This window comes from Pelobates fuscus, chromosome 1 (genome assembly GCF_036172605.1).
Source record: "Pelobates fuscus isolate aPelFus1 chromosome 1, aPelFus1.pri, whole genome shotgun sequence".
NCBI lineage: Eukaryota > Metazoa > Chordata > Amphibia > Anura > Pelobatidae > Pelobates > Pelobates fuscus.
Window position 1 is genome coordinate 216,447,136 of NC_086317.1, and position 144,179 is coordinate 216,591,314.

Here is a 144,179-nt window from a genome sequence, read left to right on the forward strand (position 1 = left end):
CATTCACAGACACACATATTCACATACACTGACACACATTCACAGACACACATTCACAGATACACATACACACATACACTCACACACACACATTCACAGACACACATTCACAGACACACACACACATATTCACACACACACACACACACACAAACAGACACACACACACACAAACAGACACACACACACAAACAGACACACACACACACAAACAGACACACACACACACACAAACAGACACACACACAAACACAGTCACAGACACACACACACATTCACACACCCAAATTATTATTTTTTTAATTAAAAAAATGTCCACCCAGCCTCCCTACCTGGAGTGCTGGCGTGGACTTGTCCCTGGGGTCCAGTGGGTCGGGCGGCTCTCTCCATATCAGCCGCGGCGAGGGAGCTGTGTGCTCTCTGCTTCCTCTCGCCGCGCGGGCTGTCTGCTGTAGCTGGGAGCCGGAATATGACGTCATATTCCGGCTCCCAGCATCAGCAAACAGCGCGCGGCGAGAGGGAGCAGAGAGCACACAGCTCCCTCGCCGCGGCTGATATGGAGAGAGCCGACCGGGGGGGGAGGTTGTTCCATAACCTCTTGCCCCCCCCCCCTCCCATCCATGACAGGGGGGGCATGGGGGGAGGAAGGGCTGAGTGCCTGCAGGAACGGTGTCCTGCAGGACTCAATCCATAGGCGTGCCGCGGGGATTAGGGTGCGCCCAGGCACACCCGGCACACCCCGTGCGCACGCCTATGAGTGCACCACGGGGGGAGGTTGTTGTGTGGGTGCCTTGACGGAGGGGGAAGCTGTCATGCCAAGAAAATTAGTTTGTTTTCCTGGCACTATAGTTTCCCTTTAATAATTATATGCTGAAACATCAAAAAAGATAACTGTTTCAGCTGAAAGATTAAAACGAGGAAGCACGATTTGCTTATTTCTGGTCTTTTAGTTTCTGTTGTGCACAGATAGCTCCCTAATTTGGTAGTTACCTTTATAAGGGATTGCCATATTGAAGGGTAATTAGTGAGGGAGCATTTTACGAAAGACCTTCTTAATATGGTACCCTTAAGTGGGATAGCCAATATTAAAGTATAACAAATTAGGGAGCTATCTACTAAACATCTCCCTTTGGCATCCTAAATGGCAATCCAACGTAAGGGTACCAAATCAGGGAGCTGTTTAGCATCAGGCAGATTTTCCCAATTGACTTTTGTGATTAATGATAAAAATATTTGATAAATACACTAACACAAGCACTATAACCATGTTGCATTCCCTTCCAAAACACTAACTGTAAAAAGAGACCTAATGTTTAAATCTTCCATTATTGCAAATTCTTTTTATTATATAACTTCTTATCTTCTGTTCTGTTAAAAGCCTTCGAGACCCTGCAGGAGCCTCCTCTGTGTGATTAAAGTTTAGTTTAACAAAGCAAGAAATATAAATTTATAAAGCACAATAACATTCATTGAATATTAAAGAAAAAAATTTCCTGGAGGCTGTGTGAGTCTGAGTCAGGGGAGGTATGACTAGAGCCAGTGGCGGATCTAGACTGATAGAGGATGAGTGTGACAGGGTTGGGGACTGTGTGCGACAGTGCACGAGAAGGTTAAGTCAGACAGGATTTGGAGGGTTAATATGATAGGTTAATTGTGGTAAAGCAAGGGCAGGTTGGTTGTTGGGGGTGGGAGTGAAAGGATTAGGAGGGTTTAATGTGAGTGTGGCTAGGTGAAGGGGGTGACAGTGTGTGGGGGCTGAAGGTGTTTGAGAATGGTGATAGCGTATGTGTATGGGGTGTGTGGCGAAACCGACCTCGCCACGTGTCCTTGGAGGGGGCTGCTTGCCCGCCTCTTGCCTTTGGACTATGGACCCGACTTTATGTGAATGTGTTAACCCAGATAGCTATGCCATGGAGCCCATTCATGTAGTTAAAGACTTCAGCTCCATGGCAATTGAACTGTGTAAATAGGATCTGCGTGCTTTTCGGTAGTTTTGTGCGCTCAGATCCCAGTTATGTATAAAAGGTGACTTTATGTATTTTAAAGTGTTTTACAGTCTTTGTGTCCCCATGTGCTCAATGGAGTCTCTCTCTGGCCTGGGAGGTAATTGGATTACTTCTCCATTGTCCTCCAGGAGAGAGGGCTCTGTAAAACCGGTCTGAGCCGGAAAGCCATGCTGGCAGGGGTTTTAAAATATACTTTACTAACTTTTGAACCCCTGGTCTGATTCATGCCATTTTTTTAATATGTTGTTCCACTGGATGGATTGATTGTGGATATGTATTTTTATGTGAATGTGATGTATGGTTTTAGAGTTATGAAAGTTGGGTAGAAAGTATGTTTTAACTGTATGTATAATTGAGTTTCCTCTCAGGATAAGGGGAGGGAATATGTGGGATGTAGCTGATGTGTGAGTGGTTGTTTTATACCTCCCTGTGGACGGACCTGTATTTGTAACAACTGCAATAAAAACCAGGCTGGGTGTGCCAGCACCTGAGATTCTGCTTGACCCTCAAACCGATGTGTCGTCTCGTTTTCAGGGGAATTGGATTGTATGCTGACTGCCACGAGTGTAAGCGGATTGTATGCTTTTCTGGCTGATTCCAGGGTTCGTGTGTTTCCAGTTCGGGAGTTGGTGAATTCGTACAGTTTGCAGTTCGGGAGATTGATGCTTGCAGTAGCTGCTGGTCTATGGAAAAGGGGATTATCGCCTAAATGTTTTTTATCCCCTTCTGAGCGAAACGGTCCGTTACAATTGGTGGCAAGCGGCGGGATCGTTCCTACAACCAGAGGGACAGCTACAGACAACACTGTAACGGATCGCCTGGCACCCCGACTGGGTACCTCCGTTAATGGATGCTCCTAGCGCTTCCTGAGGACTCCAAGCACTCTGGCAGACACCACAATCACCGAATCCGAGAAACCTTTTAATTCTCCCAAGCATATGAATGCTGTAGACCATTGAATAGGAACCATACGAATAGGCTTGTACTCCTAGCAGTCAACTGGAACAGCATGCAATAAATCCTTCCCCCCAATAATGAGACGACACATCACTTTGAGGGTAAAACAGGAACTCTGGACTGGCTCATCCAGCCTGGCTTTTATTACACTAATCCACATACAGGCCACACCCAGGGGGAGGCATAAAATAACCAATCACATACATGGTTCAGCCCACACATCCCCTCCCCTCAGATAACATTAAACTCAATTATCCGGTACACTTTTTCAGCCAAGTTCTGGATGTACCCCAAAACCCGGGGGTACACCTTTAAATCCAGCATCGCTGGATAGCCCTTATTCAGGGGGACAACATATCCAAAATTCAAGTAATTCGGATGAATGGTTCGTGAGATATGGGGTTCCAAAGATTTGACCGACCGCATGGGTAAAGTATCCGAAAACAGTTCCATGCATTTTGGCCCTGCGGTCGGTCACAAACAAGGGAATGAAAACAGGCGAATTGCCTGTGTTAAAGAGCCTGGAGAGGGTTTGAATGAATTCCCTTGTTTGTGGGGTTCTTTCTACCGAACGGCGGGTCATTCGGTAGTTTCTATACGAATTTCTGGAAGTATGGAGGTCTCAGCGGTGTTTGCCTAGTCAAGTGTCCGATTTTAGTTCCAGACACTCGACGGCAAAACACCGCTGTTCGGTAGTTTAAGATGGCCGCCGCCACGTGTTTGTTTCCCGAATGGCGGCCACCCAGAGGACAAAGCATACATTACACTGATTGCCAATTACCCGTTTGCAACATTGTTGCAAACTGTAATTGGAGGCACACTTATTCCTGGGTGGTCTGGTTGTTCGGTAGTTTCACTCAATATAATAAATGGAGTGATTCTACCGAACAATCAGTGAATGCTGCATACATATCCCAGGTTAAACTTAACACACAAATACACATATAATATTACAGGCAGTACACTAGAATATGTATCACAGTCTTAAAGGGACAGTAGTCCCAAAAGTCCCAATATGTCCATAGATGCTGTTAAAAGGGCCAGTAGCAGCAATATACAGTACAATATGCCCCAAATAACCCAGGGGCCATAGTCAGCAGGTAGGAGGCTAGCAAACAGGCTTCTCCAGGGCCCAGTGGCGAGGTTGGTTTCGCCACATTTCTCCCCTTTTCCAAACAGACTAACAGGGTACCTGACCTCTTGCCGGTCAGTGCCCTTGTTAGTCCAGCAGCCCACCCACAAGACAGAACCAGCAGTACAGCCCACCCGCAATAAATGGTCACTACACCTGAGTAATGGAAAAACTTGTCCAGGTCCAGGTGCCTCACCCCGGCTGTGTGTGGGACTAGTAGGCTGTTTTGGTGGGTTGCTGAGTGGGCAGAGACCAGCGGTACTCTGCCCTGGTGCCAGCACTACTACGGGAGTAGTCTGGGTGGAGCCTGGTTGCTGGAGACCGACTGTCTCCCCTTTAGCTGCGCAGCTCTGCTGCTGGAGACCGACTGTCTCCCCTTGAGTTACACAGCTCTGCTGCTGGAGACCGACTGTCTCCCCTTTAGTTACACAGCTCTGCTGCTGGAGACAGACTGTCTCCCCTTTGGCTAAACAGCCCTGTTGTGGGGGGGCAGGACCGACCGTCCCTACCCCCTGTGCTGGAAGTGCAGAGACCACGGTCCCATCTGCACAGGTGTGGGGCTTACAGTCACCCCCTGGTACATTAAGCTGCCGCTGGGGAGAGGTGGTAACCAGCTCCTCTCCCATTAGAACACTCTGCCCATTGATGATCCGCCGCTGGGGAGAGGTGGTAACAATCTCCTCTCCCATGCCTACTTTCAGTCTTTGTGGAGGGAGACCGACTGTCTCTCCTCCCAATTCAGTGTCCTGCTGCTGGGGAATAGAGACTGGGCTCTCTATTCCCAAAAAATCACGCTGTTGCTGGGGGGTAGGACCAACTACCTCTGCCCCCTGTAACTCAGCCTTCCGCTGGGGAGGGAGGACGCTGCTCTCCTCTCCCTGCACTTCACACTGCCTTCCCGGCATATCACTCTGCTGCTGGGGGGTAGGACCAACTACCTCTGCCCCCTGTAACTCAGCCTGCCGCTGGGGAATGGGGACTGGGCTCCCAATTCCCTGCAATTCACACTGCCGCTGGGGAATGGAGACTGGGCTCCCAATTCCCAACAAATCACACTGCCGCTGGGGAGTGGAGACTGGGCTCCCAATTCCCAATAAATCATGCTGCTGCTGGGGGGTTGGACCCACTACCTCTGCCCCCTGTAACTCGGGCGCAGAGACCACGGTCCCATCTGCACTGGTGTGGGGCTTACTGTCTCCCCTTGGTGTACTAAGCTGCCGCTGGGAAGAGGGGGTAACAAACTCCTCTCCCTTACACACTTTCAGCAGCTGGGGAGCAGGGCTGACCCTCTGTACTCCCTGTAGGCAGGGCGCAGAGACCACGGTCCCATCTGCGCTGGTGAGGGGTTTACTGTCTCCCCTTGGTGGGTTAGGTTGTCGGTGGGGAGAGGGGGTAACAAACTCCTCTCCCTTACACACCTTCAGCCGCTGGGGAGAGGGGATAACAGGTTCCTCTCCCTGCACCGTAGACTGCCGCTGGGGAGCAAGAACGGCACCTTCAGCTCCCTGTAACGCACACTGCCGCTGGGGATCTGGGCCGACTGCCCAGCATCCCTGTAGGGCCGGTAGAGAGACCGCAGTCCCATCTCCACCTGCCATCTGTGGGTCTTCCCAGGACCAATCCGTAAGGCCCCTCAACATTTGTGAGTAAGGGCCACCTGCTTCCCCACCTGGCAACTCTGGCTGCTGCTGGGGATCTGGGCCGGCTGCCCAGCATCCCGGTGGGCCCGGTGGAGAGACCTTGGTCCCATCTCTACCTGCCTGTTGTGGTTCCTCACAGGACCAGTCTATGAGGACCCCCACTTCGGGTTCCTCCCGCCGCCTCAGGGAAAGACGGCTAACCTCCTCGGATGCAGCCTCTACTCGGCTGATGTAACGCTCCTGCTGCTGAGCATACTTCCTCTCTTTTGCCAACCGGAATTCTCGGTCCAGCCTTGTGTTTCGCTCAGCCATGACCTGGTTCCAGATCACCCGGCGTGTCTCCATGGGTATATCATCCCCATACTCGGCCACTCGCTGCCTCACCTCGGCCAGCCAATCATCTCCAGAGCCAGAACCTTCCATACTTGTCTGCTCCCAGGGGCGCTGCACGACTGCTAGCGTTGCCCTCAATTTGTAATCCAAACGAACTGTGTCTCCGAGCTGCTTTACCTCGCACTAGGACGCCATCCCACCGCTGCCACCAATGTAACGGATCGCCTGGCACCCCGACTGGGTACCTCCGTTAATGGATGCTCCTAGCGCTTCCTGAGGACTCCAAGCACTCTGGCAGACACCACAATCACCGAATCCGAGAAACCTTTTAATTCTCCCAAGCATATGAATGCTGTAGACCATTGAATAGGAACCATACGAATAGGCTTGTACTCCTAGCAGTCAACTGGAACAGCATGCAATAAATCCTTCCCCCCAATAATGAGACGACACATCACTTTGAGGGTAAAACAGGAACTCTGGACTGGCTCATCCAGCCTGGCTTTTATTACACTAATCCACATACAGGCCACACCCAGGGGGAGGCATAAAATAACCAATCACATACATGGTTCAGCCCACACATCCCCTCCCCTCAGATAACATTAAACTCAATTATCCGGTACACTTTTTCAGCCAAGTTCTGGATGTACCCCAAAACCCGGGGGTACACCTTTAAATCCAGCATCGCTGGATAGCCCTTATTCAGGGGGACAACATATCCAAAATTCAAGTAATTCGGATGAATGGTTCGTGAGATATGGGGTTCCAAAGATTTGACCGACCGCATGGGTAAAGTATCCGAAAACAGTTCCATGCATTTTGGCCCTGCGGTCGGTCACAAACAAGGGAATGAAAACAGGCGAATTGCCTGTGTTAAAGAGCCTGGAGAGGGTTTGAATGAATTCCCTTGTTTGTGGGGTTCTTTCTACCGAACGGCGGGTCATTCGGTAGTTTCTATACGAATTTCTGGAAGTATGGAGGTCTCAGCGGTGTTTGCCTAGTCAAGTGTCCGATTTTAGTTCCAGACACTCGACGGCAAAACACCGCTGTTCGGTAGTTTAAGATGGCCGCCGCCACGTGTTTGTTTCCCGAATGGCGGCCACCCAGAGGACAAAGCATACATTACACTGATTGCCAATTACCCGTTTGCAACATTGTTGCAAACTGTAATTGGAGGCACACTTATTCCTGGGTGGTCTGGTTGTTCGGTAGTTTCACTCAATATAATAAATGGAGTGATTCTACCGAACAATCAGTGAATGCTGCATACATATCCCAGGTTAAACTTAACACACAAATACACATATAATATTACAGGCAGTACACTAGAATATGTATCACAGTCTTAAAGGGACAGTAGTCCCAAAAGTCCCAATATGTCCATAGATGCTGTTAAAAGGGCCAGTAGCAGCAATATACAGTACAATATGCCCCAAATAACCCAGGGGCCATAGTCAGCAGGTAGGAGGCTAGCAAACAGGCTTCTCCAGGGCCCAGTGGCGAGGTTGGTTTCGCCACAAACACCATTCCGGGATTACAAATTGAGGGCAACGCTAGTACCCGTACAGCGACCCCATCTACAAAGGAACTCCGAAAATGGAGGAGAAGTTGCAGGATAGAGTGTACAGTTACGTATCCCTGGGGTCTGGAGCAGTGTCAGAGGAGGACATGTTGATGTACAGAGAGACTGCCAGAGCCGGGTTGTGGGACGAAGCCCTAGAGGAAGTTCAGTATTCGCGAGGGGATCGGCGCCGCAGCAGAAGGCAGCGAATCCTGGCTCGAATGGCAGAGCGGATGCCCCTCCTGAGGAAAAAGACAGAAGCAGCGTGGGTGACTAGACTCGAGATTCTAGTATATGTAGAACTGACGCTCGACGACGCATACCAGGCGATACAGTGGTACGCAGCTCAGTGTGTCCCCGAGATGGCAGAGTATGAGTTCCCAGAAGGCGGAGATTACGCTGGCCCTGGCCTATTTTGGGATAATATCGAAGATGAGGACTTTGGGAAAGCTACAGACGCTCGTTTTTGGGACTTGTGTTACGACCGAGAAGACATGCTAGGGGCTCCCTAGCGCTATTAACCTCGAGGCAGACCAACGGTATTTGGTCACCCAGGAATGGAACCTGGAGTGGGATTACCTGCGACTCATCAATGAGGCCCGGGAAGAGACAACCGGTCCTCTTCCCCAACAGCAACCAGCGGTACCCGAGGTAGCGGACCTCCTAGACTTGTCCTGCGAGGATCCCCAGCGGTAGTGTATACCCCAGGGAGGTGAAGGTGTCGTCCTTCCTCCCCAGCGGCAGTGTGTACCCCAGGGAGCTGAAGGTGCAGTCCTCCCTCCCCAGCGGCAGTGTGTACCCCAGGGAGCTGAAGGTGCCGTCCTTCCTCCCCAGCGGCAGTGTGTATCCCAGGGAGCTGAAGGTGTAATCCTTCCTCCCCAGCAGCAGTGTGTACCCCAGGGAGCTGAAGGTGTAATCCTTCCTCCCCAGCGGCAGTGTGTATCCCAGGGAGCTGAAGGTGTAATCCTTCCTCCCCAGCGGCAGTGTGTATCCCAGGGAGCAAAAGGTGCAGTCCTTCCTCCCCAGAGGCAGAGTAAGTCCCAGGGAGCTGAAGGTGCTGTCCTTCCTCCCCAGCGGCAGATTGTATCCCAGGGAGCTGAAGGTGCCGTCTTCCTCCCCAGCGGCAGTGTGAGTCCCAGGGAGCCAAAGGTACCGTCCTCCCTCCCCAGCGGCAGTGTGTACCCCAGGGAACAGAAGGTGCCGTCCTTCCTCCCCAGCGGCAATGTGTGTCCCAGGGAGCTGAAGGTGTTGTCCTTCCTCCCCAGCGGCAGTGTGTACCCCAGGGAGCTGAAGGTTCCGTCCTTCCTCCCCAGCGGCAGTGTGTACCCCAGGGAGCAGAAGGTGCTGTCCTTCCTCCCCAGTGGCAGTGTGTACCCCAGGGAGCAGAAGGTGCCGTCCTTCCTCCCCAGCAGCAGTGTGTATCCCAGGGAACTGAAGGTGTCGTCCTTCCTCCCCAGCGGCAGTGTGTACCCCAGGAAGCAGAAGGTGCCATCCTTCCTCCCCAGCGGCAGTGTGTACCCCAGGGAGCAGAAGATGCCGTCCTTCCTCCCCAGTGGCAGACGGTACTGCTGTTTGTGCTTCGTGGGTGGGTTGCTGGACTAACCAGGGCACTGACCGGCAGGAGGTCAGATACCCTGTTAGTCTGGGGGGTAAAGGGGAGAAGTGTGGCGAAACCGACCTCGCCACGTGTCCTTGGAGGGGGCTGCTTGCCCGCCTCTTGCCTTTGGACTATGGACCCGACTTTATGTGAATGTGTTAACCCAGATAGCTATGCCATGGAGCCCATTCATGTAGTTAAATACTTTGGCTCCATGGCAGTTGAACTGTGTGAATAGGATCTGCGCGCTTTTCAGTAGTTTTGTGCGCTCAGATCCCAGCTATCTGGAGATATGTGAAATGTCTGTGTGTTATGTATAAAAGGTGACTTTATGTATTTTAAAGTGTTTTACTGTCTTTGTGTCCCCATGTGCTCAATGGAGTCTCTCTCTGTCCTGGGAGGTAATTGGATTACTTCTCCATTGTCCTCCAGGAGAGAGGGCTCTGTAAAACCGGTCTGAGCCGGAAAGCCATGCTGGCAGGGGTTTTAAAATCTACTTTACTAACTTTTGAACCCCTGGTCTGATTCATGCCATTTTTTTAATATGTTGTTCCCCTGAATGGATTGATTGTGGATATGTATTTTTATGTGAATGTGATGTATGGTTTTAGAGTTATGAAAGTTGGGTAGAAAGTATGTTTTAACTGTATGTATAATTGAGTTTCCTCTCAGGATAAGGGGAGGGAATATGTGGGATGTAACTGATGTGTGAGTGGTTGTTTTATACCTCCCTGTGGACGGACCTGTATTTGTAACAACTGCAATAAAAACCAGGCTGGGTGTGCCAGCACCTGAGATTCTGCTTGACCCTCAAACCGATGTGTCGTCTTGTTTTGGGGGGAATTGGATTGTATGCTGACTGCCAGGAGTGTAAGCGGATTGCATGCTTTTCCTGTTCGGCTGATTCCAGGGTTCGTGTGTTTCAAGTTTGGGAGTTGGTGAATTCGTACAGTTTGCAGTTCGGGAGATTGGTGCTTGCAGTAGCTGCTGGTCTATGGAAAATGGGATTATCGCCTAAACGGTTTTTATCCCCTTCTGAGCGAAACGGTCCGTTACAGGGTGACAGTGTTTGTGCGTGGGGATGATAGGGTGTGTAGAGGGGGGCTGTGACAGGGTGTGTATGGAGGGGTGACAGGGTGTGTGTGTGTGTGTGTGTAGGGGTGACAGAGTGGGAGGGCTGTTATCCCACAGCCAGTAAGAGGGGCTGTGACAGGGTAGGGAGGGCTGTGACAGGGTAGGGAGGGCTGTGACAGGGTAGGGGGGACTGTGACAGGTTGGCGGGGCTGTGACAGATTGGAGGGGCAGATGGTGGGTGGGCTGTGAGAGGGTGGAGGGACTATAACAGGGTAGGGGGGGACTGTGACAGGGTGGGGGAGCTATGATAAGATGTGTGGGTGGCTGTGACAGGGTGGGTGTGGGGGCTGTGACATGGTAGGGGGGCTGTGAGAGGGAGTGGAGGGGCAGTGACAGGGAAGAGGAGCAGTGACAGGGCGAGGGGGGTAGAGTGACACTGACAGGGGGTAGAGGGGCAGTGACAGGGGATAGAGAGGCAGTGACAGGGGTGGGGGGCAATGACAGGGGGTGGGGGGATAGAGATGCAGTGACAAGGGGTGGAGGGGTAGAGGGGCAGTGACAGAAGGTGGGGGGTAGAGGGGTAGTGATGGGGGTTGAGAAGCAGTGACGGGGTGGCTGGGTAGAGGGGCAGTGATAGGCGGTAGGTGGTAGAGGGGCAGTGACAAAGGGTAGAGGGGTAGTGACAGGGGGTGGGGGTAGAGCAGCAGTGACAGAGGTTGGGGGGGCAATGACAGGGGGTAGAGGGGCAGTAACAGGGGGTGGGGGACAGTGACAGGGTGTAGAGGGGCAGTGACTATACCGCGAGTAGGGGCATGTCTATTAAACAGTGAGCAGCCTGTGTCTTCTCACTGTTTAATAGACATGCCCCTACTCACGGAATAGTGGCCTGTGGCTGCTCACTGTTAAAAAAAACAAAAAAAAAATAATTCCCTCCTCCTGAGCCCCCACCCGCGACGCGCGAGTGGGGTCTTTTAAACTAAAGGGGGGACCTATTGCCCCCCCCCACCAGCCCCCACTCCTGAGCAGCGGGTGGGGGCCCTGAATACCAATAAGGGGGCGGACCTATTGTATTGCCCCCACCCCTGAGCGGTGGGTGGGGGCCCTAAATATCAATAAGGGGGGGACCTATTGTCCTCCCCCCCAGCCCCCACCCCTGAGCGGTGGGTGGGGGTTCTAAATAACAATAATGGGGAGGACCTACTGTACTCCCCCCCGGCCCTCACGTCTGAGCGGTGGGTGGGGGCCATAAATAAAAATTGGGGGGGGGACCTAATGTCCTCCCCTCCTGGCCCCCATCCCTTAGCGGCGGGTGGGGCCATAAATAAAAATTGGGGGGAGAACCTAATGTCCTTGCCCCTGGCTCACACCCCTGAGTGAAAATTGGGGGGCCACCCCTGAGCGGTGGGTGGAGCCAAAACTAAAAATTGGGGTGGACCTAATGTCCTCCCCCCTGGCCCCCACCCCTGAGCGGTGGGTGGGGGACATAAATAAAAATTGGGGGGGGAACCTAATGGTCCCCACCCCTGAGCGGCAGGTGGGGGCCCTAAATAAAAATGTAAACCCCCCAGGTGACATGGGGTCCCCAGACCCCCAGTCACCCCCCTCCCCCCAAAAAATAACCCCTACCCTTTTGTAAAAAAAAAAAAAAAATAGACTTACCATTTGATGTCTTCTAAACTCTTCTTTTTTCAGCCTCCAAAAAGGCCAAATAAAAATCCATAATAACCGACACACTTTAAAAACAAAACAAAAAAAAACAATTTTCACCCATGGAGGACTCCGCGCAGACTGAGCTCTGCAGGGCGGGGGAAGGCTTATAAAGCCTTGCCCCGCCCTGCAATTAGGCTCAGAGCACTCTGATTGGTGGGTTTAAGCCATCCAATCAGAGTGCTCTGACAGGTAAATGAAGAGACTGACAGGTAAGTCTCTACATTTACCTGTCCCAGCACTCTGATTGGTTGGCTTGAAATCCACCAGAGTGCTCTGTATCATTTTACACAGCGTGGGAAAGTTCTTTGGAATTTTCCCACGCTGTGTAATTTGACTCATAACACTCTGATTGGTTACTTAATCCACCAATCAGAGTGTTATGAGTCAAATTACACAGTGTGGGAAAATTCCAAAGAACTTTACCACACTGTGTAAAATGACACAGAGCACTCTGATTGGTTAGCTTGAAATCCAGCCAATCAGCGTGATCTGTGTCATTTTGCACAGCGTGGGAAAGTTCTTTGGAATTTTCCCACGCTGTGTAAAATTACACAGAGCACTCTGATTGGTTAGCTTGAAATCCATCCAATCAGAGTGCTCTGTGTCATTTTACACAGTGTGGGAAAGTTCTTTGGAATCGCTCTGGGGTGCGGGCCGGGGGGGGCAATAGGTCCCCCCTTTAGTTTCAAAGCCCCCACTCGCACATCGCTATGGCCCCTGTGATAAAACTTGGTTTAAATCACTGTTCATGCCTTTTTGGATTTTTATGGCCACAGTTCGAACTTTCGAAGTGGCACTTCAAACTCCCAAACAGTCGAAGTGGCCGCCATTCGAACACGTGGTGGCGGCCATTTTGTTCACATGGGGCGAATGGAACTATTTTCGGCATGAAAACCTTGTGGTTCCTTATCAGTCCTCCAGCGGCACTTATGGAACTGTTTTGGGCATGGGACCATGCCTGCGCCTGGGCAAAGCTATGACTTCTGAACCCTTGATCTGGTCTGGGTGATTTTGGATATTTTGTTCACCCAGGTCAAGGATATCACGGGATGTAACATTTATGGGGATATGTTGTGTTTTGGGGTCCTTTGTAAAAATGTGGGTTTTTCTGCCTGGAGATAATTGGGTTAATACAGTATCTGACTCAATTATCTCACAGGCAAAGGAGAGGGATTGTATGCTTGTTATGGGAGTGTCGTACATTTAATTACTGTTTTTATTGGTTTGTTAACTTGTGTCCCTGTGCCCAACAAGGTCCACGTGGGTGTCACCCTTGTTGAGAAACTTGCATAAAAGGCCAGTGTGGCTCCATTAAAATTGAGTTCTGCTTAACCCTCAACACATAGCTTTGTCTCATGCTTGTAGGGGAACTGCTATATCACTAATAGCTCTTGTAAGAGCTGTTCCTGCTACACTCTCTGAAGTAGGAGAGGTCGTTCCCCCACGGTCCTGGATATCCGAGGTTTGTCCAGGGTGGGAGGAAGACGGCGAGATCCCAGCTAAGCTTCGGCGGTTTTGGAGTCTTCAGTGCTTGTGGTGTCCATTGTGGTGTTTATGGTCCTCAGCGTCAGCTAAGAAGCATCTGTTGGCAGAGGTGCCCAGTCGGGGTGCCAGGTGATCTGTCACAGATGCCAAAAAAATAATTGGCCCTTGTTCTAAATTCTTTTACCAGCTGCGTATTTGTATTTCATGGAGTCTCCCATATTGTCTTTGAAGCAAGTATTGCCTTGACGGACCATGTGCGATTTCAGTTTAAAGACTTTTTTTGTTTTATTGCTAGATATTTTGACTGATGAATATTGTTGTCATTGTTGTCGCCCATGAGTAGAGTTTGAGTGCAGAGCTTAATTTTGTGTGTTTGAATCAAATATATCTAAAATTGTTCATGCATGAATGTATGCTTGATCTCATGTTAACCTTTTACTAGAATCTCAATCATATTACCAACTGGAGTACAAAAATGTCTATTTAGGCAGTCTTCTAGCCAAAGAATTTACATAGATTGAAACTTTGTATGGTTACCTGTTTACATGAATGTGAAGCTTGGACATCTTCTGGTCTCAGAATTTCTTCCATCTTTTTATTCCCATATAACTTTCCTGTGTACACTACCTGTTCTTGGGTAGAACATTGGCTTAAGGATAGAGTACAGCGAGTTGTCATAAATGGTAAATTTTCAAGCCGGACAAAAGTGGTAAGTGGTGTCCCTCAGGGTTCTGTTTTGGGACTGCTTCTATTTAACATATTTATAAATGATCTTGAAATGGGCATTGAAAGCCATGTATCAGTGTTTGCAGATGACACAAAACTTTGTAAAGTAATAAAATGTGAGCAGGATATTGCCTTGCTGCAGAGGGATTTGGATAGATTGGGGGACTGGGCACTAAAATGGCAGATGAAATTTAACGTAGAAAAATGCAAAGTTATGCACTTCGGGGTTAAGAATGCACAAGCAATTTACACCCTTAATGGTAGTGAACTAGGGATAACCACACACGAGAAGGATTTGGGAATTGTTATAGACAACAAATTAGGTAGCAATATGCAATATCAATCTGCCGTTGCTAAGGCCAGTAAGGTTTTGTCATGTATAAATAGGGGCATAAATTCTCGAGATGAAAATATAATTTTGCCTCTTTATAAATCGCTGGTAAGACCACACCTTGAATATGCTGTGCAATTTTGGGCACCTGTTCTAAAGAAGGATATCATGGCACTAGAAAAAGTGCAGAGACGAGCTACAAAATTGATAAAAGGAATGGAGCATTTTAGTTATGAAGAAAGGTTAAAAAATGTAAATCTCTTCAGTTTGGAAAAACGGCGCCTTAGAGGGGATATGATAACATTATACAAATATATTCGGGGCCAGTACAAACCATTATCTGGAAATCTATTCATAAACAGGGCTATACATAGGACACAAGGTCACACATTTAGGCTTGAAGAAAGGAGATTTCATCTAAGGCAAAGAAAGGTTTTTTTTACAGTAAGAGCAATAAGGATATGGAATTCATTGCCGGAAGAGGTGGTTTTGTCAGAGTCTATACAGATGTTTAAATTGCAATTGGATAAATACTTTCAAAAACATAACATACAGGGATACAATTTCTAATTAGTGGGCTAATAGCTGCTTGATCCAAGGAGACATCTGACTGCTATTTTGGGGTCAAGAAGGAATTTTTTTCCTAGTTTGTTGCAAAATTGGAAGCGCTTCAGACTGGGTTTTTTGCCTTCTTTCGGATCAACAGCAAAAGCATATGTGAGGAAGGCTGAACTTGATGGACGCAAGTCTCTTTTCAGCTATGTAACTAGGTAACTATGTATGTAACTATGTAACTTGCACATTGGGTTAAATGGGCCATGGGGATAGCTGGAATTGATACTTGGGTTTTTCATTCAGATTTCAAGAAAATGAGTGATGAAAAAGAAATGCTCTTTTAGCAGAATGTAACCAAGAGGACTTAAAGTCAGAAGACTAATTCCGTGACTCTACCGTATCAATTTTAATTTAGATAAATTCAACATGTTAGATGTTTTTATTTCTTATTTTTAAACAAGTATACTCGTTGCTGGTCTTTTGCTCTCCTTTATGGTTACAATCTACCAATCAAATGGAGATATTCAGAAGGCTACTTTGCTGCTTCCATTAACATGACAGAAGTTAAATTACAATAACATTCTCTACAATATCAGATCAGCATTTCACAGCAGGTTGTGCATTTGTGTTGATGAATGCTATCGCCACTGTTGCCACCAAAGAGTCGTCAAGAGTAGTCAGAGTTTGAGCACAGAGTTAATTTTGTGTTTTTATTTGCTAATGATTACACAGCCTCCTTACTCCTTGATAGGAATAGCCTTGGGTGTAACATTATATTTTTTCCCTTCAAAGGTATATTCTGGACACCAACACAATATCTATGCATTGGATAGTTTTTTGTACAAATGCATATGCTATATTTTTTACATACTCAAACCTTCATAGTTTTTCATATAAATGTTTTGCAGAATGCTTCCCCATACGCTTCCTACCTAAGATGTCCTTATCAAATGGATGCACATAGCTCAGCCACCAGCAGTACCGGTGGCATACACACAATCTATGGGGCCCCGGTGCAAAACTGATCCATGTGCCCCTTCCCTTCCCTCCCTTTCACACCTCCTCCCTCCCTGCTGCCCCCCCCTCACTCTCCCTCCCCTGACAGACACACACACACACACATACATACAGAGACACATAGATACATAGAGACACATACATACAGACACATACATACATAGAGACACACACATAGAAACATACAGACACATACACACAGACAGACACACATACAAAGACACATACATACAGACCCACACACAGACACAGACAGACAGACACACAAATACACACAGACACACACACACACATACAATGACACATACATACATACATACACACAGACACATACATACAGACATACACACGGAAAGACATACACACAGACACACAGACACATACATACAGACAGACATACACACAAGAAACACATACATACAAAGACACATACATACATACAAACAGACAGGCACACATACATACATACATACAAACAGACAGGCACACACACAGACACACACACAAACATATATATATACAATGTTTAAGTCACCCTCCTGTTTCCTACCTTTTAGGTGCAGGAGGGTGACTTTCCCTGGGGTCCAGTGGTGGCTCAGGTTGATGGGAGTCGGAGTTACCACTCTGACTCCCTCTCCTTCCTCCCGCACGGCTCTCTGATAGCTGGGAGGAGTGACCGGGGCAGTCACTTCCTCCAGGCAGGGATCTCATCACACTGGGCCCAGTCGCACTGTTAAAGCGCCGCAGCACTAACCGGACCCCCTGGAAATCTTTACCTATCTGGTGGCCCTAACAGCATGGGCCACCCGATGGGCCCCATCACGTTCGGCCTTGGCGGTTTGCCGCGCAGACCGGGGCTGCAAAACATGGCTGCTGGTACCCGGTCGCAGGGGTCCACAGGGTGGCCGGGACCCCTGGAGTGACGGGCCCGGTCACTGCTGCGCGGCCCCTATATGTACGCCACTGAGCAGTACTTAGTGAACTGTTTTTAAAGGAACATTAAAAGCACCAGACCACTTTATCTCAATTAAGTAGTCTGGATGCAGTTGTCCTTTACTTTAAACTCTGCATTGAAAAACAATATTTTTTGGGGGAAACTGGGGCTAAACACAATAATGCTTATATAGACTTAAAAGATACATGATTATTCAAATTTTGGTGCCAAAATGACGTCATCAATACAGTGAGAATAATACAAAGATATTAAAATATTAAAATTATTCTCACTGTATTGATGACGTCATTTTGGCGCCAACATTTGAATAATCATGTATCTTTTAAGTCTATATAAGCATTTATGTACCAGGTTGATTTTTATTATTGCCAGTTGATAAAGCCCTGTGTGGCGAAACGCGTTTTGGCTATTTTTATATATTTCTACTATATTAATAAAGTAATATTGGCTCTTTTACTATATACTTGCCATATACTTTTTATTTTATATCTTTATTTTAATTTATTTTTCTACCTGGTCACAAGTCACTTTGGAGCTGACAGCCGTCCAAAGAATCCTAGGTGGGGATTATATCACCCACGCCATCATATTGAGCAGTATATCCTGCTCATACAAATGTGAGTACTTTTTTTTTTACTTTACAGACTCATTTTTATTACAAATACAGTGAGCACTATATTTGGCTTTTATTTTTCTTTCATACCGAGGATTTATCTACACCTAAATCCCACCAGTGGGGGGCAAACGCCACTGAATGCTTATCACACTTGAGTGAGTATATGCTCTCGAATAGGTGAGTGCAATACCTCCCTAATATTTATCTTATTTTATTTACTCAAACACAGTTTTCACTATTGGAGTCTCTCTGTTTTTTTTCATTTGCATGTCCATCATTAAGTCAAGATTTCCCAAGCTATAGAAGATCCAGCTTCCCATTGAATACATTTTAAACTCAAGTCTCTACTAGCCTATTGGAACCCACAAGAAGCCTACTACATATCAGGACTATTATGTTCATATTAATATTTATTTTTAATTCGTTGTTGATACTTTTAGTATATGTGAGTACTATAAACTTTTTTCTGTATAGCACGACCTTTTTTTGTGGTTTTTGTCATCTCTTCTTTGAGGACATTAGAGGGAACCTCATACCTATAGGTTGCAGCTTTTTATTTGTTTCTTTCCCTTTAGATCACTCAGCGCTGATCCTATACCCATTTTCCATACACACATACAGACTGCTGAATCCATACGCACACACTGCGGAGTCCATACACACATTCAGACTGCTGAATCTATACACACACACACTGTGGTGTCCATACATACACACATACAGACTGCTGAATCCATACACACACTGCGTGGTCCATACACACACACAAACTGCTGAATCCATACACACACACACACACACACTGCTGAATCCATACACACACACACACTGCTGAATCCATACACACACACACACTGCTGAGTCCATACACACATACAGACTGCTGAGTCCATACACACATACAGACTGCTGAGTCCATACAAACATATAGACTGCTGAGTCCATACACACACACTGCTGAGTTCATACACACACATACAGACTGCTGAGTCCATACAAACATATAGACTGCTGAGTCCATACACACACACTGCTGAGTTCATACACACACATACAGACTGCCGAGTCCATACACACACATACAGACTGCCGAGTCCATACACACACATACAGACTGCCGAGTCCATACACACACATACAGACTGCCGAGTCCATACACACACATACAGACTGCCGAGTCCATACACACACATACAGACTGCCGAGTCCATACACACACATACAGACTGCCGAGTCCATACACACACATACAGACTGCCGAGTCCATACACACACATACAGACTGCCGAGTCCATACACACACATACAGACTGCCGAGTCCATACACACACATACAGACTGCCGAGTCCATACACACACATACAGACTGCCGAGTCCATACACACACATACAGACTGCCGAGTCCATACACACACATACAGACTGCCGAGTCCATACACACACATACAGACTGCCGAGTCCATACACACACATACAGACTGCCGAGTCCATACACACACATACAGACTGCCGAGTCCATACACACACACATACAGACTGCCGAGTCCATACACACACACATACAGACTGCCGAGTCCATACACACACACATACAGACTGCCGAGTCCATACACACACATACAGACTGCCGAGTCCATACACACACATACAGACTGCCGAGTCCATACACACACATACAGACTGCCGAGTCCATACACACACATACAGACTGCCGAGTCCATACACACACATACAGACTGCCGAGTCCATACACACACATACAGACTGCCGAGTCCATACACACACATACAGACTGCCGAGTCCATACACACACATACAGACTGCTGCATCCATACACACATACAGACTGCTGAGTCCATACACACATACAGACTGCTGAGTCCATACACACATACAGACTGCTGAGTCCATACACACATACAGACTGCTGAGTCTATACACACATACAGACTGCTGAATCCACACACACCCACCCTGCTGAGTCCATACACACATACAGATTGCTGAATCCATACGCACATACAGACAGCTGAATCCATACACACACACACTGCGGAGTCCATACACACATACAGACTGCTGAATCCATACACACACACACTGCGGAGTCAATACATACATATAGACTGCTGATGCCATACACACACTGCTGATTCCATACACACAGACTGCTGAGTCCATACACACAGACTGCTGAGTCCATACACACAGACTGCTGAGTCCATACACACAGACTGCTGAGTACATACATACAGACTGCTGAGTCCATACACACACATACAGACTGCCGAGTCCATACACACACATATAGACTGCTGAGTCCATACACACATACAGACTGCTGAGTCCATACACACATACAGACTGCTGAGTCCATACATACACACTGCTGAAACCATACATACACACTGCTGAGTCCATACACATACACACTGCTGAGTCCATACACATACACACTGCTGAGTCCATACACATACACACTGCTGAGTCCATACACATACACACTGCTGAGTCCATACACACACACACTGCTGAGTCCATACACACACACACTGCTGAGTCCATACACACATACCTCCCCCCCCCCCCCCCCCCCCGGCCATGTGATAGTGAGGTCCTTGCGAGGACCTCACAATCACATGGCCGGGTTAGCTGCCTGCTGCATTGCCAGCAGGGGGACTGCCTGTAATGACAGGTAGTCCCCCTGCTGGCTGGAAATAAAATAAAATTAAATTAATAAGTGTAAAAAAAAAATAGTATACTTAGATCATATATACATATCATATATATATGATCTAAGTATATATATATATATATATATATATATATATATACACACACACACACACACACACTGTCTAGGTGTATTTCACTATTAATATATATATATTAATATCAAATTACACGTACACTGATACTGATTAAATATATATATATAGAATTATTGTTATATATATATATATTTATATATAATATTAAAAAAAATATGTAAATACGTTAAAAAATAAAATTTAAAAAATAATTAAAAATAAATTAAAAAATATATAGATGTGTGTTATTTCGTTCTAACTGTATTGTGATATTATATATATATATATATATATATATATATATACACACACATGTTTATATCAAAATACACGTAGTACGAAATAATATATATATACACATAAATATATACGTATATATCACTATATATACACACCTATATATAAATAAAAATATTTAAAATTATATATATATACACATATATATACACACACACACATATATATACATATATATATATATATATATATATATACATATATACACACACATATATTAATTCTACACATATATTTATGTAAAATTTTTACATAATTAGGTATCTTAATTAATTACAATTAGCGGGACCTGCCTGACAACCCATGCCGAAAGTAAAGGGAATTTAATTTGCTAGCACTATATTTAACCTAATAACTTTCCAAGACACCATAAAACCTGTACATGAGGGGAACTGTTCTACTCGGGAGACTTCGCTGAACACAAATATTAGTGTTTCAAAACAGTAAAATGTATTACAACTATGATATCGCCAGTAAAAGTGACTTTTTTTGCATTTTTCACACACAAACAGCACTTACACGGACGATATTATTGCTGCGATACTTTTTACTGTTTTGAAACACAAATATTTGTGTTCAGCGGTCTCCCGAGTAAAACAGTACCCCTCATGTACAGGTTTTATGGTGTTTTCAAAAGTTACAGCTTGTGTTTCATTTTGTTCACTTTAACCCCTTAAGGACCAAACTTCTGGAATAAAAGGAAATTATGACATGTCACACATGCCAAGTGTCCTTAAGGGGTTAAAATACGCCAGATTGGTTACATTGCCTTTTAGACCCTATGGTAGCCCAAGAATGAAAATTACCCCTATGATGGCATACCATTTGCAATAGTAGACAACCCAAGGTATTGCATACGGGGTATGTCCAGTCTTTTTTAGTAGCCACTTAGTCACAAACACTGGGCAAAATTGGCGTTTTTTGTATTTTTCACACACAAACAAATACTAATGCTAACTTTGGCCAGATCACATTTTATGACCAATTTGAGCAGAAATCCATATCATTCCAAAGGGTTCACATACTTTTTCTTGCAACTGTACACCAATTCTAATATGCATAAGAAAATAGTGACACAGGCAGAAGTATGATCCCATCTTGTGTAAGTAACATCATATGGCTACCTGGACTAGTACACAAAAAAAGACTGGGTATAGGAAAATCAGAGGACTAGATATCCTGTCCACCAAGAAGATAGTGCCTAAAAATGTAAAGTGCCAAATGTCTCCAACACCAATGTGCAATAATGAGTTAAAGTGCATAGTCTGCAAAAAACATATGTAAATATAGAGAAAGAATACATATTAAATATATATATATATACAGGAAAACAAAAAAAACTGATATAAACCCCTAGTAAAGTAGTCTAGCTAGAACGACAAAGGACAGAGACATTCAGCTGTATTTTTCCATGGCTTCTGGTCATCCACAGCAAATTTATAGTATATAATTCCTAGCATAGACTGATATGTCCTTATCAGCATAGGTGAGATTCAGAAACCATGTCTGTACAAATCCTGTGGTGTAGAAAAATATAAGATGATATAACAAAACATAAATGAAAAAGTAAAAAAACTAACAAAAATGGAAAAATAAATAAAAATATTTTTTTGAAAAGGGTGTATACACACAAAAAGTCTGATTCTGGTGGTCTCTCAGTCCAAGGGAACCGTGTTGAAAAAATAGCAGGCCTGGAAATACCTTGGACATTTGGGTGACCCTTGTATCAAAAGAGTGCATTGTGATATAATTTATCTTGATTCCAAGGCTCAAGCTTATAGATGTCATATTTTGATATCCTATATTAAAATTGGCTAACTTGGACTCAGGAAATGCTTGATGCTTAAAACGACACTTAAGACCATATATGTCTGGAAGAAGATAGCCCCCATCTGAGCTGTCTCTTCTCAAATCATTCTGTTCTTTCTCTGAACGTATTTGTTATATGTACATGACGTTCATCCCTATGTCTTATCTGTACTCCTTTTACCCTTTTTACTTTTTAATGTATAAAAACCCAACTGACGAATAAAGGACAGAGGCCTATTTTGATAACCAACACGCGTCTGGTGTCTAATTCACGCTTCTCCAAGTGCACTTGTTATAATAATTTGGGCTTCCTCTGAATATAACAAAGATCAATATTTGGATCTAAATCAGTCTCTATGATGATATAGATATGATTTCATTTGTCCTGAAGCAAATGGAAATGCTGGCCATATATTACTTTAAGTAGTTGAAAATTGATCATAAGCAGAAGGCTGAAGTCTATTCCATCCGCCTTTGTAACCATCCGTGTAGAGAGAGAAGTGTGGTTAAGCGGTACAGTAGAGGGAAAATCAGGTGGGTCCGGGGCTGTGCATTCAGAATATCTTGTCCCTTCTATGGATGTGCCAATGTTTTCAGGTGTTCTGTCTGTATATATGCTTTAGAAACCTTCAAACCTGACTAATGTTGGCAAGCCCATATGAATAAAAAACATTTGGTGGAGTGCGGTATCACTTTTTGTTATGTTAGATGGTTAATGTTAGACAGGTTTAGATAGGGTTAGATAAGGTTAGGAATCAACAAAGTACAAAGCTGGTCAGTATAGTGACACACACAGGGTTATTAACTAAAGTGAGTATTCAATGTGAATTCAAAGTAAATTTCAAATTTAAGTACAAAATAACTGTAAACATTAAGCTATACTTTAAGTACAACTGCATGGGAGTTTAATTTATACCATTAGAAGGCAGTTTGTGTATAGCTGTCTGGTTTTCTATTTTGTTTTTAGGATAAAACATCAAACAAAAATAGAAAAAAAATATTTAATAAAAGCATAAACATACAATAAAATGTATCTTGCGTTCAGATTTTCTCCAGGTCATAATTGTTTAGATTAATAATGCAAGGAAGTCAGAGAACATATATAAATAAGGGCTCTTTTAACATAATGTACTTAATTTTCTTCTTGTAAACAAAACATGTACACAGCTATACAGCTTAAAAATCCTTTTTATAGATCCGTTACGTTACATGAATGCAAAACCTAGCCTCCTGCTACCATTAACTCTTCCGAGGTTTGGGGTCTATTTGACAACTTAGGTATCAGCTGCTCTGCAGCTCAAATCCTTGAAGTTCTACTATATAATGGAAGTGAGTAGATGGACATTGTGTCATGGAATCTCATGGGACATTGGTTCTAATGTAACAATGTGCATAAATCACTAACAGCCGGAAACAAGTATGTAGCCCTAGGCAATATGTCCATTTGGGTCACATGTATACAGTTGCACAACAGAAATTTAGGTGAAATCATCAACACTGAAATTGTAGTGTCATGAAAAAATTGTTGTTATGAACCAGTCAGAAAAAAAAAATTATACTGAACAAATTTATATCCAATGGCTCTCCGTACACGATCACGCATGAAAGGTTCTCACAGATGAAGCTTACAGATGCACAGCATTTTGTAAAATGGTTAACTCTATATTAAAATGACATTGAACATTTTAAATTCACGAGGTTTAGATAAAGACTAATAAGTAAAATAAAAGTGCAAGATTACGATTTAAGTACGTGTTTGCTCATTGGTGAGAGTATATCATAACACCAGCAACACAATGATGTGCTCTTTCTATATAAGATGCCCATTCTTATTTTAAAGGATTTTCTTGTTTAATGATTAATTACCATTCCAATAACGGTGATAATGCTACAAATGAGTAACTTCTTGAACCTGTACAGCAGGACTGTTTTCGAATCATGTTACTTTTACAATGAAAGTTTTTTGTTTGTTTTTTGCAGGCAACAAATTATGCATTCTGTAAGGCTTAGTCTTCCATGATGCATACACAGGCTAGCCTTCTTAGTTGGCGTAGTTAGCATTTAATGAACATGGACATTAAGAATCCAATGAGATCAGAAGCAATGCTTTTCTAGTTCTCTTGACTTGATCCATGGTAATCACTGATTGGTAGCCCTTTTGCCATAAATCACAAAAGGATGACTTCAGTCTGTTCATGCCTCAGAAGTCTACAGGTCGGATCATCATACTCACAGTCTTCAGGCCATGGCTAGGACCTTTCCAATAGTGCCACTTAATACTATTAAACTTGGCTGTACTATGACCACCAGGGTAATAGATGCCATTTAGATTAGAAGGGCCGCAGGCATCAAACCACCAACCTAGGGAAGAAATAACAGTTATTTATGCCATGTAATTGTAGACAAAGACTGGAAAGTGTATTTCAGAAAACAACAATTTAATAGGAAGGACAATTTTTTTTTTTTTTTTTTTTTTGTCAATCAATTTTTATTGAAGGTTTTCTTTTTGTTATGTCAGCGTTTGGTTGGATACAAAAATAAAAGAGGGGTAGGGTGCATAATACGTTACATGAGACAACATATGTCATGAAAAGACAATTTGGTGAAAAGAGTAATAAACAACAACCATACATTGGCATTTTGACATGAGGGTAATATAGCTTAGGGAGAGCAGCGGCATAGTCCGTATCTACGGTTTTGCGAGTAAGGATCAAATGAGTGGTTCAGCTGCCTTCTAAATGTACCCCTAACCTACGGGGCAGCGGGGGGGAGAGCGGGGGATTTTTTTAGTGTGGGAGTGCACTCCACCATACGGGTGGGCACTCTAGCTTCAGGGAGCCGGAGCTTCTCACTATGGGTGGGAGGGTGTTTAGGCACCTTTAAGCGTTCTGGACTGGGGTGGGCAATGGAGCTATTTCTGGTCAAACTATAGTCCAATAAAACTCGCTAGTAAAACATGGGAGACATACTGTGTGCGCTGTGGCACTAATCACATAGAGTTCAGACTACATCATCGTGATTGACATAGTTCACTATATTCAAGTCCCCGCTGAGGGGGTCTGAGGCCTCCTTGAGGTGGAGGGGTCGGTGTTCTGTGGGTCCCGTGCTTGAATGCTTGATTGTTGAGCAGGAGTTGTCTTCGGTGCCGTTAAGCCCAGTTTCCGCAGGAATTGTGGTGCTTCTGCCAGAGTAGATATTTTATGTACCGTCCCTTCGTGAGACACCACCAGGAACCTAGGTGATCTCCAGTGATATTCCATCCCGGCTGTTCGCAGCTGGCTGGTAACAGGATTCAGAGATCTTCTCCACTGCAGAGTCGACCTGGTAAGGTCTTGATAAAAGGAGAGTGTGGCGCCTTCGAATGCTAGCGGTGTCTTTCCTCGTAGTGCTGTCAGCAGGCTTTGCTTATCTTGCGCGGTTGAACAGCGGACTATGACATCTCTTGTCCCAGGCAAGCGTGCGTTGCTCGGTAACGGCAGGCGATATGTTCCGTCAAGGGAAAACTTCTTTGTCTGGCTTGGTGGGAGCACCGAGGCTACCAGCCTCCGGAGATAATGTGGGAGTTCGTCAGGCGTGATTGGGTCGGGTATGCCCCGAATTTTAAGATGATTGCGCCTTGACCTATCATCTAATGCTGTGAAATGGAGTGCCAGGGCTTGTTGAGTCGCGTGCATGTTGGAAACCGTGTCCGATAGGACCGTCAGATCCCTACGGAGGTCGGTGATGTCGCCCTCTGACACTGCCACCCTGTCATTTACCGCTTGTAGGTCTTTCTTTATTCCTGCCACATCGGCTGCTAATAGTCCTTTTATCTCTGCGACCAAGTTACGGAAGTCGCGTTGTGTGACCGCGGCTGATCCCTCTGTGTCCCCTGCTGGGTGAGGTACCTGGTCAGGGGCCGGGTCGGCCTGTATCCCATCCGTTACGGCCTGCTCGACTTCAGGCTCCCTTGCCGCCATTTTTGTCAGTGTCTGCCGTTGGAGCATGGACCCAATGTCTCTGGACCCCGTGGGTGCCTCTGGATTCTGCTTCTGCGTCCGACGCCCCATAGTCGGTGTCCGGGTAGGTGGCGGGGTGGGCAGGTAAGCTTCAGAGTCTGAGTCGGCCAGGGGTTCAAGGCCTTGGAGCAGCGCCGACAGGTCCAGGCCTGTGTGCGGTCTGTAGGCCCCAGATCTCCGCTTCTGGCGTTTCGGTTTGGCGGCTTGTAAAAATGGCATAGGTCGCCTCTTGGTGGGCTCCCCTGGTAGAGCCGGCGTTTCTATGCTCCAGTGTGGGGTGATTCCCCCGAGAATCGGCAGTTTTTCCGTGTCGGGAACGGAGCGTTGGGAGATGGCGACCGCTCCGGCTCGAGGTTAGGCTCCTCCCCCCAGGGAGGACAATTTGATTAATGTCCATGATGACTGCTTTTTAGGTTCTTCATTTAGAAATGCATATTATAACAACAACAAAAAATACCTTGAAGATGTTATCAGTGTAAGACATAGGGGAGCATCTCAATGCAACCTCCTACGAACAACAACACATGGCATATTACACGATGTCTACATAGATACACAGTCAAACACAGATGTCGGATACAGAGGCAATAAGGTGACATGATAGACAGTGCCAGGGGCACCCACACATGGAAAGGGTTAAGTGTGACATTGATTGATAACATAGTTGAAAGACTGAAATGATAAATGTGGGATTGTTTGTACCTCCGCTTGCCATCTGGGCACATCTGCAGCTGCATCTATCATTATCTACATCCTTGGTGCTGAAATCTGTCCCTGTGGGGCTGAAGCTGCTTGTCCTTCCTGCAGTCCCACTGTATGCTCCAAGTTGCAGCCTACGGGGGAGGAAAGAGAAGCAAGAGAGATTGACAAAAAAACAAACATAGAATTCAAAGAGGGTGTACTTTCTTTTTCCCATGACTGTATATATACATTCTGCACAGTTTGCCAAATGTAACTACATTTTGCCCCCTTAAATTAATATGCAATCTGACATATTTGCAGAAAATGACACCTAGTGTAATGCTCTGTGCTACTGCATAAGGCAACTACCATCAGGGAGAAAAATATAATCGTATACATATTTTTTTTTATGAGAAACTCTCTTCCTGTCAGAATATAAAAGTTGTTGTAACAGCACAGGCTCTCTTCCTCTGGGACAAAAAAAAAAATCAAACAACACAGGACAGACACAAGGCTTTTAATGAACAAAGGCAGAGCATGGACTAACTGAAAGTGCCAGGCCAATCTAAATACCATCTGACGTACCCATTTGTTTTCTTTAAAGTGCTGTTTGTCAGAGAAGAAAGGACAACTATTTTTTCTAAAACTAGCTGATTTCCAAACTACACAGAAGAATGTCCTGTTTTGCAGGGATGAGCCAGGGGATGATGTTGATAAAATTAATTTAACCTACATATTGAGAGGAAAAAAACATTTATAAAAAACAAATAAAAACACTAAATTTGGCCAGTGTTTGTGAATATGTGGCTCCTACAAAAGACTGGAAATACCCCATTTGGAATACACTGGGTTGTCTACATTTGAAAATGGTATGCCATGATGGGGCTTATTTGACATTCCTGGGCTACCATATGGTCTCAAATGGCAACACAGACCCAGCAAACCAATATGGCAACCTGAATTGGGCAAGCCCTATATTGACCATGTACCTTTCCAAAAACACCCTAAAACCTGTACATGGGGGTATTGTTATCCTTGGGAGACTTCGCTGAACACAAATATGAGTGTTTACAACAGTAAAACTTATCACAATGAAATCACCAGTAAAAGTGCAGTTTTTGTGTACAAAAAAATGCAAAAAACAAATATGAACGCTAACTTTGGCAAGCGTTTGTGGCTAAGTGGCTACTACAAAAGACTGGACATAACACATTTTGAATACTGTGGGTTGTCTACTTTTACAAATGGTATGCCATGATGGGGTTGCTTTTCATTCCCATGCTGCTATATGGTCTCAAAGGCAACATAGGCCCAGCAAACCAATCTAGCAAATTTCAATGTGCAAACATGGAAAAGGGGAAAGCCCTACATTTAACCCCTGTAGGTTTGCAATGACCCATAAACCCTGTACATTGGGGGCACTGTTGTACTCGGGAGATGTTGCTGAACACATATTGGGGTGTTCTTTGGCAGTAATACATAACAGGAGGTGATAATCCTAGCCTATAGTACAATGTGTGTGGAAAAATAACACAAAAAAATGACTATCCATAAAGTTGACAAAGACTGGTGGTAGAATTAGTTCATGGAAAGTGTTAAAATACCACCATTTAAAATACCGTAGGGCAGGGATGTCGAACATGCGGCCCCCCAGATGTTGCTGAATTACAACTCCCATGATTCCCTGGCTGTTTCATTGAAAGAATTATGGGAGTTGTAGTTCAGCAACATCTGGGGGGCCGCATGTTCGACATCCCTGCCCTAGGTTTCTACATTTCAAAAATATATGGTTTGATGGGGGTAGATTACATTGTCCGGCTTCAAAAATGTCCATAACAGGACATAGGTGCATGATGACCAGCTGTGAAAATTCCAAGTTGGAAAACAGGAATGCGCACCCTCCAAATAGGTCTTTTAGCGATGAGTATCACTGTACTTAGGAGATATTGCTGAACACATATTGGGGTGTTCTTTGACAGTAACCCTTAAAGTTCTCCGTTCATGTATTCTTAAATTGCTATGTGTGTCAAAAAAATCACCAATTTTTTTTTTTATTTTTTTTGGCATAGATTGGTGGTGAAATGGTTGCATGAAAAGAGTCAAAATACCCCAAGTTTAATACCTTAGGTTTTCTTCTTTTAAAAAATATATACATGTGAAGGGTTATTTAGGGATAACTGACAGATATCAGTGTTACAATGTAACACGTTAATTTTGAAATAAAAATGGCTTGGAAATAGCAAAGTGCTACTTGTACTTTGAGCCCTACAACTTTACAAAAAAAGGTAAGAACATGTTAATATTGGGCATTTCTAAACTCAGTAAAGAATAAACAAGCAATATAGGCGCTAAAAATAAAAATATATAGTGCAAATATTAAAAATAAAGGTAGAGCGGCACCTAAAAGTGCATAAGCTCAAGAAAACACCGTACAAAGAATATAAGATAAAAAAGGTGCGCTTTACCTTTAAAAAACTTTTTTGTGCAAATTAGTGCATTTAAATAGTGCAAATGGAGTGTCTATACAATATAATCACACTTAAAATAATCAATGTGCAAAATTGCAAGTGAAAAGGTGATAGAAAGTTCAAATGGTAACTTACTATCTATTAACAGGAAAAATTGTCTCAGAAAAAATGGCATTCAGTTGTTCCCAATAAGAGATATGATATACAAAAGAGAAAAAAAAACATAGCATAATACTGTATGAGGAATTTAAAATAAACAGAAAAAGAGAATGAAAACTCACAAAGGAGGAGCAGTAAGAGTCTGCTCTAACTTCTCCAGCACATATTCCACAATATGGAACTCAGATGTTGATAGATAGCAGGACGCCAGCTGAATAAAAACGAACTTTATTTCTTTCACAAACAAAAAGGGCTTCCTTTACCACATAGAAGGTCAGTGTCCCATTCAAAGCTGTAACAAGGTACACGCCAAAATTTTCGCGGTCTCTGCAGCTTTCGCCACTATCTCAAAACACTTCCGGGTTCGGAGCTCCGTGCGATCACGTGATAACGTCGTGTAAAAACGTGATGACGCGTTTCGCCTGATCGGCTTCCTCCATGTATTTGGCACAATGTATGGGACTTTTCCAAATAGACATTTAGGGGATCTACCCCGTTTGTATCAGACTCTAATTATTCATTCAGCATCTCCACGCCCACAATATGGGCTTTAAAAGTCAGGACCAGCCACATCAGAACGTGATCTGAGGAAGCCGATCAGGCGAAACGCGTCATCACGTTTTTACACGACGTCATCACGTTATCACGTGATCGCACGGAGCTCCGAACCCGGAAGTGTTTTGAGATAGTGCCGAAAGCTGCAGAGACCGCGAAAATCTTGGCGTGTACCTTGTTACAGCTTTGAATGGGACACTGACCTTCTATGTGGTAAAGGAAGCCCTTTTTGTTTGTGAAAGAAATAAAGTTCGTTTTTATTCAGCTGGCGTCCTGCTATCTATCAACAGCTTTCAAACGCCTGCTGCTGCTCAAGCAGACCTAAAAAACACAGAAGAAGTTTATTCCATAAACCTTTGACAAGCATGGTTTATGTGATATAATTTTTCACTCATAGAGGAATGCTAATATCCCGTGGCTTCCTCACTTGTATTTGAGATCCTCACTGGCCAACGAAAAGTGTTCATAAAGAGAGTAGGCTTCATTTCCATCCCAATCTTGCAGTTGGATACGCAGTTCATAGGCGCCTTGTGTTGTTAGCTGGTGAACAAAATCATTCCCCAACCAGTATTCCCCAGATGGAGAACCAAAACCCTGAAGAAGAAAAAAAAAAAAAGAGCATAGGGTAAATGTTTAAGTGTACAATCAACTTGCTTAGAATCCAGCATACGTTTTGCAGTCTTGCAGTTAACGGACCACTCTGGGCACCCAGACCACTTCAGCTTAATGAAGTGGTCTGGGTGCCTGGTCCATCTAGGGTTAACCCTTTTTTTTTTAAATAAACATAGCAGTTTCAGAGAAACTGCTATGCTTATACTGAGGGTTAATCCAGCCTCCAGAGCCTCTAGTGGCTGTCTCATTGGGAGGGGGGTCCCTGAGGGTGGGGCACCCTCAGGGCACTATAGTGCCAGGAAAACGAGTATGTTTTCCTGGCACTATAGTGGTCCTTTAAATTATGAGTTGTCCTAACATGTTTCCAAAACAATTATGCAGCCATACAGAACTACAATTTTCTTTATTTTCTATAATATATAACTGAGCAAAAGCAAAAATATACTCTATATTTTTGCTTTTGCTCAGTTATATATTATAGAAAATAAGGAAAATTGTTTCATACTTACTGTAATTTTCTTTTCCTGATCATTATTTGTGATAGGCATAAGGCTATCCTAGCTATAAGATAAGGCCAGGGACTAATGAAAGTATTTAGAAAATTGGGCAGACTAGATGGGCCGAATGGTTCTTATATGCCGTCACATTCTGTTTCTAGGTATCCATGGCAGCATTTACTCATGGGTTAGCTCCTCCCCTCACAGCAGAAAGTACAGGAAATATAACTGTCTCTGGTATAAATAGATTGTCCCCCTTCCTATCAGGCAGTCTTTGTAACTAGCTTCACAACTCTTATAGTAGATGGGTGGGAAAGTAATGCTGCCATGAATAATGATCAGGAAAAGAAAATTACGGTAAGTATTACATTTTTTTTCTTATTCCTGATCAATCATGGCAGCGTTTACTCATGGGGAGTACCCAAGGTGTGTGTGTGTATATATATATATATATATATATATATATATATATATATTGGGAGAGACATAGTTCAAATACAGCTAATCATTATAAAAACCATTATTGAGCTGCACAAACCATAGAAGACTTTAAAAAGCCAAACAATTAATCAATAGGATATTGTCATAAAATCTGTTCAGACAAGTTAATTTAAGTTATGGATAATAATAAAAAATAAATAAAAAATAGAGAACCTCCATAAAACCAAGACACGGCCTAGAAATTAAAGACCCATCATGTTATAAACAGAAGATAATATCCTTCTCTGATATAAATTAAATACCAAATGGATGGCAGTATCAAATCAGAACATTGACAAAGGCATAACTTCCAGAGATCAGCCTGAAACAAGCCCTACATTTTTAGATAGTGTTGGATGAGAACAATCATACCCTGCTATAAAACAGGGGGAGAATTAAACTAAAAATCCTACTATTTACTGGATATATGTATTAAAGACAATTCACACTGCAGCATCTTGCCTAGTTAACTATTTAACTTTAGATACAGGAAACAAAACAACATCTGCCTGTAAGAAAAAAAGGCAGAGCCTAGTAGAGAAATAAGAGAGTCTTATCAAAACACTGCAACAATGACGATATTTTGCGAAAAATCAGACTCACAACCATACCTCACACTGTGAATTCATTGTTTGATACAATAATGATCAGTTACAGGATAGGTAGAAACCAATTACACAAATAGATATTACTAGGCAAAGGCAAGAAGAATTACATAATTCCGATTAGTTAAAAAATAACAGCATGAACCATAGAAATTCTGACAACTACTAAATTATAAGTAGGCAATTTAGGACAACCACGTCAGGACCTACATTCAAAGTTAAAAATATTGCAGATAGTTCAGATTATGCCAAACAGTAGAATCAAAATGAATGAGTGGTGGATGGGAGAGAGTTTGTTTGATCGATGCCTTATACCATAAGGCTTAGGGCAAAATCAAAAACAAAACAATAAAATAAGTGAGAAAGTGCTAAAATGACTTGTTACTGTGCATATCTCTGGCACTACTAGCATTTTTTCATCACCTACTTACATCATCACTACCTATACTGTAACTACTTTATTTCCTTTCCCTTACCTTATGTTCGCCCCTAGACTCATAATAAACTTGCTGCACAGCGCACAAGATATGCTGGCACTTGTGGATGCACTTAGCAACCTTAAAAAGTTATGCTTCTTGGACACTAGGAGAGGATACATAGGGCTTAAGATTTGATTTACTATTGTTAATATGTGATCAGGACTAACATGAATGTTAGATAACATTGTCATCTTGTATTCCCAAGTGTCAGTATGCATGATATCAATCGGATGTATTACTATGACAATGAGAAAGCTCTGTACAAAGAGTTGTTTTATTTTGTCCCCATTTCCCCCTCTTCTTTTCTGTATCCCAATCTTTAAAAATAATAAAAATTGTCAAATTGAAAAAAATAAAATAATATTTTATGGTGAGCAGAACAGAAAAATTCTAGACCTGCTTAAAGGACCACTATAGGCACCCAGACCACTTCAGCTTAATGAAGTGGTCTGGGTGCCAGGTCCATCTAGTGTTAACCCTGCAGCTGTAAGCATAGCAGTTTCAGATAAACTGCATTGTTTACACTAGGGTTAATCCAGTCTCATTGACAGCTGCTAGAGGCGCTTCCGCGCTTCTCACTGTGAAAATCACAGTGAGAAGATGCTGGACGTCCATAGGAAAGCATTGAGAAATGCTTTCCTATGGGCTGTTTGAATGCGCGCATTCGGCACTGATGTCGGCAGAGGGAGGAGAGTTCCCCAGCGCAGAGGCAGCCCGGCGCTGGAGAAAGGTTAGTGTTTAACCCCTTCAGCCTACTTCAGCCCAGCGGGAGTGGGACCCTGAGGGCAGGGCCGGATTAACATAGGCCCATTTAAAAAAATATATATATATATTTTTTAACACCCTACTCTTAGGTTTTCCTCCTGACTGGCATTTTACTGGCACATATGGTATTTGAGGCTGCCTGGCCGTGTCCGTATTGCAGTAATATCGCAATACAAAGTGTGTGTGTGGGGTCAGTGTGTGTGGAGAGAGGCAGGGATAGGAAGTTACAGCATATCCCTTCCTGCCTCTCTATACTCACTGATTCACTGAGCACAGAGAGTTCAGACATCAGAGACAGCCTACAGCTTAGGGAAATGAGGGATGAGGGGAAAGGCTGCAGGGAGACATTGGGACACTGAGACACTAAGGGACACTGGGAGACCTGGATACACAGACACTTTGAGACACTGGGAAACATGGGGACACTGAGACCCTAGGGGACACTGAGACCCTAGGGGACACTGAGACCCTAGGGGACACTGTGAGACATAGGGACATTGAGAGGAGGCACATTGAGACATGGAGACACTAATAACACAGTATGTCTTCCAGTGTCCCCACGTCTCTCAGCCAGTGTCCCTAGTGTCTCAGTGTCCCCATGGCTCCCAGTGTCCCCATGGCTCCCAGTGTCCCCATGGCTCCCAGCCAGTGTCCCTAGTGTCTCAGTTTCCCCATGTCTCTCAGTATCTGTAGTGTCCCCATGTCTCCCAGTGTCCCCAATTGTTTCAGTGTCCCAATGTCCCCAAGTGTCTGTGTCCCCATGCCTCTCAGCCAGTGTCCCTAGTGTCTCAGTGTCCCCATGTCTCCCAGTGTCCTCTAGTCTCCCAGGGTTTGTGTTCCCATGTTCCTCAGTGTCCCTAGTGTCTTAGTGTCCCCAAATGTCTGTGTTCCCATGTCTCTGTGTCCCTAGTGTCTGTGTCTCCATGTCTCCCAGTGTATCAGTGTCCCCATGTCTCTCAGTGTCCCCTAGTGACACAGGACACATTGAGACATGGGGACACTGGGAGCAATGAGGACAAATACACTGGGAGACAAGTGTTCTTGGTGACATAGGGACACTGACACTGTGATACATAGGGACACATGCCAGACTGGCCTTCCAATTCTTTGGGCAGACATGCCCCCTTTATGGGCATTTTCGCTCCTTTTTGCAGTTATAGTCACGTGATTCGTGTCAGTGGCCCACCCTTTTACACCACCCATTGACTTCCTGCTTCACTGGACACTGCTGTTAGGGGGAATGGGTTTACTTGAAAGATAAAAGCATTAATAAGAGAGAGATTAGCATATTTTAAGAGATTCTGCCTTTTCTTATAGCTGCATCCTATGAGTTTCCCTCTGGCACCATCTCCACCAGATACATAACACTTGAGAGGTATGACTGTTTTAGTGTTTTGGGTCGATAAGATTCTGTAATTAGGCCCCTCATAATTGTCAGTACCAGGCCCACTGGGCTCTTAATCTGGCCCTGCCTGAGGGTGGGGAGGGACCTAAAGACCCTATAGGGCCAGGAAAACTTGCGAGAAGGAAGAGACCGTGAAGAGGGAGAGGCAGCCAACTCCCATCAGCTCCAACACTGAAATGGTAAGAAACAGGATGGTGACTGAAAAATTAGGTATGTATGTATGTATGTATGTATGTATGTGTGAATGACAGCATATATTGTGATCCTTGTTTGTAGATAGCACAGTCCTCTAGGGTAAACAACAGGCACAGTCCTTTGGTTTTCATATAATCCAGGCAACTTTATTGGCAAGTCCACACAGCAACACAACTAAAACATAAATATAACAGGTTTCCCCTTTAAACAAAAACCTAGCTCGTCTGAGCACTGACTCACTTTTAATATCCCTCTCTATCAGGGTTAAACTAACAAAAACAGTTTGCACCAACTTTATTAGATAGCAACACTCTGCTAGCTAGCCTGTTGCTTTCCTTTCTCCACTCCCAGTGCTTCAAGCCAGCCTTGACTGCTTCCTTTCTGCACTCCCAGTGCCTAGTCTCCTTGACTCTCTCACTGGAGAGAACAGCCTCTCTCCTACCTGCTTCCTGGGAGGAAGCCAGCAATCCCCCTTTTACCTGCCTAGCAGGGAGGGGTTTATTCCCACTGCTACAGCTGATTATCTGCAGCTGAGCAGTGGGTTGGAGACAGTCCAAAAAACCCTGGCCTGGATCTATGTCTCCCAAAAAAACCCACTAAACTGTGGAGTGGAGCATTGGCCCACCATTCTCTCCAAATGCTCCACCCCAGGGGCCCATAACTAAACATAGCTTTGTGTTGTGCAACACACAAACTACACGTACTTCCCCTGGGGTTCAAAGGCCTCTCTGCCTTCACTTTATCACAATATGTATTTATGCAGTGATGCTTGGAGTAAGTCTTTAATGCCATTTTTAAAGAACAGCAAATAGAAAGTATCAGTAAGATAGCACACCTAACTGTGCTTACAAAACAAATAAAAAAGAAAACTGTTTTTGTCTGTTCAACAAGTCTGACTTAAATAACTAGTTTTGAGTTCTTTTGAAGATAAAAAAGAATCTGCACTTCATTTGGGCGTCTTTACTAAGTACTGGCAAATTCCATTCGTACCTAAGGAGCAGTTATGTCTTTTTGTTATCCAGATATATAATCAACATAGCGTCTGTACCCAGCAGTTTACAAATCATCTTTCGCCCCTTTTGACCCCAGTTCATTGTTCATAAATTCCCCCATAGATTTTGCTAACTATTTTGTCATCCACATGATACAGGGTTGTAACACATGGGTCAGTAGGGGAATAAAAAATATATATTGCCTGCCTTACAAATCAGATAATAAAATTGGAAAATAAAACTTCAAGGGAAAATGTGGATGGGGGAGTTGATACGTAACAGTGGGAAAACATTTTTCAGGGAATGTGAAACACTCCTAAAATAGGTAATGATTTAAATGCATGATTTGAACCTCTCCAGGGATATATGTGGTTATACTATAATCTCACAACATAGTGCTATGGAATATGTTGGCTGATATTGGAATTCTGCTCATAATAAAATGAATTTTCTCCTAATAAAAAATTAAATAGGGTTTATAGGAGAAATATTTTCACAGGATAAATCACACAGGACAAGGCAGGAAAAGTCCAACTTGATTACACAATTATAATAAAAAAAACTTTTGTTTTGTAAGATTGTAAGCTCACCATGGGCTATCTAACCAACATAAAAACATTTAAAGTAAGTTAACATCTGATTGTTTTCATGCAAACTGTGTCAGTCACAGCCAGGGGAGGTGTGGTTAGGGTTGCATAAACATAAACAAAAGTGATTTAACTCCTAAATGGCAGAGAATTGAGCAGTGAGACTGCAGTGGCATGATCTAAACACCAAAACTGCTTCATTAAGCTAAATTTGTTTTGGTGACTATAGTGTGCTTTTAAGGTAAGTCTCCACAGATACGTCAATTTGGCATGTGCCGAGTGATCTAATCAAATTTTAAAAAATCCAGAGGCTGTGATGTTATCGATCTTTTATTGAATACCCAAAGTGATTCTTTGTATTTAGCTGAGGATTTTCTTAACTCGTGTTCACTTTGTCCTATTAGTTTAACATGTACACTCTCTGGAAACCAAATTACGTTGCACCTTTTTGGTTAAGATTACCTCTTATTCTAAATTCTGTACCAGACTGGGATACTAGATGGAGCGTTAATATTTCTTATGCAGTGCAAGTGTGGAAGCTTTTAACCCCTTAAGGACCAACCTTCTGGAATAAAAGGGAATCATGACATGTCACACATGTCATGTGTCCTTAATGGGTTAAAGTCTGATGTTATGTATTTAATTCAAATACCCAAACTCTAACACCCTTCTGAAGACATACATAAAAAATAAATAAAAACTAGGGTTTGAGATAACATATTAATATGACTGACAATATAGAATGAGAAGTATAGGTTCTCAACATTTCCCTAGAACTTGTAAGACCCATGCTTCAAGGAACACATTCTGGTTAGTATCAGATAAATCATGAAACATACAAAAATGTACTTTTCAACTTAGCTAAGTGCATTCAGGCTTTCAGATCCATACATTTGGACACAACCACTGTCATTAAAACATCATAAAATGTTCTTTTACATGGCTTACTGTATACGTTTTTAAATGCTTAGCTAAAAGGAATGCATGTGAAGGATGAATGAGTTTGTTAAAACTTCTGTGCCCAGAACATCTCATGAATACCCCAAAGACCCATGGCTGCTGTACTAATTGTTACAAACTGCCATTTGTAACTGTTATTTTATTTGACAAATTGCCCTGCTTCCCTGTTTTATGGAGAAGCCTAATTGCCAGCCTTCTGCCCCATGACTATGGACCTAGTGTGTATGGCGATTTGACTGTATTTGTGAGATCTGAGCGCTGTTTGGATATATTGAGCGCTCAGATCCAAGCCATCTGGGGATAGGTTGAATGTGGGGGTTCTGTTCAGTATGATATGAGTTATGTATTTTTGTGTCTTTTTGTGTCTTTTGCTAACATGTGCTCAATGGAGTCTGCCTTTATCCCTGGATATAATTGGATTACCTCTCCATTGTCTCCAGGATAGAGGACTCTTGTGAAACTGGTTTGGGCCGGAAAGCCATGCTGGCAGTGGGTTTTAAAAATACTTTTGCTAATTTTTGAACCCATTGTCTGATTTGTGCCATTTTTTAATATGTTGTTCCCCTGAATGACTTGTCCCTTTAACTTGCAGCCTTGACTCATGTTTGTAGGGGACAGCTATAATCACTACAGGTATTGCTATGCTCTTCATACTCCCTTCGTTACTGAGCTCTTGTAAGAGCTCTTGTTCCTGATCCTACTTCGCTCTACAGAAGGAAGAGGTTCACCTACTGGAACCTGGAGCCTGGTCATAGGTCCAGGGCGCAGAGCATACGGCGAGATACCAGCCCAGCAGCGGTGGTTCGTGGAGTCTGCAGTACTTATGGTGGCTACGCAGTATTTATGGTGTCTACGGTGCAGATGGTCCTTTGGTGAGCGCTAGGAGCATCCTTTCTAGGGTCCAACTTCCTGCCAGCCTGGAGGCAACCGTAACACTAATAAACTTCCACAATCATTAAGGGGCTTTTTGTTAAATATAACATACATTGGTGACAAACATATTGTGAGCTACAGAAATCATTATAGAAATTTGTTAAATTATGAAGGTGGTTTTACCATTCCCAACAGTACAGGCCTCTACCAACGAATGGTCATGCAGACAATCTACAAATGTGGTTACCTTTCAACATCCATGAAGCCATGTAGAACATTTGGGTAGCAGACAAATATTCTGAGGGCTATATTCCCCTTGGCTAATGTGAGCATTCAAAATTTACAGGATTATTCACTAAACACCACAATTTTGGAGAAATTGAGGGCACACCCAGAACATGTATTTCTCAGTAGTAGTGCTGCTGTAAAGACCAACATTTATACAAAGTACAGATAAAGGAACAGCTCACACACAAAAATATAACTTTAACCCCTTAAGGACACATGACATGTCTGACACGTCATGATTCCCTTTTATTCCAGAAGTTTGGTCCTTGAGGGGTTAAAGGGACACTATAGTCACCAGAACAACTAAAGGCTAAATGCTAAATGTAATTGTTCGGGTGAGTATAATTATTTGCCTTCAGGCATTTCAGAGAAAAGGCGGTGTTTACATTGCCCCATAGAGACACCTCCAGTGGCCTCAGATGGACACTGGAGGTGCTTCCTGGGGCAGTTCTGCACAAAGTGCAGCACTGCTTTTTTGCGTCTTCACACTCTGCAAGGGGACACTGAATTTTCTTCATAGAGATGCGGCATGCATATGTGTCATTCACTGGACCGTTGGGGGTTTACTTGAAACAGGACGTGAAGGAGAAGTTATGGAAAGGGGAGTTCAGCTAAATTTTCTCGCTTCTTCCCTTGGAGGCCTTTATTGACCTCAAGGAGGAGGACAAGAAGGACAAGAAGAAGGAGGAGGAGGAGAAATGGAAGCGGTATCGTAAGATACCGAAGTCTTTCGGAAATTGGTTAAGGGCGTTCTGCGTCCTGGCCAGCATTCTAGGCGAGAAGTCACCGGGGCTGTGTGCATCACTGTTCTGCTACTTGGATGGGATCTGGCTGGCGTACCGCACGTACGGTGGGCTGGCGTGGTGGAAGTACGTCGAACAGTTCCGACAACCGCTAGCGGCTAATCCGGGTATGAGTTAGGAACAGATGGACCTGCCTCTCTGGATGAAGCTGATGATGACACAGAATGTGCAGCCCTTTCAGCAAACGGCCGGCGCAAGGGGGCAGACCGCTTTGTCGGCCGCCTTTCAAAAGGGCGTATTCAATGAAGGCCAGTGCAAGTGGGGGGCTGCCTGTCATTTTAAGCATGTGTGTTTGGGTTGTGGGGGCTCCCACGGACTCAACCGGTGCTTTAAGAGGGGTAAGAGGGGTCTGCCTCGGCTGGAGGGGCACCCGCTGCGTTAATAGGGCAGATGCCAAGTTTCTGCAGGCAGGTTTCGGGTGGGGTTTCTTTATTCCCTTTCAGGACAGGGGTGGGTCACAGGGGTTGCACAATCTGCGGTCGTGGCGGAGTTTCCAGGGGTGGGGTGGGAGAAGCTGGCAAAAGAAGTGCAGTTGGGCAGGATGGTAGGCCCTTTCATGGTGCCTTCTCTGGCTAATTCATGGGTGTCTCCTCTTGGTGTGGTCCCCAAGGAGGACCCTGGGAAGTTTAGACTCATTCACCACCTCTCCTACCTGAAGGGGGCGTCAGTGAATGGCAACATCGATAAGGACCTATGCTCGGTCTCTAATACATCATTTGACCATGCGGTCGAGTTGGTTAAGAGGGCCGGGCAGGGGGCCTTGATGGCTAAGATTGATGTGGAGGCTGCGTTTCGCTTGCTTCCAGTTCACCCATATTGTTATCACTTGCTGGTTTGCTTCTTTGACGGGGGGTATTTTGTCGACTTATGCCTCCCGATGGGCTGTTCGATTTCTTGCTCTTACTTCTAAAAATTCAGTTCCTTCCTGGATGGTGGTTGGTGCTTCAGATGGAGGCGGGGATTAAATTGGTGGTGCACTACCTGGATGATTTCTTCTGCGTGGGGTCAGTGAACTCCTCGGTTTGTCTCCTCGGCAATCGAATGGGTGGCGGAGGGCCGCTTGCGGTGGGTAAGACGGAGGGCCTGACAGAGTGCATTAGTTTCCTGAGCCTGGAGATAGATTAGGAGCAAGGTGAGTATCAGCTGCCTCAGGATAAGCTGGTGGGGCTGTGAGGCGTGGTGACTGAGGTTGTTGGTCACGGAAGGTGACCCTTCGGCAGCTGCAATCACTCATTGGGAAGCTCAGTTTTGCTTCCAGGGTGATTCTGATGGGTTGGATTTTAAGCTGTAGCCTGTCTTCGGTTACGGCGGGTTTGCAGTCTCCGCACCATTTCATGTGGGTGTCTACTATTTATGTAGTGATGCTTGGAGTAAGTCTTTAATGAAATTTTTAAAGAACAGCAAATGGAAAGTTTCAGTAAGATAGCACACCTAACTGTGCTTGAAAAACAAATAAAAAGAAAGCTGTTTTTGTCTGTTCAACAAGCCTGACTTAAATAACTAGTTTTGAGTTCTTTTGAAGATAAAATAGAATCTGCACTTTATTTGGGTGTCTTTACTAAGTACTGGCAAATTCCATTCGTACCTAAGGAGCAGTTATGTATTTTTGTTATCCAGATATATAATCAACATAGCGTCTGTACCCAGCAGTTTACAAATCATCATTCGCCCATGTGGGCTGCTCTGGGGGTGTGGGATGTGTTCTTACGGAAATACAATGGTACAGTGTTCTTTCGGCAGGCAGAGGTTTCGGTTGCGGGTCTTGAACTCTTCACTTACATGCATAGGCGTGCGCAGCCTATTGCATAAGGGTGTGCACCCTAAAGCACAAACACACACGCCGCGTATATATATATATATATATATATATATATATATATATATATATATATACATACATATACATACACACACACACACTGCTGTGTGGGAGTGTGTATGTGTGTGTGCAAGGGTGCTGTGTGTGTGTTTGTGAAGGTGGTGTGTGTGTGAGTTAGGGTGGTGTGTGTGTGAGGTTGCTGTGTGTGTGTGTGTGTGTGTGTGTAAGGGTGCTGTGTGTGAGGGTGCTGTGTTTGTGAGGGTGGTGTGGGTGAGGCTGCTGTTAGTGCGTGTGTGTGTGTTTGTGTAAGGGTGCTGTGTGTGAGGGCACTGTTAGTGTGTGTGTGTGTGTGCGCGTGTGTATGTGCGTGTGTATGTGTAAGGGTGCTGTGTGTGTAAGGGTGCTGTTAGTGTGTGCTGTGTGTGTGTGTGTGTGTGTGTGTGAGGGTGCTGTTAGTATGTACTGTGTGTGTGTATGTGTGAGGGCGCTGTATGTGTAAGGGTGCTGTATGTGTGAGGGTGCTGTTAGTGTGAGGGTGCTGTGTGTGTGCTGTTAGTGAGTGTGTATGCTGTGTGTATAAAGGTGCTGTATTTGTGAGGGTGCTGTCAGTGTGTATGTGTACTGTGTGTAATGGTGCTGTATGTGTAAGGGTGCGGTGTGTGAGAGTGCTGTATGCGCAAGGGTGCTGTTAGTGTATGTGTAATGGTGCTGTATGTGTAATGGTGCTGTATGTGTGAGGGTGCTATATGTGTAAGTGTGCTGTGTGTGTAAGGGTGCTGTTTGTGAGGGTGCTGTTAGTGTGTGTGTGTTTGTGTGCTGTGTGTTTAAGGGTGATGTATGTGTGTGGGTGCTGTTAGTGTGTGTGTGTGTGTGTGTGTGTGTGTAAGGGTGCTGTATGTGTAAAGGTGCTGTGTGCGAGGGTGCTGTTAGTGTGAGGGTGCAGTTAGTGTGAGGGCGCTGTTAGTGTGAGGGCGCTGTTAGTGTGAGGGCGCTGTTAGTGTGAGGGTGCTGTTAGTGTGTGTGTGTTGTGTGTGTAAGGGTGATGCATGTGTGTTGTTTGTGTGTATTGTGTGGGGTGGGGGTGGGGGGACCGTTTAGTTAATATCCCCCTCCCTTCTTACCTTTTTATAGGGAGGGGGGACTGTGCTGCTGCTTACTGTGCTTACTGTGTTTAGTAAATGTAGTGTGTAGTGAGTGCAACGTGTGTATAGTGAATGTAGTGTGTGTGTAGTGCAAAGTGTGTTTAGTGAATGTAGTGTGTGTGTGTGTAGTGCAGAGTGTGTTTAGTGTGTATAGTGAATGTAGTGTGTGTGTGTGTAGAGCAAAGTGTGTTTAGTGAATGTAGTGTGTGTGTAGTGCAGAGTGTGTTTAGTGAATGTAGTGTTTGTAGTGAGTGCAGAGTGTGTTTAGTGAATGTAGTGTGAGTATGTGTAGTGCAGAGTGAGTTTAGTGTGTGTGTAGTGCAGAGTGTGTTTAGTGAATATAGTGTGTGTGTAGTGCAGAGTGTGTTTAGTGAATGTAGTGTGTGTGTGTGTAGTACAGAGTGTGTTTAGTGAATGTAGTGTGTGTAGTGCAGAGTGTGTGCTTGTAAGGATGCAGTGTGTGTGTGTAAAATAGGGTGGAGGGGAGTATTTTTTCACGGTTCTTACCGTGCCAGGGAGAGGGGAGATCGCATTCCCTGGTTGTCCGGTGGCATGGTGGAGCGAGCCAGCTGCGTTACATTGAAGAGGGGGCCCAGCAGCACACACTGTCTTCCTTTCCAGCTCCTCTCTGACTAACTCTCGCGAGACAGGTCTGCGTGCTGTGCAAAGCTGGCAACGCGCTGACGGCCACAGGGCGTAGGGAAGTTAGACAGAGAGCAGCTGGAAAGGAGGACAGAGTGTGCTGCTGGGCCCCCTCTTCAATGTACAGGTAGCAGGGGGCCCTCTGTGCACATATATATAGCAAAAATTGCTATATGAATATATATATATATATATATATATATATATATATGTGTGCACATAAGGAATGTGGGCCTCGGACTGCCAGAGTAGTTCGGGCCCCCCAGAACCGCCGGGCCCATGACAACCGTTATGGTTGTCATGCCCTGATGGCGGTCCTGCTGCTGAGTCCATACACACACACATAGACTGCTGAGTCCATACACACACTGACTGCTGAGTCCATACACACACACATACTCAGACACAGACTGCTGAGTCCATACACACACAGACACACACACAGAGACTGCTGAGTCCATACACACACAGACACACAGACTGCTGAGTCCATACACACACACAGACACAGACACAGACTGCTGAGTCCATACACACACATACACAGACACAGACTGCTGAGTCCATACACACACATACACAGACACAGACCGCTGAGTCCATACACACACAGACACAGACACAGACTGCTGAGTCCATACACACACACACAGACACAGACTGCTGAGTCCATACACACACAGACACACACACAGAGACTGCTGAGTCCATACACACACACACAGACACAGACACAGACTGCTGAGTCCACACACATACACAGACACAGACTGCTGAGTCCATACACAAACACATACACAGACACAGACTGCTAAGTCCATACACACACAGACACACACACACAGACTGCTGAGTCCATACACACACACAGACACACACACACAGACTGCTGAGTCCACACACACACACAAACACACACAGACTGCTGAGTCCATACACACAGACACACAAGCTTCCTCACTATCAGACAGACAGACAGACAGACACACACACAGACACAAGCACATTAAGCCTACCTGTCACTGGTGCCTGTTGCTGGTGGTCAGCCATCTTCCATGCTTTCCAGCAGCAGCATGGGCTGCTGCTTAACGGCGGGGGCGTGGCTTGTGTGCGGGAGGCTTCGTTTGGGGGTGGGGCCTGTGCCGGGGAGCCTGTCAATGCTCCCTCTGGCCCCAGACAGCACCTGACCCAGCGCTCCAGCTGCTCTACCCTGCATTACCTCGGGCTGTAACAGACTGTTACAGCCCGAGGGAATATAATTTAAACACATAGCCAATAGGTTGCTGGCATTTGGGGGGGCACAGCATGATGTAGGGGGGCCCATGGCCCCCTCTGGCCCCCCCCTAGCAACGCCACTGCTCCCTCCCTGTCTGTGGGCCGGTGAGCGAAATCTTTGATCTCCATCACCGGCCCATGGAGTGAGGCACATAGTGCGGGCCGAGGGGATTAGGGTGTGCCCAGGCTGACATGTCAGGTGGCGTGGGCTTCGGGGCTTACTTTGGTGGTCTCTGGTGTGCGGAGCGGTGGCCGGCGGCATGGGGGGAGAGCCCCCTCATTCGTAACCTGGCATTTTTGGAGCTGTTCCCCTTGGTGGTTGCGCTGGCTCTTTGGGGCGATAGGCTTCGGGACCGGAAAGTGGTCTTCTTCTCGGATTATATGTCCGTGGTACATGCAGTCAATCATCTGTTCGCTTCGTCGAAACCGGTGGTGCGGCTGTTGCTACGCTCTGTTTATTCTGCATGTCTCTCAGTGTGGTTTTCTGTGCGTGGCATGTGCCCGGGTATTTGAACGTGCTATATATATATCTTGAAAAAGACCCTTGTGTGGGTCGAAACGTCGTTTGGGACAAATTTGATGTGAGAAAATTTGTTTTGTTTGAAAGAAAAAAAAGACCTTTGAGTGCACCTTCTCTTTACTGGATTGTATTATCACACCAAGGGAGCACCTAGGCAAGCTTTATTCATTTGAAATTAAAGGGATGAGTGCCAAGATTCATTGGTTTTTTATATATATATATATATATATATATATATATATATAGGAATATGGTGGCGCTAGCGTTTTGGTTCAAGTTGCGCGGGTGGAAGATCTTACGAACTCCTTTGTGATCTGCCAGGCACTTAAGGGGTATCGGAGGGGATGTAGGGTTCCTGATACTAGAAGGCTGGTGTCCGTGTGGGTGTTGGGGGGTTTAATTTGAGTGCTGCCCGAGGTTTGTTGCGACGAGTTTGAAGGATTTCAGTTTAGTGCAGCATTCTCCTGGTCTTTTTTGGTGCGTTTCGGATCGGGGAACTGGTGAGCGCTAACTGGGTACCTAATGGTGGCCTTCAGGTATCCAAGGTGCGCATGCAGGAGGGGCAACTTGTGCTTCACCTGGCCCGGTCCAAGACCGATGTCAGGAGGGTGGGTCGAGACGTGACATTGACGGCTCTGCTGAGATCCACGTTGTGCCCAGTGGCTGCGGTGGCGCAGTACCTGGCTAGGAGGCCAGCGGTTGGGGGGTCATTACTGTTGCATGCGGATGGCTCTTCCTTGTCTCGCTTTCAATTTCCCATGGTTTTTTGGTTGGGCCTGGCGAGACTGGGGTTACATGATGGTAAGTGTGGGACTCATTCCTTCCACATCGGGGCGGCTACGGAGCCCACATGCTTGGGTTTAGGGGAAGATTTGGTGCAGAGGATAGGGAGATGTGTCAGGATCGGGACAGGGATCCAACACGCAGAGTACAAACAGTAGCCAGATACGTATACCGGACCTTAGAATGGCCGGACTAACGTAAGTAGTACAGTAGAGAATGGTCAAAGACAAGCCGAGGTCGAGGGTAACAGAAGACAGGTAAGCGAGAGACAAGCCGAATCAAGGGTAACAGAGATAAGCAGAGTAGAGCAAACAAGCCGGGTCAAAACCAAAAGGGATAACTAGAATACACGAGCACTGAGTGACTAGAACAAGCTAGAACCACGACAGGGCAATGAGCAAATGAAAGAAGCACTGTTAAATGCCCTGTTCAGATAAGTAAACACGCCTCCGAGGCGTCCTGATTGGTCCTGAAGCAATTGAGTGACAGGTCGTTCCGGGTTGGCGTCCTGACGTCAACTTCCGGACGTCATGCTATAAAAGGGAGTCACTCCCTCGCGGCCGACTTTGCATGACCGGACAGACCGCGAAGAAGGGGGAAATCAGACCGTCCGGATGGATGAACGGCTAAGTCTCTACCTCTTTCGGAGGTAGAGACCTCAGGTACCCTGACAGTACCCCCCCTCTCAGATACGCCCACCGGGCGGAAGGCACCAGGACGAGAAGGGAAGCGAGAGTGAAATGCCCTGCGGAGACGGGGAGCATGAACCTCCTCCTGAGGTACCCAACTTCTCTCCTCAGGAACATATCCTTTCCAATCGACCAGATATTGTACTCTCCCCCGGGAGATTCGAGAATCGACGATGGAATTGACTTCATACTCCTCCTGACCCTCCACCTGAACAGAGCGAGGAGGGGCGATCGTGGAGGAGAATCTGTTACATACTAGTGGTTTTAGCAAGGAAACATGAAATGAGTTAGGAATGCGTAAGGCATTAGGCAAAGCTAGACGATACGCAACTGGGTTAATTTGAGTCAGAACCCTGTAAGGTCCAATATACCGAGGAGCGAACTTCATGGAAGGCACTTTTAACCGAATGTTTCTAGTACTTAACCATACTCTATCGCCTGGAACAAACACCGGTGCTGCCCTTCTACGTTTGTCAGCGTGTTTTTTAACCAGCATAGAATTGTGCAGAAGAATTTGTCGAGTCTGGTCCCATAACTTCCTTAAATTGGCAACATGGACATCCACCGACGGTACCCCTTAGGAAGAGGGCTCCGAAGGAAGAATGGAAGGATGAAAGCCATAATTCATGAAGAAGGGGCTAGAATGCGTAGAATCACAGACGAGATTGTTGTGTGCAAACTCCGCCCAAGGAATCAAACCGACCCAATCGTCCTGGTGTTCAGAGACGAAACAACGTAAATATTGTTCAACCTTTTGGTTGGTGCGTTCAGCAGCTCCATTGGACTGAGGATGGTAGGCAGAAGAGAAATTCAATTTGATGCCTAGTTGAGAGCAGAAGGATTTCCAAAAACGGGAAACAAATTGGGAACCTCTGTCAGATACAATTTGGGAAGGTATCCCATGTAAACGGAAAATCTCCCTAGCGAATATCTCCGCTAATTCGGGCGAAGATGGGAGTTTAGGTAAGGGAATGAAGTGAGCCATCTTAGTAAATCTGTCCACCACAGTGAGGATAACAGTCTGTTTTTTAGAGATAGGCAAATCAACAATGAAGTCCATAGCCAAACAGGACCATGGCTTTTCAGGAACCTCTAAAGGGTGCAGAAATCCGCATGGAAGCGAATGGGGTTGCTTGGTCTTGGTACAAACCTCACATGCCCCGATGAATTCTTTAATATCTTTACGTAACTCAGGCCACCAGAAATCTTTAGAGATCAGAGCATACGTCTTGCGAATGCCAGGATGTCCAGCCACCTTGCTGTTGTGGAAACAGCGTAACACTTCTAGTTGGAGAGTGGCAGGAACGAAGTGTCGATCCCCAGGAGTCTGTTTGGGCGCAAGATGCTGAAATTTCATGATCTCGGCAAGCAACGGAGAGTGAATCCTGAGATTCGTGTTAGCGATGATATTACCCTTAGGAACTATGGAGGAAAGGACTGGCTCAGTTATAGTGAACGGTTCATATTGACGAGACAAAGCATCGGCTTTAGAGTTCTTAGAACAAGGTCTATAAGTAAGTACATAATTAAAGTGAGTGAGGAACAAGGACCAACGAGCCTGCCTGGCGGATAAGCGCTTAGCCTCCCCAATATAAGACAAGTTCTTATGATCCGTTAAAATAGTAACAGGGTGTAATGTCCCTTCTAGTAAATGTCTCCACTCCTTTAAAGCCTTAATGACCGCTAACAGTTCCCTGTCGCCGATGTCATATCTGCTTTCAGGCCCAGATAATTTCTTAGAGAAGAACCCACAAGGGTGTAACGGTTTGTCCACCCCTAACCTTTGAGACAGAACAGACCCAACTCCCGTCTCAGAAGCATCGACCTCGAGTAAGAACGGCAGAGTCGTATCAGGGTGGACTAGAATGGGGGCAGAAGCAAAAAGTTCTTTGAGAGTCTTGAAAGCAACAAGAGCCTCCGTAGACCAGGTCCTAGTATCAGCCCCTTGTTTGGTCATATTGGTAATAGGCGCAATGATAGAAGAGTATCCCTTAATGAAGCGCCTATAGTAGTTGGAAAAACCAATAAACCTCTGAATAGCCTTGAGTCCTTTGGGCAAAGGCCAATCTAAAATAGATTGGAGTTTGTCAGGATCCATTTTAAAACCTTCCCCAGAAATCACGTAACCAAGAAAGTCTATCTGAGACTGGTCAAAGCTGCATTTCTCCAATTTACAGTATAGGCCATGTTGCAGAAGTTTGTGTAATACCTTTCTGACTTGTCTATGGTGAGTCTCAATCTCCCTAGAGTGTATCAGTATGTCGTCCAGGTAGACAATAACACAATCATGTTGAAACTCCCTAAGTACCTCATTAATCAAATCTTGAAATACTGCAGGAGCATTGCAAAGTCCAAACGGCATAACTGTGTATTCATAGTGGCCATACCGGGTATTGAACGCCGTCATCCACTCGTGTCCATTCTGGATTCTCACCAAATTATATGCCCCTCTGAGATCTAACTTGGTGAAGATTTTGGAGCCCTTAAGACGATCAAACAACTCGGTAATCAATGGGATAGGATAAGCATTTCTGATAGTTATTTTATTCAAGCCTCGGTAATCAATACAAGGTCTCAGCGTGCCATCCTTTTTCTTAACGAAAAAGAACCCAGCCCCGGCAGGAGAAGAAGACCTCCTAATGAATCCTTTCTCTAAATTCTCACGAATATATTCCTCTAGAACAGAGTTCTCCTGAACAGATAAAGGATATACATTACCCCTCGGAGGCATAGTCCAGGGTAGAAGCTTAATTTTACAATGAAATGACCTGTGTGGAGGTAAAGAATCGGCATTCTTCTTGTCGAATACTGCCTTTAAGTCTTGGTACAGGAACGGTATCTGTTTTTCTGTGGACTGAGTAGGACTACCAGGTGTGTTAATATTAGCCAATGGAGAAACCTTGCGTAAACACCTCTCCTGGCAGCTCTGACCCCATGAGAGTATCTCCCCTAATTCCCAATCGATAATAGGGTTATGTCTCTTCAACCATGGATACCCCAGAACTATGGGAACAGAAGGGGACGAAATGAGCATAAGAGATAAAATCTCCACATGTAGGATACCAACATTTAAGTTAATGGGTATGGTCTCACGAAAGATAACAGGGTCCAGTAGTGGTCTACCATCTATGGCCTCAACGGCCAAGGGTGTCTCCCTTAACTGGGATGGGAAATTGTGTTTAGTGGCAAAGGCTTGGTCGATAAAATTCTCAGCAGCTCCGGAATCTATCAACGCCATAGCCTTTACTACTTCCTTCTCCCAAGTCAAGGAAACTGGTAGCAGAAGCCTGTGATCTTTATAATTAGGAGTAGAGGACAAAATAGAAACACCCAAGGCCTGTCCTCTAGAGAAACTTAGGTGCGAGCGTTTCCCGGGCGGTTAGAACAGTTCGAGAGTAAATGACCTCTGGCTCCACAATACATACATAACCCCTCCCTTCTCCTGTGCTGTCTCTCCTCCTCAGAGAGGCGGGTATAGCCTATCTGCATAGGTTCAGGAAGCAGAGAGACCGTGGAGTCAGGGCTTGGAAATGCGGGGGCTAACCTAAAGGAAGGTCTCCGGTTCCTCTCTCGAGTGTTCTGTCTCTCTCTTAAACGTTCATCTATACGAGAAATGAACGAAATTAAATCCTCTAAATTTTCAGGAAGTTCTCTAGTAGCAACCTCGTCAAGGATTACATCTGATAGCCCATTCAAAAATACATCCATATACGCCTGCTCATTCCACTTGACTTCTGACGCCAGAGACCTGAACTCTAGTGCATAATCCACAAGTGTTCGGTTCTCCTGTCTCAGGCGCAACAGTGATCTGGCTGCATTAACCTTTCTACCTGGAGGGTCAAACGTTCTTCTAAAAGCAGCTACAAATGCGTTATAGTTATATACTAACGGGTTATCGTTCTCCCATAGTGGGTTGGCCCATCTCAGAGCCTTCTCAATGAGTAAGGTGATAATAAATCCTACCTTTGCCCTATCAGTAGGATAGGAGCGAGGTTGCAATTCAAAGTGGATACTAATTTGGTTTAAAAAACCACGACATTTCTCAGGAGCCCCACCATAACGTACTGGTGGGGTAATGCGAGAAGAAGCACCTACTGTGGCTACCTCTAGGCCTGAACTTACAGGAGAGATAGGAGTAGTACGTATCTCCTCTGGTGGGTTATTGGCATGAGATAATAACGCCTGTAGCGCTAGCGCCATCTGATCCATTCTGTGATCCATGGCTTCAAACCTAGGATCAGGAGAAGCAAGCTGACTGTTTGTACTTGCAGGATCCATTGGCCCTGTCGTAATGTCAGGATCGGGACAGGGATCCAACACGCAGAGTACAAACAGTAGCCAGATACGTATACCGGACCTTAGAATGGCCGGACTAACGTAAGTAGTACAGTAGAGAATGGTCAAAGACAAGCCGAGGTCGAGGGTAACAGAAGACAGGTAAGCGAGAGACAAGCCGAATCAAGGGTAACAGAGATAAGCAGAGTAGAGCAAACAAGCCGGGTCAAAACCAAAAGGGATAACTAGAATACACGAGCACTGAGTGACTAGAACAAGCTAGAACCACGACAGGGCAATGAGCAAATGAAAGAAGCACTGTTAAATGCCCTGTTCAGATAAGTAAACACCCCTCCGAGGCGTCCTGATTGGTCCTGAAGCAATTGAGTGACAGGTCGTTCCGGGTTGGCGTCCTGACGTCAACTTCCGGACGTCATGCTATAAAAGGGAGTCACTCCCTCGCGGCCGGCTTTGCATGACCGGATAGACCGCGAGGAAGGGGGAAATCAGACCGTCCGGATGGATGAACGGCTAAGTCTCTACCTCTTTCGGAGGTAGAGACCTCAGGTACCCTGACAAGATGGGAGTCGGTCAGGTCCACTCATATGTTGGTTTGGGTTTATTGGATTGAGACGGAGGGCCTGGGGGTACTGTTTGGGAGTCAGTGTTGATGTTTTGTTTGTTTCCATAGGTGAAGTTGCCTGGATCGTCAGGCATTCATTAGTTTTCTGGTCTGTGAGGAGGGCTGCAGCTCGAGTTGGCGCTTTGTTGATTTGGTTACAGAGGATTTGGATGGGGGGGATTTATGTAATGCTGTTGTTAGGATGGTGGCGGGTGGGGGTAGGCCAGACTTTGTTGTTCTCCACACTGAGGGGAAGGATTTGGGCCTAATACTGCATCGTCGGCTCCTGAAGTGGATGAAGCAGGGCTTTAATAGGTTGAGGGAGCTGCTTCCTGGGGTCATGCTGGTATGGTCGGAGATTGTCCCGTGGCGGCAGTGGCGGCATGCACGGGATCCGTTAGCTATCGATCGCTGCCGAGTGAAGGTGAATAGCCTGATGGCTAGTTTTGTCAGGAAATTGGGGGGAGTGGTAGTGCGGCATGGGGAGTTGGAGGTTTAGTTGCCTGGTTACTATCACTCGGATGGAGTTTACCTCTCCACAGTTGGGTGGGATGTCCTGAACCTGGGTTGGCAGGAAGGGCTGCAGAAAGCGCTGTTTCCTCGGGGTGGCGGAGCTCAGTCGGCATAAGGGTTCAAGGTCTGAGCTTGTGGAATAATAAGGAGCTGAAGGATAAGAAATAGGCTCCCATTAGGATGGTTATGGAAATGGTTGAATATGGTTCCTGGTAAGTTTTGTAGGTTTCGAGCTCTGTCGGTGGTTCAGAACCTGGTGGGGAAGGGGTATACCCCTACCATGGTTAATTAAAATGTTGGCACTTTAAGTTATGTTCATGTTGGAATACTGTTATATGTTATTTATATGGGGGGCATTGCCTAAAGGAAGCCATGCACTTTGGGTGGTATAAAAATGAGCAATGGTGAGCAAGTCTTGGCACTAGAAAAAGAAGAGCAAATGTTTTATTTTTTTTGTTTTATTGGAAAAATGGGGGGAGGGTCTGTACTAATTGAGGGTTGAGGGCCCTGCTCAATGAGCTTACATGCTAGAGGGAGTGGGGTAAAATTCGACAAAAAGGTAAGGATATAGTGAAAGTTGCAGAAGAGGAATCAGTCAGGAGCTATATGGGTGCCAGGTCCCGCAGGTTTTAACCCTGCAGTTGTAAACATAGCAGTTTCACAGAAACTGCTATGTTTACACTGAGGGTTAATACAGCCTCTAGTGGCTGTCTCACTGACAGCCACCAGAGGCAGCTTCCTCGATTCTCACTGGGAAAATCACAGTGAGAAGACGCTGCCGTCCATAGGAAAACATTGAGTAATGCTTTCCTATGGGTGGTTTGAATGCACGCGCGGCTCTTGATGCGCATGCGCATTCGGCACTGACGTCGGCAGGAGGAAGAGAGTTCCCCAGCGCCGAGGGACCCCCGGCGCTGGAGAATGGCAAGTGGCTGAAGGGGTTTTAACACCTTCAGCCTAGCGGCAAGGGGGCCATGAGGGTGGTGGTGGGGGGGGGGGGGGACTAAGGACTACCTAGTACCAGGAAAACGAGTTTGTGTTCGTTTAAGCTGAGTCAGTTATAGTCTTCCTGCAGCTCAAACCACCTGTCTGTCAACATCAATTATGGACCTGTAAAGGAGAGTTAAAGTGACAGTATAACATTATTTAAAAGTGTTGTTTAAAGATTGTAAACCAGAATGCAAATAATAAATGTAAAATGAAATAATATATGCCATTTCTTTAAAAATAAACTCCTTACATCTTTGTATTCCTTCCAGACCCGGTGAAAATTCACAGATCCATCTTTGCGGTGTTGGAAAACAGTCCAGCCTCCCCCACTAGTCTCCATGTCACACAGGGCCTGATGAATAAGTAATTTAATATTTATATAACGCATGACACCATACCAAAGCATGTATTGTTACATTTAGGGGTTCATAAATTAAAGTGGAACATTTATTGAAAACAGGAAAGGCTGGATTTGATGTGTAGTGGGCAACAAAAACACAATGATATACACTGAACAAAATTTTAAACGCAACACTTTTGTTTTTGCCCCCATTTTTCATAAGCTGAACTCGGCAAAGGAGAAGTGCTCACTAACACAGATTTAGACAGATTTGTGAACAATATTTGAGAGAAATATGCCTTTTGTGTACATAGAAAAAGTCTTAGATCTTTGAGTTCAGCTCATAAAAAATGGGGGCAAAAACAAAAGTGTTGCGTTTAGAATTTTGTTCAGTGTAATACTTGGAGTCAGCGTAGTCAAGTGACAGGAATATCAATAAAACAATGTGGGGGGTGCAAGCCAAGGGAAAACACTCAATATATACTTAACAATCGTAAGTCTTGAGGTTAACCAAAAAGATATAAAACAATATATACATAGCATAATACTGTATATAAATAAATCAATTTAGTATGACACAGGTAATGGGTCACTCACGATCTATAGAGCCTCAAATAGGAGGCTCTAGCTGTAATCACGTTTGAAAAATAAGCTTTTTCAAGCTGTCTCCGTAATCTTTCTGTATCAGCTGATGTTCTTCCCCAGATGCTTAAAGGATGAGTAGCAAGCCAGGATAGATAAGATATAAAAAATCTTTACTCGAATAACAGAAACATCAATAAAATAATGTAGATAAAAATAAACAACATAGATATCTATTTCACTGTTTCTAGTGTCTTTTAGTGATTTCTAGACATGGGGGTAGTTGCTGTCTTGTATTATTTAGCGCCAATCCACCCACATTGTTTTCTTCTTTTAGGAAACATTTATTTGCTTCACACAAGTGACAGGAATATGTTCACATTTGCTGTGAATGTGATAAGTAATGTGTATTTACTTCTTATACCCGACCTCGACTCGAGCATGGTAACCATACAAGATGTACAGAACTGTATGTAAAATACAAGGGTAGAACGCAGCAGAGCACTGCAATAACACAGACACAAACACAATATAGCTACGCGGATATTAGGAAGAGAGATGGACCCATAAAAGATCAATGATAGATTGTTAAAATAATGCAACATACTAAAATGAACTGTGATGTAGAAACAACTGGAGATCATTTGACATTATGAAATGCTAGAAATTAATGTATAGCACAATATGATAAACTATTAAAGGGGGCATTACACAGGCAATGGACATATGTTTCTGTTTTATAGTTGAAAATATTTTTGGTACTTGCTGGTCCATTAGTGACCTCTCCTGGATGCCAACATTCTAATATGCATAGCAGATTGTTACCTTATTGCCCAATTATTACTGATCCTTACTAAACATGCTACAGATATTGTGTTTAAAGGAAAGCCTTATTTCTTTTTAATTTAATATATAAAGTCCTTATGTGCATCTTTTTGCATGGCCTGTGTAGCAGGAGAAGCTGTCCAAGCTCTAATTGTTACCGTACCTATTGTCTCTCTCTGTGCATCATATAAAATATCCTGTACTTCTCTCCTTACGGCAGAGGCATCAGACTTGGCCATAGCGGAAGTATGACTGCCTTTATTCAAGGATCTAATGGGTTAGTACTATTCTGTTTTCCAAAAATTGTTATCTAACTCAATTATTTTTCATAAAGTATATATTGAGCGTAAAAATTTTGAAATGTGTCTTTTTTTTAATGTTTGGTACTTTAGGCATACCGTAAAAAAGAAGAAAAAATGGGAATATAATAAATTGCCCATAATGCAAGTTTTATATAATTTTTGTTACAATACACACAGAATATAAAACAATGTTATCTGCAAACCAGTTTATTTGTATACAAGGCTTTTTATGGAGGTTGCAAGTGTTTTAAGAACCACTGTAGTGACCAAATCATAAATAATTAGACAGGTGGCTTCCATTGTATCTGAAATGCTTTCACATGTGGAATGCAAGGGGTTTGAGGCCATGCAATTAGCATTCTTTGAGAATTATTATGGTTTATTTGCTAAGCACTTTCTTCTTGTCAAAGTGCATTCTCCATTCAAACAACTGAGCCAAAAAGCACATTTTATTTGTCAAACATAACACAGTCCATTTCTGATGATAGCTTATTTGTAATGCAATATAATTTCTCTTTACTTTGTATCTTGACATGAAGAGTCTGTTCCAACTACCAGTGATTGCATAGGCCTTAGTTTGAAATTGTTGGATACGCTTTTCAAATGGTCACACTCTGTTTCCCATGTACTTTAACAATGACGTCTGTAGTTAACTCGTTTGAAATGTTTATCCAAAAAATATTAAATTGAGACCATACTTTTTGTTGTTGCATGTAGGACAAAAAGTATTAAGTTGTACACCCCTGAAATAACACCTTCTTTCGAAGTAGAATTTTGACATTGGTTCACAAAACATCAGAAAGAAAAAGAAGACTGAAAGGGGGACAGGGGTTGTACATAAACAGCATCACTGCTTCTTCAGTTGTACAGACACTGTGAAACAAAAATTGACATAAAATAGTCATGTGAGGACTGTGAGATACAGACTTTGTATATTGGACTTACCTTGCCATTATAGTGTTGTTTTACTATAGATATAGATATATTCTTTTTTTTAATCTTCTTTATGTTTAACTAATAAAGTTTACTTGGTATATTTTAAACACACTATTGGCATCCTTTTCCTGCTATTGAAAGAAGGAGTGTGGACCTTTTCCACATACGCTATTTCATGTGAGCCTATTTGGAGGGCTCTGGGTCTGATAAGAAGAAAAGAGAATACCATCTAAAGAAGGGAGAGGGTCACCTTCACGGACCCTAAGAGCGCAATAAACAGAGCTTAATCCATTAGCGCTTTAAATTGTGAGTGAGATATTTTATTCTACCATTTGGAAAAGCTTATTTTATGGTTTACACTATGTTTTGGCATTAGTCTTTTTTTTTTTTTTTATTCTTTTTTTTTATTGAGTCATTTGAGTAATACATATCAGAATATAACAGTAGGGCTCACAAGAGAAGCCTCTTTTTTTTCAAGTCAAGTATAAAAGAACAGTGCATGTGCGGTACACAAACAGTTAAAAACATTGGAGGATAATATGCACTATATGCGAGGCGACAGGCATGTCTTCATACATGGTAAAGGACAGTGTTGAACAGAAGGGAAAAAACATAGTAAGTATGCATGCATGGGTACATGATGATTAGGTAGGGGCTACCCCTTATGTTAAAACCTCTTAAAGCTTATCTGTTATACTATTGGTGGTAGCAGGATTAGGTTACAGCTCCAGGGCCAGATTTATGCTAATAACTCTGTGGAGAAGGTAGAGACAGGTATACAGGTTGAGAACAACGTGGGAACAGAAAAAAAAATTAAAAAATTAAAAAAAAGATGCTTGTTAACCTCGCTCACTGAGTGGGAAGGCAGTGCAGCATGCTCGCTGAATTAGAATGTCTGAACGGGCAGGGGCTGCTTGTTAGTCGCTCGTTCAGCCAATACCCCTAGCACACTCACAAAGTCCAGGCAGGTATAGGAGCTGATAGAAACCTCTCTGGGTTCTGCTGATTGCCCCATCTTTCCAACTCCTGTGGCTCTATATCTGTCCCCGTTCAATGCGGTAAAGTCCTTGAGATTGCAGGGGACTGTGCTTTTCGCGGGTACGCTTCACCCTTGGCGCCCGCTTGATTCTTCTAGGGTTCCTTCTCAGGGGTTGTTTCCCAGCCGGAGCTTTGCGTGCAGGTGGCGCCACTGGTATCTGCAGTGCTGGGTGCTGTCTCCTCGCCAAGCGTCGCCACAACCGCCGGCATATTGCATCAAACTTGTTTAGGAAGGCTTCCTCCCAGGTCTGTGTCTCCGCTTGTGTAGCACGCCTCATGGCAGTGCCGTCATCCGCCATCTTAGGTAGGCCCCAGAGTTGTATGGTCAGCAGTGCTGACCTAGGAGCTGTGGACAGCTGGGTAGTTGTTGTCTGGTGGGGACTGGGATAATCCCCGCTGGTCCAGAGGGGGGGGGGAGGGCAGGGCTATGAGGGTTCACACAGAGAAGAGCTCCGGTCGCCCCAGGCAGAGAGATCGGCCGTTTCTTCCGCCGGGACAGCACCAGGCCTCGATTTGCCGGAGGCCACAGCCGTCAGGCCGCCCACAAGACCACTCCAAGATTGCCCCAGGAGTATCAGATGAGGGTACCAGTGTGGGTAAGGTCGATTGTAAGAGATTTTCCCTCTCTATTTAACGATTAGAGCGGGATTGAGCAGGAACCCCAGCAGTCTGCGACCGTCCGGCTTGGCGTCCAGGCCCCGCCCCCCCTTTTTTGTCTTTTTAAGGTACACCGTACTCATTGGTAAAATCTAAAAGGGATAAATCTTAAGGTATATATATTTCCATATCCTTCTCAGCACTAAGAAATCAATATATTATTAGCGCTTCACCATCACACTGGTTGATTTAATAATTTGTTTGCTACATTTGAGTGACTATGTCTGATCAAAATAGATCAATAACTATCAGTGAAGAAATATGAAACATTTTGATAATATATAGGTTTTATCACCTATATATTTTTATCAACAAACTGGACATTTCACCCGTAAATAAAATTGAAGAGTGTGTAGTGCAGGTTCAGCTACATATGAAAATTAAATCTTTACAGTGTCCTGCAAGATTGATAGCAAGATAATCAATTCCTCAATTCCATGTTATATTTACTAGAACAAAGCTTGTTTCCAGCTGTACAGCTGTACATTTATATATTTATATATACGTATAGTATGTAGTGCTATTTGCATGGTGCATGAGATAGTCCACATAGACTTTGTGTGCTCTGCTGTCTCTGCAGACAAGAAGGCCCTACACAAACAAGCTTACTGTCTATGAGGAATGGCTAAAGACACGCAAGAGAAAAAATAGCATTTTAGAGGGGGTAGAGATTGATGGATAAGCTACCTGTTGTGACAAACTCCCGTTCCAACGTGAATTTGCCACGAGCTCCTGGAGGGGCCTGCAAGCCTCCTTCCCACAGACTACGGGCCCTGCAGGGAAACCTGTAAAACTTGACCGACCGTTAGCACTGATTTCATGGAATTGTTTTAGGCATAGGACCATGTGTACGGTCGGTCAAAATTATGACTTATTATTATTATTATTATTGCCATTTATATAGCGCCAACAGATTCCGTAGCGCTTTACAATATTTTGAGAGGGGGGATGTAACAATAAATAAGACAATTACAAGAAAACTTACAGGAATAATAGGTTGAAGAGGACCCTGCTCAAATGAGCTTACAGTCTATAGGAGACTTCCATGAAAATTCCGAACTACCCTGAACCGATCTGGGTAATTTTTGAATATGTTGGTCACCCACATTGGGGCTATCAGGGGATGTAACATTTGTGTGTTTTTTATGTGTTTTAAAGTTATTTTGGGGGTTTTGTAATATTGTATGTTTTTCTGTGCCTGGAGATAATTTAGTTATTTCAGTTCCTGACTCAATTATCTCTTAGGTACAGAGGAGAAGTTTGTAACTTGTAACTAGTCCCCTCTCAGGTCGAGGAGAGGGATTATCCTGCTTGTGTGGGAGTGTCAGGGGCGTGCTTAACTGTGTCTGAAATTGTATAAAAGCAGGCCATTTGGCCAGATTAAAACATTCCAGCTTGTACTCCCAGAACTATGTATCGTCTGTTTACTGGGAGGGGAAAGGGCTAATCACTGTTCACTGTTCCAGCTTGTTCCAGCATGGAGGATTCAACTGGGAAAGTCCTTGTAAGGACTAGAGCTCCCAGGACTAATGTCGTCCAGTGCCTGGAAGTAGATACAGTGAGTTCCCCATTCGGCTCCAGGACGGAGTGGTTCCAGGAGCCACGGCGACTGTGGGCAGAAGTGCTGCGGTTTGTCCCCTGTTCCAGCTACGAACCGGTCCTTGGCGGAGGTACCCAGCCGGGGAACAGGGAACTCCATTACACCTTTATTAAAATAAACTAGTAAAAGTGGTGTGTGGAAGAACCGAACAGTGGCAGGAGAGAGAGTGAGCTGGGCTACAAAGGCAAGGGAATTGATGGGGGAAGTGAAATAAGGGAAGCGCCACCCAGGAAGATGGCAAGCTGTCTTAAAGAGACTTGTTTTCAGTGATGTATTACACTATACACACACACACACATATATATATATATATATATATATATATATATATATATATATATATATAAAAGTTGCGACCCATTTTTTTTTCTCTCCACAAGTTTAAAGGGATAATCCACGTGGACCCCTTGCTCATGGTGCCTAGGGAGATATCAGCTATGCCTCACTGATGATGCCTAACAAGGCTGAAACGATCGTCTGGGGTTGCTGTATCTCTCGTGCATAGAGAACTTGCTGGCATTTCGGATCTGGACTGCCCGTATGGGTGGGACCAGTCTGATATGTTTCAGAGATGTTCTCTCTGTAATGGCACAAGATGAGCAAAAAACAGCTTGAGATCTGAGTGGGGACCCACCGAAGGACAGGCTATTTCAGATGCTGCCCGTTCTCAGCATACTCTTGCGACCCATTTTTATATATAGCCGTTGTGATTTAGTATTTACAATTGAAAATATATATATATATATATATATATATATATATATATACACTTACGTGTGTAAATGCAACAGAAATTTGTTGTATATAAAGATGTATATGTGATTTAAAACCTGTCACAAGATTAAGCACACATTTTCTATTTGAGTTGAGGACACAATACTTGTTCACTCACATTAACAGTGTCTGTAGTGTTCAGTAACCGCAATGTGTATACTCCAGTGGAAATGTATCCAGCCTTGTAAGCATCAGCACAGTCTCTGAAAGTCATCTGCTCCTGTTTAGGTATGTCAGGGATATCTGTAGAAAGGTGGAGAGTGCAGGCTCATTGTCACCTAGAATACATGGGGTCACATCTGGGTGCAATATTTTACTTTTTATATTTATGTGCGGTCTTAACAATTTAATTACAGTTAAAATATAGTCAATAAAGAATCAGCTAACAATGACAAAGATACTGTGCCTAAATAGCTGTGCAGCCTCATCACTGATCTGATACATGGGAAATTGCCTTTAAATGTAAACATCCAAAACTAAATGCAATCAAGTAACCATTATTAGTGTTTGGATGTCTCTAATAAAAATGTAGCACGTTATAAGTGACTACACATACATATGTGTACACTCAGTACCATGATAACATTGTAGGACTGTATGTAAGCATAAAGGTATTGTGTTCTTAGACAAATATGTAGACATCAGCAATTTTATACCATGTACCGTGCCAGAGTTGGGATATGTAGTAATATGGGTTCTATGTTGCCTAGCCGTTGCGATTTAGTATTTACAATTGAAAATAAACACAGATACATGCTCATATATGCCTTTTGGCATTTTATATCACATAGGACTTTGTATATTTAAACTCAATATATTTTTGTATCTCACTCTACTAAGGACGTAGATTCAGAAACATTCTGAGGTATTCACGGTGAATAAGTACATACGGTTATATTGGGACACCAGATCGGCAAGGTGCCCCATAGTTTCCATGATGTGTGCCTGTTGCCTCTGTAACATGCTGTTGTTGAGGGTTGCTGCAGTGAGTTGCTCTCCCAGTTCTCCAATTAGATCTCTTTGTTTGAAGAGTTGCTCATCCACCTTTAACTTTTCTGTCTTTAGAACTGCTATCTCCTCCTTGTGTTTTTCTTCTATCATCAGAACTTTATTCTCCAGGTAGCTGATGGTAGAGAAGCCATGTAAGTAGATCGTATAGAACAATATATCTACTGTATATAACAACAAGATTATTATTTGTTCCAAGGATACGTGTATTTATTATTTCTTTTTTATTTTCTGGGTTTTAAATTGGAAACCAAGAACTAATTTTAGAATCTCTGTGATCATGTATCAACACTCACCAATCTCTATATCAATCTGTGGAACTTTCTACATATAGAAAAGTATGAACATTTCAAACCACCCAAAAATGAGGACTTCCAGTGTCTTCTAATTCCCCATAGGAATCAATGCTTTCTTATAGGGTAGGCCTAATGCATGCTCACTACTTTCAAAGCATGTGCATTAGGTTCCCCCAACTTAATGACATTGGAAGAGGCGGAGAATGAGCCAGTGCTGAGAGACAGTTTTGTGTTTCGAACACTATAGTGTTCATTTAAAAGTGTGCAGCACCTCCAAGTTGAGAAAGTGAGTGCCCCTGACCTTAAAGATATGCAACAATTCCACCAATGATGTGAGTGAAATCAGAGGGAGCTGAGCCCTCATAGGCTCTTATTATTCAAGGAAGAAAATAAACATCTTGTAATATTTTTAATAATACTATCAAAATAAGGCTATATGGAGCAACTAGGTATACTTTCTAAAAAGGCTTGTATGCTAAGTGATATGCTCTCTTATTGAAGTTATTTGTAAGCTGCAATATGAAGCCTATTAAACTAAACTTTTGACAGTTTCATATAAATAAGGAGAATTACTGACAGAAGTGGTGTTCACTGGTTCAGGAAGTGAAAGGGCAGACAACTTGCAGATGGTCATAGCCCATCACAGGTTTCCAATAGTCCTAAACTCACACATCCTGAGGACCCAAACACCTCCCAAACTGCAGAGGGTCACTGGAACAGAAGAACCTGTATAGGAATCCATTGAACTGATAATTGTTCCGTTGGAAAGTTTGAGCTGGGCTCTAGCCTTTTAATGGACCTAGTCCCAATGAGAATCTCACTGGATCCAGCCTTAACTGGGAACACAATGGGCCTAGCTTCACAAAGACGCAGAGAGCCAATTTCACTGAGGCTCAATGTCCCTTCTTTTAGTCCTGCTTTTCTTGTGCTTTGATAGGCTCTCTGACTAGGCCTTATTCACAATGGGAAGAAGTCCACTCAGTGGTGGCTCTAGACTGTGACTGGGTGGGGAGGCTGTGACAGGGTTGGGAGGCTAGAGGGGCTGTGCATGTTAGGTAGGCTAGAAAGGCTGCGACATGGTAGGGGGAGTGGAGGGGCTGTAACAGTGTAGGGTGGGTGGAGGGGCTGTGACAGGGTAGAGGGGCTAGAGAAGCTGTGGCAGGGTAGGGGGACTAGAGGGGCTGTGACAGGGTAGGGGGGCTAGAGGGGCTGTGACAGAGTGTAGAGCGGGGTCAAAAAATAATATTTTTTCTGGTGGTCCGGTAGTCTACCTTTATCCCGGATTCATTCCCTGGAGTTCCGGTGGGCTGGCTTTCTCCTTGGTGGTCCGGTGGGCTGGCTCTCCAGTCTGCAGCTCTGCCAGGTGCAGAGCTGCAGACCGCGTGGTAAGTGTCACGATCTCCAGTAAGAGCGCTGCAGTGGTAACCCGCAGCAACGCTCTGATTGGCTGGAGATCGCGAGACACCTCAGTCTGCAGCTCACACTCGTCGGAGCTGCAGACTGGAGGTGTCTCTCAACCAGCGGCATAAAGGGCAAGCTGCTGTGTCGGGCCCTCAGTCATAGACCGAAGACCCAGCAGGTGAGTCTGCCCTAAGTTGATTTAGGCGGCCATGAGGCTCCAGTCAGAGCAAGGCCTTAGGCGGCTGCCTAAGTCACCTAATTAGAGATCCGCCTCTGAGTCCACTAATCCTCTCACTGACTTTCAAAGAATCAATAAGCCCAGCTAAGTAGCCATGACAAACGTTGGCATGCACTGGGTTAAAAATGTCTATGTTTGCATATAAGAGACTACGTGTCTAGGTATGCATTAATGAAGACAACTGTGTGTATGTTATGCATACCCCATTATCACCAACATTTGCTCCCATTAACAATTTGTCTCATTTTCTGTTATAATATTCCGATACTAGAGTTGTAAAGCACTGCCTGAAATATTGGCACTATATATGCTACAAATGCTAATTATAATAATAATAATTATTAGTATTATTAATAATATTAATAATATTATATGGTGATCAGAATATGCAAAAACATGTATCAGAAGGGTATTTGCTGATATGCATATTTATTTATATATCTATGTCATAATCAATATACATAGTTTGTATGCATTCATATTCCTTTTGTATTTTAACAAGTAAATATGCTTTATGCAGAATATTCCGTACTGTTATAATGTTTGTATGTCCATATTGTGAACATCCACATTGTAATAATCTTTAAACGACTGCCATTCAGTGTCTCTACCCACTGCATGTAGACACTGAACTTTGCTCATAGAGATGCATTGATTCGATGGATCTCTACGAGGAGATGCTGATGGGCCAGGGCTGTGTTTGGCTTATGCTGGCTCTGCCCCTGATCTGCCTCCTTGTCACTCTCAGCTATTCCTATGAGAAAGCATTGTGAATGGCTCTCAGAATCACTTCTGATGCTGTCAGGCATACATGCAGATCAGGGGCAGAGCCAGAAGCAGCAAACTGGAACACAAGTAATATCTTCCAATATTTAGGGAGGCAATAAGGGTTGGGGGGGGGGGGGGGGGGGGGGGCTAGATGGTGGTTTTAACACTATAGGGTCAGGAATACATGTTTGTGTTATTGACCCTATAGTGTTCCTTTAAATATACTGATGGGCCTGTGTTTGTACCCAATTTATTATGGCCTTGTATGAAAAATAATGTAACTAAATTCTAGAGCAGGGATAGGCAACCTTCGGCACCCCAGCAGTTGTGGTCTACATACCCCCATAATGCTCTGGCAAAGCATCATGGGAGGTGTAGTCCAAAACATCTGGAGTGCTGAAGGTTGCCTATGCCTGTTCTAGAGCTTTACTGCCTGTAATCATCTTAGTTATTATATCCTACCTGTTCTTTTCATGCAGTTTGTTGATTTCCTGAGTTTGCATCAGCAATTCTTTCTCCAGTTTGTTTGTGAACAATGAGTTCTCTAGCAATTGGATTTCTAACCTGGTTGTTTGATTAAGAACCTGTAGCATACAAATAAACAGACAAATAAATAAATTATTGTAGTTCCCGAATGGTACAGAAAATTAACGTTAGTACATTGAATATCAATGACATCTGGTCCTTTTGCCTCTTTAAAAGATACACTAAAGTCACCAGAACAAATACAGCTTAATGTAGTTCTGGTGTGTATAGTATGTTCCTGCCGGTATTTTAATGTAAACATTGCCTTTTCAGATAACTGAAGTCTTTATATTGTTGCCTAGGATCCCCTGTAGTGGCAGTCACTCAGACGGCCACTAGAGGTGCCTCCACACTCTGCATGGAGGTGCTGATCATTCCTCATAGAGATGCATTGATTCAATGCATCTCTATGAGGAGATACTGATTGGACCTGCACATTGTTTTGCCGTGCATTCTCAATACCCTCTCAATGCTTTCCTGGTGCCGCTCCTTTGTAAATAAAGAAAGAAACTGTTTTAAATTGGTTTGACTTCTTACCTGGGGTCTGCCAGACGCTTCTCCACACCATTACTACAGCTTTCATGGAACCAGAATGTGGTGCAAAGCCAGCTCATTGACTGATGGCATCAGCTGATCGCTCTCAGCCAATAAGCCATGCGGGCAGGATTTAACTCAAAGAGCTACCAGCTCTGTGTCTACTTTAGTGGAGGCTGGAATGGCACATGGTGAACCCCAGGTAAGAAATCAAAGAATCTTAAAATCATGTGCCTATATAAATTGGGGGACACCAGGACACTCTTCGCACCATAACCACTAAGCAGTGAAAAGAAATACAAATTATATGTGTAAAGAACCGTGACATAAAAACACAAAGAACCACTTGTGTATATATTCTCATTCTATACACCCAACAGAAAATGCTAGTAGCCAAATCTAAATAATGTGTGATGAAAGTGTGGTTTTTGTAACAGGCATTGCAGTGTTACCTATATACTTTTTAAGATCAGCAATACATCATACAAAAATGCAACTCCAACAATGCTTTGACAGCTGTGGCTCTAAAAAATTCCCATGTTTGCAGGATTGTATTTAGCACTGAGCCGTGTTTGTGTGTTTGAATATAAGCATGTGTTTGTATGGAGTATGTTTGTGTGAATGCGTTTGTATGTGGTGTTGAAGTTTAAATGCAAGTGTTCATTTATGTGTAGTGTTGGTTTTTGAATGTAGGGGTTTGTTTATATATAATTTTGGTGTTTAACATAGAGGTGTGTTTGTATGTAGTGTTGACATTTCAATGCAGGAGTGTGTTTGTATGTAGTGTTGATGTTTCCATGCAGAAATGTGTTTGTATGTAGTGTTGATGTTTCCATGCAGGAATGTGTTTGTATGTAGTGTTGATGTTTCCATGCAGGAATGTGTTTGTATGTAGTGTTGATGTTTCAATGTAGGAGTTTGTTTGTATGTAATGTTAAAGTTTGAATGGAGGGGGGTATTTGTATTTAATGTTGGTGCTCAGACGCACAGGTACACACACTTACACACATGCAGATACACAGATACACACACTGACTACATAGAGGTACACAGACACATACAGATACACAGGCACATACACTGACAGACATACTGACACACACTAGTAGACGTACTAAAACACACTGACAGACATACTGACACACACACAGGCACATACACTGACAGACATACTGACACACAGAGGCATACACTGATAGACATACCGACACACCCACGGATCATGAGCCATTCCAAGACACATACACTGATAGACATACTGACACACACATACACTGAAAGAAATACTGACACACACACAGAAATACTGACACACACACCCAGAACCACTGACACACACACACAGACATACTGACACACAGATACATACACTGTCAGACATACTGATCTTATTCAAAAGAAATGATCGTAGCAAATAAGCAGATCAGGTTTTGGACATCTCTAAAACAATACATATAATTAACATTTAAACAAATATAAGATCATCAATAATCATAAATGTACCAATAATCAATACAAGAAAAATATAATAACCCTATAATAATCAATAAAGGAAGAATGAACTTCATGTTAATATGACTGTCATCTTTACATTTAAAGAGATACATTTAAAAAAATATTCTATGAATAAACAGTATACAAAAAAACACAATAAACACAATCGGGGTATATGTGTAGTTGGAAGATTAAGGAAGTCTTCAAGGTAGATCCTTTCTGCATAAGAAAAGTTTGATTTCAATTTACATTTGCTTCACTGATTCAAGGGGTGTGATTGTCACATTGTATATCTATACATCCCTATGAATAAACAGTGTATACTCTTAAAAAACTTTCAAAAACAACAAAAATGTATAATATCAAATCACTTTGAAAAAAATATATAAAAAATTAATTCTACCAAAAAAAAAAAAAAACATTTTTAGAAGCGTTAAAAACACGAAACAAATATTGGTGAAAAAAACTAATAAAGAAAATGCAACAGATACCTTCTTAGAACACACAAAAAAAAAAAAATTGCAATTCCAGTGGGGCATGTAAAGAATTGTGAAATTAAGAAATAATCTTTAAACATAATGGAGTTGATAAAAAGTGATGGAGTTCAAAATCTATATTCAGACCAGTAGGCCTCAATATATCAAGTTTAAAAATCCACTGCATTTTTACCCTACCTCTCAAATCTTGCAATACCTTCCGTATTACAAAGAATTGTTATCCCATTGGACTGGCAATATGGTGTGAACTAAAATGCACTGGTGAACTGTGTATATAATTTTCTTTTTTATTCCCTGTCAGTTTACATGCCCTACAGGGACCGCAATAAAAAAATCTCCTGTTGCATTTTCTATAATATGGCTTTGTTTTTGTTTTGTTTTTTACCAATATTTATTTCTTGTTTTTAACACCTGAAAATGAAAGTGTTTTTTGGGGGGTAGAATTAATTTGAAATCCGGGTCTCTAAGGAGGAGAGGCCAATAAATTTTAATTATTGATTTTACCTTCCTATTTAAAATACTGTAATTACAAATACATGGAAACTTAAAATCCAATTAGTTTTTTTCCTATATTACAATAAAACAGAATGTTGGGAAAAGTGGAAATCTGGTGCTGCTATCACCTATGTGCACCACTCAACACACATACAAGTGAAATAAAAGTGAAATATAAAATGGTGAGAGCACTCTAAAACATTGAAAATTACCAATACTTCATAGGGAATATTCCTAAAAAAATTTAGATAAAAGACCATAGGGTAATATAGTAAAAACTAATATTAAAACACCTTGTTATTGATCAAACTCACATATATCTGAGTCAGGGAGATAAAAGGGAGCCAATTCCAGAAACGATTGGTCTACCCGGAGGATTGTGAATATCTTTGTGAACCTTTGGTAGAATGTATAAAACTGGAATTCTTGGAAATCTAAGGTTTAGGAAGTCAAACTCTTTCTTATTTAGTATTCCTCGTTCCAAACCTTGATTTAAAAATGTACTCAATTTTTGTTTAATGTCCTCCAAAGGGTTTTTTTCAAGTTCAAGATATGTTTCTAAGTCCGATAATTGTTTATATATTTCTTTTAAATATTTGTCTTTTTGCCAGATGACAACACCTCCCCCCTTATCCACAGGTTTAATAACAATGGAAGAGTCTTTTTTTAAATTGGCTCCCTTTTATCTCCCCTCTCCCAGTTTTTGGATCAATTTTTACAAGACTCAGTGAAAAAACGTCCCTCATATTTAAAAGATACAATGACTTTATTACAAATTCTTAATGATTTTAAATGGGAAAAAGATATTTTTATGGTAACGTGTGATGTGAGTAGCCTCTATACCATTATTAATCATGGGAGAGGTTGTGAGGCTACAGAACATTTTTTAAAGAAAGATGCTGTTTTAAAATCGGAACAAATAGAATTTTTAATGGAGGGTATTAAAATTATCCTTTAAAAAAAATGTTTTGGTTTGATAATACATTTTCTTTACAGATCAAAGGAACAGCGATGGGGACCAGATTTGCCCCGAGTTATGCAAATCTTTTTATGGCATACTGGGAAGAATTGGAGGTCTTTTCCAGATTAGATATCGGGGCAAGTCTGGTCCTCTACAAAAGATATATAGATGATATTTTTATAGTGTGGAAAGGAACAGAGGAATCACTTTTAAACTTTTTAAATATCCTTAATATGAATGATTGGAATATAAAATTAACCTATGAGATTAGTCCAATTTTAGTCAATTTTTTAGATTTATGCATTTATGTAGAGAATGATCAAATTAAGAGTAAAACTTTTTTTAAAACAGTAGATGTAAATAGTTTTATTGATCTTAAAAGTTGTCATTTTAAACCATGGCTGACCAACATACCAAAAGGTAAGTTTTTAAGATTGAGACGGAATTGTACGGAATTGGATCAATTTAAATGCCAATCTAAAATTTTAATTGACCAACTTGTAGATAAAGGCTATAATCATGACTCCCTTAAAGCAATATGTGCACAAATTGAAGCAGAACCAAGGGATAGTATTTTAGAAGGAAAGAATAAAAACAAGAAATCTATGGAAGAAAATGAAGAAATACCCATAATTTTTAATTTCAGTTCTAGTAGCAATTCTCTACAGAAGATAATACACAAGAATTGGCATATTTTAGAAGAAGATAAAGAAATGTGTCGGTATTTAAGTAAAAAACCCAGAATTATACATAGAGGGGCTAAAAGTTTTAAACAAATCTTAACCACGAGCTTTTTAGATAAGGATAATAGTAATAATAACAACAAGATGTCAATGTTTTTTAAAAGAGAAAAAGGTTTTTATTATTGCATGTCATGTAGAGGGTGCACTTTAAGAACCAATAAAAATAAAAGCATTACGAAATTCACCTCATTCACTAACCAACAAGAATACAACATTAAATCATTTTTAACTTGTAATTCCAAAAATATTATATATATGGTTATATGTCCCTGCGGATATCAATATATTGGAAAAACATCAAGGGCTTTGAAAATCCGCATTAAGGAACATATTTATAATATTAATCGCAAATTCCCGCAACACAGTGTATCTAAACTTTTTTTGGAAGCCCATGGTGGGAACGCCAGTGGAATGGAATTTATAGGAATAGAAGGGGTTAAAGCACACTGGAGAGGAGGAGACATAGAAAACCTCCTCAGTAGAAGTGAGATGAGGTGGATTTTTAATATCGACACTTTGATACCTCACGGCTTGAATGCCGATTTTGAGATTAATTCCTGTATTTAAATGTTTTTATTTATATATTTTTTATATATTTAATATGTTTCATAATTTTATTTAATGTGCCTCTCTTCTTTTTTCCCTCCTTTTCCTCCTTTTGTCCTGGGGATCATGAGGTATATTTTATATAAGACCTAATGAGATTAATATATATTTTTTATTTATTTTTAATCTGTGTATCTGAATTATTTTTATTCAATTGATATAGAGAGAAGGATTTTAATACCAATGTGTAAATATATGCTTTCCTTATATGTATTTTTAAATGTACTGCCAAATAAATTTTTATGAACGAAAGGTCCTGGCAAACACTGTTGCAGATGGACTTTTAAAAATGTCCGCCAGTATCTTCCGATACTACAACTACGTCCTGACGTCACAGCGCAAGGATGCTGAATGTGTGCGCCGAATGTGACCGCCGAATATTGATGACGAATGCGGAAGTATTTACCGGAAGGGAAGAGAAAACGGCGCCAATTTTGGCATTTAAAAGAAACGAAACGGAGAAGAGCAGGTGGCGATATTTTTGGTGGACTTATTCTGTTTTATTTTAATTTGTTACTTGTGTCTAAATAAATCATCTTGAAATCGATCCTGCACCCTGGGTCTTTTGGAGAGATTATCTTTTGGCACTACAGGAAGTTTCCTGAATCTTAACAGACATCCACCAACATAGATGCTCTTCTCCGCTTTTTAGTCTGAGTCAGCTTTCAAGTGACTCAGATATATGTGAGTTTGACCAATAACAAGGTGTTTTAATATTAGTTTTTACTATATTACCCTATGGTCTTTTATCTCAATTTTTTTAGGAATATTCCCTATGAAGTATTGGTAATTTTCAATGTTTTAGAGTGTTCTCACCATTTTATATTTCACTTTTTTTTCTTATATTGCCATAGTGTACAACTACCAAACCTATTCATCTCTTTTTCTGCTGTTTATAACAAGTTTTCCTTATAACCCCTTAAGGACCAAACATCTGGAATAAAAGGGAATCATGACATGTCACACATGTCATGTGTCCTTAAGGGGTTCAAATAAAACCCTTTTAATTGTGTTGGCCTGTACTTGATATGTTGTCTCATCTGTACGGTTCCTCTTAATTCATTATAGTTGGCTTTTAGGGACATTAGTTAATCATTTTCAGATAGACAGCTATCTAACCCAATGTAGCTATTTACATCGAAAGGTTTAAAGTAAGATATGGTTTTAGTAGTCATATTTTCTCTAGATATATTTAAGTCCAGAAAATTATGAATTCAAAGTGAATTTCCAATTTAAGGCCAGAGTAGCTGAACTGAAAGCATAACTGACACAGATAATTTTTATTTTTTGGCTATAACGACGTTAAATTAGAAATTCATATCAAATTCGCTTGGAATTCTCACATTAGTGAATAACCCTGTATCTGTTATGAATGTATAGTTACAGTATGTTGAGAGTGAGTCAATAATGAAATGAAAGATATGTTCGTCTTTTTTCACTGTTCGTGCCAGAACAGTAGGTCTCTGAGGAACAATACTCTTTAAAGACATTGAATGGAATGTATTACCCTTGTATTGTCAATTTAAGGGTCGAGGACTAGGATTGCATTCAAACTGTATCCTAAAAAACTAGTAGTAAAAAAGTAATGCACCAAATGTGTTCAATAAGACAGCAAAAAATGTAGAGATGGCATAGTATTCCAAGAATGAATGTTTAACCTCTGACCTCTTTTATTTGTGTTAGGATTAGATAGAAATGTAATGAATGTTACAGGGTTTTCAAGCATGTAGGTCAGAGAAATGGAAGACAAGAAAGAGAGAGGGACAGAGAGACAATACATGGATGGTTAGGAAGGAATAATAGTGCGTCTAATTTATTTTAGGCCAAATGTAATATTTAAATATTCAATGCATTGTTTAATTATTATTACTTATTATTATAATATTAATATTATTTTGCATTTCAGGCCCCAAATGTGCCTGAATTTGTCAGGATTTCAGCCAGATCGAATGCCAGAATAATGCACCATGCAACACTGCAAAAATCATTCAGGAATGGTTTGAGGACCATGACAAAGGGTTCAGGGTGTTGTCTTGGCCTCCAAATTCCCCAGATCTCAACCAGATTGAACATTATAGGTGATCAGTGTAACTATGCAGCCTAATGATACCATCCAATCTCCATACATGAATGTATTCTCCCTAATTCATGCAAGATGATGTGTGCAATGACATACAGAAAGAAACAGTGATAAGGTAAATCTGATATTATGTCCAAATATTGTCTCTGGCTGTGCATAAAGAAAAATTTGAAACATTTCTTTGAAGACACCCTATATGAAACAATCACTGGTCCTAAGATTACTCTTTAATAATGATTTTAGTCAACCTGTTACATGGTAGTTTATACTGCTCCAAAGTTCTCAAGGTGAGTAAAAAAAATCCTAATTTGCTGCCATTTTGGCCTTTTTTAAAATCCATGAATGTGTTTGAAGGCTCAGGGGCTAGATTACAAGCATTTGGTGAGGTAATTTTTCCAGTGTTTTATTCTGGATTCTGATTTAGCCATTTCTAGGGGCAGAAGAACAGAAGAATTATAAGAAATAAGACTTCTGACAGTAAGTATAATGTTTATTTTTTACAGGTTTTACATTTATTGCCCCCCCTCGCTTATATAAGGGTGAGGAGAAATAGGCAGGGGCTATTTTTAGGGGGTGGCTAGGGGAATAGAAACCCATAGCTACGCACGAGGGGGACATCCTATTATTTGGTTGGGCGCACAATGACATGTCCATCCCCCTGTTTTTTTTAAATACTTAGGGCCACCACCCATTACCCATGTGTTGGGGCTGGGGAGACACCAGCCCCCTTTATTAAAAGGGGTGGGGGCTAGTTTGGAACACTAGGTCTTCCCGCATTAATAGTTAAAGTAGCCCTGGGATTGGGCCTTTTGTAGCAACTGGACTGCAATGTCCATTTGTTAGTTTTAAACATTTAGCAGACATGCCCAAACCTGCTGTAGTAATATAGGGGTCTTATTGATCCTTAAGGAGATTAATGTGTTTATTTAAATTTTGGGATGTGGCGGATGACTAGCAAGTACTGACCAGCTGTCTATTAATCCTTGCACCACCAAGGGTTTTTAACTATTTGCCCACTGGTTTCTAGCACTGCCAGCAGGCAAGGCCCTGGGGAGATAGCGCAGCTAAGCGGACAAGGGCACATGTAGGAGTGTGGGGATAGATGCATGGCATTGGTTGGGAAAAAGTCTGTGGGTGTGATTATGTTCTGTGTAAGACAGTGTGGGGGAGGTCTTACCTCAGTGCCACTTGGGATTCGGGCCAGCAAACAGCTTCCCTCCCGCCCGCCCTATTAGTATATTTAGTCACAGCTAGCCGGGGGTATGTCCTTGCCAATTGAGTTTGAGGTTACGTTTAAGTATATGGAATGAGATGAACAAGTTTTTTAAGGTCTCAAACCTCCCCTGCTCCAAAGGTTAAACTTTAGGTTGCCTGAGGTCTCGTGCCCATCCATCGAGCGTGGATAAGGTCGGCTGATGGCAGGCATTGGAAATATATGATTTTTATGACGAGGGGGGAGGTGAGAGGGAGTGGTGATTAGGAACCACTCCAGGTTTTTATTGGCAAGGACGGTTGGGTCACTGTATAACACTATGGGTGGAGTTATATATGTATATATGTTAATTTATGCTTATTTATGTCTAATGTTTTGGTTACAGAAAAGAAGAGATTTAATAAATAAAGTTATGGATGTGTTATGCAGTAATTTAGTTTGTGATAATAAATGCTGTGGCCTGTTTCATCCATACTAAGTGGTCTGTCGTTACTGGGGGGTTTAATGGGGTTCGATTTTGTTCTAGGCTGCATCGTGATTCCCCACTATGTACATACAAGTAGTTTAGATTTTTTTTTTTCAATCTAAGCCAGAAGTTGAAGTGGTTTGACACGGCTGGAATCCAGACCAATTTCAGGCCTATTCGGGTCCTGAATTACAAGATCTGGACATTGTTGAATAGTGTGGAGCCCTATAGAGCAATAAATGGTTTTTCACTTGGTACAGGCGATTTGGACGTTAGTATATGCAATGAAAGACTTGGTTTATAAGGAATGTGAACTTCAAACAGACGTGGATTAATTTATGTTACAGAGATCAGACAAGTCTTACATATTGCATATGGATATTTTATTACAGGATACCTGTGTCTCAACGTTGGTCAGCTTCCTTGTTTGCTCTGCAGTCTGTGTTAATAGATTGGTGCCAATTTCCAACATGGTCGCTGTTTGATTTTGTACAGCTGAGCTATGCGAATCTCCACCATGATTTTTAACCCCTTCGTGGATGTAACTGTCCAGCTGTCATAATACAGAAGGAAATAACGATTATTTTAGAAAACTGCATAGGTAAAAAGATAACTGCTGTTTAAAGAATTACAGCAATTTACCGTGTTTTATTTTAAGGTGTGCACCAGAAGAAAAAAACATTAACTGTGGGCTTATACAGTTCTTGAGATACAACCTTATTATTAGAGGCCTTGATAGTACAAGAAGGTAGATGTTTGGATTAAACATAAGATTAAATATTAGTGTTATGTACTGGATTTAGAGATAAGATAGTGGGATAATAGTTTGAATCAAGGTTAAAGGGACACTCCAGGCACCCAGACCACTTCTGCCCATTGGAGTGGTCTGGGTGCCAACTCCCACTACCCTTAACCCTGCAAGTGTAATTATTGCAGTTTTCATGAACTGCAATAATTACCTTGCAGGGTTAACTCCACATCTAGTGACTGTCTACTAGACAGCCACTAGAGGGCACTTCCGGATTCATAGCACAGGTTTTCTGTGCTAGAGCGTCGCTGGACATCCTCACGCTGTGTGGGGACCTCCAGCGTCGCTCAATTCCCCATAGGAAAGCATTGAAAAGCATTTCCAATGCTTTCCTATGGAGAGCTCTAATGCGCGTTAGGTCTCCTCAGCCAGCGGGCGGGATCAGTCTCCCCCGCCGGCTGACGTGATGAAGGAGAGGAGCGGTGGCGACCCAAAACCACCTCCGAGGGACATCGGTGGGGGTCTCAGGTAAGTGACTGAAGGGCTTTTCACCCTTTCAGCAACCGGGGATGGGTGGTGGGAGGGAGAGGGGACCTGCAGTGCCAGGAAAACGGATTGTTTTCCTGGCACTGGAGAGTCCCTTTAATCTCAGTTCCAACATTTTCTTGTGCCCACTTAATAAAAAGTCCCAAAATTCAGTAAACACTTACTTTCGTTTGCTGAGATATTTTATGTGTGAAAAGCCCATCCTTTCTTTTTCCTTTTACAAAAATTTGGATTTCAATCAAACTGAGCTGCATTGGAAAGTCCGTGAATGGAAATCCAGTGAATGTCTGGGCTGGGAGAGAAGGGATGGCTTGCAAAGGCACTGCTGTAACTTTTGCAAGCCGTTTTAAATATAACCCCAGTGGAAAATGCATGCATGTTTTGATCTGGGGTATATCTATTGAATCGTTTTGAAAAAAAATGAAACAGTACAGTTTCCATTGGAGTATTTACTTTGAAGCAACAATAATGCTTCACATCATCAGCTGTACATTCATACTACTCTGTGCCAAACCAACCGAGACAAAACATTCTGTCAAACAATTGCTTGTCCTGCATCGTCCTCTCCGTTTTCGGCTCATCGTGTTTATCACAGTTATATAAAGAGACAAGTGCAGAGCAAAATGATGCTTGCGTATTTAAAGACTAAGCCACCAAGTTGTATGTGAATTCACTAATTTATAACACTTTATTTATTTTACATTTTTAAATTAAAAACACATATTTATTATAAATATCCAGATTGAAAACCTTATCGGCACACCTCTTATTGTCCCCACTGTGGGCATGAACATATTTGCTGCACATGTGATTTTATGAGTCTAGGGAGCTAATACATGCTTTTACAATGTATACTGGCAGACACATTCCTGTAACTAAGATGTCAGAGTCCCAGGGTGCATATTTCAGCTGATGTGTGTCAAGCAGGAGAACACTGCCAATAAAGTGTGCAACAGGAATCACTGTTTGCCTCCCACAGCCAAATGACTTGTTTATTTAGATTTTTTTTTTTTTTTTTTTTAAGAATGATTAGTTTACACAGGTAAATTATGTTACTTCATTATTTGATGAGGGGCCCAGACATAATCTGGCTATGCTCACTGGTCAATATATACAATATTAAAAACAGGTCACCACTAACCCACTTTGTTTCATTTCCTGCAACTGTGTATTCTAAAAACACTAACAGGCGTATTCACTAAAGTGGGAACTCAATGTGAAAGGCCTTAAAGGACCACTATAGTGCCAGGAAAACATACTCGTTTTCCTGGCACTATAGTGCCCTGAGGGTGCCCCCACCCTCAAGGCCCCCCTCCCGCCGGGCTGGATGGAGTGGAAGGGATTAAACTTACCTCTTTTTCCAGCACCGGGCGGGGAGCTTTCCACCTGCTCTCCTCCACCTCTCCGCCTCCTCGGCTGAATGCGCATGCGCGACAGGAGCCGCGCGCGCATTCAGTCGGTCTCATAGGAAAGCATTAACAATGCTTTCCTATGGACGCTGGCGTTTTCTCACTGTGATTTTCACAGTGAGAAGCACACAAGCGCCTCTAGCGGCTGTCATTGAGACAGCCACTAGAGGCTGGCTTAACCCTAATATAAACATAGCAGTTTCTCTGAAACTGCTATGTTTATATAAAAAAGGGTTAAACCTAGCTGGACCAGGCACCCAGACCACTTCATTAAGCTGAAGTGGCCTGGGTGCCTATAGGGGTCCTTTAAAGGGACCTAAAGGGACACACTAGGCATTAAAACAATTTTAGCTTAGTGAAGCAGTTTTGGTGCATAGATCTTGCACCTGCAGTCTCACTCTGCCATTTAGAATTTAAATCACTTTTATTTCTGTTTATGTAGCCCTTGCTTTGTACATTTAACTTACTAATCACATATAGGAGTCTCCTGCAGGATCTAGAAGGCTATTAAAGCATGAGATAAGAAATTCTAAATTAAACAGACTGTAATAAAGGACGATTATACATTAAATGTCTCTTTACATGAAGTGTTTGGCTAGAGCTGTATAAATAAAGTTATTTAACACCTAAATGGCAAAGAATTGAGCAGTGCGCATACAGTGGCATAAGTTGTACACCAAAACTGCTTTATTACGCTAACGTTGTTTTGGTGCCTAGTTTTCCTTTAAATTTGAAATTCACTTTGAGTTCACCTTGAATTCTCACTTTAGTGAATAACTCTGTAAGACTTAATTGTAAACGGTCATAGAAACCTACTTTTCTCATCTGTCATTTTACCGCACTTCCTTTAGAATAAAAAGCATGTTTGAGCAGTGTCCTCAGCACCTTCTGTTCTTGTATAGCCACCATTTCTTGTTGCATCTATTAATTTGTTAGTCCAACTATTGTAAAGAGCTACAGAATGTTTTTGTGCTTCATAAATACCAGTAATATATTAATAATTTCCTGTATGTGGCTCACACATCCATGCCATAGGCATGCTGAGTAAACTGTATTAAGGAGTGCTCCGGATAAAATTGCCCTCTAAACCACTACAACTTAATGTACTGGCTCGGGGCCATAGACTGTCCTTAGCAGTGTAAATGCTTTCTTTTCTGAGAGAAGTTAAAAAAAATGGGGTGTGATCAATGGGAGATCAATGGAGACAAACAAAACGTGTGAGGCTGTTTCTCCAGGCACAGTGGCACTCTACAGTGGGTTTTGTAGGTTGAATACCCATCATTTGCTGTCGTTAATAACTAGACGATCTCAGGAGCTGACCAGTAGTGTTGTCGCGAACCCGAAATTTTCGGTTCGCGAACGGCGAACGCGAACTTCCGCAAATGTTCGCGAACCGGCGAACCGCGCAAACCGCCATTGACTTCAATGGGCAGGCGAATTTTAAAAACAACAGGGACTCTTTCTGGCCACAATAGTGATGGAAAAGTTGTTTCAAGGGGACTAACACCTGGACTGTGGCATGCCAGAGGGGGATCCATGGCAAAACTCCCATGGAAAATTGCACAGTTGATGCAGAGTCTGCTTTTAATCCATAAAGGGCAGAAATCACCTAACATTGACACCTGTCCTCAAAGCCCAGCCCTGATACACACTGACACAGAGCAGAATAGAGACTGTTCCCCCTACATCGGGTCACTTGGCAGATATGGATTGACACCTGTCCTCAAAACCCCTGATACACACTGACACAGAGCAGAATAGGGACTGTTCCCCCTACATAGGGTCACTTGGCAGATATGGATTGACACCTATCCTAATGATCCCTGATACACACTGACACAGAGCAGAATAGAGACTGTTCCCCCTACATAGGGTCACTTGGCAGATATGGATTGACACCTGTCCTCAAAACCCCTGATACACACTGACACAGAGCAGAATAGAGACTGTTCCCTGTCCACAGAGACCATGATACACACTGACACAGAGCAGAATAGAGACTGTTCACCGTCCACAGAGACCATGATACACACTGACACAGAGCAGAATAGGGACTGTTCCCCCTACATTGGGTCACTTGGCAGATATGGATTGACACCTGTCCTCAAAACCCCTGATACACACTGACACAGAGCAGAATAGAGACTGTTCCCTGTCCACAGAGACCATGATACACACTGACACAGAGCAGAATAGGGACTGCTAGCCCTACATAGGGTCACTTGGCAGATATGGATTGACAAATCCCTGACAAACAGCTACCACATGCAAGGAAGGCAGCAGGGGCGCAAATGACCCACACCTGACGCGGGAAGGTAGTGACGACAAATAACAATACAGGACTCTTTAGAGGCCCTGTAATTGTAATCAGTCCACTTGAAATCCTTTAACTTTGATCAATTGGAGGGAAGTCTGGTGCAGAGCCACTGACCCATGCGCAGGGCCAGCCTTAGGCCTTTGGGCGCCCTGTGCAAGAAATCTTCACCCTGTCACACCCATGTGCAAGAAATCTTCACCCTGTCATAGGGTCACTTGGCAGATATGGATTGACAAATCCCTGACAAACAGCTACCACATGCAAGGAAGGCAGCAGGGGCGCAAATGACCCACTCCCGACGCGGGAAGGTAGTGACGACAAATAACAATACAGGACTCTTTAGAGGCCCTGTAATTGTAATCAGTCCACTTGAAATCCTTTAACTTTGATCAATTGGAGGGAAGTCTGGTGCAGAGCCACTGACCCATGCGCAGGGCCAGCCTTAGGCCTTTGGGCGCCCTGTGAAAGAAATCTTCACCCTGTCACACCCATGTGCAAGAAATCTTCACCCTGTCACACACACACACACAGGCAGACAGCCATACACACGCACACACACAACTGCGACTGACTAGGTTTGTCACCTCCTCAAAAGGACGCATGAGCCTACAGGCATTGCGCATGAGTGTCCAGTAACGTGGCAAAAAAATTCCCAGCTCCCCAGAGGCTGTCCTAGCACCCCGGTCATACAAATATTCATTAACAGCTTTTTCTTGTTGGAGCAGGCGGTCGAACATTAGGAGTGTTGAATTCCAACGTGTAGGGCTGTCGCAAATCAAGCGCCTCACTGGCATGTTGTTTCGCCGCTGGATATCGGCAAAATGAGCCATGGCCGTGTAGGAACGCCTGAAATGGCCACACACCTTCCTGGCCTGCTTCAGGACGTCCTGTAAGCCTGTGTACTTATGCACAAAGCGTTGTACGATCAGATTACACACATGTGCCATGCACGGCACATGTGTCAACTTGCCCAACTTCAGTGCCGCTATCAAATTTTTTCCGTTGTCACACACCACTTTGCCGATATCCAGTTGCTGCGGAGTCAGCCACTTTTCCACCTGTGCGTTCAGGGCGGACAGGAGTGCTTGTCCGGTGTGACTCTCTGCTTTCAAGCAAGTCAAACCCAAGACGGCGTGACACTGCCGTATCCGGGATGTGGAATAGTACCTGGGGAGCTGGGGGGGTGCCGTTGATGTGGAGTAAGAAGCAGCGGCACAAGAGGACTCAGCCGAGGAGGTTATGGAAGAGGATGGAGTAGGAGGAGTAGAGGAGGTGGCAGCAGGACTGCCTGCAATTCGTGGCGGTGTCACCAACTCCTCTGCAATGCCACGCATTCCTTGCTTGTCAGCCGTCAGCAGGTTTACCCAATGCGCAGTGTAGGTGATATACCTGCCCTGACCATGCTTTGCAGACCAGGTATCAGTGGTCAGATGGACCCTTGCCCCAACACTGTGTGCCAGACATGCCATGACTTCCTTTTGCACAATCGAGTACAAGTTGGGGATTGCCTTTTGTGAAAAGAAATTCCGGCCGGGTACCTTCCACTGCGGTGTCCCAATAGCTACAAATTTTTTGAACGCCTCAGACTCAACCAGATTGTATGGTAAAAGCTGGCGGGCTAATAGTTCGGACAAGCCAGCTGTTAGACGCTGGGCAAGGGGGTGACTTGGTGACATTGGCTTCTTACGCTCAAACATGTCCTTGACAGAAACACATGACTGTGGGCAGATGAGCGGGAACTGTTCAAGGCGGGAGACGGAGTGGCGGATGGTTGAGAGGGGGCAAGAAGGACAGCAGTGGTTGACGTGGCTGAAGATGCTGGACCAGGAGGAGGATGGCGGCTTAGAGTAGGCGTGCTGCTTGTACTCATGTGTTGATCCCATAGGCGTTTGTGATGTGAGATCATGTGCCTACGCAAAGCAGTTGTACCTAGGTGGGTGTTGGACCTCCCACGACTCAGTTTCCTTTGGCACAGGTTGCAAATGGCATCGCTGTTGTCCGAGGTAGACACACACAAAAAATGCCACACTGCTGAGCTCTGCAATGACGGCATTCTGGTGGTGGACACAGCATGCGTTGATTGGCCTGCTGTCGGGTTGACCACGGGTGCCGATGCATGCTGTCTGACTGTGCCACTAGCTCCTTGCGATGACCCCCCCCTGCTTCCAACTCGTCTCCTCCTCCTCCTCTCTGTCTCCCCATCTGAACTTTCGCCCTGTTCTTCTTCTTGCCGAGCGGGCACCCACGTGACATCCATGGACGCATCGTCATCATCAACCGCTTCGCTTGTATCTGACAACTCAGAAAAGGAAGCAGCAGCGGGTACAACATCATCATCATCACACCGTACCTCCATGTGTTTAATGCTGCCTGCCTGAGACATATCCCTGTTATCTACATCCTCTAGCAATAATGGTTGCGCATCACTCATTTCTTCAAACGGGTGTGTGAATAACTCCTCTGACATACCAAGTAAAGCGGCTGTGGTGCTAGTTTTGGTGGTGGCGGCAGGCGGGTGAGTGCTATCTTGAGAGGTGCCTGAAGCTAAGCTGGAGGAGGATGGTGCGTCAAGGTTCCGAGCGGAGGCTGTACAAGATTGGGTGTCCTGTGTTAGCCAGTCAACTAAGTCCTCAGAACTTTTCAAGTTCAGGGTACGTGGCTTCTGAAAACTGGGCATTATTCTAGGGCAAAAGGGAATCACAGCACCACGACCACGACGGCCCCTGCGGGGTGGCCTGCCTCTGCCTGTCATTTTTTGGGGTATTAGTGGTACTATGCGTGCAAGCTACTGTGAGACCAGATATGATTGGCAATGTGAACTGTAACAGTTCTGCAGAGCACACACTGTAGGCCTGAGACACCCGCTTGAAGACAAGTAACTGCTATTCAATCTATAACAGTGAAAAACTAATTTTGGTTTTAAAAGCACGCTATAGAGACACCAAATATGATTGGCAACTGTCAAAGCACGCTGGAACAGGTCTACAGAGCACACGCTGAAGTAGGCCTGACACCCAGACGCTTGCAGACAACTAACTGATCTTCTATTACAGTGAAAAAAAAATATTTCTTTAAAATCTAAAGCTTAAGCTATTGTTAAAACAGATATGAGTGGTGGCACTGACTGTGCAAATGGGCAAGGCATCCAACCTGACACAGAAGCTGGCAGGCAGGCAACTGCTCTTCTATTACAGTGAAAAAAAATTATTTATTTTAAATCTAAAGCTTAACCAATTGTTAAAACAGATATGAGTGGTGGCACTGGGCTAGTGGGCACAGTATCCAATGTGAACCTCACACAGAAGCTGGCAGGCAGGCAACTGCTCTTCTATTACAGTGAAAAAAATGATTTATTTAAAATCTAAAGCTTAACCAATTGTTAAAACAGATATGAGTGGTGGCACTGACTGTGCAAATGGGCAAGGCATCCAACCTGACACAGAAGCTGGCAGGCAGGCAACTGCTCTTCTATTACAGTGAAAAAAATGATGTATTTAAAATCTAAAGCTTAACCAATTGTTAAAACAGATATGAGTGGTGGCACTGACTGTGCAAATGGGCAAGGCATCCAACCTCACACAGAAGCTGGCAGGCAGGCAACTGCTCTTCTAGTACAGTGAAAAAAATGATTTATTTAAAATCTAAAGCTTAACCAATTGTTAAAACAGATATGAGTGGTGGCACTGGGCTAGTGGGCACAGTATCCAATGTGAACCTCACACAGAAGCTGGCAGGCAGGCAACTGCTCTTCTATTACAGTGAAAAAAATGATTTATTTAAAATCTAAAGCTTAACCAATTGTTAAAACAGATATGAGTGGTGGCACTGACTGTGCAAATGGGCAAGGCATCCAACCTCACACAGAAGCTGGCAGGCAGGCAACTGCTCTTCTATTACAGTGAAAAAAAATTATTTATTTTAAATCTAAAGCTTAACCAATTGTTAAAACAGATATGAGTGGTGGCACTGACTGTGCAAATGGGCAAGGCATCCAACCTCACACAGAAGCTGGCAGGCAGGCAACTGCTCTTCTATTACAGTGAAAAAAAATATTTATTTTAAATCTAAAGCTTAACCAATTGTTAAAACAGATATGAGTGGTGGCACTGACTGTGCAAATGGGCAAGGCATCCAACCTCACACAGAAGCTGGCAGGCAGGCAACTGCTCTTCTATTACAGTGAAAAAAAATATTTATTTTAAATGTAAAGCTTAACCTATTGTTAAAACAGATATGAGTGGTGGCACTGGGCAAATAGGCACAGTATCCAATGTGAACCTCACACAGAAGCTGGCAGGCAGGCACCTGCAATTACATTACACAGGAAAAAAAAAAAAGCAGCCTGATGTTATAGCCCTAAAAAGGGCTTTTTGGGGTACTGTCCTTACAGCAGAGATCAGATGAGTCCTTCAGGATTGTAGTGGACACTGAATACCCTAGCCTAGCTATCAATTTCCCTATCTAATCAGCAGCAGCTAAACTTTCCCTCCTCTCACTAAGCATGCATCTTCCGAATGAATCGAAAATGGATGCTGGGAGGGAGGTTGGAGGGTGTGGAAGGGAGGGAGTGCTGCTGATTGGCTGGAATGTGTCTGCTGACCGAGAGGCACAGGGTCAAAGTTTGCCCAATGATGACGAATAGGGGGCGGATCGAACTGCGCATGTGTCCGCCCGCCGCAGCGAACGCGAACACGCTAATTTCGCCGGGAACTGTTCGCCGGCGGACAGTTCGGTACATCACTACTGACCAGCTATGTTGCTCACCTGCTACAATCCCTTTTTCCAGATTTGCTGGAGAGAGAGCTACATCTAGACAGCACACACAGGTTACCAAGGCCTAAACATTTGCCGCCCTCACTTTCCCACAATGTAATTATGAAAATTCATTACTACACAGTCAAAGAGAGAGAAATGCAGGCTTTCAGGCTATTTACTGATTCACTAACGGGAATCTATACAGACATAAAATAGTTTGTCAACCTTTCCTCCCACACAATACTACACAGAAGGCCTTTGCTCTTATTAAAAAGGCTTTGAGAGAGGTGTATCTGTTATAAAAATAGGGCTTACCGGTGAATCCTATATAAAATAGGGCTTACCGTTATTGTTAAGAAGAACAGTGTAGAGAAACTCATATTAACGACAGAGGAGGGCAACAAATTATTGCAGCAATGAACATTCGCACAGACATAGAGACTTCGGCCCACTTCTCACCACCTGAAGCTCCAAGTAAGTTACACCATGATTGTTATAGAGTAGCCGCAACTTAGTGATTTTCCCCGGCTATTTGTAACAAAGGGGAAAATCTGTACTGCACCAACAAGTGACCGTACAGATTAAAGGGGTAGCAGAGCAAATATCATAAAAATACGACCTGTGTATAAAATGACACAACAATTTCCAGGATATCTAGAATGTATAAAAAAATCACACAATGGTGAAGTATGTACAATAATGAGTGGTTCAGACCCGGAGGTAGAGAACTTACAAGATTATACTGGAGATCAGCGCCTGTCTCCCTTCCAAAGGGTATATATACAAAACGGCGTTTCCTTCAGGATGGGTATGCGATGTGGTATAGCAGCATATGCAGAGACCTCCAATCCTCAAAGGCAAAAAGATATATAGAGCAGTATTGTAGTAAAAAAGAGAATTTATTAGTACAAAATGCACTTACATCAATAAAAGGTAAAGGCAGCTTGTCTCCACTAAACAAGTGGTACCCAGGAGCAAACGGAATCCCTCTGTGGTAAAATGAACAATAAAAAGAAAAGTCCCCCTCATTTTTTGTCCCCTCCTGTTTGTTGGGCTTGAGCCCATACAGTCTTTATCTGTTTCCATTAGTATTCCGTAGTTCCGCCCTGGGCGCTCGGCTTTTCGCTGCAACCTTTTGGTTGCCGGAATTGCCGTGCGTTCCACGGTGGAACGCGGAAGCGTTTTCAGTCCTAAGTGATAGGACGGCAAGCGTTCCACAGTGGAACGCGGAAATAGCTCTTCCTTATACAGACCGCCGGAACACGTCATCACGTCCGGCCAATCAACAACCGGCAAAAACGAAACCCGGAAGTATGTTCTCCGGTTCGCGGCAAAACGAAAGACCTTGAAGCCCTATATAAAGAAAGGACTATAGGAACTTTAATGCATATCCCTGAAGAAGTCTAGAAGACGAAACGCGTTGGATACCAGCTAGAGACTTTATATGTTTTTGGCTTTTCTTTTTATTGTTCATTTTACCACAGAGGGATTCCGTTTGCTCCTGGGTACCACTTGTTTAGTGGAGACAAGCTGCCTTTACCTTTTATTGATGTAAGTGCATTTTGTACTAATAAATTCTCTTTTTTACTACAATACTGCTCTATATATCTTTTTGCCTTTGAGGATTGGAGGTCTCTGCATATGCTGCTATACCACATCGCATACCCATCCTGAAGGAAACGCCGTTTTGTATATATACCCTTTGGAAGGGAGACAGGCGCTGATCTCCAGTATAATCTTGTAAGTTCTCTACCTCCGGGTCTGAACCACTCATTATTGTACATACTTCACCATTGTGTGATTTTTTTATACATTCTAGATATCCTGGAAATTGTTGTGTCATTTTATACACAGGTCGTATTTTTATGATATTTGCTCTGCTACCCCTTTAATCTGTACGGTCACTTGTTGGTGCAGTACAGATTTTCCCCTTTGTTACTATATATTTGGGTGTATGTGAGGTACACTTTTGGGTGTTTAGCATTGCTCTTTGGTTCTTTTGGGATACAATACAGTATATTTCTTTTTTTATATCTTGGTTTATTGTTCCTCACTGTTTACTGTATTCCCATATGGCATCTAATAATGTCTACCATGAAATGCGACAAGAACGTAACAAAAGAATCAATCTATTATTTCATCAACAAATTGTTCAAACAGATAACTCCCTTTCAAAAAATTTTGAAAAACTAGAATCTCTATTAGAAAAAGAAACAAAAAAATGGTGGGAGATCACATCCTTAGAACAATATTTAGCATCTAATATCATCCCTAGAGGCCTTAGAATTTTAAAAACTCCTGCGTATGGCATGGAAGACAAAACATTAACAGATGAATGGTTTAAGGCCAGTGATGATTGTTCAAGAAGATATATCCAAAGTTTGATTGAATTCCAAAAGAGATCATTAAAAAACATAGAAAATGAAATTCAACTTTTGGCAAAAGAGATAGTTTCACATAAAGATGTTAGAGTTGTGGATGACAATTACAAAATTTTAAAAGATAAAATAAAAACAGTGGATGATAGAATCTCTAATACTAAAGCCAGCAAATTTAGAAGAGATCAAATTGATTATAAAGAAGGAAAAATTAGAAATTGGTCCAAAAATAGGAGAGAAAAAGGAGAACAAAAGGTTTTTGTACACAAAAATGCTCCACAACTAACCTCTGAACCTTATAAACATCAAAGTTCAGATATTAAGGGGAACACCTTTAGAGAAGATAACAAAAATAGAAATAAACACAAAATGAGCAACTCAGATAAAAATTGTGAAGTTCATAGTCTTCCAAAAAACCTCTCCCCAGTTTTTTTAGACAAGGGGCAAAACCAAAAGAAAGAAAGCATTCCAAGTACAAAAAACAGATTCCAATTACTAAGCTCCCCAAAAAAGAAACGCCCTCATATGGAACTAGAGGATCTAGACGACTCACTTCTCTCAGTAACCATACACTCACCATAAATAAAAATCCATCGGGAATCTTTAATATATCAGGCGTAGATTTAACCACTCAGGAATTAACATTATTAGAAAAAGGCTTAAAATTCGCTCCGACTACTGGAATAAAACCTTTTGACCTCTTTTTGGACAACCAAAAATTTCTAAAGAAGCTAACAATAAAACGTTTTTTTGAAAAACGTAATTTGACTAAAACAAATGAGAATTTTCCGCTTACACATATAGATACCACAGATATATCCAAATGTCCCTTAGAGGACTGTCCCAATGTTTTTTCATCTTTGAAAAGAAGGTCCAATTTCTACCCATCGCATGAAAAAGGAAAGTATCTGGAGGTATTTAATGATTTAGTTCAGAATGACCTTGACAAAATCCATTGGAAACATAGCGACTCTAAACACAATTTAACTAATAGAGAAAGACAGGCTCTCAATCACCTTAAAAAGAATCATAATTTAGTCATAAAAGAGGCCGATAAAGGGGGGGGGACGGTCATCATGAGCAGAACATACTATATGCAGGAAGCCTACAGAATTCTAGAGGATGAATCCACCTATAAAAAACTTGTACAAAACCCCACCAAGTCCTTTTTGGAGGATCTTAGAGCTTTACTCCAAATAGGTCTAGACCAAGGGATTATTTCTCCCAAAGAATTTCAGTATATCTTTAATCCAACATGTAAAATAGCGATTTTTTATTTCCTTCCCAAGATCCACAAGTGTTTGACGACCCCTCCAGGTCGGCCAATCATTAGTGGGATCAACTCATTATCCTTTAACCTTTCCGAATATGTGGATTTTTTCCTTAAGCCTTTTGTTTCTTTATGTCCTTCCTTTATAAAAGACACCACTCATATTCTCCAAACTTTACAATCTTTTACCTGGAAATCTTCCTATATACTAGCCACGGTGGATGTTACCTCCCTGTACTCCAATATCCCCCATATTAAGGGTTTGGAGGTTATCAGGGACGTTCTAATCCAACAACATACTTTAAGTTCAAAGCAAGTTGATTTTTTGGTGTCTTGCATTCAGTTTGTTTTAACCAAGAACTTTTTTTGGTTTGATTCGAACTTTTATTTACAGCAGTGTGGCGTCGCCATGGGGACGAGGTTTGCCCCCAGTTTTGCGAACTTATATGTATCCCATTGGGAGGATTCATGCATCCAATTGGGACCACATCCGGGGGGTAGCCTCGTCCTATGGCGACGCTACATTGATGACGTGCTCATCATCTGGGAAGGAGAGGAACAGGGTTTGAAGAATTTTATTGATACTATCAATTTAAATCAATACAACCTAAACTTTACTTTTAATATTAGTACTACTACCATAGATTTCTTGGATCTAACTCTATACATAGAAAATGAGATTCTCCATACTAAAACTTTCTTTAAGAAGACCGATTGTAATACCGCTATAAAAAAGACTAGTTTACACCATCCAATATGGCTCAATAATGTCCCAAAGGGCCAAATAACTAGAATGAGGAGGAATTGTTCTAATGTGCAGATGTTTGAAGAACAATCAAAAATAATACAAAATAGATATGTTGAAAAAGGTTATAATGCAGATAAAATAGAAAAAGATATTATAAAAATAAAAAATAGAGACCGTGCAGAATTTTTAATGGATAAAGATAAAAACAAGAATAAAACCATAGGATGTAAAAATCAAACTACTGACGGCCATAGGGAGTTTGCCTTCATTACGAAATATAGCTCTCAGGCTAAAAAAATTGAAAAAGTCCTCAAAAAACATTGGGCCATCTTGAAAAAAGACGACATCTTAGGAGATAAGATACCAGAAAAACCTGTAGTCATATACAGAAAAGCAGACAATTTAAAAAATAAATTAGCACCTAGTCTTTTACCAAATTTGTTGAAAAGTCCAAAATTGAATTTTCTCCAGTCACAAAAGACGCCAGGCTTTCATAAATGTGGGGCATGTTCCACATGCACCCACCAAAAAAGAAGGACCATATCCTTTACAGGATCTTACACTAACCAAACATATAACATAAAGAAATTCGTACACTGCACATCCACATACGTAATTTATCTTTTACAATGTGGATGTGGTGCCCAGTATGTGGGTAGGACCAGCAGAACTTTGCACACTCGCCTTCGAGAACACTTTAACAATATTAGGACACATAAGGTGGAACATAGTGTCCCTAATCACTGCAACTCTTGTAGTTTGATTCAATGGTCGACCTTCGTCGCCATTGGAATAGATCAGGTCACAACAAATTGGAGAGGAGGAAGTAAAACTAATGACCTAGCTAGGAAAGAAGCCTTCTGGATCTACACGTTAAATACCCTAAATATGGGCCTCAACCAGGATATTGATTTAGGGGGGCTTTTGTAGTCTATATAATATAGTGATTCTTTTGAGACATTTTTAGTTTTTTAGGATATATTTGGTTTTATGCACCTAGTATGACTATTATTCTGTATTTTCTTTGTATTTTATTATGTTAGTTTTTGAGTGCATTTGTGACACTTATATATTTATATTTGTATTTTTATTTATTATGTATGGTTTACTGATGGTTTTTTTCCGTTTGCTCCTGGGTACCACTTGTTTAGTGGAGACAAGCTGCCTTTACCTTTTATTGATGTAAGTGCATTTTGTACTAATAAATTCTCTTTTTTACTACAATACTGCTCTATATATCTTTTTGCCTTTGAGGATTGGAGGTCTCTGCATATGCTGCTATACCACATCGCATACCCATCCTGAAGGAAACGCCGTTTTGTATATATACCCTTTGGAAGGGAGACAGGCGCTGATCTCCAGTATAATCTTGTAAGTTCTCTACCTCCGGGTCTGAACCACTCATTATTGTACATACTTCACCATTGTGTGATTTTTTTATACATTCTAGATATCCTGGAAATTGTTGTGTCATTTTATACACAGGTCGTATTTTTATGATATTTGCTCTGCTACCCCTTTAATCTGTACGGTCACTTGTTGGTGCAGTACAGATTTTCCCCTTTGTTACTATATATTTGGGTGTATGTGAGGTACACTTTTGGGTGTTTAGCATTGCTCTTTGGTTCTTTTGGGATACAATACAGTATATTTCTTTTTTTATATCCCCGGCTATTTGGTTTGGATTATTTTTCGCTAGGGTCAACAGTCGCAGATGGTGGAGCATGGGGAGCAGGTCTTGCCACATATACCTTCCTGCTCTTTTCCACATAGCGGGATAATACTTATGGATGGCCACTATATCAGGTAACTGTGCTTTACACTGACTTACCTATTGTGTTTGGTTGTATACTCCCCCCATGTAGTGGCTATTGGGACCAAGTTTCTACCATTATAATACCTGTCTATTTTTGTGGTCTGTAACAAACAGATATTTGTACTTAGTTATCTTATTTCTTATGTCTGATATTTTTTTTTAATTTAGTTTATACAGTTGACATGCCTTTGGTCTCCGTCTGTTTGGGATAACAATGTGAGGCGTAACCTGCTTCCATGGGATTCATGCTTACTACTGTTCGCTCGTCTACTAAAACTACATTACAGTAGTTTTCACTCATACAATCTCTGTTGTACATATAGATATTGGTTAATGTTCTCTCTACTGTTCATTGTGTTAAATCCAAGATATTTAACTATGTGGTGGGTTGGAGGATTATGATTGTGCAACTAGGAGATGGCAAAGGGGTTTTGGTGACATTTCAAGCTTGAAATGTCATCACCATGTTGAGGCCCATCGCAAATTGGTCTATCATTTGTACCTGACACTCAGTTGGCAACCTTCTGGAGATGTGGAAATGGAAGAGGGCACCATGACTCACATGTGGTGGTCGTGCACCGCATTGCAACCATTCTGTTGAGAGGTGGCTCAGTGTCACGAATACTATATGACCCAACACGCAGAACTATGTAAGACACAAAGAACAAGGATGACGTATACCGGGCCTTAGAATGGCCAGACTTAACGTAAGCAAAGAATGGTCAAAATACTAGCCAAGGTCAGGGACACAGAAAGAGACACAGCGAGGAAACAAGCCAAAATTCAAGGATACCAGAAATACGGGAAAGTCAAAATACAAGCCAAAGTCAAATACCAAAAAGAACTAGAATAGGAACGCACTCTCTGTTAACCAACTAGTGGAAACCATGACAGGGCACTGACCAAATGCTATTTTGAGTTTAAATAACCCTCCTAAGGCTATGATTGGTTAGTACATAGCCTTTGACCCCAAAACGTGCTTGCCCGTCGTTTGCATGATGTCACACGCATGCCGGCGCCATCTTTGTTGAGGTCGGAGGCAGGGCTACATAGTAGCTTGGGACCGCAGTGGCCAGCATTCATGAGAACACCACACTGGTCGGGGATCGCTCCATGAGGGTGCTGAATGGCAAGCTAACTTGCCTTAGGTAAGTTTTTGTTATTTTTTAACAGCATGACCGCATCGATTGGATGCGGCCATGCTGTATGGAGGCGCAGGGGACATGACATTACCCCCCACTTGAAGACCGACCACCGGGCATGCAGGACCAGGCTTGAGAGGAAACTGGGAGTGTAAAGAACAGATAAGGTGACCAGCATGTACTTCAGGATAAGGAACCCAGGAACGGTCAGCAGGTCCATAACCCTTCCAGTCAACCAAACACTGTAAAGAACCCAAAGAAAGCCTGGAGTCAATGATAGAGCAAACCTTGTATTCCTCGTGTCCAGCAACAACCAAAGGAGGAGGTGGGACAGAGGGAGTGGTGTATCTATTACAGATAAGAGGTTTAAGCAAAGATACATGAAAGGTATTAGGTATATGTAGCGTGGCAGGAAGAGCAGAGAATAAGAAACAGGATTAATCTTCTGAATTACACGAAATGGTCCAATAAACGCAGGCGCAAACTTCATGGAAGGAACTTTAAGCTTGATATGACGTGTGAAAAGCCATACCCTGTCACCTACTTGGTAAACAGGGTTGGCACCAGGCCGCTTATCATCCTGAAATTTGAAACGAGCAGCCGCTGTCTCAAATGTTGGACCTTAGTCCAAGTATCCCTTATATAAGTGAGATGATCATCCAATGCAGGAATAGCAGTACCAGAGAATACAGCAGGGAGGATAGTGGAATGACGACCATTGTTGACAAAGAACAGACTTAGACCAGAGGAATCATGGGTAGCATTATTCCTAGCAAATTCAGCCCATGGCAGTAGATATGCCCAGTTCTCCTGTGTGATATTTATAAAACATCCTTGCAAAACTGCTCCAGCTCATTCAAGTTGGATGGTTTGCGGTTGTGAACAGCAATCTTTAAGTCTGACCACAGATTGTCTATTGGATTGAGGTATGGGCTTTGAGTAGGCCATTCCAACACATTTACATGTTCCCCTTAAAACACTCAAGTGTTGCTTTAGCAGTGTGTTTGGGGTCATTGTCCTGCTGAAAGGTGAACCTCCGTCCTAGTCTCAAATCACGCACAGAGTGGTACAGGTTTTGCCCAAGAACATCCCTGTATTTAGCACTATCCGTCTTTCCCTCAACTCTGACCAGTTTCCCAGTCCTGGCTGCTGAAAAACATCTCCACAGCATGATGCTGCCACCACCATGTTTCACTGTGGGGATGGTGTTCTTTGGGTGATGTGTTGGGTTTGCACAGGCATAGCTTTTTCTTTGATGGCCGAAAAGTTAAATTTTAGTCTCATCAGACCAGGGCACCTTCCTCCATACATTTTGGGAGTCTCCCACATGCCTTTTCGCAAACTCAAAACGTGCCTTTTTGTTTTTTGCTGAAAGTAATGTCTTTCTTCTGGCTCCAACTCTATGGAGCGTACGGCTTATTGTCGTCCAAGTTTGCTATTTTGCCATGTTTTTTCCATTTGGTTATGATAGATTTGATGGTGCTCCTGGGGATCATGAAAGATTTGGATATTTTTTTATAACCTAACCCTGACTTGTACTTCTCAACAACATTGTCCCTTACTTGTTTGGAGAGTTCCTTAGTCTTCATGGCAGTGTTTGGTTAGTGGTGCCTCTTGCTTAGGTGTTGCAGCCTCTGGGGCCTTTCAAAAAAGGTGTGTATATGTAATGACAAATCATGTGACACTTAGATTGCACACAGGTGGACATCATTTCATTAATTATGTGACTTCTGAAGGTAATTGGTTGCACCAGAGTTTTTTATGGGCGTCATATCAAAGGGGGTGAATACAAACGCATATGCCAATTTTCTGTTTTCTTTTTCTAAAAAATAGCTTTATGTATATATTTTTATCATTTCACTTTACCAACTTAGACTATTGTGTTCTGATCCATCACATAAAATTCAGGTTAATAAAACATTGAACTTAAGGCTGTAATGTAACACAATAGGTAAAACATCACTGTGATAGGAGGGCCAGCAAGTCCACCTACTCTATTAAATTTACCCACTTACAATTCTGTGGAATTTAGCGTCTTTCTTTTTTCTTAGCAAACTTCTTGTTAAATTTGGAACCAATCTAAACTGGATACTCTTGTTTATTTTGGATATTTTATACACATTTTGTAATTCGTATATACATTCTACACTTATCAGATAACCGCCCCAGAGAAAATTAAGTGATAACTTAGTATAACATATATCAGGTTCTCTGACACTTATCCACTGTTAACATGCATGTGTATATAGTAACAGGGAGAAAACATCTAACAATAACAGAATAAAGTACATTCCATGCTTTGACACACTATGAATATTCTGTGATGATGCATAAAATATACACTCTACTGTCTACTGAAAAAGTGGAGAGAACTAGGGGTAGCACCACAATTTTGATATATACAATGATATAAACAGTATAAGGTACAGAGTAGATAAACAAATATATAGACCAACGTTTCTAATAGCGCAAATAAGTCCAAATAGAAAAACAAGGCCAAGGGGTAATGTGGAGATGCACTTTCTACCAAGTGTCTTCGTAATTCCTCCAATGGGCAGGGTGGGTTCAGCAGTAGAATTGTTTGAAACAACAGAAAGGAATAATAGGGTAGTATGTTCTTGCAGTGGATAATAAAAATTAAAAAAATACGATATAGTCCTACTCACATTTTATGGAGCTGTAACTAGCTCCAGTATGAATGGCATACAGTAGCACAATTCCCACTTGCAAGGATATGTGAAAATGAAGTATTTGTAGTATGTAGACCATAAAATATAAAAACAATAGTGCTCACTGAATAAAATACCAGGAGTAGGGATAAATGGAAACGTACTCACATTTAACAGAGTAGGTAAACTGTTCTATGGATGAGGCGTGGGTGGTATAATGCCCACCAAAGATGTCTTGAGAGTAGTACTCACTGGAGATAAAAGTCAGGTGCCAGGCAGTATGAGATAAAATAAAATAAAATAGCAGTGATAGTAAAATGTAGAAAAAAGAGTACAATTGCACACTCTAATAAAGTGTAAAATAAGTCAAAATTCCTTTATTCATACAGAAATAAAAGATAATATAAAACGTCTAGATAAAAACCATAACGCGTTTCGCCTCTGGGGCTTCTTCAAGTGGAGATAAAGAAAGAGTGGCCTGACACATAAGGGTTTCTATAGGGGAATGAGAGATTGACAATTTAAAATTGGCGCCAAAATGACATCATTAGTATAATGGTAATTTTTTTATTTTTAAATTAATATTTAGGTTATATTTGTATATGAAAACTAAGCTTATTGGAAGGAAAAGGAAAAGAGACATGGATGGAAGGAAAGGAAGAAGAGACATATATGGAAGGGGGATAGAAGCAGGGCCCGATTAACATAGGGGCTGATGGAGCTGCAGCTCCAGGCCCAGGCCCAGGCCCATGGAATAGGCCCATTGATTTAAAAAAAAAAAAAAAAAAAAAAAGGATGGAGCTGCTGTCTGGACTCTGTGCAGAGCTGCTCCCCTGTGGATCAGTGAGTAGTGAGAGGCAGGGAGGTAGATGCTGTAACTCCTTATCCCTGCCTCCCTCCACACAAACAGCGACCCCTACTGGCCGGCGCTGGTATTGCAGAATAATCTCTGTTTATACTCAGACATTTGTATTGCCGGTATTACTGCATTCCGGCACGGGCTAGGCAGCCTCAAATACCTGAGAAATACTTCTGAGAAATACCTGGCAACGATAAGAAATATATGAGAAATACATGGCAACCCTAAGAGTAGTGTGTAAAAAAAAAATTAATTTCTCATGTATTTCTTATCATTGACAGGTATTTCTCAGAAGTATTTCTCAGGTATTTGAGGCTGCTTTGTCGGTGCCGGTATTACAGTAATACCGGCAATACAAATGTCTGTCTGAGTATAAACAGAGATTATTCTGCAATACCAACGCCGGCCAGTAGGCTGTTTGTGTGGAGAGAGGCAGGGATAAGGAGTTACAGCATCTACCTCCCTGCCTCTCACTACTCATTGATCCGCGGGGGAGCAGCTCTGCACAGAGTCCAGATAGCAGCTCCATCCTGCGAGACATGGGGACGGTGAGAGACTTGGGGACGCTGAGACATTGGTACACTGGGCGACATGGGGACAATGAAACACTATAGGGGACACTGAGAGACATGGAGACACTGGGGGACACAGGGAGATATGGGTACACTGGGCAACTTTGAGACCTGGGAGACATGGGGCCCAGTGGCGTACACATGACCTATGGGGCCCCGGTGCGAAAATTGATCCGTGCCCCCCCCCCGCGCACGCTTACTCTGCGCAGGCCGGGGCCGCAACACATGGCGGCGGGCACCTGGTCGCAGGGGTTGCAGGGCTGCGACCGCGGTATGTAAACCAGTGCATGCAGATGCACACACACTTAAAGGACCACTACAGACACCCAGATCACATCAGCTCAATGAAGTGGTCTGGGTGTCAGGTCCCTCTAGTTTTAACCCTGCAGCTGAAAGCATAGCAGTTTCAGAGAAACTGCTATGTTTCACTGAGGGTTAATCCAGCCTCTAGTGGCTGTCTCACTGACAGCCGCTAGAGGAGCTTCCGCCATTCTAAGACACTGAACGTCCATAGGAAAGCATTGAGTAATGCTTTCCTATGGGCGGTTTGAATGCGCGCACGGCTGTTGTCGTGCATGCGCATTCGGAGCTGAGCGGCAGAGGGATCCCCAGCGCCAAGGGAGTCCGGCGCTGGAGAAAGGTAAGTTCTGACACACACACACTCTCACGAACAGATGCATACACACTAGCTAACAGACACAAACATTTACTGACAGAGACACACTCAGCGACAGACATACATACACACTCACTTACAAAACATACACTCTCACTGACAAACACACACTCACTAACAGACATCAAACAGACTCACTAACACAAAAACACTCAGTAACAGACACACACAGTAACACACTCACTGACACTCACTAGCAGACACACACTCAACAGACACACTCACTGACACTCACACTAACACACACACTAACACTCACAGTAACACTAACACACACACTAACACTCACAGTAACACTAACACACACAATAACACTCACAGTAACACACACACTAACACACACAGTAACACTAACACACACACTAACACTCACAGTAACACTAACACACACAGTAACACTAACACACACACTAACACTCACAGTAACACTAACACACACAGTAACACTAACACTCACAGTAACACTAACACACACAGTAACACTAACACTCACAGTAACACTAACACACACACAACAACACACACACACACTAACACATTTTTTTTATTTAATCCCACCAGCCTCCTTAACTTTTGGAGTGCTGAGGGGATTCCCTGGGGTCCAGTGGTGCTGCTGGGCTCCTGGGGGGCCGGTCACCCGGTGGGCAGTCAAGCTGGCGGGCGCGCCAAGGAGCACTCTCCCCTGAGTGCTTCCTCTTCAGCTCCCTCGCGCGCCGCGTACTGATACCGGCGCCGGAAGATGACGTCATCTTCCGGCTCCGGTATCAGTGCGGTGCGCGAGGGAGCTGAAGAGGAAGCACTCAGGGGAAAGTGCTCCCTCGCGCACCAGCCAGCCTGACTGCCCGCCGGGTGTAAGCAGGGCCAGCCTCGGGGGGGCCGGAGGTGGCCTGCTCCTGGCCCCCCAGGAGAAGAGGCTGGCCCAGTGCGTACATACCGGGTCACAGGGGCGGCCGGGCCCCCTGGTGGGCCGGGCCCGGTCGCAGCCGCGACCCCTGCGACCCTGGTATGTACGCCACTGGGGCCCTCCCAGTGTCCTCGTGTCTCCCAACCAGTGTCCCTAGTGTCTCAGTATCCCCATGTCTCCCAGTGTCCCTGGTGTCTCTCAGTGTCCGTAGTATGCCAGTGCCCATAGTGTCTGAGTGTTTCCTAGTCTCCCAAAGTCCCCTAGTCTCCCAGTGTCTCTTTGTCCCAATGTCTCACAGTGTCTCAGTGTCCCCTAGTATAAAAGAAAAAATCTCAGGCACTTACTGTGATAGATTTAATCAGGTTTATTGGACACCACAATGTTTCAACATGTACCTAGGTCTTTATCAAGTTTCCAGTGTCCCCTATGTATCACAATGTCCATTATGTATCAGAGTGTATCAGTGCCCCATGTCTCCCAGTGCCCCTGGTGTCTCTCAGTGTCCGTAGTGTCTCAGTGTCCCCTAGTCTCTCAGAATCCTCTAGTCTCCCAGTGTCCCCATGTCTCACAGGGCCCCAAAGTGTCTCAGTGTCCACTAGTATAAAAGAAAAAATCTCAGGCACTCACTGTGATAGATTTAAGCAGGTTTATTGGACACCGCAACGTTTTGACCTGTACCCAGGTCAAAACCAAGTCTCCAGTGTCCCCTATATATCACAGTGTCCCCTATGCATCACAGTGTCTCAGTGCTCCATATCTCCCAGTGCCCCCTCATGTCTCAAAGTCACCCAATGTCCCCATGCCTCCCAGTGTCCCCAGGTCTCCCAGTGATCCCTAGTATCTCAGTTTCCCCATGTCTCCCAATGTCTCTCAATGTCCCCTAGTGTCCTAGTGACATGGGAACACTGCTGGGAGACATGGGGACACAGACACTATGGGACTTGGAAACATAGGGACACAGACATGCCCCCTTTTTGTGTATGTTCGCCGCTTTCAGCAGTTCTGGTTATGTGATTTGTGTCAGTGGCCCACCCTTTTACCCCATCCATAGACTTGATGCTTTACTGGACACTGCTGTTAGGGGGTATGGGATTACTTGAAAGATGAAAGCGTGAGATTAGCATAGGGTATGTGTTTTCCCATAACTGCATCCTATGAGTTTCCCTCCAGCACCATCTCCATCAGATATATGATGCTTAAGAGGTAGGACTGTTTTAGTGTTTTTGGTCAATACGATTTTGTAATTAGGCCCATTGTAATTGTCAGCACCAGGCCCACTGGGCTCTTAATTTGGCCCTGGATAGAAGTGAGCGAAGTGGAGAGTGCAGCAACACCTTACCCTGCCTGTAGATTGCAGAAGGACTAGGGAGCGAGCAGAGTGGACAGTGCAGCTACACCTAAGGTGTGACACCTTACCTACCTGGCTGAGACTGCAGTTTGCAGAGGGACTGTGGGAGCGAGCGGACACTCTAGACAGTGGCATTACTATTGAGACAGTAAGTAACTTGAAGTGAAGCTTTTAGATAGATGATATGTATGTACTCAGATTACATATTGTGTGAGAATGAAACAAGTAAATTTAGTTTGGTTTGCTCTAGGATTCACCAACTTTCATACAGGTCACAGGCAGCACAGATAATCAGTTACATTATTCTACTACTCATCAGGATATTACTAAGATAAACACAGTAGCCAGGGGCGTATTAGCCGCGAGGCAAACAAGGCATTTGCCTTGGGCGGCATTTTCCAGGGGGCGGCAAAAAAAGCCGCCCCCAAATGCCCAAGGCAAATGTCTTGTTAGCCTTGCGGCTAACAGACATGCTGGGCGGTCGGGCGGCGCTGGTGGGCGGCTGGCGAGGGAGCTCTTCCTCTGAGCTGTCTGCTCAGCTCCCTCACGCCGCAGAGTGAGGCTGGGAGCCGGAATATGACGTCATATTCCAGCTCCCAGCCTCACTCTGCGGCGCGCGAGGGAGCTGAGCAGACAGCTCAGAGGAAGTGCTCCCTCGCCAGCCACCCGCCCGCAAGGCAGTGCCGCTCGCCCAGCAGCCACTGGACCACCAGGGAGGAAGAGACCACCCCCCCCCAGCATTCCCAAAGGTAAGGAGGCTGGGGGGGGGGTTTAAATACATTTTAAAAATTGTGTTAATGTGGGTGAGTGTGTTAGTGTGTATGTCTGTTAGTGTGTGTCTGTGTCTGTTAGTGTATTTGTCTGTTAGTGTGTGTCTGTGTCTGTTAGTGTGTGTGTCTGTTAGTGTGTGTGTCTGTTAGTGTATTTGTCTGTTAGTGTGTGTCTGTGTCTGTTAGTGTGTGTCTGTGTCTGTTAGTGTGTGTCTGTGTCTGTTAGTGTGTGTGTGTGTGTGTGTGTGTGTTAGTGTGTGTGTCTGACTGTGTGTGTCTGTTAGTGTGTGTTTGCCTGTGAGTGTGTGTGTCTGTTAGTGAGTGTGTGTGTGTGTGTGTGTCTGACTGTGTGTGTCTGTTAGTGTGTGTCTGTGTCTGTTAGTGTGTCTGTCTGTTAGTGTGTGTCTGTGTCTGTTAGTGTGTCTGTCTGTTAGTGTGTGTCTGTGTCTGTTAGTGTGTGTCTGTTAGTGTGTTTGCCTGTGAGTGTGTGTGTCTGTTAGTGAGTGTGTGTGTGTGTGTGTGTGTGTCTGACTGTGTGTGTGTTTGCCTGTGAGTGTGTGTGTCTGCTAGTTTGTGTCTGCTAGTGAGTGAGTGTGTGTCTGTTAGTGTGTGTCTGTTAGTGAGTGTGTTTGTCTGTTAGCTAGTGTATGCGTATCTGTCAGTGAATGTGTGTGTGTATTTAGAATGCGGGGCGGGGGGAAAGGTTGGGTGGGGGTGGCGCGGGGGGGGGGCGGCGCCTGAGTTTTGTCCTGCCTAGGGCAGCACAAAACCAGGATACACCACTGACAGTAGCACCGTACACAGCCAGCCCCAAACTATCACAAACACAAGCAGTCCCCATCACACATTGACAGGACAAAATGATCACACACATTCTCATCACACAGAGCCAGCCCAGTGCTAACACACAGTTTCCATCACATGTACACAGCTCAATATCATCACACACAAACTATCCCTATCACACACAGACAACCCAATACATCACATGCAGTCCCCAATACACTCATACAGCCACATACATCACAAACAAACTGTAACCATTTCACTCAGACAGACCAATCCCCAATGCACCCAGACACCCCAATACATCACATGCAGTTCCTACTATACTCACACAGCCTGAGTTCAACTGTCACAACCAAGGTATTTGTTAGTTATAGAAAAAAATGACACCAGTAAAGACTCCAGCTTGTAATATGGTGCATGGCTGGAGTGCCCTGGGGCCACTGTGTGATGCGGTCTTTAAGAATTCGTCCGTGGCGGGATGCAGATGCGTCACCAAGAATGTGAGAGAGCACTCTTGCAGCCAATGTAATGTTGTCTTTGTTGCCACTGGAAATCTCATCAGGCATCTTTTCCCTCCTGCATGGTGCATGCAAGAGGCTGAAGTCCTGGGGCAAGTCCTGTAAGTGCAATCTAAATGCTGGGGTAAGTACCATGAGTGCAATCCCAGTGTTGGGGTAAGTCCTGGGTACTGGGGTGGGTACTGGGACAAGTCCTGTGAGTACAATGTCCGTGCTGGGGTCCGTCCTGGGTGCTAGGGCAAGTCCTGTGAGTGCAATCTTCGTGCTTGGGTAAGTCCTGATTGCTGTAGTAAGTTCAGGGAGTGCAATATGTGTGCTCAGGTAAGTCAATATTTGCCCCCAGTATATACACAAGGTTATGTCTCACACACTGCCCTGATATATACCCCTGCACACGGCAATTCAAATAACCTTGTGTACATACTGGTGATATATATTGCCCTGGGAAGGGGGTTATATCAGTTGTTTCTATAAATAATAAAACACTCTTCAAATGTACTTTAAAATGCATGGTTACCATTTTGTGAACAATAATTTAGTGTTATAAGATGGGGCTGGTATAATGATGCAATGCTATGGGCCTGTGTTTATTTCCAGGGTTGGTTTTTATTGCCAGTCCGGCACTGATATGGTGTGATGTCCCTGTGTTATGCTTGTAAAAAGGTGTGATTTACCTATGTTGTACTTGCAATAAAGTGTAATGGCCTGTGTTATGCTTGCAATATGGTGACAATATAAATACAAAAGAAAAGAAAAGGAAGAGCCACTTTTAGGAATAGTGATAGAGACTGGGAGATTTGTGAAAAAATGGGGGATAACCCCTAAATGGTAAATTCAATTGTTAAAACAAACAAAAACAAAATAAATCTCCACAGTACTATCTGTGTGAGAGAAGGTATTAATAAAGGTAGAGAGAAGGTATTAATTAAAACTTAACTTGCTCCAGTAAAATAGGTAATAAATACACCTAAAACGCAATTGTTAAAATAAACCTCATATATAGAAAACATAATTATAAACAAAATAGTTTCCACTTTAAAGGATAGTCAAATACTTCTAACTACACGTAGTGCCTAAAGTAGTTATAGTACTACATGAGGAAATGGTAGTACCTAAAGTAGTTATAGTATTACATGAAAGAATGATAGCACATAGATAGCAGAGAAAAGATATTAGATACTCTCAATATGTAGGACTTAAATAGATTACTAAAATAGTAACTATAAGTCAATAGAAAGTAGACAGGGAAGGGAGATAATAGATATACCTAATCTGGATATGTAATACAAATTAAAGTGCCTTCGAGGGCACCCCTTACCCAAAATTCTATCCTCTCACTAGTACCAAAACCTTGCCCAAATTGCCCAGATACATATGTAAAGCAGCCTGGCTAAATAGCTGTATATTGCTTATATCGCTTATATTATTTTACATAGACAAGTTGCAGAGGATTCTAAACGCTTAAGCCTCTATAGATCTGAGGCCAAGCGAATCTCAGTGGAAAACTGAAGAGGAGTGCATTATTAATAAGTGAACGTTTAAATATACATGTGAGTCTGTGTGTATGTATCAGGGTGTGTGCACGTGTATGTGAGCATGTGTGCCTGTGTGCCTGTGTGCTGCAAAGTAAATGCATTTGTGAGCAGTGTAAGTAACTAGTTTGATATATCTGGCTGATGATATATACCCCAGAGGAATTTGAACCCGCCAGGCATTCACACAAATGTATATGGAGTCTACAACCTACAAGACACAACCCACATCACAATTGCCTTAGACCGCCTCATCCAAGCCTGAACGTAACCATAGACAATAATACCATGCAGACGGATGTGGTTAGGGACACCAAGACAGGACTGTAAAAATTACACACATACCATAAAGTATATTTTGCTATACTAGTTATCAGACACCAGAGACAATTCCATACTTCCCATATTTCCCCCCATAAAATCAGCTTGTGAAGAGCTGTCATGCCTACAGTTGGTGTGTTAGTGCTGCATTTCCTATTAGGTCGTGTAAATGACTAATGGAACGCATGACTGTGCAAGTTTACAGACATTTGGTTGCAGGAGTATAATCAAATGGTCTGCATTTGTGCATTTTTTTATTATTACATAATCAATTCAGTCCATGTACTGCTTTTTTTAAAAATTATTTTTACATTTTTTTGTGATTAATAAAAACATTTTTGTTAAAAATAATAACAATTATCTAACGCAAATAAAAGGCAAAACTCATTTTAGAGAACTATGGGAATTTTTCAGTTGCTTTTTGAAACATCTTCCAGTCTCTCTCTTTCATCTTTCATCTCAATCTATCTGTTCCCATCGTGCAGGCTCTACAACTTTTAAACCTCCTTCTCACTAGTTTCCAACTTTGAATTCCTCTCCTCAAGGACCACTTTTCTACCTTTTTCTCTTCTTCCTTACTGCTTAAATAGGTAGAAGCTTGCTCCTGGTAAGCAGACTGGAGCAAGAAAAAGGTGAATGTAGTGAGTGTAGCAGTAGGGGAAAATGATTCAGTGACACCTGCTCTCAGGGTGATGCTGGACTGTTTGAGAGATAGAATCAGCAAAAGCATTTACACAGCACGCAAAGACAGCTTTAAGTTAACTCATTGATAGTGAACCATTCCACAATAGATATTCTCCCATGCAACTCTCCCATGTACCCCAACAAAAATGTATTCATTTATTTTTTGGAAAGGTCCATCACAGGGACATGAACATCAACCCATATTTTAATGCAGGTCTGACCATAGTCATTACGATACATTTAAGTACTTATAGTTCTTAGAGTGTGCTTTGAAATACCAATATATTTCTGCTGTTATTGCTAACTAGGGACAAAAACATTAAAAACACTGAGTTCTATTTTCCTGCCACTGGACAGTTTTCACGTACGGTTTTCATACGGGTTAATATAGGAACAAACAATGGGCTTTATTTAGTAAACACCAAATTATAGTGAATTAAAATCCACATTGCAAAATATAGACAAATAATTGAATTGGATTTTTTTGATACATATTTCAGTTAATTCAAATTAATTTTTAGTGCATAAGCCTCTTTGGATATGCTGAACAGTAAACTATAGTGACTTAAAAGAAAACAGCAATATTCAGGCCATAAAAGCCATGCTGAACAATTTGCTTAATTGTATAAAGACTGTAACCCTTGTAATCACACCTAAGCTTTGGGTTGTGATCCACAATTCACTGTCTAGTAAATAAACCCATGTAGGCTCTGAAACTAGGCTGCAAGCTGTAGTGGCACATAAAGTGGATGTAACCACTATTAACTTCCATTAGCTTTAGTTATTTTACCACCAATTGTTAATTCACACATGCTAAGAAGCCCTGGACATACTTGAAATCGAGAGAAATCTCAATGTATCCTTCCTGGTAAAATATTTTTATTAATAAATAAATTAATATTTTAACAACCATACCTTGTTGTACAATTTGCATTCACACACTCTCACCTTTTGGAGCCATTGAGTGTTATTTTCCATGATACTCTCCAGCTCTTGTAGTCTTTTGGTGGGCCAGAGGTGCTCTGGCTGTGGTGGCGCATCCCTCTGCAGAGAATTGGACACCTGGAAGTCAGCAGGAGGTGGATGACAGCTGTCAGTCTCAGGGAGAAGGAAGGTGTAGCTACAGTGACCATGCTGGATCTTGTGGTGATGCTTCTCAGTGACTTGAGATCCCATCACTATGTAGGCTAAGATCAAAAGGAAACAATGTCTGGACAATTGCTGGACCATGGTTGTCCTCACCATTGTGGCAGATTTGTTGGTTCTACAATAAACAATAAACTCTTTCTCAGAGTTACCCCAGCTCAATGACAGCTGCTTTTGTAAAGGAATCCTTGTAAAAGATTTCCTACTTTACTATGTCCATTCACTCACTGTGATGCTCTGTGTATCCTCTCCTACAATGGTATAATTAGACAGCTCTTTGAATCTCTAGCCCACGGTGTGCTGAGTACTCTAGGAAGTTTTTGTAATCAACCCCCTCTGGCTGCAATCCCTCCTTTTCTCCCTCCCACTGTTTGTACAACTGAAACTGGAACAAATCCCATACCACACGTATGGGGATGCTTTATCATTTAACCTCTTCCATGCTGTGACAGCAGAATCTATATGTTCTGTACCAATTCTAGCACAACACATATTCTATGAACACAACATCCTTGACTTGTAAGCATTGCTAGCTGGCTACTACTTAATGGCCTATCATCATTGCCTGAACAGTAAAAAAAAAAAAAAAAAAAAATAAAGTATAACCATTGCACATTTTTTTTTCGGAGTTCATGTCATGGTACATAAAACTTTGCAAAAATAATAAATAAATAAAAGTACATAAAATTTCATTCATACATGCTGATAGCAACTTTGTTAGCAAATGTATACATTTTGTCATAAATCTATTAAAATATTTTATCTCTAGCTCAAGCTGACTATTAATTATTTTATTTATTTTAATCTTTAGCTTTACTTGATATAAACAAAACGTCAAACATAAATAACCAGAACTTAACAAATAAGTTAACACATAGTGTCATACAGTATAACCCAACCGTCCTTGCCAATATACTGACCATGAGCCTATGCACCACTTCTTCTCACCTCCCCTCTCGACATGAATTCCTTTTCCTTCCAATACATACCACCAGTCGAACCTTTTCCTCTCTCGGTGGGCACGTCATAACAGGTAAACTTGACCACCTCATTCCACATATTGACATAACCGCCTCAAACCCACACCACACTTCTGAAGAAGCCTATTAGGCGAAACGCGTTAAGTGGGACTATATTATATATCTATATTTTATTACTATATTTTAGATTTCATTGTTTAGTCTGTTTATATTAAAGTATACTTTTAAGTTACTTTTTTTTACAATCTTCATTTCCTGGTATCCTGTATATCCTTGGTGGGGATCATACCACCTAAGCTGTTTACACTAGAGCAGGTTACATGCTCTGGAAAGTGTAAGTACATTACTATTTACTATTTATTTTACCATTTGGACTTACTTCACCATATTGCTGCTATCTTTTCTTTTTATACCAACTATACACTTGGCACCTTGAAAACATCTGCGGCAACCACCACAAATCCCAAGACGGGGATTGTACCGTCCAAGCGCTTTACAGTAGAGCTCTGTTATAGCTCTACTTCATGTGAGTGGACTGTACTTAGTTACTTATCATCTATTTTTTTAACTATATTTGCTGTATTGCGCTATTATTTTTTTATTTCTATTTCTCTTTGAGGTCACGATTAATTGGAATATCCAAGAACATATGTATGTATTTTTGTATATTTTACTTTTAATACAATAAGCGCGGTATACGCCCTCTCTTTTTCTGCTATTTCACTCACAAGGTTGGGGAATCCTTGTCCTGTATACTGCTGCCTGGTTACTATAGTGAGCGCCTATTACCCTTCCTTTTTTTTTGCCTCAAACTTAATTGGCAAGGACATACCCCTGGCTAGCTGCGACTAAATATACCAATAGGGCGGGAGGGAGGGAGGGAAGTTGTTTGCTGGCCTGAATCCCAAGTCGCACTGAGGTAAGACCACCCCCACCAAACTCACACACCACATAATCCCACTCACGCATTCATACACAACCAATCACATGCATCTATCCCCACACTCATAGATTTGCCCTTGTCCGCTTAGATGCGCTATCTCCCCAGGGCCTTATCATGGAGTACATCATGCTTGATGGTCGATGATCAAGTGTTTGCATTGGGAAAACAATAATGAACTCATGTCCCTACAATAACCATCATGTAGTGTCATCTACCTAGTTAATTCTGTGATAATTTATTAGTGAGACATTCAGAAAAAGTGTTATGCAACTTTTAAAAGTGATTTTTTTAACTGCCTGCATCTGTGGCATGATGGTAATTAAGTGCCATTTTAATGCCATCATGCCACACATGACACAAGTATGATCCTTTCTCCATCTGTCCCCATCAATTCTACGCACATGACCACAATCATATCTTTCTAATATTTATTTGACAATAGTTTTGGCATCATTAACTCAAGGCTCTATACCCTGAGTTAAGCACGCTATACGGGTTATGTTTCAGGAGTGCCATGGAGCCCAGCACACTGTAAGTAGCCAAACAGTTTGCTAATGGTTTGACAAGTTCTTCTACAGAGATTCCATTAAGTTTTCTGAGATAAACCCTGCTGTGCTGAGCCAGCTCATTGGCTGAGTGTCTGTGCTGAGCGCAGGGCTGTCTTTAATACTCATTGGACCATGTGCGAGTATTTGCTTGGGCCCCCTGGACTTTTCCCCTCCACCACTTTCTGGCATGCAATCATACCCTCCATCCAAACGCAGAGCTGAAACTAAAGTAGAGAGGACCCTGGTGCAAGACTTGTTGGGGGCTTTGCTACAGCAAGGGTGGACAAATGGTAGATCCCCATCTGTCGTGCAACTCCAATAATGCTTTGACAGCTGGGGCTCTATCATTTTCCCATGCTTGCAGAGTTGTATTTTGCACTGAGCAGTGTTTGTGTGTTTGAATGTAAGCAAGCTTTTATATGGAGTATGTTTGTGTGATTGGGTGTTTTGTATGTGGTGTTGGCGTTTGAATGCAAGAATGCATTTATGTGTAGTGTTCATTTTTTAATGCATGGGTGTGCTTATATATAATTTTGGTTTTTATCACAGATGTGTGTTTGCATGTAGTTTTAATGTTTCAATGCAGGAGTGTGTTTGTATGTAGTATTGAAGTTCGAATGCAGGGGTGTAATGCTGAGATGTATGCACATATACACATACACTGCCACAAACACACACTCAGATATGCAGACATACAGATACACACACTGACACAGATACAGACACACAACCTGACACACATGCAAATACACACTGACTACATACAGTAGATATACAGATACCCATAATGACAACATAAGGATACACAAGCTGACACATGTAGATAAACAGACAGATTCAAGCACCAACACACATGCAGATACACAGACACACATAATGACCACATACAGATACACACACAGAGACACTGACAGACATACTTACACATATACTGACATAGTGACACACACTCAGATAGATAGACTGACAGGCATACTGACACGGGCACACTGACAGACATACTGACACACACACACACACACTCAGACACATTCACTGACAGACACATACATACTAATAGACATAATGACATACAAACACACACACACATGCAAAGCTTACACTTTATTAGCCACCTTCCAGTTTATTACCTTAGGCAGTAGGGTGGCTTTTCTGGCGTCCAGTGTGCTGGGTGGGGTGGATGGGAGCACTTCAGCCTTCTGCGGCTCCAGTTATTTGGGAGGAAGTGACACGCGGCTGTTCACTTCCTCCCATGTAGTCAATGTGAAAGGGGGCCCAGTCGCGCAATTAAAGGGCCACAGCAGTTAACTGGGCCCCTGCTGACACATGCTCCCTGATGGGCCCCCTCATAGACCACAACACTTTCTTTTAGGATCACTGATCCTAAAATAAATTGTTGCGGGCAGAGGGCAAATTGGGAGGCTGCTTTGGGCCCTTCCAGAAGTAATTAGACCCGGGGCAGCTTCCCTGTTTGCCCTACGTTAAACATGGCCCTGGCGGAGTGCTCTTAGCAAATTAACTATGTCCTGTAGTTCCAAGCTTAGATCAATGCAGAGAGCATCTGGCTCTCTTGGAGGAGATGAACGTTGCCCAGCGGACCGAAGATAAGTTGTCAAACCAATAGGGGTATGGATGCTGTCACTGCAGCCTTGCACAATAAAACAGTATTTTGCATTGCCGATGCCAGACAGACAGCCCGGTGTGGCTTTCAAGAAAAATAAATAAATGAGAAGCATTTTATTGAACAAAGTCATCAGGATTAATGACTTGACCTGCGTAAGATTGAACTGTAGTGAGGAGTCTGTTTATCATATAGATTAGTTTAAGATCTTCTTTTTTTACAAACAAATTTCAAAAGTGACGGATAGTATTCTTAAAATATTAACACTTTTCCCACTGTTAGAATGTTTCATGACATCCTCCACATGCATGGACGTAGCAGGGAATGTGATGGAAATAAAAATAATTGAGCCTACCCCAAATACCCCCCAATAACGACAGACACTGAATTTGGATGGAACAGGCCACAGCATTTATTAAACATAAGACTGTAGGACTCATCCAACCTTTATTAAACTTTAGCATTTAATTATAACCAGAAATAAATACATACATAATCCATAACTTTACATATAATTATTAACACCTAGTGCCCTACAGACTTAGCTTACATAAGCATCCTTGCCAATTAAAGAGACCACATGCCTATGCACCAGCTTGCCCACAGGGTTCTCGCCTCTCCCCTCGTCCAAACCAAATTCCCTATTCCCCAATGTCAATCAGCAGTGGCCAAGGCCAGTAGGGTATTGTCATGCATGAAAAAGGGCATTCATTCTCGGGACGAGAATATCATTTTGCCTCTTTATAAATCACTGGTAAGACCACACATTGAATATGCTGTGCAATTTTGGGCACCTGTTCTAAAGAAGGATATTATGGCACTAGAAAAAGTGCAGAGGCGGGGTACAAAATTAATAAAAGGAATGGAACATATCAGCTATGAAGAAAGGTTAACAAATTTAAACCTATTTAGTTTAGAAAAACGTCGCCTGAGAGGGGATATGATAACATTATACAAATATATTCGAGGCCAATACAAACCATTGTGTGGAAATCTATTCACAAACCGTACTTTACATAGGACACGAGGTCATGCGTTTAGACTAGAAGAAAGAAGATTTTGTCTAAGGCAAAGGAAAGATTTTTTTTACTGTAAGAACAATCAGGATGTGGAATTCTCTGCCTGAAGAAGTGGTTTTATCAGAGTCCATACAGATGTTCAAACAGCTACTACATGCATACTTGCAAAAACAGAATATTCAAGGATATAATCTTTCAATGTAGGGTAATAACTGCTTGATCCAAGGATAAATCTGACTGCCATTCTGGGGTCAAGAAGGAATTTTTTCCCTAGCTTGTTGCAAAATTGGAAGTGCTTCAAACTGGGTTTTTTTGCCTTCTTTTGGATCAACAGCAAAAAACACATGTGAGGAAGGCTGAACTTGATGGACGCAAGTCTCTTTTCAGCTATGTAACTATGTAACTATGTAATGCTAACCACCAGGGGCGTACCTAGAGCATTTGGCACCCAGGCCGGGTCCTGGGTTTGGCACCCCCCTCCCCCCACCCTCCCCCACCCAAAAAAACACCTACAAAATCTTTACATTGTTTTCTTTTTAAAAAAAAAAATGTAAAATGTATTGCACAAATTTGTAAACTTTTTAATACCCCTGCCCCCTTCTACAAAATCCCTACACCCCCTCACACACCGTTACAGGCAGACAGTCACACACAGTTACAAGCAGTCTCACGCACACAGTCACATGCAGACAGTCACACATATAGTCACAGGCAGTCATACACACAGTTACAGTGAGTTACAAGCAGTAACACACAGTCACGCACACTGTTACAGGCAGACAGTCACATATACAGTCACACACATGATCACAGGCAGACAGTCATACACATAGTTACAGCCACACACAGCTACAGGCAGCATCACACAGTCACAGGCACATAGTCACATGCACACAGTTACAGACACACACACGTTTATAGGCAGACAGCTACACACACAGTCAGTTACCGGCAGTCACACACAGTTACATGCAGACAGACACACACAGTCACAGGCAGACAGTCACACACACACACACACACAGTTACAGGCAGCATCACACAGTCACAGACATACTGTCACACACAGTCAGTGTCATGGTGGCGGTCCAGTGCCCAGGACCCAGACACAATCCGGGCGGCGGTGCAAAGACCGGGACCCAGTATGCCTGATGTTCAGAGTAGGAGTCACAGAGTGGAGGTGGATTAGCAGGGTCTGGTGCAGGGTAACCGCACGCCCCTGGTGTTGAGCACCAGCGTTTGTGCAGCCACATACCAAGACCCTGAATCAGCTTCAGCGGATACCAGGAACTAGGAGCTTAGAAATTAAGCAGACCTCCCAGGAGCTGAATAGGGAGGCTCTGCAGCAAGATTGTATCCAGTACTAGAAACAAGGCAAGACTATAGATAGGCACCAAACATGGAAACAAGACAGAACTAGGAGAACCCAGAACCAGAGAATGACAGTAAGCTAAACCCAGAACATATACACAAGACATGAGGAAAACATGAACATAACATGGGCATGACTGGACAGGACTGTACATGAACTGGGTATACAAACTAAAACAAGACAAGATAACATAGGCAAAACAAGTGGAGAAATAACTAAGCACTATATATGGAAATCATGGGTATTTAGTCACATTATATGATCATACATTGCATAAGTCTGCCAACAACGCCAATGTACCCCATATCTGACAGGTCCTACACTGCCTAATGTATGCTAAAACAACCAAAGAAGACGTATATAGCACTTACCTGCAAGAAAGGGCAGAGACTTGAAACACTGCTGCAGGTCCAGGCTGAAACAAAAGGAATGATGGAAAACAAACGGGTGTGGCAAATAAAACGTCATATTCCGGCTCCCAGCCTCACTCTGAGGCGCGCGAGGGAGCTGAGCAGACAGCTCAGAGGAAGTGCTCCCTCGCCAGCCGCCCGCCAGCCAGTGCCGCTCGCCCAGCAGCCACTGGATCACCAGGGAGGAAGAGACACCCCCCCCAGCATTCCCAAAGGTAAGGAGGCTGGGGGGGGGGGGGTGTTTCAATAAAGTTTTAAAAATGTGTTAATGTGGGTGAGTGTGTGTGTGTCTGTTAGTGTGTGTGTGTCTGTTAGTGTGTGTCTGTTAGTGTGTGTCTGTTAGTGTGTTTGCCTGTAAGTGTGTGTCTGTTAGTGAGTGTGTGTGTGTCTGACTGTGTGTGTGACTGTTTGCCTATGTGTGTGTGTGTGTGACTGTCTGTGTGTGTGTGTGTGTGTGTTTGTCTGTCTGTGTGTGTGTGACTTTCTGTGTGTGGCTGTCTGCCTGTGTGTGTGTGTGGCTGTCTGCCAGTGTGTCCTTGACTGTTTGTCTGTGTGTGTGACTGTCTGTGTGTGTGTGTGTGTGTGTGTGTGACTGTGTGTGTGGCTGTTTGCCTCTGTGTGTTTGGCTGTTTGCCTGTGTGTGTGTGACTGCCTGCCTGTGTGTGTGTGTGGCTGTCTGCCTGTGTGTGTGGCTGTCTGCCTGTGTGTGTTTGTGTGTGTGTGTGGCTGTGGCTGTCTGCCTGTGTGTGTTTGGGTGTGTGTGTGTGTGTGTGTGTGTGTTTGTGTGTGTGACTGCCTATGTGTGACTGTCTGGGCAGACTAGATGGGCCGAATGGTTCTTATCTGCCGTCACATTCTTTGTCTGTGTGTGTGTATGTGTGTTTGTGTGTGGCTGTCTGTGTATGACTGCCTGAGTGTGTTTGTGTGTGTGTGTGTATGGCTGTCTGCCTGTGTGTGTGACAGGGTGTGTGGGAAGGGGGAAGAAGTGGGGGAGGGGGAGACGGGAAGGGGGGGCGCTGTGAAGATTTTTCGCACAGGGCGCCCAAATGCCTAAGGCCGGCCCTGGACCCGACCTTGTCCATATCCTGACATTCCATGTAATAGCCACCAAAACCTATTGGCAAGGACACGCAAACCACACATAGCCTGCATGGCAAGATGAAAAAGTTCGAGCCCAACCTCCATGAGGTGAACTCCATCACACAGAAACACATTAGCTGCCACCCGTGCCAAAACACTCCGTGGCGAACCGGAATCCCCTTACTCTCAAACAAACCTAGAGACCCTTCGGGAAATGACCTCCGACCAATTGAGCCACACATCATGAAACAAAACTAAAATACACACCAAGACCTTCCTAAGGGCAGACGCCAAAACACCACATTGGTATCGTCCCAAGCTCATTGCCCATCAGGTGGATAACTCGAACATTAGGGACCCCCCAAAGGTGGGACAGCTGAACCTGCTCCAGGAGCAGCTGAACCCATTTCATACCTCCGGCACCAAACCAATGAACCTCCACTTCAGAAGGCTTACAGCCCAATAGCTCACCTCCTGGAAGGACAGCCGCATGCCACTTGGCCCAGAATACAGAAGAGAGCATGATCACCCAAACCCTGGGAGAGTAGAATTGGGTCCAAGAGGCACGGGAGACTGACCCACAGACCAAATCCCTCAATCTGCCAGACCAAGTAAAAACATCTCCACCAGGCACGATGTCCCTTCCAGGGCTGCCTGCAGGGCGACCGCCCGAAAATCCCAACCATTGCGAATGAGAGAGAGTATCCACCACTACAACATGAATGCCAGGAATATGCTCTGCCCTACAAGGCACATTTAGGCATAAACATGGAGCCCCAAAATGCAGCAGCAAGCCAACTGGAGGGGAGGAGGCCACCAGATGATTGACAGCTCAAACACCCCCAGAGTGCCGCAGTGACAACAACCCATTTATCCCGAAACTGGGACTGCCAGCGCCATTAGCATGGGGAAGAGATCCCCAGGAGCCTATTCGCAGTGAGGCCAAAGACATGCCAACCGTCTGGCCAACAGGCAGCAAACCATCTAGAGCCTAGAATCACCCCAAACCCAACCGAGCCACACTTCGTGAAGAGGTGTAGGACCATGTTAGAGACCTCAGGCAGCTGCCAGTAGGACCTGACTGCCAGATCATCCCACAGAGAATGAGTCAGCTGAATGAAGCCCTGGGTTCCGGTGACCCTGGACGTCATGCAGTCAGATCTTATAGAGCCCTAGGGCCAGAACCCGCCGCAAGCCACAAACCAGAACAAAGGCAAGTGGCATAAACCCGCCACAGAAGCAATCTCGATGCCCCCAAGCATTCCAAATGGTGTCCTGGTAGCAGAGCTATGCAGAGCACTTGTGAGGCACCTTCTCTCCAATGACACCAGCCAGAATAAAACGTGTGAATCCAATTTCTGAAAGTCCTGGGGACCATCCAGTAATGGAATGTTCTTTCTCCATTTCCGACTCCTCGCCATCCTCCTCCCCCAGTGGAGGAGCCTCCTCCATTGGCAGGAGGGAGAAATCTCGACAAATTCTCCCTGTCCAATGTTATCCCTAATTTCCTGCGACAGGTGAAAACCCAGAGGCCCAGCCCAGCACATATAAGCAGACAACCGTGCCATGTTGGAAATGCCCAGAGAGTTGCCCGTCGCCGGCGGAACCTCAACGGTGCCTATTATCGTGCCTACAGCAGTGGTTGCGGTAGCAGTCGATGCCAAGGAAGGAACACTAGTGACACTAGGCAAGGCAACCCATGATCCCTTGCGCAGTCCGCGCCACTTGAGGCCGCTGCGCGGCAGACAAAACCGCCGAAGCTGACTACCTAAGGGGCATACTTGCGTCACTGCACGCTTGTGTCCCCATTCCCACTGATCCTGAAAACCCCCCAAAACCCAAATGGAACCCTCCCAGCGAGGGACCCCCAGACTGTAAGGAAAGAACTAGTACCATACTCACCAGCCAATGCCCATTGGTCAATCCATCTTGCAGGCATTCCAGGCGTCACCTGCTGGGCAGTCCCAGGAACAGCAGCCAGATCCTGTGAGCAGAGCAGTGGAGAGAAGGTAAGCTCACACCCCACAGAGGAGGGCAGCCGAGGTAAGTGGCCAGTGGAGAGAGGGGGAGAGAGGGACCAGCAGGACAGAGGGACCAGCAGGGTACACTGGGAGGACAGGAGAAGACATGACTGTTAGGGGGCCAGAAAGGGAGACCGAGGGAAGGGGGGGACCCAAAATCAGAAGAGGGGGCACCAAAAGAGGCGCAGAAGAGATAGGAGGGATGGGGCAGAACAGAGAGAGAGAGGGCTAGAAACGGGGCGGGGGCAGAGGAAAAAGGGGAACCCAAATAGAGAGATGGAACCAGAGAGAGGGGGGGACCCAGAGGAAGGGGGTTCCCCAAGAGAGGACAAGGAGGACACCACAAGGGGGGGATGAGAGGGGGCAAGACTGAAAGAAGCAGGGGGAGGAGAGGGGGACCACCCCCGGCCATCCCTTGTACCCAGAAGACACCCATAACCCTTCAACGGCGGCACAACCGTGACCCCATGGGGTCCACTCACCACCGGCCTGGTCACAGGTCTACCAGACGCCAACCGTGAGGAGCCTCGGAAGGCCTCCCAGACGCCCCAGGTTGTCCAGGTTGTGCAGGCCATCTTCTCACACGCCCGGCCCGCTGTCCGTAGCCGGGGGCGCGCAGGGAAACCTGGCTGCCTGTCATAAGGGGCAAACACGTGGGCCTGGTGGTGCCTAGGGCCTGGGCTCCCGCTCCTATAATGGGCCGAGGCGCTGTATCCGAATCCAGGCGAGCAGACCAGCGGGAGCTGTAGCCGCGTTGGAGAGCAATTTCCCGGTGGGCCGTCAGCACCTGGGGCCGGGCAAATGGCTAACTGTGCTTGGGGGAGCTGTGATGGCGGCTGCTGGGGGAGCTGTGCTGTCTCTGCTCCCCAGCACACAGCTTAATGATACCAAGGCCGGAATATGACGTCATATAGCGCGAGGGCAGGGGAGCAGAGACAGCACAGCTCCCAGTGCGGCCGCCATCACATCTCCCCCAGCGGCCGCCATCACATCTCCCCCAGCGGCCACCATCAGAGCTTCCCCTGCAGCCGCCAGCACAGACAGCTGTCTGCCCTGCACGGCCCCCTGGCCGGTCGCCCACAGGTAGTAGTAATGTGTGTCAGTATGAGTTTGTCTGTCTGTCTGTTAAGGTCTGTGGGTCTGTCTGTCTGTCTGTGTCATGGTGTGTGTGTGTGTCTGTCATGGTGTGTGTGTGTGTTTAGAAATAGTGTTTTTACTCACCTTCTTTTTCCCCCTCGTGCTGGTCTCCCCTCGACTGGCCCTGCCTCTATGGTTGAGATCATCAAGCTTGATGATCTCAGCCAATCCAATGCTTTGCCATGGGGTTGGCTGCAAAAAGCTACACCAATCAGCATCTCCTCATAGAGATGCATTGAATCAATGTATCTCTATGAGGAATGTTCAGCGCCTACAGAGCGTGGAGGCCCTGAATGTAGAAACACAGGAAGCACCTCTAATGACCGTCTGAGTGACTGTCATTACATAGTTACATAATTACATAGCTGAAAATAGACTTGTGTCCATCAAGTTCAGCCTTCCTCACATATGTTTTTGCTGTTGATCCAAAAGAAGGCAAAAAACCCAGTCTGAAGCGCTTCCAATTTTCCAAAATAGCAGTCAGATGTCTCCTTGGATCAAGCAGCTATTACCCCACTAGAGGTGTCGCTTTGAAGCAATGTAAACACTGCATTTTATTTGAAAAGTCAGTGTTTACATTGAAAACCCTGCAGGGACAGGCTATTGAGACCAGTACCACTACATTAAGCTGTGTGTGTGTGCGCCTGCTAGTGAGTGAGCTTGTGTTTTTATGCCAATGAGCTTATGTATATCAGTGAGATTGTTTGACTATGAGGCTGTGTATCAATGAGCTTGTGTGTGCCAGTGAGATTGTCTGTGTCTGCATGTGAGTATGCTTACTGTATAATTAAACATTTTACTCTGAAAGGACCAGTATTTTATATTAGAAAAAGCAATATATATATATATATATATATATATATATATATATATATATATATACACATATATATTACTCAATCATCTGGGGTGGCAAGACATAGTCTTATATATTACATGTGACAATATATGGTGCAATGACTTATGGGGCTGGCATCATTTTTATTTTCCAGGGCTGCTTTGTATCCCCAGTCCGGCCCTGGCAGGGGGTGACTACACCGGCGGCCAAACCAGGCTGGAGGTGAGCCAAATGCTCATGAAGGTGCCTGCCATCATCCAAGCCAGCTGCAGCTCTGAGGGCAGCAAGACTGTATCCACATCCATCCTCAAGCAGGTAAAATCAACAGGCCCAGGACAAACAGGAGCAACAGAGTGAGGGCAAGTTGTTTGCTGGCCCGTCTCCCAAGAGGCACTGAGGTAAGATGATCCCTACACCACTCCAAAACACATAGCCACTCCCATATACACATATAGCCAATCACAAGCATCCATCCCCACACTCATACATGTACCCTTCTCCGCTTAGCTGCGCCATCTCCCCAGGACCTGACTGAGCTTTACCAACATTAGGACGGCATGAATTGTCCCGTGACTGATTCACTTAATACCTGGTGCTCCTCTTTGTAAATGGTGGCCTTATTTAGTGGCCCCAGGCTCACAGAGTGCTGATAGTGAGTCCTGCATACAACCCTTTATATCCCTGTAAATCACTCTGGATGAGCAATAGCATTTAGCTGCAGTGATTCCCAGCCTTCCATTAGTTTAAGGGAGACCCCCAGTGTCTAAAATAAACCTGCATGCCACCCTGTCAAAAGTAATCAGCACTGGGCTTTGCCTACAACCCAGCAATGAACACTATGTGATCAGCAGCATGCCAGAGCTGAAGCATGAGAGGGAAGCATGCCAGAGCTGACAGCCATGGGAACAGGCCAGTCCCTAATGCTCCTGTGTGAGTGTCAGGGACCAGGAACCAGACAGAGACAGAAGTAGATGCAAACACACCTTTATTAATAAATAACAAATAATAAACAAAAGCAAAGTCCAGGAATCAAGCAGGGGTCAGTCACCAGAGCGGGTAGTCAGACAAGCCAGGATCAGGAGCACGGAGAGCAGCGGAGTCAGGAACAAGGCCAGAGTCAGGAACCAGGATCAAACAGGAAACACAGGAACAAGGAGACTTCTGGGAAACAGGAAACCTCGCAAGGGCAAGGAGGTTCTGGGCTTAGCTGCTTAAATAGGCAGAACTGATTAGCAGCAGGGTTGATTACTACTCACAGGTGAGTAACCGTGGCAACAAGCAGAAGCAGCTCATAGTAATTGCAGCTGCAAACTCAATCACTGAAACAGAAAGGTTTGCTGTTTAAAACAGCAAAGAAACCCTGACAGTACCTCCCCCTCAACGATTCCCCCAATCTCTGTTGGTGGGTCCGGGCTTCATGGGGAAGCGGGCGTGATAGGAACGAAGGAGGGATGGTGCATGGACATCAGAGGCTGGAACCCAGGAGCGTTCCTCTGGACCGTATCCTTTCCAGTGCACCAAGTATTGGATCTGTCCTCTGAAGACCCGTAAGTCAATGATGCTGCGTATTTCATATTCCTCATGATTGTCAATCAGAACAGGACGTGGACGTGGCACTGAGTTGGTGTAGCGATTACAAACCAACGGTTTCAAGAGGGAAACATGGAAAACATTTGAGATGCGCATGTTAGCAGGAAGGTCAAGTGCGTAAGCTACAGGGTTAACCCTTCGAAGTATACGAAATGGCCCAACGTATCGGGGTGCCAGTTTTTGTGAGGGAACACGGAGGCGTAGGTTGCGGGAAGACAGCCAGACCCTCTCTCCGACCTGATAGGTAGGTGCAGGAAGGCGTCTGCGGTCGGCCTGGAGTTTGTAGTTCTGCATTGTGCGTTGCAAAGAACTCTGAACCTGCACCCAAGTGGAACGGAGTTCCCTGAGATGTCCCTCCAATGCCGGTATCTCCTGTGGCAAGAACGTATCAGGCAACATGGACGGTTGAAACCCATAGTTTGCCAGGAACGGGGATAGCCGGGAGGAGGCATTAATCGCAGTATTGTGGGCAAACTCCGCCCAGGGTAGCAGATCAGACCAGTTGTTCTGGTGGTCAGAAATGTAGCAACGCAGAAACTGTTCCAGTGTTTGGTTAGCTCGTTCCGCTGCACCATTGGATTGCGGGTGGTAGGCCGAGGAGAAGGAAAGCTGAATTCCCATTTGCGTACAAAAAGCTCTCCAAAATCTGGACACGAACTGGCTACCCCTATCTGAGACTATCACTTTGGGTAACCCATGCAAACGAAAGATCTCCCGACCAAAAATTGTTGCAAGTTCCTGGGAAGTTGGTAGTTTTTTCAAGGGAATGCAATGCGACATCTTCGAGAATCGGTCAACAACCATGAGAACGACTGTATTGCCACGAGAGACCGGAAGATCTACGATAAAATCCATGGGCAAGTGGGTCCAGGGTCGTTCACCATTAGGTATGGTTTGCAGGAGACCCACTGGAGGGCGTCGTGGGGTTTTGTTTTGAGCGCACACAGGACAGGCAGCTACAAAAGCGGTGACATCCGAACGGAGACTAGGCCAACAAAATTGCCGGGATACGGACCAGATTAACTGGTTTTTGCCTGGATGTCCAGCTGCTTTGGAGTCGTGGTATGTACTCAATAGTTTCGTACGGAGCTTAATAGGTACAAAACAACGGCCATTAGGTTTCTCTGGAGGAGCATTACTTTGTGCAGCCAGAATCTCCTCGCCTAGGGGTGAGGTGAGGTTAGTACGGATGGTTGCCAGTATATGGTCCGGAGGAATCACAGGAGTAGGGGTTCTCTCCTCTCTAGATGGAGGGGAGAACTGTCGAGACAAGGCATCAGCCTGGATGTTTTTTGTACCGGGCAAGTAAGAAACCACATAATTGAATCTTGATAGGAAGAGAGCCCATCTAGCTTGCCGGGGGGAAAGTCGCTTAGCTTCAGAAAGATATGTTAGATTCTTGTGGTCTGTGAGTATGAGGATTGGCACTGAAGTACCCTCAAGAAGGTGCCTCCATTCCTTGAGAGCTAAAATTATGGCTAGAAGTTCTCTATCACCAATCTGGTAGTTGCATTCCGCCGGGTTCAATTTCCTTGAGAAATACCCGCACGGATGCCTGGAACTCTCTGGGTTAGGACGTTGAGACAGGAGGGCGCCCACTCCTGTCTCAGACGCATCGACCTCAAGAATGAATGGTAAGGCAGGGTTAGGGTGTGCCAGTATAGGGGCAGCAGCAAAGGCGACTTTGAGAGACTCAAAGGCAGTAATGGCTTCCTGTGACCAATGCTGTGGATCAGCATCTCTCCTGGTCATGTCCGTGAGAGGTTTAACCAAGGAAGAAAAGTTGCGTATGAACTTCCGATAATAATTGGCGAAGCCCAGAAACCGTTGTATAGAGCGAAGACCCGTAGGTCGAGGCCATTTAAGTACAGCCGAAAGTTTCTCCGGATCCATAGAGAATCCAGTATCTGAGATAACATATCCCAAGAATGTAACCTGTTTGCAGTGAAACTCACATTTCTCCAATTTGCAGAACAGACTATTTTCTCTAAGTCTCTGTAGAACACGAGAAACGTCTGCGTGATGGTTCTCGAGAGATGTGGAATGGATCAGAATATCATCAAGATAAACCACCACACATTGCTGCAGCATATCTCGCAGGACGTCATTTATAAATTCTTGGAAAACCGCCGGAGCATTGCAAAGACCAAAGGGCATTACTAGGTATTCGTAATGGCCGCTCCTGGTGTTAAATGCGGTTTTCCATTCGTGGTCCTCTTTTATCCGGACGAGATTATATGCCCCTCTCAGATCAAGTTTGGTGAAGACCGTTGCTCCCTTGAGGCGGTCAAATAATTCCGTGATTAATGGAATGGGGTAGGCATTCTTAATAGTAATGCGATTGAGACCCCTATAGTCGATACAGGGTCTCAACTCGCCATCTTTTTTCTTTACAAAGAAAAAGCCGGCCCCGGCAGGAGAAGATGACTTCCGAATAAAACCCTTAGACAGTGCATCGGTAACATACTCCTCCATGGCTCGATTCTCTGCTACAGACAGTGGGTAAATCCGGCCCCGGGGAGGATTGGTACCCGGTTGGAGTTCGATACCACAGTCATACGGACGGTGTGGTGGCAGAACGCTGGCTTGACCCTTGTCAAATACATCTTGGAATTCTTGGTACTCAGCGGGTAAGGAAGAGGCAGAACATGCGCCCAAAACTTTGACCGGTTTCTGGAGACAGGACAATGTGCATTGCTGGGACCATGATAATATCTCAGCTTTGCGCCAATCAATTGTGGGGTTATGCTTCTGTAACCAAGGGTATCCCAAAACAACCTGGTAATATGGAGAGGAAATGACCTGGAATTGGGTCGTCTCATGATGTAGAGCCCCTACAGCCAGAGATATGGGCACGGTTTCTTGGGTCACGTGGGTTGGCTGTATTGGTCTGCCATCGATGGCTTCGAAGGCTAGTGGGGAGTTGCGAGACTGTAAGGGTATAGAGTGCTTTGCTGCAAATGCACAATCTATAAACAAGCCTGCGGCCCCAGAATCAAGTAACGCCCGGGTATCAATGGATGAATCAGACCAGGAGAGGAGAACAGGCACCAAGGGTTTGTGCACACACATCTCTGGGTCTGCAGAAAGACCACCCAAGATCTTCCCCTGACAGTATCTTGGGTACGGACCCTTTGCCGGACGGATCGGGCAAAACTTTAACATGTGACCGTGGTGTCCGCAGTATAGGCACAGGCCCTCCCTCCTCCTAAAGGCTCTCTCCTCGGCCGAGAGGCGTGAGAAGCCTAACCGCCTTGGCTCCACACAGACAGAGGACTCAGGACCAGGAGGCAAGGGAGGTGAGGGAGGTTCGGGTGGGCAAGAAAAGCTCGGTGTCAAATTTACAAGAGGCCTCCGCAGGCGCTCCTTGGATGAGGATCTCTCTCGGAGTCTGATGTCAATGAGGGTGACAAATGATATCAGTTCCTCGAGATCTTTAGGTAATTCTCTGGCTGCAATCTCATTTTTAAACACATCGGAGAGACCTTGTGCAAAGGCAGCCACAAGAGTCTCGTTGTTCCAGCCACCCTCTGCTGCCATGGTACGGAATTCACTGGCATACTCGACAATAGTTTTTGTGCCCTGAGAATAAGACATGAGTAGTTCGGCAGTAGGGGTGGAGCGAGCTGGAATATCAAAAACCCTATTGAAGGATGCAACAAATTCAGGGTAATTGTAAATAATAGGCTTCTCCGCCTCCCAGAGAGGTTTTGCCCAAGCTAGGGCCTTTTCAGACAGCAAAGAAATCATGAAGTGAACTTTGTCACTGTCTGTAGGAAATGCCTGGGGCAGGGTTTCAAGGTATCCTTTAACCTGATTTATAAATTCTCTGCACTGTGCTGGGTCGCCCCCAAAATGCTGAGGGAGCGGGACAGACCCAGTCATTTCTCTTGCCGCTACAGGTTTGGAGGTTACAACCGGTGCTAGAACAGGAAGTGAGGCAGAGGCGGCCGCAATCGCAGGCTGGCCGGGTACTGGATCCAGATGGGCATACTGGTCCAAATGGTGGTTCTGCTGGTCCCACTGGGTAAGCAGGTTAGGTATAGGTGTCTTGCCTGTACCATCTGTATTCATGGCCCTTGCGTAATGTCAGGGACCAGGAACCAGACAGAGACAGAAGTAGATGCAAACACACCTTTATTAATAAATAACAAATAATAAACAAAAGCAAAGTCCAGGAATCAAGCAGGGGTCAGTCACCAGAGCGGGTAGTCAGACAAGCCAGGATCAGGAGCACGGAGAGCAGCGGAGTCAGGAACAAGGCCGGAGTCAGGAACCAGGATCAAACAGGAAACACAGGAACAAGGAGACTTCTGGGAAACAGGAAACCTCGCAAGGGCAAGGAGGTTCTGGGCTTAGCTGCTTAAATAGGCAGAACTGATTAGCAGCAGGGTTGATTACTACTCACAGGTGAGTAACCGTGGCAACAAGCAGAAGCAGCTCATAGTAATTGCAGCTGCAAACTCAATCACTGAAACAGAAAGGTTTGCTGTTTAAAACAGCAAAGAAACCCTGACAGTGAGGAACATTGGATTGCACCAGTGTTGCTAAATCAGTGACATTGCACAAGGTAAGGAGGCAAGCAGTGCATATGAAGTCTTGGTGCTTGAAAAACTTAACTAAACTAAAAAATAAGTAACTCCCCCCCTTTTTATTTTAACAAATCATTTTATGGTGCGTGGGGCTTGAATCTATGTAGGGACAGAGACACTATAGTAGACAAAATACAAGTTTATATTCCTAACACTATAGTATTTCTTTAATGGTATTGATTTTTTTTAAATTAAAAATACACACACCCTCATGCACACACTCATTCACTCACACTCAATGGTCCACACAATCACAAACAATGACCAACACACACACAAATTCACTGATTCATGCAGAGTGACACATACACACTGACTCACGCCCACTTGACCCGATTACAGGGCAAGAGGTGGGACCAATCAAATAATGATCCCTTGCACTGTGTGAGGATATTTATGGGGTGATAAAAATTAAAATAATATTTTCATAAAAATTATTAAAAATTAATTTAATAATTTTTATTATATCAAAATTGATATTGTGGCGCGGTTCCCCGAAAAATTATAATATAATGCTGAGAATTATTCACGATTTTAATTCTCTTAGATCCTAGAGGAAGTTTCCCTAGAGGATTTTTACTTCACACAGTAAATCACTATTAAATTATAAAAATAAATTTTATTGTGACAATAATAATAAAATAATTAGACGTGCAATTCGTTTCGGTCCGAATATGAATTCGGACGAATTTCGGGCAATTCGGACATTCGGTTACTTCCGAATGTCCGAATTGCCGAAGTGCCGAAGTTCCGAAGTGCTGAAGTGCCGAAGTTCCGAAGTGTCAAAGTGCCGAAGCACAGTATTGCCTAAGTACTAATATACTCACCCAGTGAAAGAAGAAGAATGTAAACAATTTTAAATAAAAAGTATACAAACATAGCCAGGATTCAGCTGTAAGCATTTGCAACACTTAAATTTTATATGAATGTATGTTACTTGATTGTTGTAAGTAACTTGGCCAGTCATTGTAATGACAGGAATTAATAAGTAGATAACTCCCTAATTCCCACGGTATTAGGGAGCTATCTACTAAAAGGCTGAAAGACCTAAATTGGTCTTTCAGCCAAATTTACTAATACTAAGTAAAGATTACTTAGTATTAGTAAATTATGCCCCTACCTGCTATACCGCGAGTAGGGGCATGTCTATTAAACAGCCTGTGGCTGCTCACTGCAAAAAATAAATAAAAAATATTGCCTCCCCCTAAGCTATGGGTGGGGGCCCTTATGTAAAATAATGGGGGGAGGGACCTATTGTCCTCCCCCCCGGGCCCCCACCCCTGAGCGGCGGGTGGGGGCCCTAAATCAGAATAAGGGGGGGGACCTAATGTCCTCTTCCTTGGCCCCCACCCCTGAGCGGTGGGTGGGGGCCCTAATGTAAAATAATGGGGGAAGGGACCTATTGTCATCCCCCCGGGCCCCCACCCCTGAGCGGCAGGTGGGGGCCCTAAATCAGAATAGGGGGGACCTAATGTCCTCCTCCTTGGCCCCCACCCCTAAACGGTGGGTGGGGGCCCTAATGTAAAATAATGGGGAGGCAAGCTATTGTCCTCCCCCTGGGCCCCCCACCCCTGAGCGGTGGGTGGGGGCCCTAAATCAGAATACGGGGGGGACCTAATGTCCTCCCACTGGCCCCACCCATGCGAGGGGGGTGGGAGCCCTAAACTATAATAAGAGGGGGACCTAATGTCCTCCCCCTGGGCCCCCACCCCTGAGCGCTGGGTGGGGGCCCTAAATACTAATAAGGCCCTAAATACTAATGTCCTCCCCCCCCTCGCCCCCACCCCTGAGCGGTGGGTGGGGGCCCTCCAGTAAAATAAGGGGGGGACCTAATGTCCTCCCCCCTGGCCCCCACCCATGAGCGGCGGGTGGGGGCCCTAAATTGGAATAGGGGGGGGACCTAATGTCCTCCCCCTGGCCCCCACCCCTGAGCAGCGGGTGGGGGCCCTAAATACTAATAAGTGGGGGGACCTAAGGTCCTCCCCCCTGCCACCCACCCCTAAGCGGCTGGTGGGGACCCTAAAAAAAATGACGCCCCCCAGGTGACTAGGGGTCCCCAAACCCCTAGTCACCCCCTCCCCCACCCCAATAAAAATTATCCCCCTACCTACCCCCTCACCCTAAAAATAATGAGGGGGGACCTTTAACTAAGTACCTGTAAACAAAATAAAACGTACCATTCGATGTTTTCTTTCTTCTAAAATCTTTTTTCAGCCCCAAAAAAGGCCAAATAAAAAACCATAATAACCGACGCAATTATAAAAAAAAAAATCCTTCTTCAACCGACGAGGGCTCCGCGCAGACTGAGCTCTGCAGGGTGGGGGAAGGCTTATAAAGCCTTGCCCTGCCCTACAATTAGGCTCAGAGCACTCTGATTGGTGGGTTTAAGCCATCCAATCAGAGTGCTCTGACAGGTAAATGAAGAGACTGTCAGGTAAGTCTCTACATTTACCTGTCACAGCACTCTGATTGGTTGGTTTGAAATCCACCAATCTGTGTGCTCTGTGTCATTTTACACAGCGTGGGAAAGTTCTTTGGAATTTTCCCACGCTGTGTAATTTGACTCATAACTCTCTGATTGGTGGATTAAGTAGCCAATCAGAGAGTTATGAGTCAAATTACACAGCGTGGGAAAATTCCAAAGAAGTTTATTTTTTTTTACAGGTACTTAGTTAAAGGTCCCCCCCTTATTAGTTTTTAGGGCGAAGGAGTAGGTAGGGGGATAATTTTTATTGGGGGGAGGGGGTGACTAGGTGTTTGGGGACCCCTAGTCACCTGGGGGGGAGCCCCACCGCTCAGGGGTGGAGGCCAGGGGGGCGGACCTTAGGCCCCCCCCTTATTCCAATTTACGGCCCCCACCAGCTGCTCAGGGGTAGGGGCCAGGAGGGAGGACATTAGGTCCACCCCCTTATTAGTATTTAGGGACCCCACCCACCACTCAGGGGTGGGGGCCGGGGGGGGCACTATTTTTTTTTTTTAATAGTGTGCAGTCACAGGCTGCTCACTGTTTACTAGACATGCCCCTACTCGTGGTATAGCGGTCTTTTAGGTCTTTCAGCCTTTTGGCAGATAACTCCCTAATACCGTGGGAATTAGGGAGTTATCTATCAAGCGGCTGCAAGAGAAGTCCCGAGGTGCAGAAGTCCCGAAATTCCGAAATGCCGAAGTTCCGAAATTCCGAAGTGTCGAAGTGCCAAAGTTGCCGAATTTCCGAAGTGCCGAAGTTCCGAAGTGCTGAAGAGCCGAAGTTGCCGAATTTCCGAAGTGTTGAAGTGCCGAAAATCCGAAGTGCTGAAGTGCCGAAGTTCCGAAGTTGCCGAAGTTCCGAAGTCTTGAAGTGCGAATTGCCGAAGTCCCGAATTGCGAAAATCCAGAATTTCGGAATGCCAAACCGAACTGAAAATTTTCCCCATGCACATGCCTAAACAATAATCAGTGAATATTTAGGTATAACATAGGCATACAATATGGCAATGGTTTAAACACAATACAGCGGCTAAAAGCAACTAGTTATCAATAAGATTTATGATAGGACACTTCACTTAGCAACCAACTTCACACAAAAGGCAGAACTCCACAGCACAGCTTAAAGCAATAAAACCTTTGGCTAACAGTTAGATCACACTGAATTTACCCTTTCACTGCTGACTACAATCCTCATAGGCAATATATCCTACTAGGTTGCAAATTTACAATTAAAGTAATAGTCATACCAGATCATTTAACCATTCCTGGAACCATCCAATAATTCTACCAGATTTTACATTTGCCAAATTTTAACTTTCCTAAATAAGATATATTAACTTATTTCAGAACAAGTCAATACATCTGGATAAAATGTGGCATGCTAACCTTTTGGTAAATATTACCATTAATATATTGTTATCTTTATTCCACCTGCAGGAATGGAATTTTTATAACCATATACTCCTTAGCTAACTAAGATTTCTAATGATTGAAATCTGACCAAGATTTATCCAGATATATATTCCTGCTATTAGTAAAATTAATTAATTTAATTTAATTAAATAAAACCAGCATAATTACCAGTTAGGTTGTAGATTTTCTCTCAGATTTATAGATAGGTCCAAGGAATGTGAATGCAAGTATGAGGGAGATTGTATGGGAATAGATAAAAGTGGTGTTGGTTGGAAAAATAATAGTAAAAGTTAAGTGTCCGGAAAGTGTTGTTTGTTGAATGCAGTCCAAGTGTTTCAAAGAAAAGTTTGAATGTGGTTCAAAGAGTATGAGTGTCCCAAAGAGTTGAATGTTTGAATGTCTGAATGTCTCAATCTTTGAATGTCCTTAATTTTCAAAGGGCCAAACTCTCTGCACGTCACTAATTGATAAGACCAATGGGGAACTATAGGTGTGTCTTCACTACAGACTATCAGCTGAACTTTGGTCAGTAGATGACGCAATTACATCACCAAAATTTCTTGTCATGGGGTGCATTTGCCTTTTTACATAATGGGTTAACTGGATTTGATTAGGAGTTCTAAGTCATTTTGGCTTATCTTTATGGCCCCTATAACTCTAATTTCCTGCCAATTTTCTCTCTTACCCAGACTTAGCGTGGGGCATATACCTTTAAATCTAACTTCCTGACATGTCTAAACTCTCCTTCACCTCATGCTTACAATGGAACTTTGTAAGATTCGGTTTTAGAAAGTAAAATTAATTACTGTAACAAGATAATACCCCTACACGCAGGATCCAGCTAAACAGAAGACAACACAGAGGGAAGATACGTCTACCGGTCCTTAGAGTGGCCGGACTCGACGTATATAGGAGAAGTACAGAGTCAGGAACGATCCGAGGTCAAGGGCACAAAGAGACAGCGTAAACTAGGACTAGCCGGGGTCTGGTACACAGGAACCAGCAAGCCTGCAAACAGAACAGATAAGGATAAAGCGAAAACGAAGTCAGAATACAAAGCCAATGTCAAATACGGAGGAACACAACTGAACACCACAAGCGCTAAAGGGAACTGTAGCAGAAACCACGATAGGACAAGGAACTAAGGGAAAGGGGGTAAGTATATGTAGCATCTAAACTAATGTGATTGGCTCCTGTCATATCCACACCCCCAAAAGGTAAGTGTATGGGGTGTGTGGCATGACAGGGGCCAATGGGAGCCTTTTGGCAATTTAGGCTCCCACTGTCTCTTTAAGAGCGCGCCCGAGACTCGCGGCGCGCTCTTAGATTCAGGCGGGACACGTGACCGCTTCTCGCGGTCACTGCCCACCTTCCTGTTTGAGCAGTCGAATGAGCCGCGCGCGGCTCGTGCAGCAGCATGACCACGCACGGCTTGAAGAGAGGACCGCGGCCGGCCCCTGGAAAAGGTGAGTAACGCTACAGTACCCCCCCCTGAGGACACGCCCTCCGGGCGGGCAGGACCAGATCTGGCAGGAAAACGCGAATGGAAAGAACGCACAAGGCGGGGAGCGTGAACAGCATCAGCAGAAATCCAACTGCGCTCCTCAGGCCCATAACCCTTCCAATGTACCAAGTACTGAAGCCGACCCCTAAGGAAACGAGAGTCAAGAACAGCAGACACTTCGAACTCCTCATGACCCTCCACAGAGACAGGAGGGGGAGGAGGAGTATGCCGGGTATAGTGGTTGCGTGCGTAAGGCTTCAACAATGAGGTGTGAAAGACATTAGGTATACGCAGATTCTTAGGCAGACCCAAGGCATAAGAAACGGGATTAACCTTATGTATAATATGATAAGGACCAATGAATCGGGGGGCCAATTTCATAGAAGGCACCCAGAGGCGAATATTCCGTGTGGAAAGCAAAACCCTGTCCCCCACAACATAGGAAGGAGCCGCTCTGCGATGCTTGTCAGCCTGAGCCTTCTGGCGAGCAGCAGAGTCCACCAAAGAACGCTGAACCTGCTCCCAAGTATTACGCAAACCAGCCAAATGCTCATCCAGAACTGGCATGCCCTGTGAGGAGAATGCAGCCGGAAGAACAACGGGATGCTGGCCATAGACAACGTAAAAAGGACTTTTGCCGGAAGAATCATGAGTGGCGTTATTCCGAGCAAATTCAGCCCAAGGAAGCAGGTCAGACCAATTGTCCTGATGGTGAGACACAAAACAACGGAGGTACTGCTCCAGAGACTGGTTGGCACGTTCAGCAGCTCCATTAGACTGGGGATGGTAAGCGGAAGAAAATGAGAGAGAAATACCCATTTCCTTTTTTTTTATTCTTTATTTTGGTAGTGCTTATAGTAACATATATAGTCACATTGCCACAACAGCTTTGCGACTTGGAATACTAAACAATAAACAGTAGTTAACATTGCATGGCTTGTCATATCATGCACATTTTAGTTTTTGGTCGTGGTATGTAAGGCGGTCTCTATAGCATGGGGTATCTTCCCTGGTGTCTTATGTGAGCTTGTAGTCTGCGTCGGATCCCTTGCTAAGTGTGGTTTGAGTGCGGAATGCAGTGTATGCTGTGTGTAGGCAAATAGGCTCGTGTCTAGGCTGTATGGCGTGCACGGCATACTTCGGGAAGTTTAATAGTGTGTATCATGTGTAAATGACATATTCCCTGTAACGGGGTGTTATGTCACTTTGTGCCTTGCTTGTTATGTCGCCTGCCTTAGTTGGATTGGGTTGCAAGTTCCCTGCTCTATTTCTGTCAGGCATGAGGGCGGGTAGTTAGTCGTGGCCCATCGGCTGTCTAGTCTAGCGTATTGAGAGAGTGGTCATCTTGGTAACATATAAACATCTTTAACGTCAAACAGTAAGAATTCAGCATCAGAAAACGAAAAGTTGTAATGTGAGAGGAAAAACAAATAAGTAAAAAGTCATGCGTTAGAGTTTGAGTTCTTTGGGTGAGGGCTCTCGCCTGTGAGTTCAAGTTGTTGCCGGATCATGCTGTTCCCGGGCCGGACCTTGCGGAACGAAGGGGGTCACCCGATCAGGGTTCCATGTGTGCGTCGAGGCTGTAACACTTTGAGTCGCAGCAGGGCTTAGAGAGTCCATCGGCAGCCCTAGGGCAGGTAGTAGCGCCTTTGCTTCTGTGAGGGTGCTCACGGTATGCTTTGTGTCGCCTTTCTGTATCCATAGGGCTCGAGGCATCAGCCACTTGTAGGGTATATTTTTCTGCCTCAGCAGCGTGGTGAAAGGTCTGAGGGACCTTCTCCAGGCGAGTGTGCCGCCAGTTAAGTCCGCGTAAAATGTTAGCTCCATTGCCTCAAATCGGTAGGATGCTTGTCCCCTGGTTGCCGCAACGACCGCCATTTTATCTGTATGGCGCAGAAATTTCAGGATTAGGTCCCTGGGTGTGTCAGTAGGTGCCATGGTAGGTTTTGGTGCGCGGAAGAAGCCTTCCAGTTGCGCCGTTTTGGCCTGTCGTGATGGGAGTAGGGCTGTCAGTAAACGCCTTAGCATATGCGGTAGTTCCTCCGATGGGGTGTCCTCTGGAATGCCCCGTATTTTTAGGTTATTAGCCCGCTTGGCATCTTCGAGTGCCGCGAACCGGCGCTCGTGTTTGTCGTTTAGGCTTTTAAGGCCCTGTACCTCCAGCTGCAGCGCCGCTAGTTGTGTGGCTTGGTTAGTTGATTCTGCTTCCAGGGCTCCCATTCTCCCCGTTAGGCCATGGATATCGGCCCGCAGGGACGCCATATCTGATTGGAGGGTGCGTTGGAGGTCAGCACCGCCGTCGTTACCGGCGAGGCATCCGCCTGTTGAGTAGCCGGTTTCGGTGCCGGGTTCGCCGGGGGGTCTGCTTCGTCTTCTCCTGAGGTAAAGTCATTGGAGAATTCCTGGTATGTGTCCGGATAAGCGCCCATTTTGGGCCTGGGCGCCCCCTGTGTTTGGCGGAGCAGCTCGGCTATGTTAGGGCCCGGTCTCGGGATCTCTTGTCTGGATTTTTTCGATTTCCGCCCCATTGTGTTGGACCGGTGCCAGGCGGTTCAGTCGGTCGTAGCAGTACCGTACAGGCGGTACTATCTGCTGGATGTTTAGCGATTTGGGCCTGGTTGTGTCGGAGCTCATGCTCCATGCGACTGTCTCCAGAAATACCCATTTCTGAACAAAAGGCTCTGCAGAACCTGGAAATAAATTGGCTACCCCTATCGGACACAATAGATAAGGGAATACCATGTAACCGAAATACTTCTCTAGCGAAGATAAAAGCCAGTTCCTTGGATGTGGGCAACTTGCAAAGAGACACAAAGTGAGCCATTTTGGAAAACCGATCTACTATCATCAGGATGACTGTGTTACCATTCGAAGGGGGTAATTCAACAATAAAATCCATTGATAGGTTAGACCAAGGTCTCTCGGGAACGGGTAACGGATTTTATACAGGCACAAGTAGTACAAGCACTTATATAGTCAGTGACATCCTTTCGTAAGGAATCCCACCAAAAATACCGAGAAACAGCTGACACCGTTTTGGAAATACCAGGATGTCCAGCAGTCTTAGTATCATGATATAGTGACAGAATATCCCGTCTCTCGGGAACATCAACGAACAATTTATCATTAGGCCTCTCGCTAGGTGCCATGCTTTGTTTAGCTTGTATGGCCTGCAAGAGGGACGAGGAAATAGACAATATAGTAGTTGCTATTATCCTGTCTGGGGGAATGACAGGAGTAACATCAATCTCCTGTTTGTCAATAGTTTTGAACTGTCTGGACAGAGCGTCTGCTTTAGTGTTGCGATCACCTGGCCTATAGGTGATAATATAATTGAAATGAGACAAAAACAGTGACCACCTAGCCTGCCTGGAAGACAATCTTTTAGCTTCGCTAAGGTAGGATAGGTTCTTATGATCCGTAAATATGAGGATGGGATCCTTAGTGCCTTCTAACAAATGTCTCCATTCTTTGAGTGCTAAAATGATAGCAAGGAGTTCGCGATTACCCACATCATAATTTTTTTCTGCTTTGGACATTTGTTTAGAAAAGAAGCCACAAGGATGCAATGGCTTTTCAGGCGACTCTCTTTGAGATAAGACAGCACCTACACCGATATTGGAAGCATCAACTTCAAGTATATAAGGCAATGAGGGGACAGGATGCTGTAAAATAGGTGCAGAGGCGAACGTAGTCTTAAGAAATTCAAAATCCTGAAGTGCCTCGGTAGACCAGACACGAGTATTGCCATCCTTTTTTGTCATACGGGTAATAGGTGCTACAATAGACGAAAAACCTTTGATAAAACGTCTATAATAATTGGAGAAACCAAGAAAACGCTGAATCGCTTTCAGACCTGGCGGTAGAGGCCATTCTATGACAGCAGCGAGCTTCTGTGGATCCATACGAAAACCCTTAGCGGAAATCAAATACCCCAAAAACTGGACTTCGGATTGGTCGAATAGACATTTTTCTAGTTTACAATAAAGACCATTAGCAAGAAGGGTCTTCAGAACTGTCGTAACATGTCTGTGATGAGTGTGTAAGTCTGTAGAATATATTAAAATGTCATCCAAGTACACAATAACAAATGTGTGAATAAAGTCTCTTAAGACATCATTAATACATTCTTGAAATACTGCTGGGGCATTGCAAAGCCCAAATGGCATAACAGTATACTCATAATGGCCTGATCTAGTGTTGAATGCTGTCTTCCATTCGTGGTCCTTTTTTATACGTATTAAATTGTATGCTCCTCTAAGATCCAGTTTGGTGAATACCGTAGCATGTTTGAGCCTGTCAAACAATTCTGTGATTAACGGTATAGGGTATGCATTTTTGATGGTGATTTTATTTAGACCTCTATAATCAATACACGGTCTTAGATCACCTTCTTTTTTCGATACAAAGAAGAACCCCGCTCCAGCCGGAGAAGAGGATCTCCTAATAAATCCCTTGTCTAATGATTCCTTAATGTATTCCTCCATGACACGGTTTTCTTGAACCGATAAAGGGTACACCCTGCCGTTTGGAGGTATAGTGACAGGCAACAAGTCAATATCACAATCGTAGGGTCTGTGAGGTGGTAATTTGTCAGCCACTCTTTTATCAAAGACAGTCTTTAGAGATAAGTACTGAGAGGTTATAGCCGTAGACAAAGGAGGAATGGTAGGAACATTAATATAATTCACAGGCGTGACTTCAATAGTACAAGACTCGTGGCAGGCTTCACTCCATGATTTTATCTGCCCTGTCTCCCAGTCAAAAATGGGATTGTGGGCACGTAACCATGGATACCCTAACACTAACTGTGAAGAGGGAGAGGTGATGACCTGGAACCGTATGGTTTCATAGTGTACAACCCCTGTGTACATGTGTAACGGTGTAGTCTCATGTGTAACAACTGGAGAAATGAATGGTCTACCATCTATGGCCTCAACGGCCAAGGGTATCTCCTTCTCTCTGATGGGAATGTTGTTTTTCTTTACAAAACCAGAGTCTATAACATTTTCAGCTGCCCAGGAGTCAACCAGAGCGTATATGTTTTCAACTATACAACTCTCTCCCATATGTAAAGAAACAGGGAGAAGCAGTCGATTAGGAGGCAATGTAGGAGACTTAGAAATCACACCCAAGGCCAGTCCCCTATAAGGTCTTAGGTGCGAGAGTTTTCCAGGAGCAAAGGACATTCCTTTACCATATGGTCTCTCTTACCACAATATAGGCAGAGTCCCTCCCTTTCTTCTATGTAATTTCTCAGTATCAGAGAGTTTGGCAACCCCTAATTGCATAGGTTCCTCATCAGATACTTTAACACTCTCCGGTATATTAACTCTGGGGTGAATAGGTGTAACAAAACGTCTATTCCTGTTCTTAGTATAGAGCCTGTCACGAATCCTATTATCTATATCAATGAGGTAGTCAATAAGGTCCTCTAAGGCAATAGGAAGCTCCTTAGCTGCTACATCATCCAATATAGAGTCTGATAAACCTTCCATGAAGGCAGTAGTTAACCCATTGTTGGTCCAATCAACCTGTGAGGCAAGGGTACGAAACTGAATAGCGTAATCAGCCACAGACCTAGAACCCTGTTTAACTCTCATTAATGCTCTTGCGGCATTCTTTGACTTTTTCATTGTGTCAAAAGTTCTGCGAAAAGCCGTAAGAAAACTGTTGAAATCATGCACCATAGGTCCATTAGCTTCCCAAATAGGATTTGCCCACTCAAGTGCTTTATCGGTAAGTTGGTGCATAAAGAACCCAACTTTAGACCTCTCTGTGGGAAATGAACGTGGATACATCTCAAAGTGGAATTCTATTTGGTTAATGAACCCTCTGCATGTCTTAGAGTCCCCTCCATACCTAGGAGGAGGTGTTAAATGGGCCGAAGTATTAGGCAAAGTAGATACTTCAGGAAGAAGGGGTGTAGGAGGGTTAGGCGTGGTTGCTGGAATGGTTCTAGCTAAGAGCGTCTGAAGAGCCTGGGCTATCTGATCCATTCGGTGATCCTGCGCTACAAATCTAGCCTCATGGGACGCCATCTGTTGAGCTAAATCTGCGGGGTCCATGGCCCTATCGGAATGTAACGAGATAATACCCCTACACGCAGGATCCAGCTAAACATAAGACAACACAGAGGGAAGATACGTCTACCAGTCCTTAGAGTGGCCGGACTCGACGTATATAGGAGAAGTACAGAGTCAGGAACGATCCGAGGTCAAGGGCACAAAGAGACATCGTAAACTAGGACTAGCCGGGGTCTGGTACACAGGAAACAGCAAGCCGGCAAACAGAACAGATAAGGATAAAGTGAAAAAGAAGTCAGAATACAAAGGTCAAATACGGAGGAACACAACTGAACACCACAAGCGCTAAAGGGAACTGTAGCAGAAACCACGATAGGGCAAGGAACTAAGGGAAAAGGGTAAGTATATGTAGCATCTAAACTAATGTGATTGGCTCCTGTCATTTCCACCCCCCCAAAAGGTAAGTGTATGGGGTGTGTGGCATGACAGGGGCCAATGGGAGCCTTTTGGCAATTTAGGCTCCCACTGTCTCTTTAAGAGCGCGCCCGAGACTTGCGACGCGCTCTTAGATTCAGGCGGGACACGTGACCGCTTCTTGCGGTCACTGCCCGCCTTCCTGTTTGAGCAGTCAGATGAGCCGCGCGCGGCTCGTGCAGCAGCATGACCGCGCGCGGCTTGAAGAGAGGACCGCGGCCGGCCCCTGGAAAAGGTGATCGGAGTCTGTCGCTACAATTACTAAGTGTTATCTGTCATTGGTGTCTGGTTCTTTTGCGAAGCTGTGTTTAAGATTAATTATACGCAACAGCTGACCACCCACACCAGCCCGCTCACACCCCTCACCTGTAACCCGGACATCGGAGGTGGATTGATACCGGCGGACCTAAAAAATTTTGCACAAACGGACTGGATCTACATACGACAATGGTGCGACAGTGGCACCCTCAAAAACCTGACAGACCTGCTCCCTGACACCACTCCAACCGCACTCGACAGACTCCGATACCTGCAGGTCAAGGCCTACTACTCCGCCTCATTGACCAAACAACAATTCCACCAAGACCTCACACATTTTGAGAAACTCTGCTCGAACAGGCGACACTTGGAGCGGGGAATCTCGACACTGTACGCGATGCTTATGGAAGGAGAAAACAGACCACCACCGAAATTTATTGCAAGATGGAAAAGAGAAACCGGGGAAATCCTGACTGCCCAGAAATGGGACAAAATATTCCTACTCACACACAAAAGCTCTATTAGCTCAAAGTACCAGGAGATGAGCTACAAGTTGCTGATGCAACTGAAATTCTGGTACAGAACACCAGACGTGCTACATTGCATGTCCCCGGAAAACGACGAGACATGCTGGAGGTACGGGGAGGAAAGAGGGACTATGCTCCACATCTGATGGGCGTGTCCAGGAATCGCCTCCTTTTGGGAGATGTTGAATTCTAAAATCAGAGAAATATCAGACCCGGACCTCCCGCTCCAGCCCCTTCCCATGTTGCTACATCACACGACCATGACGCTCAAAACCTATAAGAAATCCCTGACGAGACACCTGCTGACAGCCGCAAAGTCCCTGATACCCACTTTATGGAAGAAGGCGACTGCCCCTACGATCCAACAATGGGTGGATAGAGTGGGAGAAATCCACGCCATGGAGACTATGACTGCAGACCTCCAGGGCCGGTCAGAAAAGTGCAACCAGACATGGACTCCCTGGCTCATGTACACCTCGGTGGCTAGAACAATCCCCTAAGTCCCATACCCAGGACTTCGCGCCCATCCCCATTACTCTCCCCTCCGCCTTGCCCACCCTTGCTCAGTCTTCTTCCTCTTCCTCCTCTTCCTCTTCCTCCTCTTTCTCTTCCTCTTCCTCTTCCTCTTTCTCTCTCGCTCCCCTCTCCGCCCACTCCTCTTTTCTTTCCCTTTCCCCTCCCCACCGACCGTACCATATAATCTGCGCATAGCCACACACAGACACCACAGCTAATGCAGACCTGGTGACGACCAGTGGACGGAACCCCTCGCAGATGGGGCGACATACTGCCCACACCCGGGATGCCCTAGACACTGTGCGGCGCACAACCTCTCACGTCGCAGCACAGGCCACGGAACGCATAACCAATGCAGGGTCCCACACCTGACCCACCGACCCCTAATCACTGGCGCCACAGAGCTACAAAAGCGAGAGAGGGAAATATTACAAAAGATACTAGACACCAGCGATGTACGGATTGCTGCACAATGTGTCAATGATTATAGCTACCTTTCCTAACCTGAACACCCACCCGCTATTGTGAAACGTGACCAGGGCTTGTGAATGTATGCTGCAGACAATGCATATCCTTAACATAGATTTGACTGCCTTACCTTTATTCCCTTCTGTACCCTCGCTTAAAAAACAACTGAAAATAAAGATTGTCAAAAAAAAAAGATTAATTTTATTCCACTAATATTATTAAATAATATGACTTTTCTTCATGAATATTTATCCATGAATGGTCTATATTATTAACATGATACTAATTATATGTGATTAATATAAAATAGTAAGTTAAGTGGAAAGTGTGTATATGTATACAGGGCCGTTTGAAGGAATTTGGGGGCCCCAAGCAAAATAGACATGGAGGCCCCCCCCCCCTCCACGCCCTCCCCACCTTACGCACGCAAAGCCTACAGGAACCACAATAATTAACATACACCACCCCATAATTAATACACCCCCATAATATACACACCCCATAATGAATCCACCCCCCCATAATTAATCCACCCCCCATAATTAATCCACTCCCCCATAATATACACCCCCCCATAATTAATACACTCCCCCATAATTAATACACTCCCCCATAATTAATCCACCCCCCCATTATTAATATACACCACCCCATTATTAATACACCCCCATAATTAATATACACCCCCATAATTAATATACACCCCCCATAATGAATCCACTCCCCCATAATTAATACACTCCCCCATAATTAATACACCCCCCATAATTAATACACTCCCCCATAATTAATACACTCCCCCATAATGAATACACTCCCCCATAATTAATCCACCCCCCCATAAATAATATACACCACCCCATTATTAATACACCCCCATAATTAATATACACCCCCCCATAATTAATACACTCCCCCATAATTAATATACACCCCCCATAATTAATACACTCCCCATAATTAATACACTCCCCCATAATTAATGCACTCCCCCATAATTAATATACACCACCCCATTATTAATACACCCCCATAATTAATACACCCCCATAATTAATATACACCCCCCCATAATTAATATACCCCCATAATTAATGTACACCCCCCATAATTAATATACCCCCATAATTAATATACACCCCCCATAATTAATATACCCCCCATAATTAATATACACCCCCATAATTAATACAACCCCCCCATAATTAATACACCCCCCATAATTAATATACACCCCCATAATTAATCCACCCCATAATTAATACACCCCCATAATTAATCCACCCCCCATAATTAACATACACCACCCCATAATTAATACACCCCCATAATTAATATACACCCCCATAATTAATCTACCCCCATAATTAATACACTCCCCCATAATTAATATACTCCCCCATAATTGATATACCCCCCATAATTAATACACTCCCCCATAATTAATACACTCCCCCATAATTAATATACACCACCCCATTATTAATACACCCCCATAATTAATATACACCCCCCATTCTTAATACACCCCCATAATTAATATACACCCCCCCATAATTAATATACCCCCCATAATTAATCCACCCCCCATAATTAATACACTCCCCCATAATTAATACACCCCCCCATAATTAATACACTCCCCCATAATTAATAGACTCCCCCATAATTAATATACACCCCCATAATTAATCCACCCCCATAATTAATATACACCCCCATAATTAATACACCCCCCATAATTAATATACACACCCCCATAATTAATATACACCCCCCCATAATTAATACAGCCCCTTTAATTAATTAAATAACATTACATAAATTACAAAAACACATAAATTACTACTCACGTTTTGATGATGCCTTCCCTCCGAGACCGACCACTGGATCCTTGCGCTGAAGATCCGTGAAGGCGGATTGACGGCGGCGCTGCGTACGGCGTCATCACGCCGCGTCCCAAAGACTCCTCCCCCTTCTCAAAGGTGCGGCTGAGGCTGAGCGCAGCGTGATGATTGGGGCCGTGGGGGCGACACATGACACGTGAAGTCATGGCACCCCCATGGACAGTGGCACCCGGGGCGGGCCGCCCCCCCTGCCCCCCCTTAGTACGCCACTGACGAGAAAGGAGTGCTGCAGCCGCCTGAGGCTCTCTATAGAGCGCTCAGGCGGCTGCAGCCTTATAGGAAGCACCGGCTCTGCTTGGGGCCCCAGGCCAGCTCGGGGCCCCAAGCAGTTGCTTGGTTTGCCTGTCGGGTAGCGACGGGCCTGTATGTATATATATTTATGTATACATTTGTCTCTGGGTTAGTATTCCATCCCTCTTCTGCTTTTAGACATTTTATTTATTTTATTTATTTATAAAATATTTTAGATACATTGAGATTTCTCTCATTTTCAAGTGTGTCCTGGGTCCACAAAACATTGCATACATTAGGGTACAATAAAATACAAAAACATTAATACACAATATATACAAAACATAATGATACCGGAGAAACTGACGGAAGCCAAGCACAGAGAGATGGACACAGGTTTCTTCAGGAAGGAAGAGATTCTTTATTGGATCACCGATCGGGACTCAGAGGGACTAGCGTCACCAAAATACAGCAAATTCTGAGCCCCGGACAATAGTGCAGGCTCCTTATATAGGCATATAACTCCTCCCATATTAAGCTCCACCCGCACATTCCCTTGACCAATCAACACCAATAAGAATTAACTTCCTGTTTGACCGCATGGCTTGTCCAGCACAATGGAGGAGGGGAATACTACATCCTGTATTCTTGCACATGCTCCGTACACTACTGATCGTATCTTGCCTCGTGCAACCAACTGATCGATACGTCAGCATATGCACGTACACATGCCACGTGGTAATCTCGGCCTACTAAATTTATTTTTACCGAGATTCCACCACATTCCCCCCTTTGATGCCTCTTGATATTTTACAATTACTTGAGGCATCACATAACCTTAGTTTTGCTTACACCGCAAGTTACCTTGAACCAGACCAGACTTATCTTATGATGTGAATCTTCAACATTCATCTTCTTGCATTGGTTCTCCCTGATCTAGAGCCTTATATTTATATATCGCCATTATCTGTGCAGCAGCCTTCCTCTCTGCTATACTTCCTATCAGGCTTTGCACAGACCTAACTACTAAGGGTATAAGACACGGTAGGAGTAGACACAACAGTAAAATCAGTAGGACTCCACCTACCACTGCCTTAAGCCCTCCAAACCATTCATACCAGCTACCAAACCAACTACTTGGATTGTACCCCTTCCATACCTGAGTAGGCACATGCGCTAGTTTAACCATATGGCTAGTAAGCTCAGCTATTGCTTGCCCTTCGTCATCTATTTGTAGACAGCAATTGCTTAGGTTAAACTTCCCACATACACCTCCCTCTACTGCCAAAAGGTAATCCAAGGCTAATCTATTCTGGTATACTGCTGTCCTCATCCTGGTATTATGTTTCACTAGGAGATTGAGCGCTTGTGATGTCTCATTTGTGATAATCTCAACCACCGCCTGTAACCTTATAATGCGGTTGAGCATATAAATAGGGGTTCTATAACCAAAGGTACCATCTTCTGCCCACGTGGCTGGCCCATAATAATCTATGATACGCTGGGGAGGCCATTCATTATCTTCCCAGGTACCTATCTCTAGGGGTCCCCTTTTCTTCCTATGATTCACATCATATACTTTAACACCTAAAGTCTCACCTGTTTCAATCGGTAACAAGAAGAAGGATGGTTTGAGCATACCCAACACACATGCCCCTTCCCAGTCCTGGGGCAGCTCCGAATAGGCTTTCTTACCACAGATCCAGTACAAATTTGCTGGGGCTCTCCAGGTAGATGTGATGGATAGATCAAACCACACATCCTTTAAATTGGCATATCTAGCAAACGGGTTAGATGGTTCTGAGACATTTGAAGCCGACCACCAAGTTGTATTTTTAGTATCATCATCATAAGCTTTTTGCCCTAGACAAGTTAATTCTCCTACAGAAGTATTATACATTATTCCTTTCCTTGCTATGCAAACATAACCTATGATGGAGGTCTTTAATCTCCACTCAGATTTACCTCTAACACTCAAATGATAATCGGCTTGTGCAGATATTAGTTGGTCAACTGCCTCAGAACCGGACATTACCTCCTTTGCTTCCCAAGGCCATTGGTCTCCCATGTTAGTACCTCCACACACATAGCAGTTGGTAACATTAAGACTACCGGCAATACTTTCAGCTAGGTCGATGAACAGGTTTTTAGCGTTATGGGGGATCTTATTATCTATACTCATCTCTTCATAAAAGGAATGATATACTTGATGAGTCTGGGAGGATACCGTATCAGTCTCTATTCCTATAAACAATAATGTCCCAGGATCTAAACCCGTCCCGTATATCTGAAACCCAAATAAATTGCCATACTTATCTAAGAACTTGTCGGGGTTATTAATAAGTATATGGACTGGGTTACATTCCATAGACTTACAATATGGGCTAGTCGGCAACTTAGTCACTATCATGTCTTTGTCTACTGTCTGTCCCCAAGTCGCCCACCCCACACAAGACCAATATGGACAGAAATTATAGTCTTTATTTGGGCATCTAGGACTCACATATTTATTTTTGCTACTGGGACAAATGTATTTATCGTTAGACCCATACGTCCTCTCCCATCTAAGATCCCCACATACATTCCACGGCTTTCTACCACTCGATATCGCTTTACACGCATCAAATAGCAGAACACCCGAAGAATATACGGATTCTAACACTGTCTTATTAATTAGGGTCCCCTGAGGATCTCCATTCCTAAGAGTCAACCAAATTGTACGAGGCTGATACTCCGGACTGAAGCACTTAGGTTCTCCTACTCCTAAATGGCACACACTATAATCTATATTTAAGTATCTACATCTTGATACATCTCCTTTACACTCGTATTGTGAATGCCAGATTAGGGTTTGGGAAATATGGTTACCTGTTCTCGTAGTCTTAATGCATACCTCACAGCTAGGAGTGTCGGTACCTCTACCTTCCTGAATATAAAAACACATGTAAATAAACACAATCAAAAGCACATCTTTCGCCGTCATCCTCAGTCTTCGTCCGTGCGATGGAACCTCAGCTTCCAGGATGTGAGGGCTGCAGGGAATGGAGTTCTGCTCGTCTTCACAGGTGTCCCTTCGGGACTTTCCTGGCTTATACACTATGTGTTGGTAAGAGGACAGGCTTTATTATGGCCTTCTCACTTACACCTGTAACAATAAAATTTGTAATCCACAATAATTCCTCGTTACTCCGACTGAGTAGTGCGTTTCAACCGGATCTTGCAGGGATTCTCTGGATCTGCTGTAACTTGCCAAGAATCGACTGCTGCTGGTTTAACCCTGGAGTGATGTATCCACGGAGTCACTTCTGCTACTTTTATCGCTGTAGGGGTAGACAAAAGAACAACATAAGGACCTCTCCACTTGGGCCCTAACGGTACATTATTCCACTCTTTAATCCACACTTGGTCTCCTGGATGATAATTATGAACAGGGGGATAAATATTCACAGGTAATCTATCTTGTACCCATTTCTGTACCTCCTCCATAGTCTTACCCAACTCTACAACCTGCTGCCGGGTAATTCCTTCTCCCAACTGACTCAAGTCCCCCCTTAAGTTACCAAGTACGGGAGGTGGTCGCCCATACATAATTTCAAAAGGAGAGAGGCCCATCCTTCTGGTAGGGGTACTGCGGATTCGCAATAGAGCTATAGGTAAGAGAACGTTCCACTTAAGTTGGGTTTCCTGACACATTTTAGCCAACTGGTTCTTTATAGTTCTATTCATTCTCTCTACCTTATCAGAACTCTGGGGTCTATATGCAGTATGAAGTCTCCACTTTATACCAAGCATATGAGTCAGTTGTTGTAGGCACTGGTGAACAAAAGCTGGACCATTGTCCGATCCTATAGAACAGGGTAGTCCATATCGGGGTATTATTTCTCGTAGCAGGAATCTCACAACTTCTCCTGCTTTCTCTGTACGAGTAGGACATGCTTCTACCCAGCCTGAATAGGTGCACACAATTACCAGCAGGTAACGATGTCCACCCGATTTAGGCATCACTGTAAAGTCTATTTGTAGATCGGACATGGGGAGTCCCCCCATAAACTGGACTCCTGGTGGCTTTACTGGTCCTTGTCTTGCATTATTCTTAGCACACGTTACACATCTACGTACAATGGCCTGAGTCAAGTTGGACAATCTTGGTATGTAGAAATGTTTTCTAAGAGATTCTTCTGTACTGTCTCTCCCAGAATGTGTCCCGTTATGATAGTTCTGGACAATTTCTACTGCTAGTGATGCTGGTATAACTATTCTTCCATCTTCTAGCTGATACCACTTGTTCTCCAGATACTTTCCCGGTTCAGTCTTTAACCACTCCTCTTCTTGAGCTGTATAAACTGGAGTCCATTGAGACAGTGGGGTTGGTATTAGAGCAGCTATATGCCCCACATACTCCTGTCTTCCTGATTCAGCAGCACGCTTAGCTGCACTATCTGCCATCCGATTTCCCTTTGTTACATCACCATCTCCTCTCAGATGCGCTCGACAATGTATGATACCGACTTCTTTCGGCTCCCACACTGCTTCCAATAGTTGTAGGATTTCAGCTGCGTACTTGATTTCTTTGCCCTCTGAATTCAGTAGTCCTCTTTCTTTATACAAAGCTCCGTGGGCATGAGTGGTTAAAAACGCATACTTAGAATCCGTATAGATATTCACTCTTAAACCTTCAGCCAATTGTAACGCTCGTGTTAGTGCTATTAATTCTGCCTTTTGTGCTGATGTTCCTTTCGCCAGTGGCCGAGCTTCTATCACCTTGTCTATTGTTGTCACTGCATATCCTGCATAGCGGATCCCTTCTTTCACATAACTACTGCCGTCGGTGTAATATTGAACATCGGGGTTCTGGATGGGAAAATCACGAAGATCTGGTCTACTTGAGAATACTTCATCCATTACTTCCAAACAATCATGTTGACTTTCAGTAGGTTGTGGCAAAAGGGTAGCTGGATTTAAGGTGTTTACAGTCTCTAAATGCACTCTTGGGTTTTCACACAACATTGCTTGATACTTGGTCATACGGCTGTTACTAAACCAATGATTTCCTTTGTAATCCAACAACGTCTGTACTGCATGTGGGACTCGTACATAAAGTTCTTGACCCAGAGTGAGTTTATCGGCTTCAGCTACTAGCAGGGCGGCTGCAGCTACGGCTCTTAGACAAGGTGGAAGTCCGCTGGCCACTGCATCCAGTTGCTTAGACATGTATGCAACAGGTCTTTGCCATGATCCCAAGTACTGTGTCAATACTCCCACAGCCATTCTTCTTTGCTCGTGTACATATAAGTAGAATGGTCGTGTGTGATCAGGTAGACCTAATGCTGGGGCACTCATCAAAGCCTTCTTCACATCTTCAAATGCCGTTTGCTGTTCTTGGGTCCATAAGAAGGGGTCGTGCTCTGTACCTTTGATAGCTGCGTACAGAGGTTTTGCTAGTATCGCATAGCTGGGAATCCATATCCTACAGAAGCCTGCTGCCCCCAAGAATTCTCGCACTTGTCTTCTATTCTTGGGTATTGGTATTTGGCAGACAGCTTCTTTTCTCTCTGGCCCCATAATCCTTTGACCTTCAGAGATATGGAATCCCAGATACTTGACAGTTGGCAAACACAACTGAGCCTTCTTTCTAGACACCTTGTATCCTGCCTTCCAGAGAATGTGTAGTAGATCGTGCGTTGCTTGCTGACATTTTTCTTTTGTAACTGCTGCTATCAACAAGTCATCTACGTATTGTAACAAGACACATTCTCCTGGGATGGACTCGAAATCCAGTAGATTTTGACTTAGGGCTGAACCAAATAGGGTAGGTGAATTTTTAAACCCTTGGGGCAGTCTTGTCCAAGTCATCTGGCGTTTTGAGCCCGTTACAGCGTTCTCCCATTGGAAAGCGAAAATACATTGACTTTCTGTGGCAATTCGGAGGCAAAAGAAGGCATCTTTGAGATCTAAGACTGTGAAGTAAGTAGCCCCGCCCGGAATTAAAGCAAGCAGGTTATATGGATTGGGTACAACTGGATGTATACTAACAACCGCATCATTGACTGCTCTTAAGTCCTGCACAGGTCGATACTCATCTGTACCGGGCTTTTGAACAGGCAGCAATGGGGTGTTCCAGGGGGAAGTACAGAATTTTAGGATACCATACCGTATGAACTTATCCAGATAGGATTGGATGTTCTTCTTAGCCTTTTGTGGGATGTGGTATTGTCTTAGGCTCACTGGATAAACCCCAAGTTTCAGTTCAATTTTTATTGGTGGAATATTGCGGGCCAGTCCTGGTGGGTTGTTCTCTGCCCAAACTCCTGGTATGTTAAATAATGTCTCATCACTCCTAGGGTTTTGGCTAGTCAACACTGTATAAAGTCGCCACTCTTCTTCCTTTGGTACGGATAAAGTCATAATACCTGAAGGTCCATTAAACTTCAAAGATGTTGTTCCATTTGGTAGGAACGTAATCTGCGCTTGTAGTTTTGATAGCATATCACGTCCCAGCAATTGGACTGGACATTCAGGCATATAAAGGAATTGGTGTTTTACTATGTGGCCTCCCAATGTACAGAGTCGACTTTTAAGAACCGGTCTTTCAGCACTTCTTCCAGTTGCTCCTATCACAGTAATAGTCCTTCCAGATGGAGGAGCAACTAGATTAG

General features: G+C 44.0%; 1 protein-coding gene across 1 annotated transcript; it reads right to left on the bottom strand.

Annotated features, from left to right (window-relative positions):
• Positions 1–24,120: 24,120 nt before the first annotated feature.
• Positions 24,121–103,878, bottom strand: LOC134591703 (angiopoietin-2-like). The gene is made up of 9 exons (XM_063444476.1): positions 103,385–103,878; positions 74,063–74,218; positions 64,514–64,635; positions 61,231–61,463; positions 60,459–60,583; positions 53,537–53,638; positions 30,903–31,069; positions 27,315–27,445; positions 24,121–24,975 (listed from the first exon to the last, which is right to left on the bottom strand). The coding sequence occupies exons 1-9, from the start codon at positions 103,679–103,681 to the stop codon at positions 24,815–24,817; spliced, it is 1,494 nt and encodes a 497-aa protein (XP_063300546.1). The 5' UTR covers positions 103,682–103,878; the 3' UTR covers positions 24,121–24,814.
• Positions 103,879–144,179: the final 40,301 nt, after the last annotated feature.

What these genes read in the sequence shown, in the direction of transcription:
- LOC134591703 (XM_063444476.1), bottom strand. Translation starts at nt 103,681, where the DNA reads ATGGTGAGGACAACCATGGTCCAGCAATTGTCCAGACATTGTTTCCTT. An exon ending in ACACTCAATGGCTCCAAAAG is followed by an intron (nt 74,219 to 103,384) that starts GTGAGAGTGTGT and finishes GTATTATGACAG; the next exon opens with CTGGACAGTTACATCCACGA. An exon ending in AAACTGCATGAAAAGAACAG is followed by an intron (nt 61,464 to 64,513) that starts GTAGGATATAAT and finishes CTCTACCATCAG; the next exon opens with CTACCTGGAGAATAAAGTTC.